Source organism: Nelumbo lutea, chromosome 8 (genome assembly GCF_056320005.1).
Source record: "Nelumbo lutea isolate HS-2025 chromosome 8, American lotus-T2T, whole genome shotgun sequence".
Taxonomy (NCBI): domain Eukaryota; kingdom Viridiplantae; phylum Streptophyta; class Magnoliopsida; order Proteales; family Nelumbonaceae; genus Nelumbo; species Nelumbo lutea.
This window is the reverse complement of record NC_142691.1, coordinates 44,501,975-44,646,153: the sequence shown is the minus strand read 5'-3', so window position 1 is coordinate 44,646,153 and position 144,179 is coordinate 44,501,975. Positions and strand designations below refer to the sequence as shown.

General features: G+C 39.0%; 1 protein-coding gene and 1 long non-coding RNA gene across 8 annotated transcripts; both read left to right on the top strand.

The window, feature by feature from the left end:
• Window positions 1-47,691: 47,691 nt before the first annotated feature.
• On the top strand, window positions 47,692-121,032 carry LOC148843953 (calcium-transporting ATPase 5, plasma membrane-type-like). Of its 7 annotated transcripts, none has more exons than XM_088956671.1 (35): window positions 47,692-47,908; window positions 48,054-48,259; window positions 51,149-51,265; window positions 51,352-51,391; window positions 51,761-51,873; window positions 51,956-52,087; window positions 52,227-52,316; window positions 56,964-57,033; window positions 66,291-66,361; window positions 66,664-66,747; window positions 66,832-66,909; window positions 66,986-67,057; window positions 93,964-94,047; window positions 94,137-94,219; window positions 94,299-94,407; window positions 94,487-94,542; window positions 94,648-94,690; window positions 94,770-94,853; window positions 95,080-95,217; window positions 97,197-97,262; window positions 97,349-97,447; window positions 98,391-98,501; window positions 98,931-99,101; window positions 107,812-107,871; window positions 109,316-109,480; window positions 109,600-109,716; window positions 113,534-113,632; window positions 114,235-114,372; window positions 114,461-114,561; window positions 117,354-117,399; window positions 119,859-119,993; window positions 120,208-120,315; window positions 120,394-120,485; window positions 120,603-120,690; window positions 120,776-121,032. In XM_088956671.1, exons 2-34 carry the CDS (start codon window positions 48,089-48,091, stop codon window positions 120,682-120,684), a joined length of 3,225 nt encoding a protein of 1,074 aa, XP_088812797.1. In that variant the 5' UTR covers window positions 47,692-47,908; window positions 48,054-48,088; the 3' UTR covers window positions 120,685-120,690; window positions 120,776-121,032. The 7 variants fall into 7 exon arrangements, with proteins under 7 accessions (XP_088812797.1, XP_088812795.1, XP_088812800.1 ...); XM_088956669.1 differs by having other exon boundaries at window positions 66,637-66,747; XM_088956672.1 differs by having other exon boundaries at window positions 47,724-47,908; window positions 48,087-48,259.
• A 2,332-nt stretch (window positions 121,033-123,364) lies between these two features.
• On the top strand, window positions 123,365-124,140 carry LOC148843952 (uncharacterized). Its single transcript, XR_016102857.1, has 2 exons — window positions 123,365-123,818; window positions 123,928-124,140. It is a non-coding gene; the product is annotated as an uncharacterized LOC148843952 (long non-coding RNA).
• Window positions 124,141-144,179: the final 20,039 nt, after the last annotated feature.

The following is a 144,179-nucleotide window of genomic DNA, read 5'->3' as shown; positions in this document are numbered from 1 at the left end:
GGATCTCAGTTACAGATGAGCAGAAAGCAAAAGAGATTAGATGACGAACCGAGGAGTTGCAAGCAAAGGAAAAAGAGTAGGTCACCACGGCATAACAGGTCCCCCTGCAATCGGCAAAGCAAGTCACCATGCAAAAGAAGTAGGTCTAATATAGAAGCAATAGATCTTCAGTCCAGCACCCTTGCACCCCTCCCATTCAGAACCAGAACTATACCGCACTAAATGCGAAGAAAGGGGAAATTCTCATGTGGATCAAGTCAATTGAATACGTTAGATGGCCACCTCAGATGAGGGGAGACCCTGCCAACCATAATCCCAACATATGTTGCCACTTCCACTAGGATATTAGCCATGGCATTGAGAACTACTGTAACCTTAAGGACGAGATCGAGGAGTTAATCCATTGAGGTTACCTCAAGAAGTTCATCAAGCAGGAAGGTTAAGATCAACCTATCGAGCAGCCAAGAGAAGTGCCACAATCGAGCAAGGATTAAAACAAAGACCAGCCTTCACGAGATCCACCAGCAATAGGGCAGCCCCTCCGTGGTGTAGTCAACATGATCATGGGCAGGTTTATCGTAGTAGGCTATAACATGTCAACCGGAAAGAATTGATTTTGGAAGCTCCTCACAGTAAACTTTGCTAGAGAGGTTCAATACCTGAGTTGGATTGCAAACTCAATGCTCGTTAAGAAGGCCAACGGTAAGCGGCGTATGTGCGTAAACTACAATGACCTCAACAGAGTCAACCCAAAGGACAACTTCACACTCCCTACGATAGATAGTCTGGTAGATGTGACCTTAGGGTTCGAGTTGTTGAGCTTCATAGATGCTTATCTGGTTACAACCAGATCTAGATGATCCAGTCAACTAGGAGAAGACGACATTCATAACTGAAACAAGCCTTTATTGTTATAAAGCGATGCCCTTTGGCTTGAAAAACGATGGGGCAACCTACCAACACCTTGTAAACAAAATCTTTTTTGAATTGATTGCAAATAAAATTGAAGTTTACATTGATGATATTTTTGTCAAAACTCAGTTTTCAAACTCTCTAATTTCTAACCAGAATAGTGTTTTTAACATTTTAAGAAAATATAACATGAAGCTCAACCCGAACAAGTGTGTCTTCGTTGTTACGTCGGGCAAGTTCCTCGGGTACATAGTGAACCAACGTGGCATCGAAGTTAACCCAGATAAAATCTAAGACGTCTTAGATATGAAACCTCCTAGGTCAATTAAAGGGGTTCAAAGGCTAACAAGTCGGATATTTGCCCTAAACCGATTTATGTCCAAGTCGGTTAGGCAGTGCCTTTCGTTCTTTAAAACCATAAAAAAGAACTAGGATTTCGAATGGACCGAAGAGTGCTAGCTCACGTTTGACGAGATGAAAGGGTATTTAAGTTCATTGCTCTTACTAACTAGGCCAAAACCCGGAGACAAGCTAAAATGCTATCTCTCTACAAGTGATGAAGTAGTCAGCTTAGTATTAATTCATGAAGTGGACAAAAGTACGACTTGTCTATTACGTGAGCAAGGTCCTGTACGCCACTGAGACTAGGTATCCCAATATCTAGAAATTGGCCTTCTCATTGGTGCTAGCAGCCCGCAAATTGCAGCCTTACTTCCAACCCACACCATTATAGTCTTGGCTGGTCGACCTTTGAGACATCCTCACAAAAGACAATGTCGAAACAATAGTAATGTATCAAGAACGACTAGCCTTATGATTGTGCCACTACCTAACCCAACATCGCAAGGGCATGCTATGACACCCAACACAATTATAACATTGCAACATCACGACCCAAGCCACGACACCTAGCCCCCCTGGCAACACCTTGATATTGCACCACTAGCGATGCCACCCTTGAACACTTAGGCTATGATTAGCTTAAAGGAAAAAGTAGGGAAGCGAAAGGAAAGGCAAGGAAACCTTTACAAACTTTGTATAGGTTTTCATACCTTTTCCTTCCTTTCCCTACTTTTTCCTTCAAACCAAACATAGCCTTAAGTGTTCCCGTTAGATATTATGTTGTGTAGCTACAAATGTGCCTACAATGTGGACTCTAAAAAGTGGGAATTCCCAATCCTAAGAGATTCACATGAGCACGTGGCGAGACCTGGAGTTGCTTGCTTATTTTTATATATAACAAACTCTAAATACCTTTCCAAAGCGGCAAATTTTCCCTCTCTCTTCCTTGTTTCTTCTTAAGTTGGGGTGACGAATGGTAAACTTTAATTAACGTAATTTGCTAAAATAGGATCTAGGCTTGATGATGGGACAAACGAAGGAATTTTGAGCAACAATTTGGTGGGTAGGCACGGATTAAGGGGATGAGTCAAGTGGATGGTTTTGATCTAAGAAAGATATGATCAATCTTGGTAATCTTTTAGGGCCATCAAAATGGGATGTTAGTGTTTTTATGGTTAATCATCGTAAATTTGTAGTGGGATTCGCTAGTCGATTGCTTCCTAATGATCTTAAGGTGATGGGCGTGTTGGATTTGATTTTGAAAAGTTGGAGTTTGAATGTTGCATAGATCAGAGCCTTTAGAAAGAGGATTGGCATGATGAACACTGGATCTTTGGAGTTTAGTCATGAAAATTGACGTGTAACTAAGTTATAATTTTCCAAATTTGGGAGTGGTGTCTAATCAAGCGTTGATATTGATCTCAAGGCTCTTATTTGTCTTGTGGATTGTGTCAAAGAAAGGTATTTTGGGTTTTGGAAAGCTTCGAGTTGATTTAGTTGTGTTTCCAAATTTTTGGAGTCTAAGAGGAGGGTATGAAGAAGTAGGATGAAGGGACTGAGCAAAAATTGGGTCCTGATAGTTGTCTCACTTTGTTGGAGGTAGCAAACTGCCAAACAACACAGAAAAAGAAGCATATGAAGATTTTTGTAAGGGCCAAGAGTTTGGAGGAGAAGATTTCGCCGTTAGAATTTCAATCAAGGTTGAAATTGATGTAGTGCAAAACCTTTTCTAGGAAAGTGTTGTACCATCCCAAGCCTTGGAAGGCAATTGCAACTGTCAAAGGAACATGAGAATAACATAGTGATGCCATCCCAAAAATAGCTACCCTTAGTTCATGTTTGAGAATTGATATGTTTTAGTATGGGATGAAGCTTGTTAATTTTTTTTATTATTTTTATGGATTTCAAATTTGTTATTTGTTGGATGCTTATAGGTTGAGTTTGTATGGGTTTGACCTTTATATGTTGTGACATTTGAGCCTATAAAATTTGATTTAAAAGATTGTTGAGTTTTTACGGATTTAGGTTTTTGATAATTGATGTTGAAGCCGGAATTTTCTATTTGATTCAAATGTTTGGTGGAATTTTACTAAGTTAACATGCATTTTGGTTTTTGATTTGAATTTTTTACAGGTCTTGATTTTTTTATTTAAATATTTGATGGATTTTGAATTTTCACGAGTTTTGAATTTTTGAAATTAGATATTTGATTTAAATATTTGAATTTTTGTAGGTTTTAGTTATATGATTTAAATGGACTTTGACTTAAATTTTTATGGGTGGTTTTTGAAATTGATTATTTAATTTGAATATTCGTTGGATTTTGACTTTTTATTTAAATTGTTATGGGTTTTGATTTTTGAAATTGGTTATTTGATTTGAATATTTGATGAATTTTGACTTTTTATTTGAATTTTTATGGGTTTTGGTTAATTATTTGGTTTATAGATTTTGATTTTTTGACCTTTTGAAAATATTTGAAGGAAGTTTAATATGGATTTTGATTTTTGTTTTGGGTTTAATGGTTATTTATTTTTAAAAATATTTGATGAAAGTCTAATATGGATTTTGAATTTGTTTTGGGTTTTTACAGGTTTTGACTTTTGAAATCACTTATTTAATTTAAATATTTGATGGAAGTTTATTGATTTAATATGGATTTTGATTTTTAATTTGACTTTTTACGAGTTTTGATTTTTGAAATTAATTATTTGATTTAAAAATTTGATGGAAGTTTACTAACTGATTATGAGTTTTAGCTTTTGATTTGAGTTTTTGTGGGTTTTGATTTTCAATGTTTGATGTTGGAATCATCTTAAGAAACCACTTTGAAAACTTGACAAAGGTCCTATGATTTTTATAGCACATGATGTCGTTTTGATAGGTAATAAGAGTTACTTTCGCGTTAAAACTTCGATAATTCAAGCAATGAAAACTGTGGTGAAAAGTGTATGATGTTAAAGTAAGTCTAATGCCCCACTAACAGTTTGGATATTATAAGGGTGGTTTGAGTATATGGTGGTCTGCTTACAACTTATCAAACTTTCTGAGTTTTTGGGCATACTGCCATGCATCAGGGGCAAAAGATTTTTAACTCTACAACTGATTTTAGAAATGATCAAACTAAAAGTTTTTTTTCTATGAGTGATTTGCCCAAATGTATCTCATATGGGATTTTTTTTTGGATTATGCCAAGTGAATGGTTTGATTGATTCCAAGATTTTGCATGAAGGCAAGTCACACAAAGTGATAGATTTGGAAGGATTTCGATGGGTATTTGATTATGTCCAAAGGAAGATCACACAAATCGAGAGATTTTGATGAATTTTGATGAGTATTTATTATGCCCGAATGCATATCGCATGAAATGAAATATTTTGATGAATTTTGATGGGTGTTCGATTATGCCCAAAGGCGAATCACACAAAGTGAGAGATTTTGATGAATTTTGAAGGGTATTCGATTATGGTTGAAGGCAGATCGCACAAAGCGAAAGTTTTTTATGAATTTTGATGGATATCCGATTATGCCCGAAGGCAGCTCGTACGAAATGAAAGATTTCAATGAAATTTTGATGGGTATTTGATTATGCCCGAATGCAAATTGCACGAAGCGAGAGATTTCAATGAATTACGATAGGTATTCGATTATGCCCAAAGGTGGATCACACGAAGTGAGAGATTTTGATAAATTTTGATGGGTATTTGATTATACCCTAAGGCGGATTGCACGAAGTGAGGGTCATATGAAGTGAAAGATTCTAATGAATTTCAATGGTTATTTGATTATGCTCGAAGGTAGATCGCACGAAGCAAAGAGATTTTGATGAATTTCTACGGGTGTTTGATTATGGCCAAAGGAAGATCATACGAAGCGAGAGATTTCGATGAATTTCGTTGGGTATTCAATTATGTCCAAAAGTGGATTGCACGAAGCAAGAAATTTTGATGAATTTTGAAGGGTATTCAATTATGACTAAAGGCAGATCATACAAAGTGAGAGATTTTGATGAATTTTGATGAATTTTATAAAATTCAAATGGTTTAGATGAAAGCAAATTGGATGATTAATGACTTTTAGATTTTGATAACTTAGATGAAAGCAACTTGTACAGAAGGATTAAATATTTTTAGGTAATTTTGGATTTCAATGGATGCTGCAAAGAACTTCAGATTAAGTGCATGCCAAAATTTTGGATGAAAGAAAATTTGATTAAAGATTTTTTGGATAATGAAGGAGATTCGTATGGAAATTCTTAGATGGTTAGGAAGAAAGACTTTTGAATGATTTTGGATTTTTGGGAAGACTTTTTGATGATTTGAAAAAAAAATGGATGCTTTAGATGAAAGAAAAAAGGATGCTATTGAGCTTTTCATTTTTTTCCTTTTTTTTTAATCAAACAAAGATTAGGTGGATGGTTAAAGCTTACTTCTCACAAAACAATGATACTCAAAAGAGCCCGCTTACCCTTAATGTGGTGTGAAAATTGATGATAGCAGTACTATTGGGTTTAGAGATATGCGTCTTAGAAATGTTAGATGCTAAATGGAAATTCACTTTGGGAAAATATTCGAGCAAGAGGTAGTTACCCCTTCGTGCATAGATTAAATCTTCACGACATTGCTGAATCAAATTCCTTGTGCTTTGATATGCTTGCCCCGGTTTTGGAATGTATCATTCTCATTTTCTATATATATACATATATTTATATATATATATATATATATATATATATATATATATATATATATATTATTTTTTCTTGCCATTTTGCCCTTGGTTTAGTGTTTCCAGGTTTGACTTCTCTTTTTTTTTTTTTAACCACTAAAGTGCATGTACTTGATTCCATCATTGTCAGTGAAAGAAGGCCTATTTGCCAATCTCCTAAAGATCGAGGAAGTCTTATTAGATGGGATGAAACGTAGCTTAGGACATGATTCAAAATCGAAATATAGGAAGCTCAAATATTCTTTTAACAAAGGTTTCAAATGCTTGAATTGACAAATGAGGCCTTTAGCACTTTTTTTCTCTTTTTTTATTCTCTTTTGATGAAAAATGTTTTTCATTTCTTTCAATGCCATGAGCCATAGAACTTTCTTGATCTATGAGGACTTTTTGTTGGACTGAAGAATGAGGTGGGGTTAAGATGAAATCAGAAACATATGTTTAGCTTAACCACCCCTTTTTTTTTTCTTCTTCAAAATTGCACTTTGTTGGCTTAGTTTTTCCTTTTGCCTTGTTGTAAGGGCATTCAAACATTTGACATATGTCAGGGGTTTAGTCAAAGAAGAGGTTCATAAGATTAGTTAATGAATCAAAAACAAAATAAAATGATGGATAGATGACCACCTTTCATCTCTTGATTGTATGCATGACTTATGAAATGAAATACATGTTAAGCTTGTCCCTAATTGATCATTCAAGGGAGAAGTATTACTCTTTGACAATGTTGGGCCCTTCAATGAACTTGCCCCTAGTTCTTTTTGCTTTTTTTGTGCTCTTTTTCATGCTTTTCATTTCTTTTTTTTCTCTTTTTTTTTTTTTGCCCTTTTGATTTTCCTTTTTGATTCAAGCATCTTTTGAAACTTGTGGGTTTTGTCAAAGAAATGTTTAGATGAAAGGCTCAAATGGGCTAATTATCGTCTGAATGAAGGATGAGGGACCGAGGAAATTGATCGACCGAAAGTGGCCTCCTGTCCTTTCTTTGATCGTCAACAATTGACAATGGTTTTGATGCCTTGATTAATGCTGACTCAGAGTAGTTGTTACAAGTTGACTAAATTTCCCTTATGCCTTTAGTGCCTGTGCTATTAGGGGCTTATCCCCTTTTTATTATTTCTTCTTTGAATTTTTACTCAGCAACCAATTTTTCTTAAGAAATATCGATGAGACTTGCTGCAAGTTTTTAGCCATCAAATCTGGATACAATAAAAGGAAAAATTGGGCCCAATTGAATTCATTGTTTTGCGGGAGTAAGCATTGGGACATCAACATATATTGATAAAAGAGCAAAACAAACATAAGTAAAAAATTGAGTACACTGAGCTTTAAAGCACAAAGAATAACAAAATTCAATGCAAATGTGCTTTTTGTAGCAGCATGCCCACAAGTTTGTGCTTGGGGTTGTATTGGCCCCCATTAATGAGGTGTTATATAGCATATTTCAATTGCCAGCATTCATTGGTCTCATGTATTGGTCCTTGATGATAAGCACAATAAGATTTTTGGTTGAAATTCTTTGGATTCGTAGGAGGTTTCCAAGACAACAAATGAAGGTACCCTTTCTTTACCAAGAAGGGCAAAAGTTGGAAAGGTTGGCAAGGTAACAGGCTGAACTTCTTTACTTCTATCATGGATGGTTGAGGTGGTGCATTTGATTTGAAACAAAAACTAGTGGTGTTGCCCCTATTCGTGAGATTATCCAATCAACTTAAAGGGTTAACAAGTTCACTACTTTTCGAAGTTCTTCAATCTCTTTTTGGATTTTGAATTGATCTTTGGTAGGTGAGGCCATCTTTCATGCTAAGAGCATTAGACTTTAGATGGAATGTGAACATGTGTGGAATGAATGCAAAGATGATACAAACAATGCCTAGACTATCTGGGTTGATACCTAGAGGGTGTCTAGGTGGATAACTTAGAGTTTTAGGTGACGATATTAAAAGGTATTTATTTGAGAGTCCTAATGTTTTATTTTTATCTGATTATCCGAGTCGCACCCAAGCGCTACTACCTAGGTTGCCTACATACCCATTGTAGGGGATCAGACCAATTGTAGTTCTTGAAAATGTTACAAATTTGATTACATAATTTATAGTTAAGGGATATTGTCTAGCATCGGCGAGATCTTGTGTGTTTTCTTTGAGACCTGTGTGATTATTTATCAAGTTTCCCAGTCTTTGGTGATAAGTGCAATGCTCGCCCAAGTTGAAGATCTTTGGTAGGAGATCAGGAATAGGATTAGGTGACAAAGATGTTAGATATCAACTCTTGATCAACTATGGAGGGAGGGAAGCAAATCATCTTTTGACTCTAATTTTGAAGGGATCAGATAAAGTTCAATGTTTCTATGTTGAAGAGGAAGGTTGATGTACGGTAGCAAGTATAGTAGACTCTTTGGTCTCAACTAATGGATTTGTGGATGCTAAGTGGATCTTCTTGTTCTTAATTCCCCGTTCGATGTGTGCACCAACCTTTTGCAATTGATGAAAGTCATAAAAAATGTGTCCTATCAATTAATGAATAGAAGGTTCTCTAAGTGACTTGATGAAAATCTTAATTACATCATCCTCTTACAAGGGTTCTTTCACTTTGATAGGCATAATCTTTCATCGTTTCAAATACATGGAGAAGTTTTCTCCTGGTTCTTGAGTAAGGTGTTCTATATCACCCTATGTTGGTGATGAGTGGAAATCAAAACTCTTTATAAATTGTTCTGCTAATCTGTTCCATGTCTTCCGAGTGTCTAGGTTGAACTGGGTATACCAATCCATAGTGGCTCCTTTTAAGCTCCTAGAAAATAGTTGGGCTAATAATCTTTCATTAGTTTCAAACTAAAACATGTCCATTGTACTTGTGGAATTTTGGGATTTTAACATTTTTACGAATGTCAAGGTTAGGGTGAGGGCACAAATCATTGAAATCAATATCTCTTTTGGTTGGGACGCTCGAATTTCCTTCATGTCTTCCATTATTTTGGCTAACTCTACTTGATAGAGTACAACCGACAATTCTTACTTGGTAGGAGGTTGATGAGAGACTTGCTCCATGACAATCCTGAAAGGGTTCTATCATTACTTAAAAAGTGTTTTATTGGTGTTGTGTCACTTGGTTTTGTTTTATTAGAGATTGGCTGACGTAGACATTTTAAAGTTGATTATCTCAAGGACCTATGTTAATGGTTCTATGAGGGTATGAATCTAGGTTGTTGGCACCTAATAGGTGGGTATAGAACAGTGCAAACAAAGTACTAGTGCTAATGATGCAACATGTGATATGCCCATGCAAATGATGCAGTGCGAGCAAAACAACAGAAAATGACAAAACTGACCTGCCCATAATACGCACCTAGAGCTATCGAGGATGCCATGACTTGGCTAACTAAATCTTGGATCCTAAGCGAGAACTGGTTGAGGTTAAACCTGACTTGCGAGGGTGTAGGATGCTATGAGTGAGGTTGAGGTAATAGACTTGGTGTGAAGTGTTAGACTTGATGCGTCTACACAAGTGTTGGTCAAAAGGGATGGATTGACCATATTTTATGGTCGTCTAACTATTTATTGGAGGGCTCTGAAGAAGGCTAGCTATGTAGGTAATTAGATAATATAGCTTCCTTGGAGTGGGTCAAGAGAACCTAGCAAAGATGTGCAAGGTTCTAGGCAACTAGGCTTAATTATGCAAGGGGAATGTCTTAAATTAGTAGACCTCTATAAAAAATTGGGCAAAACAGGATCAAACTTGAAGTAGGAAAATAAATCCATTGTTCAAAGAAACACTGAAAAACATTTTGGGGATTTGAGCAAACTTGATTAACTTTGCCGATTTTGATAAAATTGAAAGAGTATTCATAGACTGTTGTTTTCTAAAGTGTATGGAAGGTTAATTTTGTAATTGACCATACATCATTACCATGTGAGTTAGTAATTGATAAAGAAATGAGTTTTTTCCTTTATTGTGTTTTTGTTGACTTGATAGATTTCTATATTGGATGATTCTGAAAATAGATTTTCATTATAAGTTAGGTATTAGGATTTGATGCTATTTGGTACATTTATTCTTTCCCCTCATTTTATTATTAATTTTGGGACTTGGGCAACTAGTGTTGTAATTAGGATTAAGTTCTAATTTAGAAAATACTCTTGGGTTTTAGAAAATGTTAAGACTTGAGGAAAATGTCGAAAGTAATTAGTTCCTACACCATGTTTATGAAATAACAACATTTTTTATATTGTTTCCCAAGAGCAAACTCATTGGGTCAAACATCTACTCAGTTTGGAGAAGAGCAAGAAAAATATTTAAGCTCAGAAGTTTATGAAGGATCATGAGAATGTCTTTTCGATACTGGCTAAGGGAGTATCAATCCCTACACCAAATGTGTACCTAGTTGACATCACAAAGTTTAGAAGGTATAAAGGTCCAAGTGGTCTTTTGATGTTATTTCCCAAGAGTAACTCATAGAGCCAATCATCTATTTGGCCTAAGTTCAGTTGAGGGAATGAAGTATCCTTTAATACTGGTAAAGAGACTCCTAGAGTGGGTCAAGATGGCATTCTGATGCTACTTCTCAAGAGATGAATACATAGAGTCATGCATCTACTTATCCAAGAGATGGACACATGACACATAATAAAATGGGTCAAAATGGCCTTTTGATGCGGCCTCTCAAGAGCTGAGCGCATTGAGTAATGCATCTACTTTGCCAAGATAGGGAACAAAAACCTATAGCAGGTAGATGGGCATTTTAGATGAGAGTTTCAAATTCTGATAAATATAATTTTAATTTTTATCTTAACTCCTACATTTCTTATCCATAATTTTTTTATTATTGTAGTTTGATCTTAGGTGAACCTTGTAGGTTTGATTTTGCTTTGCTTTTTTAATTAGTTTTGATTTTGTTTATCTTACATTATTATTGTTATTTGGACTTTAATTCAAGATTTTGATATGTTGAAGCTTACTTGGGATCTAGCTAAGACCTGGATAACATTTGGAAGTTTGAGCCTAGGTGTTGCCTTCCATGACTTTTAAAGTATTTTACTGTCTTTTAATGGAAGATCAATTTTTCTTTTTTGTTGTTGTGTTCTTTTTTAACGGGTTAAAAGGGTTTGGGCTTCAATTTTTTTATCCTACTTCTAAAGTTGGCGACCACATAGTGTAACACTAATAGTGTCCTAGTCCTATTTACACTATTGTTCCTTTATCCTACTTTCATCTAAGGCTTCTGTGTATGGGTCTTCTAGGTGCGATGCATGGAATTGTTAGGTGGGTTCTAGACTCAAAAGTTTCAATCAAGTTGGTAGCCTTCAAACCTCCACCCATGAACAAATGGGATTCTTTGGTTGGTGGTTAGTTTGAAGGTTTTGGTAGAACCTTTGAGGACCAAAGTCTAGAGATAGACACCTACTATCCTTCCCCTAATAGGTAAAATGGATTCTAATTCTATTTACATGAGAGTGTGTGAATTGTGAGTGTTCGAACATGCAAGAAAAATGAATAGGAAAGCAACAAAGAATAAGGGGAGAATGCAACCACATGTTCAAGCTTACAAGCAATCCTACAAGTCTCCAAGAGGCCACATTTGGGGACCTAATAGAAGCTAAGTTCTCTTGATGTTTTTTAACTAAAACAAAGGAGAAGAAATAGCAAAACAAGAAAAAAATACAATTTACTCCTACCCAAAAACAAAGCTAATCATATTCAGTAACAGAGATAGAGAAAATTACAACTTTTGAGAGATTACAAAAGGAAAAGAGGGGGGAAGAAAAAAAGGAAGTACTAAAGGCTAGTCGTGATAGAGACCCAGTGCGCATGCAATGGAAGGTGTAATGCAATAATAGGGCATGGGAAGGGTAGATGGGTGTGATTTAGGTGCGATAAGAATGAAATAAGGTAAGATGGGTAGGTTTTGAGGTGTGGGGTAGGTTCTGAGGTGCGATGAATAGGTTCTAAGGTGGGATGAACAGAAAGAAGGTGTGGTGAACAGGTTCTATAGTGCAATGGGTATTTCTAAGGTACGATGAGCAGGTTCTAGAGTGTGATGAGTAGGAAGGTGCGATTAACAGATTCTATAGTGTGATGAGTAGGTTCTAGAATGCGATGAGCGGGTTTTATAGTGCGATGAGTAGGAAGGAAGGTGCAATGAACAAGTTTTGGAGTGTGATGAGTAGGTTCTAAGGTGCGATGAGCATGAAGGAAGGTGTGATGAACAGGTTCTGGAGTGCGACAGGTAGGTTCTAAGGTTTAATGTGCAAGTTCAAGAGTGCGATGAGTAGGAAGGAAGGTGGGCGATGAACAAGTTCTAGAGTGTAATGAGCAAGTTCTAAGGTGTGGTGAACAGGAAGGAAGGTGCAATGAGTAGGTTCTGATTTGCAAAGAGACTGAATTGCGTTGTGATTTTGGATTTCTAGGTTGCGATGAGACTGAGCTGAGTTGCGATTTTAGGCTTTTCGGTTGTGATTTTGAACTTTTGGGTTGTGATGGATTTATAAGAAGCTATAATTTTGAAGTTCCTAGGTATAATGGAATTGAACCAAATTACGATTTTAACAAAGGTGTGGTTTTGGGTGAAGCTTCAAGTGCGATTTTGAAAAGGAAATGGCTTGGGGTGATTGTGTTGGGAAGATCTATCATACCCAACCTTCTTGAGGTGCGATTTTGAATCACAATCCAACAACTTTTAGTCTTTAATCCTTACGGCACACAACAATTGGGTACGAATTTGAGCCCAAACGTCTCCCTATAAATGTTCTTAAATCTCCCTAGTGGAGTCGCTAGCTATGAGTTCTGGAAAGCTCATTGATGACTCAAAAAGATGGAGTCGGTGCACATTTTTAGAGGAAATGGGCCCTCATTTCTATATTTGAAAAATTCAATTTAAGTCTCTGATAGTGACTCTGTTCTCCAAGGAAAAGGCACACAACCAAGAGATTTTGGGTTCCAAGGATTGGGAGAAGGAAGGTATTAGGCACCCCACTCTCCAAGATATTGTAGTAACCCAATACGAGAGTAATTCAGGCTCAATTTCTTTTAAAGAAAAATAGAAATGGTTGCAGGAATTTCTTAAATCTAGGGGAGCATGCTTTCAACTTCTCTTAAGACCGATTTTAAGGTGATGTTATCGGGTCTTAGGTATTGGTTTCCCTAAAACCCTTGCCTCTCTGCCTCTACTCTTAGTCAAGAAGAAATTGCTAATGATGGTTTTCCAACATTTCATAACCTTAAGCAACCTAGAAAAACTAAAAAAAAAATAGAGATTACAAAATCAAGTTTAAAAGTTAAATGAAAGACTTACCTTTTTGTATGTAGCTTGACGAGAGTTTTCTAATAGTGGGAACAAGTTCAAAGAAGCTTGAATGGGATAATGGAATGGATGGTGCGCTTTTTGGTTTTAAATCTTGTAGCTAAAAACAGATGGGCGGATTTGAAGTTTGATCTTCAAGGACTTTGGGATTATAGAGGTTGGGAAAAATGATATTTTCTCCTATTCTCTTTAGATCTCTCTCTTTCTAATTTTCTCCCCGTTTTCTTTTCTTTTTTTTTTTTTTCTCTATAGGGGCCTACCTCATGTTTTCATCCCCTTCTTTCTTTTTTTCTCCCCCTTTTCTTGAGCTTGAATTATATCAGTATTTATAAAAAGGGAGGGGTCAAGTCTAAATTCGTTCAACTATAGTACTTGTGATTCAACAAAGGTTTTTCACACAAATAGGCAAAGATTCTTCAAAGAAATAGATGTCCAGTCAAACTTTCCTATTTGGCGAAACATTTTATTCGATTCAGGGTGGTTTTCAAGGTTTTGTGCATCCAATAGGAGCTTGGGGCGTGCCTATTATGGCAATCTCGTATTTGGGGTTGTTAGTGGCAGAAAATTTAACTTTACAGATCTTTAAAATGTTGTTTTGTCTTTTCTTGGTTTTAAGTAGAGATATCTTGGAGTTTTGGGGATTTTGGGGACTATAAGGATCTATTTCATTGGTCCAAGTGTTCTAATGGGTCAAGAATGGGTCTGACATTTTTGAGGCTTCAGGTTGGAAAAAAAGATGTGGCAATTTAATCCGGTGTTGCGAAATGGCATCTTTCTAGTTTAACGGTCAAACAGATGAATCTGATCATGAAATTTGACATGCTAGGGTTTTGGGTCTTTGAACACAGCGGTGATGTCTGATTGGTTAAATCGGGTCAGGATGATTGAGATCTATGGCTGATAAGTTTGGATCAACGAGATTCATTGAAATAGAATCTTGGTTTGATGAAGGGTCAAACGAGAGAATTTTGAGCTACAAATTGGAAGGTTGGCATTTTTTATCATCCTGAGTCTGATTGAAACTATGGATCTTTGATCAAAAGTGTGGATTAACAGATTTAGTTCAAATCATGTTCTTAGCTTATGGTTTTTCGATCAATAAGAGAGCTCAAAATGGAATCTTACCTTTTCAATGGTCAAGTGGAGGAGTTTGGTCGTGAAATTTGACATTTTGGGGATTTTTTGGGTTTCTGAACACAATGATAAGGTCTGATTAGTCATACGAAGTTGGGATGATGGATGGTAAATTCTAATTAATGTGATTTACTAAAATAGGATATAGGCTTGATGGTGGGTCAAATGGGCGAATTTTGAGCTACAATTTGGTGGGTAGAAATAGATTAAAGGGAGGAGTCAAGTAGATGGTTCTGATATGAGAAATGTATGGTCGATCTTGGTAACTGTTCAGGGTCATTAAAATGGGATGTTGTTGTTTTTGCGGTTAACCATAGTAGACTTGTGGTGGGATTGGCTAGTTGATTGCTTCCTAGTGATCTTGAGGTGATTGGTGTGTTGGATTTGATTTTGAGGAGTTTGAGTTTGAGTGTCGCATAGATCGAGGCATTAGAAAGGGGACTAGCATGATAAACGGTGGATCTTTGGAGTTTAGTCATGAAAATTGATGTGTGATTAAGTTACAGTTTTCCAAATTAGGGGATGGTGTCTGATTGCACATTTATATTGATCTCAAGGTTCTTATTTGTCATATGGATTGTGTCAAATGAGGGTATTTTGGGTTTTATAAAGTCTCAAGTTGATTTGGTTGTGTTTCCAAGTTTCTGTGGTGTAAGAGGAGGGTATGAAGAGGTAGGATGATGGGACCGAGCAAAAATTGGGTGCTGACACTAATGAAAAATACTAAAATCAAATATAAGATGCTAGAGAAGAGAAAGAAATGAACATGGGAGAAAATACATGAATGAACCTAACAATCGCAAAGGTTAGAGGTCTAAGGAGCCTATTGCTTGAGAGAGGGAGAGAGATGCAAGAGAAAAAATGTAGCAAAATACCACCAGGACTACCACCAGAGTGTTGTCATTGGAGAAAGTGAGAGGGCGAGAGAAAATAAATAATGATAAATCACTGGAGAGAGAGAAATATTACCTGGACTACAACCGAAGTTAGGTGAATATCATTGGAGAAAAACGGACTAATGTCGGAGTTCGTTCAATCCTTAGACTCTAAGGATGGAGTAATGGATGCAAAAAGCCCTAGCCTTTAAAAGCTTTCAAGCTTTAAATGAAATGAATGGACTAACAGACTTGTTCGAACTAATTGACTTTGTCCACTTTCGGTCCATTCTATGCATGAACGATTCAATGTTCAGACTGGTCCGAGTCCATATCATTTTTAGAACCTTCTAGTCCATTCATAACACTTTTAATTCGGATGGTCCAACCCAAAACTGGTCCATTGACACCCCTAGTGTCACGACTCAAAGGCCTTTACATTTATAAAATAGATAAAGTAAATTAATATTACATATTTTATATATACCATTACCAAATTGATCCTCCCATAATATTTTAACTGAACAAAATAAATAAAAATGACTTAGAAACCATTATGACTTATGGTTGTGTTTGATTTAGAAAGAAAAACATAAGGTTGTAGTGCAATTTTATTTGCATTAATACAAATATGTGGGAGTATAAATGAAAAAAAAATACAAATTTTGGTTAATTTTGTTTTGAGTTTTATTTTATTCTGCTTAAGGTCTTATTTTACTTCAAAATTTGCACCCAAGTCATTTGTATTACATAGTTTTTTCATCAGTGCAAATAAATTTGCATTGCAACCAAACACAACCTAAATGACAAGTAGAAAATTGAGGGAAAATCCTCAAGAAGTTTCCCAAAATTTTTCAAGAAATATACATACATACATACATGCATATATAAAATAATCTTATTGATGTTAATATTTGTATATAAAAAATAATCTTATTGAATTGGATATTTACAAATTGAGAAGATAATATTAGATAACTGAATAAGATTTTGCGATCCAAATCAATAAAAAAACCATTTGACATATGAGGATAGGATCAGGTAAGCCTTGATTGGGCTTGGGGTTGAGGTGAACTGTTCCTTCAGTCAGACCGGGTTTGGGCTTTGCCAAAGAAACCGTGTCAAACCCAACCCATCGACATCCTTGTAAGCTAAGCTATAATAACCACCTTTCCAGGAATCAGTATAACCACTTTACGTGTAGTGCAAAATTATGTACATCTATTCTTTGCTTTTAGTCCTCTCTCTTCAAAGTTCAAAGTGTCATAGGTCTCCTCTTTTAAGATTCCTTTTTTGTTATTAAACTTCTTTATTTTAACCTTTTGGCCCTTTATTGATGATCTTTATTAACCTTCTAATCGCATTTTTAGAAGTTGATAAATTTCAAACTTGACCATGAATTATACAATCTACACTTTTGTGCTTTTTCTAATTTTGGTTCTAACTAACCGGGGATCTTGGGAGGGATGAATTTGATACAAACCTAACCTTTGACATTTTTGCACAAAGTGATTGTTCTAAAACTCGAATTCATGTTTTGCATTCCTCTGGTTGAGAAGAGGTTTTGCCATTTTACCAAGAAATGGCCCTTAACTAGGGCATGTTTGGAAGAATTGAGCTGGAGATTCAATTAAGCTAGTTCAATTGCTTTGAAATACTCCAAATAAACTATTCAAAGAGGTAGAAGTAAAATAGCATGGTTTTCAAAATCGGACCGGACTGGATGGTCGGATCAGAAAAACCGGGAACCAATCTGTTTTTCCCTAAAACCAGAATTTTTCCAAAAAATGTTGATTTGGTCAGAAAACCTAACACGGGCAACTGAATTGTTCGAACCGTTCAAACCATTCAATGGTTTTAACCTTTTTTTTATTTTTTTATTTTGTCAGAATGGATCATCTATTCGGTTTAAACAATCAGACCATTTGACCCAGGAACCGAACCCCTAACCAGTTCGTTGTCCGATTCAATTTTAAAAACCTTGATAAATAACACTTCACATGATTGACTGACAGTCTATTTGGATTTTCTGGTAACATAACTTAGGCTGATCATGGGGAACCCACCTCAGAAAGCAAAGTCGTTGTGCTTCAACCCTCCTAAATTGGCACCTCGTATTACTACTAAAGGAAAGGAAGAAAGGTGGAGAATGGCATCATATAGCATAACCGTGCATCTTGCTCATATTTCTATACTCAAAGATGCTTCATTAACTGTATTGTACATCTACTGGTTCAATGTATAAAATACAACATATGCATACAATAATTATATTAGTGGTACTGGCTCATGGTATTGTATTAAATCTAAACAAATATACCACTAATGTATTCTTACTAAGCCAAACAAAGAATTGTCAAAGTCCAAAAGATCAAAAGGAAAAAGAATTATTTGTTTTCTTTTATTTTTTTATTCTTTCTTTTTTTTTAACCATGTGATCTTCTTTTTTTCTTGGCCATGTGATTATCCATACACCATTTTCAACAACTTTAAGATAATTCCTACTAAGCACAGCAAAAACAAATAATTCAATTAGATGTTAAAGCTGAGTTTTGGTTTCATCAACATCTTTATCTTTACAACTGTAGTTCTAGTCATGTTTTAAGAGCTATCATGGTTGAAATAATTACAGGGAGGACAAGAAAATTTCCATTATCTTTTTGAGATTTTTGGACTGCACTCCCCACAGAAATCTTTTTTGCAGCCTCCTACTCCACAGGTAGCCCCCTATAAACCACATCCTGCCCATGAATTCGGCATCAATCCACGGGCAGGATTCAGTCCACAAGCTAGGATTTCCTAGGGGTGGACTGAATCATAAAACCCCTTTTTTCCCTAAGGCCATGTTGTTTGTTTCTACCCCATTCCTGTACATGTTCTGTTGTGAAAGGCTGTAGGTGAGCATCACAGGTCTTCCACAACAGGTGAAGGGGACGTAGTCGAACCCCTTATGATGTCTCTATGCCAAGGGAGAAGATGGTCGGGCCTAGATGTTGGTGTAGCCCGCTTTCGAGAAGTACAGAACCAATGTTTTCAAAACCAAACTGGACAGGATGGTTAGACCAGAAAAATCAGGAACTGGTCACCTGACCAGTTCTGTTTCAGCTCAGAATCATTTTTAGTCAAAAACCGTTGATTTGGTCAGCAAACCGTTGACCTGTAGTTTGGGTTGAACTATTGACCCATCTATCAAAATAATGGTTTTTGACCGTTTTTTACTTTTTTATTTTTTTGTCAAAATGGATGATCCTATTGATTCAAACAGTCAGACCATTTGACCCAAGAACTAGATCCAGATCGGTTCCCTGTCCAATTCAATTTTAAAAACCTTATAAATAACTATCTAAACCACATGAGTTATGTGGTGGACCGCCCATATATAGAAGGTATAAAGAATGTGGAATTCTATTGCATAAGTTGCGAAGTTGAGAGTGATGACGAAGATGAAATCTGGGCACTATATATGGATTATTCACAATTCACGCAATAGAGTTCTAGGGGTTGCACACTTACTAAATTGGAAGAAGATTATCTAGCTAAATTAGAGGATCCCCGGAATCTCTCATTGACTTCTTCAAGCTCTGGTTGAACCAACTGGTTAATTTACAAGTACATATAAAAATCTTTTTGATTTTTTTTTCTCCATGGGACTACACAATTAGGGTGGGGTGAAGTCCATCTCCCAACCCTGGTGCAACCAGGATTAGATCCCAAGTCTTTACTATAATCAGCCTAAGACCTTATCAAATAGCCAGTTAGCACAATAGCACCTTGCTACCTACAAACCACTGGGATCTTCTACCAACAAAATACATTCCAACCCTCTATCAATATCATTTCACACCGTACATCTTAACTTAAGACTCGGACCCGCCATATATGAGATGTGTGGTGTGAGATGATGTTTGTAGATGGTTGGAACGTATTTTGCTGGTAGGTGATGTAGGTGCACCTGGCCCAAACCTATGGCATGCATGCACGTGGCAGACGTTGGCATGCAGGATGGACCCAATGAGGACACACATAGGGTAGAGGTCGGCGTGCAGCCCAAAGCCAGTGACACGGCTACACGTGGTGACTCCAAATGACCGCGCTCCTCAGGGCCGGACTGCATCCTGGCCGTCCACGCTCGCGTACCTCCAAGCGACCTCAAGTATAAATAGGGGCAACCTGCTCAAGGTAAACATCTGGAATCCAGACTCATGAACTGTTAAGAACTCTCCATTTTCCTTTGTGTCCTCATTTGAGTGTTCACACCTCAGGCCTCGTCCATCCCACATTACACTCGTACTAACTTGATCATTGGAGTCTCCACCTCGGGTTAGCACCTAGGGCCTCTAACGTCCTCCTTCCTTTACTCCTCGCAGGACCAGCCTACCAGCCTTCAGCCACTTCAGACTTCAGACTACTCAATCATACCCCGGCTTAGGAGCGAATTGATAGTGTTACCCTCAGCCCATTTCGCCCAGAAATAGTAGGTAATCCAGTCTTCAAACCACTTCCATGTTGACTCTTGATTGGATTATATAACTTCTTTCATACATTTTGTTCGTGGCATATCTCAGCCCGATTTGATTAGGCTATCTTTCGTTTTTTCATTTTTTCTTTTCTTTATTTCTTTCTTTTTCTTCTTTTTTTACAAGTCTACCTTTTTTCTTTTGTATATACTAGTAAAAATCCGTCCCACATGCTATTAAATAGTGGATAGAAACTATATGGAGGTCTACTTCAAAGAATTTTTTTGCATACTTTGCATAAATCTAGTGTCTGCATTATACAAAGGATAAAACCATGGCCATCTAGGAGAACCTGGGTTGTCAACATGGTTTTCCCTCCTTGACAACTAGATCATCAAGTAATGCATCTAGCACACTAACATGTCATGATGCCATATAAGTAAATAGTGATGGATATTTATGCCATATAAAGTAGATAGGCTCAGCAAATACTAAAAAAAAAAAAAAAAAAAGCTACATAGAGCTAACCTCTTTTCTATCCACGGCCAATACCACTTAACTTCTCACTATATAAAAAGGTTTACAAGTTGAGTATTTCTTACACAATCCGCACATTTTGGCCGACCAACGATCCGCATCAATGGTCATCAATATGTCTTTCATAACGTCAACCTTATATTGTGGCTTCTATCCCAAGTGCTTAATTTTCTTAATATAAAGCTTACTTAAAAAGGAGCCATATTTTATATATCAACCTACAATTGGATCTTGTTTAAAGCGGTTGATCTATTATTAGGCTAGATTTTAAGATCTATTTACCAAGCTTTTAAAACTGGATTGGAAAGGGAACCGTTCTGGGTTCAGTTCCTAGGCTGAACGGTCCAACCATCTGGTCCAAACGGAGAGTTCGTTCTAACAGAAAAAACAAAAAAAAATTAAAAACCCAAAAAACGGCCAAAAACCATTCTCAGGTTGAATGGTTTGACAATCCGATCGCCGGGGTCAATGATTCATTGACCAAACCATCGGTTTTGGGGTTAAACGAAGGTAATCAATTCCGGTTTTTTTTATCTAGTCCGATTTTGAAAATATTGCTATTTACTTGCTAAAAGACATCAATTTGATCAATGGCCCATTGCCAGGCTGGTTAAACCTATCCATTTAACTAAGTCTCCAATTTTGTTTTTTGCATTCTTAGCCACCTTCATCATTAATAGCAATAATTCTCATTTGCCACATTTATTTTTGGTTTAATATGATGAATATACAATATTAGAGAGTCATACTCAAGTTATGCATCTTTTCTACATTTTATTATTTGATTGATAAAATCATAGTTTGATCTCTTTGACCAAAATGGTTAAGCAACTAATAAAGGTGCCCAAATGGGTAGTGATGGAGCGCAATCCGGCCAGTCTTAGCTGTCAACGATTTTGCCTCTAACTGGAGCGATGGGGAGCCTGAAACAGAAAAGATGAGGGAACTCCGGGGGGAACCCAATGAGATAACTCAGAAGCTCAAGTTAGTACTCTCAAAGGCAAAGTATAGATCAGATGGCACAAAGTTCACATACTTTGTTATTGGGGGTAGGGGGCCTTTTATAACCACTTCGCGCACTCGCTCCGAAGCCCTTGCCAAGTCGGGTATGATTACCCTTTCATCGGTCAGTTCAGGTGTCATCCTTTCTGCTGGGACAGAACCGTCACTGCCTTTTGTCGGAACCGTCTCTGTAACTGGAGATGACGGTGTCAGGAGGCGGTGGCAGGTGGCCGTTTGGAGTGCGGCCGTCCAGCGTCAGATCCCAAGTCAGTCAGGTGTGCCGCCCTTGGGTACGGACTTCCTTGGTGTCAGTCATAGTACGGTTTGTTTGGTTTTGGTGTCCTGAGGGCGATGTGGTGAAGTGGTGAGCGAGGCGAAGTCTTGAGTTTGGAGGTATGTCCTGTATTGCTATTGAGCAGGCCAGTTCGGCAAGGTGTGTCCCGAACTGCTAAGGCAGGCCAGTCCGGCGAGGTGTATCCCGAACTGTTATAAGTCAGGCCAGTTCGGCGAGGTGTGTTCCAAACTGTTACAAGGCAGGCCAGTTCGGCAAGGTATGTCCTGAACTGTTACATGCAGGCCAGTTCAGATTACTGTCTGGTTTGGGGCCGAAGGGTGAGTTCGGGCTCCTAGTAGGGAATTCAGACAACTGGTAGGGGAGTTCGGTCAGCCGGTTTCTCCCCTTGGTGCTCGCACCTTAGGCGTGCTTTTGTGCTGAGCTGTTACCTTTGCCACGTGTTGCGTAACTGTGAGGTCGGGCCAAATCTTCCTTCATCAATTGCCCCCCACTCCTCGCGCCAAGGGTCTTGCCTTGGCGCAGGGAGCTTTGCGAGGTGGTAGGTGGATTTGTCCCGTTCTTCGAATCTTGGCTGCGCGAGGTGCTTTGCCAAGGTTCTCCGGTTTTCTGGAGTGTCCGAAAAGGCGGGAGTCGTGCCTACTGCTTATGAATGTTGACGGATGTGGCAGCGTGCGTTTATTTTAAATTTCAAAAAATTGCATCGCTGGGACATGATAGCGGGTCTTTTAATTTTGAAAAAAGTGCGCCACTATCGTTTTTAGGAGACATGTGCTGGCAGTTGTCAGTTAAAGATACGTGTGTGGCGTGTTGTCAATTTCCGAAAGACCTGCGCCGGTGCGTCGTCGGTTTCAAAAAGGCGTGCGCTGACATTTTGCTCTTTTCGGAAAGATGTGCGCCAACGATGTCTCGATCTCAGGGGACATGCGGTTGGTCCGAATGTGGGCCATTGGATTTGGCTTTGATCTGCACTGTGGTTCTTGGTTATTGTAGCTATAAATAGTAGGGGACCTCAGTTGATTTGTCACTTCTGCAGTTTGCTTCTTAAGCTTGCGTCCAACTTTTCAGCTCGTGTCCAGGCCTTTCAGTTCGCGTCTAGGCTTGTTACTTTTCCTTCAAGGTTTTGGCTCGTTCCAGTCTCCACAGTCTTCAAAACTTTCTTCCGGTGAATACCTTCCTGAATCCACCTCTTCTCCTCGATGTCTATCTTTGATAGCTCAGACGATTCTTCAAGTAGGACTGGTGTAGGTTCTACGAATCGAGCCGTATCCCCCGACTGCTTTAGTGATCCTGAGGTGGAACTTGAGGATGACTTCGAACCCGTAGGCCGAGCCGCTTCGGGCAGTTTGGCGTCTACCTCTCGTCGAGGTCAAATGCTAGATAGGTTTGGTCCTTCGACCATGACGCCCGAGGGCCTCCAATCTCTACTTATTTCTTACAATCTGCCTGGGGGTATACCTATTTCATTCCTTCGGGTAGTTTTCCTTGGGAACACGGTCCTGATGAGATCATGATTTTTTGGGAGCAGCTCGTTGCGGGGCTACGACTGCCTTTCACCCACTTCTCGTCGAGGTCATAAACCACTTTGGTGTTACCATTGGCCAGCTTCATCCGAACTCTATTCGGAACCTGGTGGGGATAGTCTCCCTTTTTTGCGAACAGAACTTCCCTTTAGACTTGGAGATATTCTCCTCTATCTTAATGCTCAAGAAACAAGCGGGTTCTCTTCCTGGGGGAAGACGGGTGTATTACCTGTCTCCTCACCCGGGCTTTAATCTTCTGCATGAACTTCCTAACAAGGTCCCGACGTGGAAGCGGGACTACTTCGGGGTGCGAAGTGCATAAGGGTGGCCTTTTCAGACCGGGTGGGGTGAGGCCAATCCTGATTCCGGTGTCACTCTCGATAAAGAGACGGTGAAGGGCCTCCAGCAATGGGCACGACAAGGTTTAAAGTGCCATCAGTACTTAATGGAGGCCAAGCTTATTGCGGTTGGCCTGAGTTCGGGTAGGTTTCTAGCTCAGAGGTTTCTTGTTTGCTTTGTTCCTTCATTTTTTCTGATGTCGAACTCTTTTCTGCAGGTGTGATGGACGTAGAGAGGACTCGTGGGGGGCGCCTGTTCCAAGGCATGAAGAGGAGGAAGCGGGTCGCCAAGCGAACTCGTACCGAGCTGCCCCCGGATGAGGAGCCTCAAGTTCCAGGCCACATGTCAGAGGATCTGCCCAGGGAGCCCGAGGTGGCTCCGCATGAAGCAACCGGGGCGCCTTACGCGGAGACCACTCACACGGGTGCTCCCGCCTACTCCAGTGCTCCTGCTCACTCTGGGTCCGCTCATACGCGGGCTGGGCCCTCGGGTTTGGGAGCTCAAGGGGAGTTCAGGAGCGTGTTGTCGCCAAACTACACTCTTCAGAAGAGTAGAGAGTCTATTTTCCCCGAGGAGATCACGACGTGGACCGATCTTCCTTTGAATCAGGTCGCCTGCCATGCCGTAACTCATGCTATGGTGGTAAGTCGGATTTTGTGTGCCTTCTTCATTTTCTATCATTCTTGTTGTTGTCGCTCATTTGTTTCTTTTGGTAGGTGAACTCTTCTATTCACGCCTTAGTGACCCAGGTGGAGAGGAGCTCGCGACAGGCACGAGCTGCTGAGGCAGCCGCTCATGCTGCCGAAGAGGCTTTCCGTGCGGCCGAGGCGAATACCCGAGCTATTGAGGCGGCCGCTTATGCTGTCAAAGAGGTTGCTCGCGTTGCTATGGCCAGGCAGGCGATGCCTCAGTGGGATGCCGCGGCCATGGGGGTAGTCGTAAGCACATGGCGGACTTGAGGTTGGACATGCAGCATTAGGTCGAATATCTTCAGGAGGACATCAGGGAGAAAACGCAGATCTTTTCCTAAGGTATTGAAGACGCCAAGAAGACGACCTGATGGTGGATTCTTATAGAAGGGGATTCAAGCTTAGTCGGTGGATGATCCGGAACATGTACCCTGACCTCGACGTTAGTGCCATATCCACTTCGCGTATAACTCAGGAGATGGCCAATGCTGCCGATGGCTAGCCGGATTCTAAAGGCGAGGCAGGGCCTTCGGGTGTTGTTGAAGTGCCTTCTGATGGGGAAGAAGTAGCTCCAGGCATGTAAATTTGTTTTTCTTTATGTACTCTCCTTTTTCTTGCAATGGAATAGACAATCTTTTCGGTTAAAGTGTTGTTCTTTTTCCCGAATTGATTTTTTGTCGAACTGATAATATGCCAATCTGTTTCTTGCCCAAGTTATTGTACTCGCATGACCTGTTTCAACCCAAAGGCTCTTATAGCGAACTGATTTTTTGCCAAGCTGATAATATGTCCGACTTTTCTTTGCTTGCTTATGCCGAGGTTCCTCTTGTTGGCTCTGCATCATGGCCCTAAGGCCCTTGTAGCGATTTCGTCCACTTCGCTTGGCGGTTTATAGGTAGTATCACCTTAAGTTAGCAATGTTTCATGCTCGAGGTACTTGTTTTCCTTCTAAGGTTTCAAGCTCGTATGTCCCCCTGAGCGCTCTCTTTACTTTATAAGGCCCTTCCCAATTTGGTCCAAGTTTGTTGACGCTATGTTCGGGCACCATAATCTTATGAAGGACCAGGTCGCTGACCCGGAAGCTTCGCTGCTTTACTCTGGCGTTATAGTACCGAGCTACCTGCTGCTGGTAGGTCGCTGTCCGGATGTGTGCGAGGTTCCTTACCTCGTTCATAGGTCAAGGTTGGTACGTAACTCATCTCCGTTTGTCTGATCGTCATATGTTTCTAGTCGCAATGTTGGTACTTCGGTTTCTGCTGGAATTATTGCTTTAGTGTCGTAGGCGAGGTTGAAGGGGGTTTCTCCCATGGCGGTTTTTTTTGTAGTTCGGTGAGCCCATAAAACACTTGGTAGCTCTTTCGCCCACAATCCCTTAGCTCGATCTAGACGTGCTTTCAGTCCGCACAGAATGGCTCTATTCATTACTTTTGTCTGACCATTTGCTTGCGGGTGCGCGACTGATGTGAAGTTCTGTCGAATTCCCATGTTCATCCAAAAGAAGTTTTGTATGTTTCAGGTCGTAACTATTGCCAGAGGTTCGGCTTCTATCCACTTTGTGAAGTAATCTACTGCCACCACTAGGGCCACGGGCTAGCGAGGTATTTAAGGTCGGAAGCAGGCTGATGGTGGATATTGGCATGCTTCTGACACTTGTCGTATTTTCTGACGAGCTCGACGGCTTCTTCCTTCATCGTTGGCCAGTAGTATCTTTGTCGAAGTGCTTTTTGGGCGAGTGCTCTGCCCCCCAGGTGTCCGCCGCACAGACCTTCATGAGTGTCGTGGAGTATGAACTCGGCTTTGGAAGGTCACAGGCAACGCAAGTAGGGGAGCGTGTAGGATCGTCAGTACAACTGTTCGTCAATTATGACGTATTCGGTTGCCTAGTGCTGCACCCTCTTGGCCGCATTGCGGTCTGCAGGGAGGGTTCCGTCTAGCAAGAAGCTCGCGAGTGGGTCGATCCAGCTCGGCTCTGCTTCAAGGACGGGAGTGACCTCCTCTGCCGCACTGAGAATACTAGGACGAGGTAAGTCCTCTATGTACACGGTTCTCATGTTGTTGTGACTTGTGTTGGCTAACCGAGACAGAGCGTCGGCCTCAGTGTTCTCTGACAACGGGATTTTCCTGATGAAGTGCGACTAGAAGTTGAGCAGGGCCTCTTTTACTTTCGCCAAGTATGCGATCATGGAGAGCTTGCATGCTTCGTACTCGCCCGTAACCTGGTTGACCACGAGCTGGGAATCGCTGCAGATGAATATGTGCTTTGCTCTTACCTTTTATGCTAGGTTCAGCCCGGCTATCAATGCTTCATACTCTGCCTCATTGTTGGATGCCGCGAACTCAAAGCGTAGTGCGTATTCCAATTTTGTGCCACAGGGGCCGCATAAGACTATTCCAGCCCCGCTACCTTGCTGGTTCGAGGAACCATCTACGTGAAGGATCCAGGGCTCTTCATCCTAGTTCGCGCTTGGCCTGACTAGGAGAGAAGCCGCATTGGCTGCTACTTCACGGGGTTCAGACTCTATTGGTCTGGGAGCTCCAAGTTCGCCCGAACTGGGGACCTCGGGCTCAACCTGTTGAGGGGCTTCGAGGCTGAAAGTGCACTCGGCGATAAAATCTGCTAAGGCTTGAGCCTTAATTGTGGTCCGCGGTTTGTACTGGAGATCGTACTCACTGAGTTCGATGGCCCACTTCGTCAGCTGACCAGAGACCTCGGGCTTCAACAAGACTTGTCTTAGGGGTTTGTCGGTTAAGACGACGACAGTGTGAGCTTGGTAGTACGAGCAGAGTTTTCGAGCTGAAATCACCAGTGCGTACACTATTTTTTCTATCCGCGGGTATCTCGTCTCTGCTCCCTGCAAAATTTTACTAACATAATAGACGGGTCGTTGGACCCGATCTACTTTCTTTACTAGTACCGAATTGACCACCTCGTCGCTCGCCGAGAGGTATGGTTCTAAGACCTCGCCCTCGTCGGGTCTGGCTAAAGTTGGCACAGTGGCGAGGTAGGTCTTTAGCTCGTCAAATGCGAGCTAGCAATCTCGGGTCCATTCGAACCCTTTGCCTTTGATTGCCTTAAAGAAAGGCAGGCAGCGGTCTGCCGATTTGGACATGAAGCGGCTCAGAGCGGCTATGCGGCCGTTTAGCCTTTGAACTTCTTTTACTTTCAGGGGTGGTCTCATATCAAGGATGGCCTTTATTTTGTCCGGGTTGGCCTCAATACCGCGCCGGTTGACAATGTACCCTAGAAACTTACCCGAGGTGACACCGAAGACACACTTGTTTGGGTTTAGTCTCATTTTATATTGACGCAGAATTTGGAAGACAGAATTGAAGTCTTTTATTAATTCCTGCGAGAACTGTGTTTTGACGACCATGTCGTCTACATAACATTCTACTTTCGTGCCGATTAAGGGCCGAAAAAGCTTATTTACAAGTATTTGGAAGGTCGCCCCAGCATTCTTTAGTCCGAAGGGCATGACCTTGTAACAGTACAGGCCGAACTCGGTTGTGAAGCTGGTTTTTTCATCGGACTGGTCCATCTTGATTTGGTTGTAGCCTGAGTATGCGTCTAGGAAGCTTAGCAGTTCATGTCCCGAGGTCGCGCCCACTAGGTGGTCAATTCGGGGCAGGGGGAAGTAGTCTTTTGGGCAAGATCAGTTCAGGTCGGTGTAGTCGACGCACATGCGCCACTTGCGGTTTGTTTTTTTCACCAGCACTGGGTTGGCTACCCAGCTCGGGTAATGAACTTCCCTTATGAAGTCCGCTGCGACGAGCTTTTCGACTTCTTCATCGACTGCCCTCCAGCACTCTGGGGCTAAGTTGCATTTCTTCTGTCTAATGGGTCTGACTACAGGGTCAGTGTTAAGTTTGTGAGTTATAAGGTCAGGGTCAATACCGGGCATATCTGTCACGGACCATGCAAAAATATCTAAATTTTGAAGTAAGAAACTCACCAGTTCAGTTCGCAAAGGCTCCTTGACGGAAGCACCGATCTGTAGTGTTCGCGTCGGATCTGTAGCCGAGGTCAGGACTGCGACTATTTCCTCAGTGGGCGAAGCTCGTTCCTCACCCTGCTCTGTAGGCCACTCCAATTCGAGGTCGTCGGTTGCCTTGGTTTTTCCCTTTAGGGCGGCAACATAGCATTTGCGAGACTCAAGTTGGTCGCTCCATGCTACCCCCACACCGAATTCCATGGGGAACTTCATTGCCAGATAATAGGTGGAGACCACTGCATGCAGAATATGCGTAACTGGTCGCCCTATTATGGCGTTGTATGGGGAGGAGGTCACGACCACCAAGAAATCGTGGTTGAGTCTTACCGCGCACAGCCATGTGCTGACTTCCACAGGTACTATTATCTTCCCCAGGGACCTGACTTCCTCTCCGCTGAAGCCCACCAGAGGAGTGTGCGCGGGTTTCAACTCGCTTTTCTGCAACTGTAATTGGTCGAACGCCAATTTGAATAGGATGTCCGCCGAATTGCCTGAGTCCACAAGTACGCGCCAAACTTCGAAATCGCCGATCCTTAACTTTATGACGAGCGCATCATCGTGGGGATAGTGAACACCTCTCACATCGTCTTTCATAAAAAAGATCGGTTCTTCTGTCTTTGGCCTCTTGGGAGGGTTCTGCTCCTCTCGGGCTGCCTCACGAACTGATGTTCGTGCTGCTGCCGAAGTGCAACCTGCCACCACCGAACCACCCACTATCACATGGATGGTTCCCCGAACTGGCCTCTCTTCTAGGGGAGGTCACTGCAAGGCTTCGGCCTGTTTGCTACTCGACTCGGGGACATCCTTCCCGTGTTCCCCTTGCCGACCTGCTTTATTACTACTGTCATTATGTACAAAATTTCTCAAGTACCCACGACGAATGAGTCCCTCTATCTCGTCACGGAGATTATTACATTGCTCGGTACTATGACCGTGATCTTTATGAAAACTACAGTATAGATTTTTGTTCCTTTCGTTTGGGTTGCTCTTTAGGCGAGGTGGCCACTTTATTTAGGGGGTGTCCTTGATTGTCATCAAGATCTCGGTCCGCCTTGTGTTCAATGGCGTGTAATCCGTCCAAACTGCTAAGGGAGCTCGGGACGGCTGGCTTGGCTTCACCTCCCCGGTCTGGCTTCTTCTATCGCCGGGGTTGGAGGGCTCGCCTTCTCTTTTTCTTTTTTCAAACCCGCCTTCGGTTTTCTGGTTGATCTCTTCCTCTATTCTCATAAACTTGTCCGCGAGCTTGAGGAAGTCGGCTACGGTTGCTGGCTGGCTGGCCACCATGTGCCATTTGAATTCTTTGTGCGTCACCCCTCTTTTGGCCGCAACGAACTGTACCACGGGGTCTAACTGAGGGATCTGCAAATATGCTTCATTGAACCGCTTGATGTAGCTCCGGATGGATTCTCCCTCTCTTTGGATTACCCTGAAGATACTTTCCTCGGTTCTGGGGCACCTCTTGCTGGTAACAAAGTGTGCGGTGAAGATCTACATGAACTGGGCCCAGCTTCTTATTGACCCGGAAGCTAGGTTCCGGTACCAGGTGTGGACCACCCCTCTGAAGGTGGTGGTGAAGGCCACGCACATGCATGACTCGCTGGCCCTAGCGAGGTGCATTTGTGACTGGAATGCGTCGATGTGGTCGTTGGGATCAAAGGACCCATCATACTTGTCCAGAGATGGAAGTTTGAAGTTTCTGGGCAAGGGGACTGCCAGAAGTTCTGTTGAAAGGGGGGAAGGAACTGAGAGAATTGGGACAGTTTTTACCTCGGCCGAGCTCGTCTCTTCCTTGCCTCTGAGCTCGGGTAGGACACGGGTAGCAGTTTTGCGACTTCGCAGGCGCGTTCTTTGAGTGGGCCTGGTGCTTGCGCTACTGGCCTCCGTGTTGCCGAGCTCAATGGGCCCGGAATGTTGGCCTGCTGCTAGGGCACTGAACCGATTCTATGTGAGTGGGAACTCGGGACTGGAGCACCGAGGTGACTTTGTGGGCAAGGTTCCTGACCCACCTGCGAGCTGCGAAGCGGGGGCAATTTTTCTTTGCTTTCAGCATGGGGATGAGGCTTGGCTATTAGGGTGGTTCTGGGGTCAGGAAGCTTCTCCTTGGTGAGGTCGTCCACCTTGAGGGGAGGCATTGACCGGCTTCGAAACAGGGTGCCGGGGGGGGCAGTGACTGGTTTAAGGGTAGCTAAGGGAACTGCTACTGATAATGGTGTTGGGAGAGGTGGTGCAATACCTGGTGTTGCTGGAGTTGGTGCTGCTGGAATTGTTGCATTTGGGCTTGCATTGCCTGCATGCATTGCATTAGATCGTCCAGCTGGTTCTGGCGGGTTGCCAATGGGACAGCAGTTGGTTCAGCGAAGTTCGTTTCAATAGGGAGTGGAAGAGGGATGTTCAATGAAGGAGGGTTCAGGGGCGCCACTGCTTGTGGCACATTCAAACTGGGGATCCCATCCACTGAAAGAGGGATGGTGAACTGCCCAATGCACACCGCGGGAACATGGAGTTGTTCTCCGGTGGTGGCCGCTTATGTTCCATGTCCGGCACTGTTGGAGGAGACCATGGGTGTTGGAGTTTTTGAAAGAAGGGTAGGTAAGAGAGATTTAGAGGGAGGGTTTTAGAAGCGTTCCCACAGACGGCGCCAACTGATGGAGCGCAATCCGGCCGGTCTTAGCTGTCAACGATTTCGCCTCTGACTGGAGCGACGGGGAGCCTGAAACGAAAAAGATGAGGGAACTCCGGGGGGAACCCGGTGAGATAACTCTGAAGCTCAAGTTAGTACTCTCAAAGGCAAATTATAGACCAGATGGTGCAAAGTTCACATACCTTGTTGTTGGGAGTAGGGGGCCTTTTATAACCACTTTGCACACTCGCTCCGAAGCCCTTGTCAAGTCGGGTATGATTACCCTTGCATTTGTCAGTTTGGGTGTCGTCCTTTCTGCTGGGACAGAACCGTCACTGCCTTTTGTCAGAACCGTCTCTGTAACTGGAGATGGCGGTGTCAGGAGGTGGTGGTAGGTAGCCGTTTGGAGTGCAGCCGTCAAGCATCAGATCCCAAGTCAGTCAGGTAAGCCACCCTTGGGTACGGACTTCCTCGGTGTCAGGCATAGTACGGTTTGTTTGGTTTTGGTGTCTTGAGGGCGATGTGGTGGAGTGGTGAGCGAGGCGAAGTCTTGAGTTCGGAGGTATGTCCTGTATTGCTATAGGGCAGGCCAGTTCGGCGAGGTGTGTCCCGAACTGCTAAGGCAGGCCAGTCTAGCGAGGTGTATCCCGAACTGTTATAAGGCAGGCCAGTTCGGCGAGGTGTGTTCCGAACTGTTACAAGGTAGGCCAGTTCCACGAGGTATGTCCCAAACTGTTACATGCAGGCCAGTTCGGATTACTATCTGGTTTGGGGCCGAAGGGTGAGTTAGGGAGTTTGGACCGCTGGTAGGGGAGTTCGGTCAGCTGGTTTCTCCCCTTGGTGCTCATGCCTTAGGCATGCTTTTGTGCTGAGCTGTTGCCTTTTCCACGTGTTGCATAACTGTGAGGTCGGGCCAAATCTTCCTTCATCAAGTAGTTTCTACACAGAACCAAATGGAACTGGTCTTGATTTAGCCTCGAACCGACTTTACCCAAGTTGTTACTAGGTAGGGGCATGGGTCCAAATTCTTGGAATCATCTCCCACCTAGGTCGACTCCGAGATATGAGGGTTTACCCTCCTAAGCCAACTTAGAGATAGAGGTGCAAATCGGGTCGTGCCGCTTGCGGCCTGGCACAACACATCTACCTGTGGGCGCATAATAGGTCGAGCCCAGTGAAATAACCCCCAGCAACTAGTTTTAGCTTTTGAGGGGATTTTTTTTACAAAAATACCCCCTAGCATCAATAAACCATGGTTTTCGAAACCGGACTGGACTGGACCGAAAAACCAGGAATCAATCAAGTGACCGGTTCCGTTTTCCCCAAAAACTGGATTTCCCCCCAAAACCGTTGATTTTGGTAGCGAACCATTGAACCAGGCGGTTAACCGTTTGAACAGTTTTGACCATTTTTTTATTTTTTTGTCAGAACGGGCCGAGCATTCGGTTCAAATGATAGGACCGTTCGACCCAGTAATCGGACCCCAGACTGGTTCGATCACCGGGTCGGTTTTAAACACCATGCTATAAACAGCTATATGGGAGTATTTATGTATTTTGGTTTTGGGGGGAGAAAGAATGACACAAATGCCTCCCAACAACTAGTTTGGGGGGCATTTTGGGTAAAGTGGTAAATAACTTTACAATAACCAAAATACCCCTCCAACAACTAGTTTTTAGGGTATTTTGGGCAATTGACTTATTTTCAATTCCTATAAAAAGTTCTATCCTCCACCATTCTCATCACACCAATTCAACATTTCTCTTAATCTCATCTCTAGTTCTCATACTCTTTAAGTCTCAATCTCTCAATCTCTCATACATTCTCTGATTCTCCAATTCTCAACTTTATTGAAGTTTCAATAAGAAGAAGGCTTGCTCTACAGTTTAAGTATCTCAAGTTAGCAATTTGGGAGGCTTGGACTCTTAGAGTTGAAAAGCTTCAACCGTTGATATCAAGTTATGATTTTGAATTAGCAATCCGAGTAAGTGCAATTAAATTAATTTTTATTTTTTTAGAATTTAAAAAAATGGTTGGCTCCTCCCGAAACCAAGTCCCCAACATGTTCAATATCAACGATATTCAGTCGCAGCATGGTAGTGTTAGCACTAATGTTGATGATATTGATATTGATGGAACTTTCAACCCTAGTACTGATACTAAGGAAAAGAAAAAGAAGGCCACTAAGTTGATTAGTCCGATTTGAAAAATATTTAAAGTAGAGGAAGTTCAGGGAAAGCGAAAACGAATTGTTTGCCAAAAATGTAGAAAAGGCATTAGCTATTGTAGCAAGGGTGGTACTGGTCATTTGGATAGACATTTGCTCACCCATGAGAAAGAAGAAAAAGAAGAAGAAGAAGGGAGATAAACAACAAATACAAATTGGGTGAGGGGGTTTGGTACTTTTGAATATTTGAACTTCTAAATTTAACATAAGTTTTATTTGTGTTACCAATCATTCTATTGATGAAATTTGGCTTCTATATTTGTGAGTATTTTAAATACTTTACATGCTATAATAATGATTCAACAATAAATATTTTAAAATCTCAATTAAAATCATGTTTAAATGGCAAACTATTTTATATTGGATGTGCATGTCACATCTTAAATTTATGTATTCAAAATGCTTTAAATATTATTTCTACTCATATTTCTAAAATTAGAAATTGTATTATATATATTAAAATTTCTAGAGCAAGAAAACAAGAATTTAAATATTTATGTCAAAATTATGGTTTAAAATATAAACATTTTATATTAGATGTTAAACATAGATGGAACTCTACCTATGCTATGTTAGAAAGTTATATTTCTCACAAACAAATTTTTAGTGATTTTTATAATGCAAAAATGCCTACTAATATTATATTTGAAGAAGATTGGAAAATGGCAATTTGTATAAGAGATTTTTTAAAACATTTTTATTATACAACTAACGAATTATCAGGTATTTATTATCCGACTAGTTGTAATTTAGCTTTTCAATTAATGATGATTAGTGATTGTTTTGCAAAATATAGAAAAAATCCACAATTTAAAAGTATTATTGAAATAATAGAAAATAAATTTAAAAAATATTAGGAAAACATTTCTCCTCTTTATTGTTTAGCTACAATATTAGATCCTAAGATTAGAAAAGATGGTTTAGATATTTTACTTGAAACTTATTATGAAAATATGAATATTGAAATTGGAAATAAAAAAAGAAGAAATTAATAGTTTATTATTTGAAATATATATTTTATATGAATCTGAAGTAATAGCGAATAATAAAAATTCTACAACTTGTACATCCACATCTTCCACTTCTGAACTTGAGTCCAATAGTGGAAGAGAATTTTTTTTATTTAATAAATAAGAGACAGAAATCCAATGCCTCAACAACAAGTTCATTTACTAAACTTAGATTTTATATAATCAATTTTTTCTTCTTTAGACGATTCTTAATTTCTTCACCTCGGAGGAACAAATAATTTTGATATTTTAGCCTAGTGGAGTGAACATGCAAAAAATTATCCAATTCTCGCTACCATGGCATGTGATCTATTAACCCCCTACGGTATCTATAATTCTATCAGAGTCTTGTTTTAGTGTAGGTAATAGGGTGTTGGATGACAAGGTAAATCTAGTTTCAGAAGCTTGGAACCAACCCCTACAAGGTAAGTTCTCGTTTCTACCTTATAACCAAATCAAATGGACCCATGCTCAGCTCTAGTGGCTTTTAAAACATTGGTATACATATATGGATACACACATACAACACACCAAAATTGTGTTGCTTCTTATTTCAAAATTACTCGTGCATCAACACATCATATCTAATTTAGTTTTCTCACTCATTAAAAACCCAACCCAAGACCTTTAGTTTGGTTTTCAAGTCAAACATATTAAAAATCCAAACCCAAAGCTTGGCCTAATATCTTTTCCCAAATCAATTTTGAGGTTTTTTTTAAGCAATATGTAATCTAAGTAGATGTATTGATGCATGCGCACCGAGCCAAGTAGTGCATGAGCACACAAAAAAGAAGCATCCACTCTGCCATCTTCATAGGCCTATGGAATTAAAAGGGCCAAAAGACGATTAAATTATTGAATTCTGATAACCATTAAAATTTAAGGCGTGTATATAAGCAGTCAAACCAGTGTAAGAGGAATCACATGATTACCGATTAGACGAAGAAAATGTAGACAACCACTAAAATGTGATGCACAAGTTACATGCATGTGTTAATGTTCTTAGCTTTCAGAATATCAGCCAACCTGGATTGTTTTGTAAAAAAAAAGGAGAGAGAGAGAAATGAGCAATAATCTAATAGAAACATTGTGTTAAAGGGATTGCAATTGAAACTCGAGCCCCATTAAGAGAGAAAAAGGAGAATAAGAGAAAAAAAGAAGCTCGATCGAGTAAAAACAGCCTGGCAAGAGAAAGCATACACGCGAGAAGAAGAACTAAGCATTATAGAAGGCACATGTGATTAGAACTTAGCATCAAGAACTTTTTATTTACAAGTGTCTTTGGTGTATTTTCCCTTTTCATAGGGTCTGGCCTTTTCATCTTTCTTGTTTAAGGTGGTCTTTGTCCGCACTTAAAAGGACTTTGAAATAAGGGGGCGTTCTTTTTTGGGAGAATGACCAATCAGCCCAGATCAGAATTTTACAGACCCAAAGTACAGGGGGAATGCATCCTGACCATGAATTGATGTCAAATTCACAGAGGGCTAGTAGTAGGGGGTTGGAATTCAGAATTCTGCATTGTGTGTATCTGTACTTCTCCGTTCTTTTTTTGGATTTGGAGGGAGGAAAGTCAGTCATTGGGATTTTGGTTCTCATTGACCAAGAATTCCATGTTCTTTTTTCAGTTTTATGTGGGGATCAGGGAAAGTTTATTTTCCTAGGTATCACTTACCTAGGAAAGTGATACCCATCTCCTAGGTGGGTAAATAACTTTCCCACACAGAGAATGTTGTCAATACTTGAATGAGACAAAAATACCCTTTTAATAATGGTTTCTATGGCTAAAATGGCCATTGTCTTATTTACCTGAGAAATAAAAAAACATGGGTAAATGCACTTACCTGGGTAAGTGTTTCCCAGGAAAAACTTACCCAAGTAATTGCATTTACCCAAATAAGTAACTTATCGAAAAGCGAACGGGGCCAAAGAGAAAAACAACTTTTAGAGGTTTCATTTCATTTTAGTGCAATTTATGATAAAATCACTTAGACTCCGTCTAGGAAAAGTGTTGTGTAAATACAAAGACCCCATGCCATGGGGTCAATGAGACAATGACAGCTACTACTTGAACTTTCATTTGTGACAAAGACCCCTTGACCTTTCACTTTGTGATAAATACCCCTGGACATTAAGTCAAATGATGAAATGTATTAAATTACCAAAATACCCACCTGAATTTTCTTTGTTTTTTCTTGCCTTTTTTGTTAAACCCTAATTGACTCAAAAATATCTCTATTTTCTTCAAACAAAATCAGCTAAAATAACAAGAATCATTTCACTCACATGAATGCCTCTCCTCATATTAAAATATAAAAATAGTCCACTCCTCTCTCCAATAAATCAAGAAAAATCAAACCAAACCTTAAATTTATATCTATCAAACAGTAACCTCTACCATTCTTATTAATATTGAATCTAACCAAAAATCTGCAAGGATTTATTAGAGCAATCGAGAGAGTTTCAATATTATATTTAGAAAACTAATCGAATCATAAAACATTCAAATAAATAAAAAAGGGGTAATTTGGGGATTTAAAATTTAAACAGCTGAATGAAAATCTTTTTCAAAGTTAAATCAACGGTCTCATGGGGGATATTTGTCGCAAAGTGTAAGTTTACGGGGTCTTTGTTGCAAATGAAAGTTTGAGGGGGTAATTGACACAAACACCATTACCTTATTTTTTTTTCAAAATTATATAACCATATAGAAGTTTCCTTTTGACACAAATGCAACTATTTTGTCTTTTTTGCATTAGGTCAAATGATGATAGCAGTGTATAAATTGATGAGGTTAAATTTCACTTTCATTTTCCTTATGTTTTACTATTTTATCTCCTCTAGTTTTAGAGGAATAAATTAATAAGAAGTGCTATTTTTAAATGTATTATAACATTCAAATATTCAAACAATTAAATTGCATTTAAAGGTATAAAAATTTGAAATAGATTTTAACTAGTCAAAAGTCTAAAGCCACTTTTATTTTATTTTTTTTTCTTTTCAGAAATAAGAGTTCAATTTCACCAAACAAAACCTAGTTGTATAGGGTTGTCAATGGGTCAGGCTTAGTTGACAAATTCAAATCGATGAATCGATTATAACAGTTCTGGTTTAATGAATTATACTAATGGGTAGGTTTCGGTTCATGGTTTTTTTTTTTTTTTTTGTTCTGATTATTATCAATTTGGCATAGGTTTTTGTTGTCCCAAACCGATTATAAATGTATATTAAACATATAATATTTTATAAGTAATATTTACAACACAACATGTCCAAAATAATAATTCTAGTCAGGTTGGGAAGGGAGAACATTTGAATGACCTGATTGTCCCAATTATCCCATAGTTCAGTACTGGTTCTAATTTTACAGAACCAATAGAGTTTGGTTCAATTCTGGGTCTACCAAATTTAGCAATTGGTTCAGAATGGTTCTACCTTATCCCGAACCAAAATCATATCATTGACAGCCCAATACGTGTAAAGATCAAAATATCGATATGATTCGCATGCATATTGGTGACACGGAGACACATTATAGATGGCAATTGACCCACCCCCATCGGAGCTCCAACCTATCCTGCCTGGTTAAAGTAGATTCTTTGATTGCTGATTGGGTTTAGGTTGGTTATGGGGAAACTCAAAACTCTAGTGATCAAGGATGGGTTAGGGTGGTAAATTTGCCCGTGGCAATATGTTTTAGATGATGAACATAGTAATATACATTCAAATATTATGTCCCAAAGAGAGTAATATAATGTCTATAAAATAATTCCATATTAGAGATGTTCTAAATTTTTTCTACAAATATTATATATTTTCTCTATATTTTGCTTTTTTGTCTTTCTCTAATTTTTATTATTTAATTATGACATAATGGTTTGACCCATTTGACCCAGATGGTTGAACTGCTTACCTACTACTATCTAGATGGAATGACTATTTCATTTTTTAGTTCAATGTTGAAAAAAAATGAGATATAGGGTTCGTTTGATCAACGGACAAGACTGAAAGTAATTTTATTAGTCTATTAATTATTTTCTTATTACTTTATTAATAATTTATGAATATATAATTATTATTGTATTAGTACTTTGTTACTATTATTTTATTAGTATTTAATAATTATTACCTTAGTATTTATTATTAATTTATTACTTTCTTATTAGTTTATTAATTTATATCATTTTGATTATTGTTTTAGAATTAATTTATTATTATTGAATAATTAATATGTTATTATTTTATTATTACTTTAATTATATTATATATATATATATATTATTTGTACTTAATTATTCTTATTATTTAATAAATACTATTTTATCTTTTTTGTTACTTTGTTTCTATTATTTTATTAGCATTTATCATTAATTTATGAATATTTTATTAAAATATCATTACATTATCATTACTTGAATAATCTTTTAATTATTATATTTTATTAATAAGTTATTATAGTATGATTATTTTATAAATGTTTTACTAATATACTATTATTATTATTACTTTAATTATATTATTTTATTATTAATATATTATTACTATTTTTGTTACTATTAATTTATTATTTTATTAACATTAGAGTTTGGAGGGCCTTTTGTCATTAGTTCTTTATTTTTTGATAGACTCTCTCGTATGGGAATCCCATTCCCGAGGTGAAGCCTGGACCTTAAATATATGACTTAATGAGAGGGATTTGAATGGGGTGAAAAATAATAGTTAAAATTACATGTTTTTGCCTCACAATTACAAAGGGACTAAATTCAAATTACATTTTTTATATTTTCATGTGTATAAAAGTAATTCTTATTTATGGAACTTGTTTTTATTTAATAAGATGAATATACAATTATTAGAGATGCGCTCAAATGTTTTTTCTTTTGCAAAATTTATGTATTTTTCATTTTTTATTATTTAATTATGACATCAAATATTGACACATTTAACCTAAGAGTTGAATTGTTGGCCTGGACCAAATAGGAAATCAATTTCTTTTTTTTTTTTTTGTTAGTTTTGAATTTGTATTTCATTTCCATTATCAATAACAACAATTCTTGTTTACGACACTTATTTTTCTTTAATATGATCAATAAAATATCAAAGAAATGCCCATTTTTTATTTTATGAATTTGTTACTATTTTAAATATTTTATTATTAATTATGATATCATGGATTCACCTAATTAACCAGATGGTTGAATTGGCTTACCCACCACTTGGATGGAAGAAAAAAATTGTTTTTTTGTTCATTTTAAAAAATTATAAATTGTTGAAACCTCCCCTAAAGTTCCTGACCACTGTTGAAATCTCCCTTGAACTTTGGTAAATGCAATTGTCTCCCTTGAACATTCTAATACAATTGCAATTAGACTCTCTCTCTTAAAATCCTCTAACAAGATGCACACAAATGCCCAAATTACCCATGTGGTTACTATTGAGGTTGTTTTTTGCATAACAAATAATACAAACATTATGAACAACAAAAAAAAAAGTTTAAATTGCAACTTTGACGGATTCACATGAAGGGAAATTTTATAAAATAATTCAATTTCACAAAAGAGATTTTGAAGGGTTTGGGGTAGCAATTGATATGAAGGGAAAATTTGGAAAATAAACAAATTAGTCAAATTAATTATATGGTTATTTTGGACACTTTCATGCCTCTTGTTTGAGGATTATAAGAGGAGAGGCCTACTTGCAACTGTGTTACAATGTTCAGAGGAGGTAATTCCAATTAGGTGGGCCACGAGTTGAGCCTTTCACGAGCCATTCGAGCTCAACTCATGAAAAGCTTGGCTCGACTCGGTTTAAATTAAGCTTTGAGCCAAATTTGAGCCTAATATATAGGCTCATTTGCTAATCGAGCCAAGCTCAAACCTAGTGAAGCTCGGCTCGTGAGGCTCACAAGCCTAATATTCAATAAATAATTTTTATTATATATATACATACATCATAATAAATAAACATAAATATATATAATATATTATATATAATAAATAATTTTATTATATATACAATAGTATTTTATTAATATAATTATATTTATTTTTATGTATAATAGTAAATAATTTTTTGTCTAAAAAATAAAAAAAGAATTTTATATATATAACTTTTATTTTTTAAAAAAACTTGGCTTATAGTCAAGCTCGAGCCGAGCCGAACTCGAACTTGCGAGTTATGAACCAAGCTGAGCTCGAGCTAGAGCCTGATACTATTCCTACGAGTCTAGCTCGAATAGCCAAGTATTCAGCAATGTCAAAAACTTCAGGGGAGGTTTTAGAATTTTACCCGTTAAAAAACATGGGTTTCATATTGTTAAAAAGTATTTGATAAATATGGGTTTTAAATTATTTTTCAAAATATTTATTTTTATACTATTAAAATTAATGTTTTGTCTTGAATCCATAGAATTTAATGATGAAAAAAATATATTTTAAATAAAGGGTTTAATGAGAGAATATATCCAATTAGTTTTAAATTTTACATTCAATTTCCATCATTAATAAAAGCATTCCCTATTTATCATACTTATTATTGTTTAATATGTTGAATATATGATGCTAAAATGTTCCCAATTATTATTTTTATATATTTTTATATTTTATATATTTTTATATTTTATATATTTTTGAATTTTATTCTTTAATTGTGGCAACATGGATTAACCCATTTGACCCAAAATGGTTTAATTTCTTACCACCACTTAGATAAAAAAACAAATTTTTCCTAAATAGATTTTAAAAATATAAGTTTTTATGTTATTTTTTCCTAAGTAGATTTTATGTTAATTTACATCCATATGGAATTACTACTATCTCCCATCAAATGTGGAGTCCAAGGCAACTCATTATAAAAGATGTTGATTAATCAAACAAAGTATCAATGCTTCACTGGAAAAAGGAATAGAATAACCAAGACAAGTCATCGCCATCAAGCAATTTTGAACAGCCTAGGCATCAGTCACCTCTTGGTAACAAACCAAACATAAATTGTAAATGATTAGGTTTGCGGTGGGAGCAAAAACATATATAAGAAATTCCAGAAAACACATATAAAAGAAAAACTATCATCTTATTCCGCCTCCTCTTCGAAAATTTGTCCCCCTCCAGTGCCCCCTGACGGTGTGTGAGCTTCGTCAAACTTGACTCAGAAAGGGAACATTACATCAGTCAGGGATGAAGAGAATTTGAACAAGAAAACCAGTCCAAATGGCAACTATTGGAATACATTTTTTTGGCCCAAGAAGTTAAGTAGGGCCCAATATGAAATAAAATTGAAAGGGGATATTGGGCCCACTAAGAGGATAAATTTTTTTAGGTGGGACTCAGTGTGTTGGCCTATTAGCCCAAGGAGATACTAGCAGGGTCTATTAGAAAGGCTAATAGCACTTGATTTCCAAGTGCACTGATCTTATACAGAGATCAAATTGGAAAGAAAATCACAAATTGGAACTTGTCACTAAATGACAGATTGACAAAATTTTAATTATGATTTGATAAATCCCATTTAAAAGGCAACTAGAATTTGATATGGGCTTAATTGATCCAATATAGAAGGAAATAATGGTCAGTTAATGAATTCAATGATACGTGGGCCCAACCTCTTTTGCCAAATGGCACTTGATCACAAGTGTTGGGATTCTAGTCAAACCTACTTAACTTAATAAGGCATGTTGGGGATTAGTAAATTGATCACCAAATCACCAAAACTGGTGAGTCCCATGTCAGTCAACCTTAAATTATGGGTTCTATGTCAACTAACCTTAAATTATGGTCAAATAAATGGAAAGCATGGGAATTCAGTTTAATTTGAATTAACTAGGTGGATTCACTTAAAAAGAAAACACTATAAATTAAAGAGTAGAAGGAGAAATTCCTCCTTGGCTCTCTCCCTTGGAGCTCCCATTTGGCTATACAATTCCGTTCCTTTACTTTCGTTGCTTTTGACAAAGAAGAAGAAGAGATAGGCTACACCAAGATCAAGGGAAGAAGAATTAGAATTTTGGCTCATCAATCATTGAAGTTTCAGAACTGTTACAACTCTGTGCAATGTCGGTTAAAGGATTCTGGCCTTTGAGTTGCTGCAATCAAAAGTTTCATCAAAATACTACAACCAAACAAAAAAAAGAAAGAAAATTATCCTATCTTGTGCGTATACAATTGATTGTTGCAAGTTCTTTATACAACTACAAGTTGTCAAGCTTTCTGGATCGTATCCATGACAAGCTACAAGTATAAGTTCGGGTTGTGTTCATGACAAAAAAATTAGAGGTTTTTTTTTTACCAAAAAAAAATAATTTGTATCCCACTTACATTTTTGCAAAAAAAATATAATAAACCAAATTTAGAGCATTGTGTCGACAGCAACGTTAGTAAAATGAGTGATGAGATTTCAATTTCATATGGAGGAGATAGCATTAACAGTTGTAATAGGCCCTGTTAATGTGGTGGGAGCAAAAAATGATTTCAGAGGTGAATCTGGCCGGAGTTTAAAACATATGCCAAAAATCATACTTGTTGACACTTGTTAATGTGTTCGCTGGCCGTTCGGTTGGAGCCAAGCCGAGCTTTGGAGGAGTTCACTGTCGAACGAAAGGTTAGTAATGTTTTCTATTGTTTAGTGCAAAAACTAAAAATACCCCTTCTCTTATGTGGATGTCCATCACATGTGTTTGTAAATATGGGTTAATGTATGCACTCCCTTGGCCCTTCTCTCATGTGGATGTCCATCACACGTGTTCGTAAATATGGGTTAATGTAGTGGGAATCATGTTCGTAAATATGGGTTAATGTAGTGGGAATCATGTTCGTAAATATGGGTTAATGTAGTGGGAACCTTGGAATGCGTTCTTTGATAGTGTTGATTTTTCACTCCCAATGAATGGGGAATTTGGGAGTTATTCTCACGCAAGAACAAGGTGTTTTTTTTTTTTTATTGTACCAAATGCATTTCTACTTCGTCAGAACACTAGGAGAGCACAAAATGTTCTCAGGGAACGTTACCAAACAGGACCTAAGTTTTTATTAGCTACGATGTGCATACTTGAATGCATTTGTTCAACTATCAAATGGCCTTAATGGTTGAATCATTAACCTATTTAACTAGGAAAATGGACTATGATTAAGACATTAATTCTTTTTTTTTTTTTGTTCTTTGTATTTTAGTCATTTCTATTTTTACTAACAATAGTTCTTATTTCTAAATATATATTTTTTTAATATGAAGAATATATAATAATAATGCATGTTCAAATATTTCTACAAAATTTTATATTTTTATTTTTTATTATTTAATTTATGAGCTGATAATAAAAATTACTTATTTACCAAGAGGAAATGCAATTCCAATATATTGTTTGAATATTGGTTTTTAATATATATATATATATATATATATATATATATATATATCATTTATATATAATATATATGTAATTTATTATTTATTTATAAATATGTTATTTATATTGCATTTTTGTAAACTTCTTATATGATGAAAATAGTTGAAAAAAATACTTATATTCTTCATTTTTTCTTTATTTCAACTACTATATTTTATTTTCCTTTGAATAATTTATTATTTTTTAAATTAAATCGGGTTGTATTAGATTCGGATATCCAACATATTGATTGGATTCAGATTTGAATCAATATTTATGAGATCCGATCAAATCTTCGGAGCAAATCAAATTCAAATATACCTTGATTCAAATCTGATATGATCTATTTGCATCCCCACCAAACCACTTGGGGAATATACCTTGATCTATTTGATTTTAAATTATGTATTCCATTTTCATCATCGATAAAAGTAATTCTTATTTTCACATTTATTTTTGTTTAACATGGGGAATATATAACAACAAAATTGTATCAAAATAATTATTATTTATCATACTTTTTTTATATTATTAGTATATAATATTATAGATGTGCCCTAAATTGTTTTATGTTTTTTTTGTACTATTCTATTTAAAATAATATTTTTAATTATACATCATGGATTAACCAATTTGACCTGAAAGGTTGAACCACTAACTCACCCCCTAGATAGGAAGATGGTTTTAAGTTGTATATTTGATGTCCATAATTAATAAAATTATGTCTATTTTATCATAGTTATTTTTTTAATTTGACAAATATATAATAATAGAATTATGTCCATTTTTTATTCAAAAATTATATTTTTTTCTATTTCTTATATTTTTAAAATCTGTATTATTTCTTTATGACATCATGAAATTATCCATTTGACCCTAATGGTTGAAGTATTTACCCACTACCTAGATGAAAAATATGATTTTATTTCTATGTTTATTTTAAAATATAAAATTTCATTCTATTAATAATTATTGTGTATGGATTTATTAGTGGAATTTAATGATGATAAACAAAAGTATAAATGTTGGATTTAATGAGAGATAATGCGATTTATTTAACGACTTAAATGTGAGGCTTAATGAGAGGTAATTGAATATAGTTAATGGTATTTTTTTAATTACATTTTCTGCCTTTTTAATGGAGGTAAACTAAATTCAAGAGAAAGGGTATTTCAGTGAAGAAAAATTCTAAAAACCAATACCTCATCATCCACACTTTTATTAGTATAAATGTGCGGAAGTTTTGGTTGGGTTCCACAATGAGGGTGTGTTGTGGCTACTTGTCTTAGTGTCTTTGATGCATCCTCTATGGAGCCTAAAACCATATACTTACAAAATTATTTATTAATTTATTATTAAATAATTAATAATTTATTTATGAATCATGAATCTAATATTAACTCTTAGAAATATTACAAGAAATATGTTTTTTATTAAACAGGTTCCCCGTACATTCCCCATTGTTTCCCACTAAAATGGTGGGATTCCATATTCCAAGAATTGGGATTTATAACTTCATATTTTCCTATCCCACCTCAGTAATCATGTTATTACACAAACAAAACACAGGGATGGAAGAATATTCCATTTTTCTCTTTTCATCCGTCAAACGGAACCTTGGTAACACTTCAACTATTTTCCAATTGGAAAGCATTTCGAACCAATGATACATTCAAATTGAAAGCTTTTCAAAATTTGAAAAATCTAATTTCAAATTTCAAATTTGAAAGTTTTTTTTTTTAAACCAAACGTAATCTAAGGTTTTAGGCTGATTTTAATCTTAGTGTTTGGATAGCCCTGATTGCTATAAAGACCTAGCATTTCAAAGGTCATGCAGCCCCACACTGAAAATTTTTCCCTCAAGTTTAGCCAAGCTGTAGATCGTCTCTTCAGAGCTTTCCTGTCCTCCTGACAGCGAAGAACAACCAAAAGGTCATCCTTCATTTTTTTTTTCGCTTTCATGTCCAACGGCCCAGCGTGGACCCAACTGTCGGAACTTGGAATTTCCATGACCAAATGGAATACGTCGGAGGACTCCGCCGACCTAATCTCCGGTCAGAGTCCAACCGTTTTAAGGAGACAGCTGTATCTCTCGCACCTTCCAGAGATGATACAAGATTACACGCGTTGGCAAGAAAAGTATATCTCGCGGTCTCGCCAACGCATTGCATGCGAGCCACGTTTTTTTTTGAAATCAGAAAACTCGATCCAATTCATCTTACTGCGCAAGATCTCGATAGGAACTTTCTCGATCAGCGTGACTGTCAACACTTTTTTTTTTTTTAATCTCAACGCTAATATCTAAATCAAACCGACCAAACCGACAAAAGAACTGCAAAATTAATTTTCGCCGATTAAACAGAAGATCCGTTCTCGTTACTCCTCGAATTGCTTTTCAGTTTTCATTATTTTATTTCGTTTCTAGTAAACAACGATTTAATTAGTCTTCTGTTTTTTGTATGATAAGCTTTAAGGCTGATTCCATTTCGAAATAATATCGGTTTATATCTCGTTTCTCAAGAAGAAACGGAAACAGGGGATTAGGGGAATAAATAATGTTCCAAATAATGCATTTAGTGTTTGATTTGAAAGAAAATGTAGAAAAAAGATCCCTAATATACTTTTCCCTTTCTTTTTTTGGGGTTTTTACACCCCAGATATCCTAACTCTACCGTATTTAAGATTTTAAATAGTTATAGGTCTGCACTTTAATTCAGAATTCAGAAGTGGAGTACAGCCTTCTTTTCTTTACATTTCCCCTCAAATCAAAGTATTTAAGATTTTAGCATAAACGGGAAATCACAACGTTCCATGAACTGCTGTGATATTCTACAAAATGACTAACCAAATCAAAGTATTTGATTTCATGGGCCCTATTGTAGTAGTAAAAATGGTTTATAAACTGTAGAATCAATGATATTCCAAGTCAGTAATAAATTTATGACAATCCTTTCAATTTTTTTCCTTCAATCAAGTTCATCTTCAAAATGTCTTGAGAATGAATGTTTCTTTAATGCTTTGAGATGAATTTGTGTTTTAGCATGATTATTTTCATCATTTTTATGTTTATTGCTGCTTTGTTGGCAGCCCGAGAATTGTGATTTGCGAAGGATCTGTAATTTTAGGAAATTTTCCAAATTAGTTTTGAGTCTAATGCCACTTTGCCCCTTGAACTTTAAAACGCAATAATTTAGTATCTAAACTCTCAAAATGTGCCAATTTAGTACCTACCATTAATCAATTATTAAGTGCCATTTAGAAAGACACAAATACTCTTAAGTGTCATCCAATTCTCTTTATCAACCATCAAACATTAACAAAAAATGAACAGTCTCAATTCCTTGGCTCTTTGTTCAAAAAAGTTGAAATCACTAAAATACCAATTTTCTTTAATAGAAGAGGCAATAATTTGAGACTGTTCATTTTTATCAAGACATGGATGGTTGATAAAAAAAAATTAGATGACACTCAAAAGTCTTTTGTCTTTTCAAATGTTATTTAAGGGCTGGTTAATAGATTGGTTAACGACAAGTGCTGAATTGATACATTTTGAAAGCTCAGGTATTAAATTGTCATTTTTCCAAAATCGAGATAATTTTTTAGAAATTTGAAAGTTTCGGGGGTATTTTCTGCAAAAGAAACACTACTTACGAGTTATGTATAGGGGTGTTCATAGGTCGGGTTGGGTCGGTTTCTTGGGATTTTCCCAACCGACCCAACCTGGTCGGGTTAGCTAAGGTGGGAACTGAAACCAGCCCACTGACAGGCCAAACCGACCTAGTCAGTTTGAGTTGGGTTGGGTCGGTTTGGGTCGGTTTTGATTTTGCTCCTGTACAAAGCCAAATAAAATCTGAATTAGTTGATAGTTTGATATTCAAGAGTCCAAGATAAATCTAAATTTAATTCAGGTAAATAATAAAATCAATAAATTCTTCATGTAAAAACAAGTGTCAATAATGGGCCTTCTAGAGTAAAAAACTAGGTAAATCTAGATAGGTAAATCAATCAAATAAAAATTTAGAAACCTCATAAATTCTAATCTAGATAAAAAGTTAAAAAAGTACACCTAATTGAATTCTAATTGTAATTGCCTAATGGGCCTTTTAGAGTTCTAGTTCTAGTAGATGTCTAAAAGTAGAAGATTATTAGGAATTAGGAAACTATTCGAACTAGAAAGTATGAACTACCAAAATAGTAGAATACTAGTTCGGTTCGGTTTGGGTTGGTTTCGGTTTTCACGTAAGAAAACCAAAATCGACCCGAGATTTCGATTTATATATATGCCCAACCCGAAACCGACCAATATCGGTCCGGTTTTGTCGGTTTGGTCGGGTTGGGCATTCTTATGAACTGCTTGATTCGGGGTTGGGCATTCTTATGAACTGCTTGATTCGGGGTTGGGCATTCACGAGTCAGTACCGAAAGTTCATAGAAGCTTCACATTTCTCTTTCCAGTTGCCGTGAGTGTTGAAGAAGAAGAGGAATCGGATGTTAATTGTGCTCAGAGAACTACTTGATTCGTACTGCCAAACCGCCGGCTTATAAACTGTTAAAGCACTCAGGTATGTAATGCTGAAAATCTAAACATTTATATTAAGAGCACGAACCCTATTTTTTTTTGCCGGAAAACGATGTACTGTATGAATATAACATTAAAAAAATGGTTTTCCCTAGTCTGACCAACATCTTCCTACTGCCCACCTAAAGATTTAACAGCCGGTGTCATCTCTCCTGCGACAGCCATGAGCAATGGTCCATCCAGAGGTTCCTCGCCGTACCATCGCCGATATGACTTGGAATCTGGTGTAAGTCGTGGAAGAGGATGTGAAGAAGACGATGATGAATGTTCCTCAGACCCCTTTGATATCAGGACTACCAAGAACGCTTCCTTGGAACGACTCAAGCGATGGAGGGTAAGCACTCAAATTAATTACGCACTGCATTGGCTTCGTTGGCTATCTTTGGTTGTGTTGATGTTGATAAAACGACTATAAGGTTATTTTGAAAATGGCATACATTCATTACTTATGTTCGAATGGAATGAATTAGTTTGTTATTATTTGGATTATTGCTGTTTTTTGTTGACTAATTGACAATGCTGTGACCTGGTAGTAGAGTTCTAGGGTTTATAGTTGACAATAGTATTTTTTTTTTTGGGAAGCCTAACCAGGCGATCTTCATTCAATTGCTCAGTGAAGTATCGTTTACAATACAATCAGACAGGAACCCTGGAGTCATAGCCCAAGTCTGGCAAGAAGTAATCGACAGAGAATATTTTGCTACCAAGTAAGAAGAAGAATTGGTTAATCTGGATGAATAATTATCTGAGCAATGGGAAAATCTACGTAATAAAGTTCTGCATTCAATGACATATGCGCCAAGGAGAATAAGAGTTGTCCTCAGATAGTGCTTGAATCACCACTAAAGCATCTCCCTCCACTTTTAGATGACTGATGTCCAATTACAACGCAAATTTCAATCCTTCCACGGTTCCACATTGCTAAAGCCTCTGTTTCACATGTTGAGTGCACGCGAATTCCACATTACTCGACCAAAGCAGAAAGCTCCCCATGAATAACCATGCCCAGTCCCGATGAGTGAGTTTCATTAGCGCCATCAAATTAAGTGTAAAGAACTGACCTTCAGGCTGTCGAAGCACTATCACATATTTGACCAACAGAGAAATCTTGGGCTCATCATACATGTCCTCCATGTTATCCCAAGCATTTAACCACTGCATCAATGTGTTATAGCCATGGCCAGCCATTGGGACCCCCAAGTAGTAGTGATACATGACAATGTATAAATAAGTGGTTCAATGTTTCAGATGCCTCTCCACACAATTGGCAGCAACGGTTAATCTGTTGGCATCAATTCATGAGTTTAACTTTTATTGGGATCATGCCATATATGTAATGCCCAGAATTTCCTCCATGAAACATTCCTGAAGGCATTACTGACTGTAGACGTTTGTGCCTTTTGCATTCTTATCTGTTTGTAACCAGATTTTATGGTTAGTTGGCTGTTAGGAGAGTATGTCCACAAACTATTGCATCTCTTCTTTTTGTTTGGGGATGAATTTTCCAGGAAAACTTTTATGGATTTGGAAAAGGGTGAGAAGAGATGATTTGATTACCCCTGGGGAGGTTGTGGGAAGGTGCTGGTACAAGTTTGGATTGAGTTGGGAAGGTGGGGATGGTGACAGGTGGAGTGAGGCCCTGGTTGTTGGATACTGGAGGTTTGCTTTGGGTGGCTATTGGGTATGCTTTACCTTCTTCAAAAAAAATGTTGCAAATTGTGTCACAATCGGTTTTGTCAATTCTTTATCTAGTATGGTGGCACATCAAATTGCAAACCCAACAATGCTTGTAAATAAATCTAGTTAGAATTTTGCTTTCTTAACTGTTTCAGCTTGTGTAGGCAAGTTCCCAATATCCATTAACATATTGTTTATGCATTGGGATTTTCTGTTGTCTTTAACTCTAAAATATTGTGAAGTAATGTTGCTTCTAAGAAACTCAGATAAGGCGACTAAAAATAGCAATTGGAGTATTGGACAATATAGATTGAGGAGCTTTGTCCTCTGACTAAATCAGTTTTAATAAATCCTACCAATCATAAGTTTGAGGTTGCAACTCCCTAGGTGAAGCATCATAGATTTTTTCCATATTGGTAGGTTGTACTTATTGGATTGTGGGTGTGGGTTCTTACTGCTATAAACATAAGTGCTGGTCAGCATTGCATCAGTTTATGTTCTAATTTTAAGGAAAGGTGTGGTCTGTGAAAAACAGCCTTTTTGGTGTTTTCTCTTTTTTTTCTTTTTTTACTGTTGCTAGCAACAACATACTGACATGGCATTGAAAAATGCCTATGTGGCAGCAACAGCAATGGTCCCAAATAGAAAAAAGTAAAAAAAAAAAAAACGTTTTCTGAGAAAACAACATGCTAATGCGGTACTTTCTCAAAAGAAACCCTCTTTAGAAAATGGCATTGGTTCCAAACACCACCTGAACTGTAAAGATGGGTGGTTTTATGTGTTTTGTTGTTGTTTAATCGCATAGTTTTCAAGGTGCCAAGGCGAGGCTGCCTTGTCGCCTAGTCGCTTAGGTGATGGATTTATTTTTAAATAAAAGCATGTATCCTATGGTATTTACCTAGGTTCCCTAATCATATTTCCTTAATAAATATCCATAATTTTCATAAGAAAAGTATAAACTTCATGTTATATAGAAAATCAACATATTCCAACATATTCATGAGAAGAAAAAGAAGAAAGAAAAGAAAATAAAAAAAAAACATAGGGGCTGAACCCCTATTTCTGTTATAGGAAAAGAAGAAAAGAAAAGTAAACACACAAAATTAGTAAAGAAAAATAAGAAAATGTGTTGATTGAACAACATTTTATGTTTTTCCTTGCTTATTGGTTCAGGTTTTGAAGTCTTTGAGGGTTCAATACAGCATTTAGCAATGTTTGTGTTGATTAAACGCTAACAAATAAGAAAATAATAAAAAGAAATTAGTATATAAACATACAAAATGAATATTTTAGTTTAAAAATGTCTATTTTATAATTATAACCTCAAAAAATTAAGAATATAAAAGTTTGTTATAACACGCTATAGTAAACTACTTGGCGATTAGTTGAGGCGAGCCTCCAAGGGCGCCTTGTTGCCTAGGCGATCGCCTTGACAACTATGTTTAGTCGTTATTTTTTGATTTCTGATATAGTGTCATATAGTTGAGACCAAGTATGCATATTTGATTTTTTTTTTTTTAATTAAGTTTACTGGTTTTTCATGCAGCAAGCAGCTCTTGTGCTTAATGCTTCTCGCCGATTTCGATACACCTTGGACTTGAAAAAGGAAGAGGAGAAAGAGCAAATGAGAAGGAAGATTAGAGCACATGCGCAAGTCATTCGAGTAATGTTACTTGTCAGAAAGATATCCTTTCTTGCAGTTATGGTTGTTTTGTTTACTCTCTAAACTTTGAGTTCTTATTTTCTTAGGCAGCACTTCTTTTCAGAGAGGCTGGGGAACGAGTAAATGGTATTCCTTTTCTTAATGTCCCAGTATTAAGATTAAAATATTCTTGTGCATGATAAATATAAGGCATTTATTTTCTGACAATTAAATGCTTTGTATTGGTAATGATTTTGATTTTGATTTTCTTGCTTTTCTTTGTGTTTTATTTTAGGCCTTTTTGTACAGAAATATTATGTGTGCTTACATCTCTTATTTGTCCTTTATAACTGATCACTTTACTGAGAGAAAGCTTGCCATTTATCACCACTTTCTCTATTATATATGTTTTGATTCTTTTCGTTACTTGTAATGATGGAGTTATATTCATATTATTGTTGCATATGTCATGAAATTTTGTTCTCGTTTTATTTTATTCTTGGTTGTTGGTTTTAGTATTAGGTCCCTTGGTACCACCACACCCTACTGGTGATTATGCAATTGGACGAGAGCACCTTGCATCAATGACCAGAGATCATAATTTTTCTGCTCTACAACAATATGGGGGGGCAAGTCTCTCACTAAATGTTTTAATTGATTTAATGTACCTTTTGTGTATCCCTATGTGATATACCCATCATATTCCTCCAGGTTAAAGGACTAGCTGACTTGTTAAAAACAAACCTAGAGAAAGGTACTATAGGAGATGATGCCGATTTACTGTCTCGAAGGAATGCATTTGGATCCAACACATATCCTCAGAAGAAAGGACGGAGTTTCTGGGTATAGTTTTGGCATATTGTTTTATTAGAAAGCGTCATGGTTTTTGATAGTTGAAAAGTGTCATTATTTTCATCACTAGTTTTAGTTATGATGGTTCTGCTGTTGGGTCCATTTATTTATGGATGTTATATTGTTGTAGATGTTTCTTTGGGAAGCATGGCAAGATTTAACCCTTATCATTTTGATGATAGCTGCTGCAGCATCCTTGGCACTGGGAATAAAGACAGAGGTGAGATTGGCTGTGGTATATTTGACTTGTTTTTACCTCAACTTCTAACTAATAAAACAATGTGGTTATTCATTGGTGAGTATGATTGTAGCTACCAAATATATGTACCGATAATCTGTTATCATCTCTTGAATAATTTTCTGTAGCAAATACCTATTTGGAATGCAGAATATATGGATCAACTTATTGGCCAAACTCCAAGATCGAGCCGCTTATTGGGCTCACTTTAGCAAAGCAAGGGTTGAATAGGAATCACCTTTTTTTTTTGGAAGAATTATGTATACGTTAAAGCGCGGGGAGTGATAGCAATGCTATGCTGTCAACCTATGTATTATATAAGACATATACATTGCATCTTAGTTTAAGAATGGTGCGGTTAAGTGTTTACAACACATAGAAAAATGCAGTTGAGTTATTTGAATTTTATCTTAGATTTATGCTCTCAATCTATGTACAAGTTGTAGATTTTTTATTCCCTACCATATTAGATTCTTATAAACTATACATTTCAAATAATAAACTATTAACTTTTTCTTTTTGATTTTCAATTTCAGTATTCATATTTTCACAATATGATTCAAGTAAAATATCTACACCATCTTTTTTAATCTTAAGACCTAATATTGCAGCTAAACAATAAAGAGGAGAAATGTTCTCCCAATATTTTTTAAATTTATTTTTCATTATTTATTGATAAAAAAATTATTTTCCATTATTTCAACAATACTTTTAAATTGTGGATTTTTTTTTTGTATTTAGCAAAACATTCACTAATCATGAATAATTGATTAACTAAAAGACAACTAGTTGGATAATAAGCACCCGAAAATTCCTTAGTTGCATCATAAAAGTTGTGCAAAAAATCTCTTATATGAATGACCATTTACCAATCTTCATCAAGTATAATATCATGTGGTATTTTAGAATTATAAAAATCAGAAAGAATTTGTTTATAGGGAATACAACTTTCTAACATAAAATAGATAGAGTTCCATCTATGTTGAACATCTAACATAAAATGTTCAGATTTTAAACCATAATTATGACATAAATATTTTAATTCTTGTTTTCTTGCTCCAAAACTTTTAATATATATATAATACAATTTCTAATTTTAGAATTATGATGAGAAATAATATTTAAAGCATCTTGAATACATAATTAAGATGTGATTTGCACATCTAATATGAAATATTTTACCATTAAAATGGGGTTTTAATTGAGATTTTGAATTATTTATTGTTGAATCATTATTGTTGACATTACAAAAACTAATAGAAAATATTTGTTGTCAATTCCATAAGCATGTTAAGTGTTTAAAATACTTGCAGCAATAGCTGGCCCAGTATGTGGCCATTCAAGCCTAGTAAAACTTAAAATTCTTTTTTGTAAAAACCAGTTTTCATCCATAAAATGACTAGTGACACAAATATAACTTAAATTAAATTTAGAGGTCTAGAAGTAATTGCAACTCTAGAATTAAGATTTGATAAAGTAGAAATTAAAATTTGTTTATATGAATAAAAAACTTTCAATGCATATGCTCTAATAGTATTTCTAGAAACTTTTTTAAATTGAGGATTTATAGAAGGACGTAAAAATTTTTCAAGTTTTTTGTCCTCAATTAATGAAAATGGTTCTTCAACATGTACAATATATTTTGCCAATTTTGGCCTCATTTTTTCTTGAGAAAATTTAAAAGTACCAAAACCCCCCTTCTAATTTGTGTTTGGGGTTTTTCATTCCCTTCATCTTCTTGTTTCTCATGGGTGGGTAGATGTCTTAGTTAGCAAGTTGTGAGGCTTCAACCGTTGAAATCAAGTTGAGATTATGAACTGGAAATCTAGGTGAGTACAATTAAATTAATTTTAATTTTTTTAGATTTAAAAAAAAATGGTCAGCTCCTACCGAAACCAATTGCCCAACATGTTCAATGTCAATGATATTCGATCGCAACATGTTCAATGTCCAGTTTAAGGAGTAATTCACAGAAGCACACCGGTAAGAGCATGAAACAATAATGTACTTTATTCATTTATTGATAAATGTTTATGTACATCAATTTGATTGTAGTTAAGGGCATATACTATTTGACATTAATCACATCATTAGTGGTGGTGAGATCAAGGAGTTGCCTTTAGTGCAAGCTAAAATCACTTGGTCCAACATTCAAAGTGATTGGATATGCTACAAGATTGATAGATTCTTGCTTACCTTAGATTTGGAGGAACAGGAACATTGGGGAGGGTTAAATTGTAGAGCCTTGCCTCACTTCTAATCTCTAGTAAATGTGCACATGCGTTGCACGTGGAAATTTTAGATAATAATAATTGTAATAACAATAATAATTTCATAGATATGTCTAGATATTTTGAAATTTCTTATATAATATTTTATATTTTTATCTAATTTTTAAAATTTATTATTTAATTATGCCATCATGAGCTGTCCTATTTGACATTACACCAAAATGGATTTATTTTTATGAAAATTTAAATTTTTTGCTCAATTTTCATTATCAAGAACTCCTAATCCACAGAAGAGGTATAATCAGTCTGAGAATGAATTCTACCTTTATAACCTTGGTGCCAAAAAGTCTAATGCCACATTCCCCATGGTTTTTGGATTTATCAGATTGGATACTAGCATCTATAAAATTATTGTTAAGGTGTTGTCTATGAGGACTAAGAAAGTTCTCCCTCTGATCATCTCTTATTAAATCCTCATTGCTAATGAATGTGGGAAGGCCCAAAGGATGGGAGTTACTGCCTTAAATATGGGAACTAATGAGGGAATGGAATGCATTAAAAAGGAATATTCAAATTACAATTTCTAACCTCACAATTAGAGATGGACCGAATTCAAAAAGAGGGGTATTTTGGTCAAGAGAAGTTCCAGAAACCATGGGGATCTATTAGTAGTATAGATTGGCCTATAGGTTTAAAAACGTGTGGCTTTGTCACCAAGATTTCAAACAAATGTAAAGGGGTGGTGGGCGGCAAGCAGGACAACAATTAAATGGAGAGGAATTAGGTTTCCAAAAACGCTGCAAATGTTCAAGGAAAAGATTAAAGAATGGAATTTAGAGCACTTTGAGAGGCTGGAGGAGAGGAAGATGAGTATAATTGAGCAAATTGTGGAGCTGGACAAGTCTCAAGGAAATTTTAGGGAAGAAGATAATGAATCAAGATGGGAGTTGAAGAGTTAGCTTAAGGACATTTTATACAAAGACGTTAGTTGGGGGCAGATGTCTAGATATAAATGGATTAAGGAGATGCCAACCAAATTTATATCTAGATATCTGTCTAGAATCGGTTGCCTTGCCTATAATTGTGTCCAGATTGGAGATTGAAAAGGGGTGGGGGGGGTGATTAGTCCATAGGAGATGGCTAGGAATTTTGTAAATCACATCAAATCTATTTAGTTTTGGATTGGCTGAATTTAAGCAGGGGGTATAAGGAGATGCTAGAAGGGCATTTTGATATGGTTGGAATAAGGGGAGCTTTTTTTTTGCATCGATAGATCAAGACCCTGAGGCCGCATGGTTTTACCATGGCTTTCTTTCAAGATTATTGGGACATTTTAAAGTGTGATCTATTGGATGCCTTTGGAGAATATTTTGAGAGGGGAGTAACTAACTTGGATCGGGAGTGAATGTTCTTAGCCTTGATTCATTAAAAGCTGGGAGCCTTTCAACCCAAAGATTTCAGATATACTAGTCTGGCAACCAGTCTTTATAAAATCATTGCTAAGATCTTGTCTTTAAGGTTAAAAGTCTCCTCCCTTCGATTACCACACCCAGTCAAGGAGCCTTTGTGCAAAATAGGCAAATAACAGATCAATTTCTTGTAATGAATGGGTGTATGAAGAGGTGAAGATGCAATTTGTAAGTTAGACACAGAAAAACAACTTGTGATATGGTGGGCTGTTTTTTTTTTTTTGTTGGAAATGTTGAGGAAGTATTTGCTTTAGTTGTTCCATCATTTTATCAACCATTGGATCTATTCCTAGGTTGTTGCTTTGAATGAGTCTATAATCCAGGGAAAGACCTCCCTGGGTTATCAATCTTAGTCTACTGTCAATAATGCATCCTTTCAAGTTTTAGGTTGGATGCATTGCTTCAAACACCCACATGAACTTGTTTGGGCTTGCTTCATAAGGTCTTATGGAAGTGGTGGACTAATCTCCTAGGATCAGGAGTTGTAAGATGTTAACAACACACTAGTTATTTGATGTAATGCAACTAGGAGATAACTATACACATTGGAAGTTTATGCTGTTGATGCTTGGAGCTCTTTGGTACGATACACATGTTTGCTTCACTTCGGCATTTTCACTCAATGTGTTTTATATGTTATGCTTCTGTATTTTAGTTTTGAGCAAGCATGGTTTCTAAATATTTATTTGTAGAAAAAATTAGTTTGTATTTTATCTATATATTGTTTTGTATTTTTTTTTGAAAATTTTAAAAGATTTTTGCCTTCTTTAAAAGTGTGCATGCCTCTCCTTGCCATTGCACTCAGGCATCAGAAGGCCCTTGTGCTTTTCTTGTGCATTGTCCTTTTAAAACACTGTATGCTTATATCTATGTCTATCTATGTTTATTTGTTTTGATTGATATTTTTGCCATTCTACTTTCTAATATAGGGTATTAAGGAGGGCTGGTATGATGGGGGAAGCATTGCCTTTGCTGTTCTTCTTGTTATCGTTGTTACAGGTACACCATTCATCATTCCTGCCTGTTTTGATGTGCTTAGTTTAACCCTTTCATTATTGTTTTGGTCATAACTTTCTTTTCAAATATTAGGTATATGTAGCATGTTTTAAATTGAACATGAATTAACTTTTTTTTTTTTTTTTCCTGTGGTCGGGATTTGTGCAATTTCACTTGGTTCATAATATTTGATTAGTTCTTGTTTTCTTATTACTTTTCTGAATTCCTTCTAAGTTGTCATGTCATGACGTGATTGTCCTTTGGTTCCCAATGCATTGGAATGAATTTGCGATTGTGTATGGTTGATTCGCAAAGGAAAAAAGCAAAGCTGAAAATGAGTGGGCTTTGGCAATGGTTAGGAAATGCTGTTATGTAGTCTAAACTCTAAAGCCTTTCCACTAGTAGATTTCCCAAACTAATTCAACCTTGTTCCTTTGATCAGTTATTCATACTGAGGGAGAAAGAAAAGAGGATGATATCCATGGGATAAAGGTATGGTGGTTGAAGTGCAAAGTAACCAGCACCATGAGCCACTTGATGCGTCTTATGAGGAAGGGGGTGAAACGGTTTCTAGAGTCTTGACTGAATAGGATGATGAATAGGCAAGGGGTGATGCATGATAACCCATACCCACTTGTGCATTTACCTTGATTTACTAAAGGCAACCTTGGAAGAAGCGAAGGAGAGGAAAAAGATGGAAAAGACAAGAGATTGGAGAGCCAAAAGAGAAAGTGGCAGCCCCCACTCATAATTTTATTAGAGTGAATATAAATTAGGTTGAAAGGACAATAATACACTTGCATCACTAAACATACATATTAAAACACTTACCTCAAGTCGGGTCATAAATGTCAGTCATCCCCAACACAGTAGATGAATCATTGTGATGTTGGACACATGATTATGAGCTATTTTTTTTTGATAGATAAAATATCATATGTCCATTAATTCAAAGACTGATTACATGAACATACACCCTTAAAGAGGCATGAGGTGCCGTTTCTCCAAACAGAATGCACATAAACTAAAGCAAACAGTACAAGAGTGCTAATACAAAATTACAGTTGAGCCAGAACACTGTTTCCTCTTCGTCCCAACCCACTATATTGTTACAAACATATTCCTTGTCAGCCATTTGTATTTCTTTTGCTCATTTTTGTAATCCCACACAACATCATCCAGATTATTTAGCCAATCCACCACTATCTTAGAATTCTCTTCAATCATCAATTATGAGCTATATTGGTGGTGTCACAATAGAAAGACATTGGGCTGGTTATTGGAAAACCAAATTCAAGCACATTTTCACCGACAATATCTCTGAAACTCCTTGAGCCATGGCATGATTCTCTGCCTTAGTATTTGATCTAGCAACTATTGTTTTTTTTTTTTTTTTTGCTTCACCAAGTTTCTTACAGATTGTCATGTCAGAACAGTAAAAAAAGTAGGCTGTTTTGCATGCTGAATACCCTAACCTCTATCTAGTATCATTTGTCATAACCTATCCCTCTCTAGTCCTTTAAGGCTTTAACTGGTGCGAAAATATCATATGAATGTCTTCTGTCATTCTTCTTCCCGTCATTATACTCCCACTTGAGCAGCGTTCTTTCTACATTCTGGTAATTGAAGAATTGGTTTTCATTAAAAACCCTACTTGTTGGTTAAGAGTGAAAGCTAGAAACAACGATCAAATGGAAAGTGAAGCCTCCATGGTAGAAACAATGGTCACTGACAAAGGGGAAGGGAAGGGAAGCTTGCAGTTTTTGAAAGTGAGTAAGAATTTTCAGTTTCTCTAGCGAAATATATCGCTTATTAATCACACATTCACACTAGCACAAGTTCATCCAAAAAAGAGGGAAAGAAACAACACCCATGTCATAGCGTTTGCAACTGCAAGCATCACTCTTGCTGAATCTCAAAATGAAAAATCAAATGGTTTGTTGGTAACCAACTTTGTTGGCTCCTGGGTAAGCCATTGGTTTTTTCCCCTTCAATACAAAAGACTGAAAAAACTGTGAAACTGAATCAGTAAACTGGTTAACTGGTTAACCAGTAAATTTTGTTTGGTACGTTTGAAAAAACCGAAGCTACTGGTTCAGCTTCAACTATATGCCCATGGTTTGGTTAACTGAACTGTGAGCATGACTACCAGAAGAGCTCTTTCTCACGCATACAAAAGGGACCTTTTATGTGTAATACCGACCTTAGACTAAATGAGGGACCACATGGTGTGATTTGCTTGACATTATTTAAGCCCCGTGTGTTGGACAACCTTGTTAAACCTCCTATATCATGCTCTTGGAGATTGTTTCAAATGTTCAATCTATACAAAGACTTAAGGTGGCGAACTTACCCTTCACTACCTTTAGCAGGAAACCTTAATGGTAATACCATATACACTTCCTCTTCTAAGTCCATTTAAAAAGCATTCTTTATGTCAAGTCGATGAAGATACCTTCCCAAGTTAGCAGTTTAAGATAAGTGAACATGTATAGAGTTCATTTTTTTTGTTGGAGAACATGTCTCTATATAATTTGCACCATACATTTGGGTGAATTCCTTGCCTACCTTCTTGCCTTTATACCTCTTAATAGATCCATGAGCTTGATGCTTCACAAAGAAGACCCACTTGCACCCCACAAGCTCCTTTCCTCAAGGAAGATATCCACCAATTCCTACTTGTTGAAGGGCACTAATTTTTTCTAACATGGCATTTGGTCAACTCAGTTAATTTTAGGGCCTCCATACCATTTTTATGAAGAGAAACACTAGAAATAGCATTGGTATATAGGGATGTAAACGGTATTCGAAAATTCGATATTCGCCATAATCGAATCGAATTTGGATAATTCGAATATCTAATCGGTCGAATTCGGATATGACTTGATTCAATTTGATAAATATCCGAATTCGATCGATTATTTAATTCATATATATATAATATAAAATATTTTATATAATTTATATATAATAATTAAGTTATATAAATAATTTTTATATTTATATACTTTATATCAATAAAATATTTATTTTATATATATTAATTATTTAAAATAATTAATTAATCGAATTCGAATCGAATTGAACATTTAATCGGATTCGAATTCGGATATTAATTTTTAATATTCGTTGGACATTGAATCGAATTCAGATACCGGATTTTCTAATCAGATTCGAATACGGATATCGACTGATATGATTTGAATTTGATCCATTTACACCCCCTAGTGATATAGGCATATTAAGCCTTGTCTCTTGAGATCCCATTGATACAAGGTTCATGATCTTTGGTTACTCATATCTTCAGATAAATAATGGTCCTTCTAATGATGAGAATACACCTGAAGAGGTTGCAAATGAGGAGGTTAAGATTGAGGAAGGGTGATATGGATGGACAATGGAAGTTGATCACCACAACCTGTCTCCCCTCGAGGGGAGGCAAGGATGCAAGGCTGAGATTCAAAGTACAATACATCCATGACTTTTGTAACACAGACCAAAACATTTATTTATTATTTTTTGATGAAGGATAACCAAGGAAAACATGTGGAGACTTGGTATCTAGCTTCTCATGAGGGGAGAGGTCACGAACAAAACACTTGCACTGAAAATTACAAAGTGGGTAGCTGTTGGAAATAACTAATGATGGGGGCCCCAAATTGTGAGATTCTTGTAGGCATGCAATTAATCAAGTAGGTTGTGGCAAGAATTGCATCGTCCCAGAAATCGTTTGGTACGTTCTTCTGAATCATTAACTATGAGCAACCTCCAACAAATGTTTATTCTTCCTCGCAATGATCGTTTTGTTGTGGTTTCGGTGGTTAAGGTCTTTGATGCAACATCCCATTATCTGAGAAAAACAAGTAAGATTTTTATTATGTATTGTTTTTGCATTGTCTGACTTAAAAACTTCAATCTTCATATGCGGGGAGCACATCATTCGAAGAAAATCTTGTATTATTTCTAGGACTTCTTTTGACTGAAGTGGATATACCATTGACTGCAATAGAAGTAGGGCCCCAAACATTAGTGAAACAACATAAAATATAGACTTAGCTTGTATATTGTTTAGAGGGAAAGGAAGGAAGTTCTACAATGTTTGCTCATTTGGCATGTAGAACATTACAACGATGACAGGGACGCTAAATTACATAACTTCAGAAATGACGTTATGAAAACAAGATCCAAACGACAGTTCCACAAATAGATTTGGCTGTTGTTACACTAATTGATAAGTTCTCTCATAAGACAAGCAAGTTTAGATTTCTTCAGGCTAGATCCATCATCCAAAATATAAAGCCCACCAAACATATATCCCCCTTCCAATTGTTCTCCTTGAAGTCAAATTTTAAAAGACAGAAGAACTTTGATAAAAAGGTTATAGAATAGTTGTGTGATTTGGTAATACTTTTAATGAAAAGAAGATTAATAGGAAATTTTGGAACATAGGGACTAAGTGAATATCACTGGGGACTAGGGAGAAATATAATTCCTTGAGAAGCAATGGTAGAGAAAGAACCATCTACCAATCTCACCTTCTTCTGGACAATAGTTGGATATTTGCTGAGAGGCAAAGTGGCTAGGCTTATTAGTTATATGTTTGGAAGACTCAGAATCAACTATCATCATTTGAAATAGAGAAACACTTAGCGACGTGGAAAAGGAATTATATCTCATTGGGGGGGGGAGAATAACCCTAATTAAATCCACTTTAGCAAATCTCCCAGTGTTCTACATGTCAGTGTTTAGGATGCCACAAGGGATAGTGAGGAAAATTGAAAAAATCATGACGGATTTTCTTTGGGAGCCAGGGGAAAAGCAGAAGGATCATTTGATTAGATGGGAAAAGGTGAGGAAATTGAAAGAGGAAGGGGGTTTGGGAATAGGTAATGTTAGACTGAAGAATCGGGCTTTGCTTAGCAAATGGCTTTGGAGGTTTCCAAATGAAAATGATAAATTATGGCACAAAGTGGTTACAAGTATTCATGGCATGTCGACCAACGGATGGGATGCTGGATGTCTCTGTAGGGCTAACTTGACTGCTACCTGGAAGGCCATCTGTGATGTTCTCCCTTCATTCATAAATTTTATCATGTATGATTTGTCTTCTGGTAGCAAAATCAGATTTTGGGAGGATTTGTGGATTAGGGATATTCCTTTAGGTGAGAATTTTCCTTCTCTTTGTGATCTGTCCAGGTTCAAGGGTAAGCCTATTTCCGATTTCCTAAGCCATCCTTCTCACCTTTCAGGGTTGAATTGGAACTTTAGATTTAACAAGAATCTTAGAGAGTCCAAACTTCTTGCAGTATCTGAGTTGTTAGGATTGCTGAATTCAGTTTTCTTGGGGAAAGGTGGGTTAGATTCTAGAGTTTGGGGTCCTAATTCTGATGGATCTTTTTCTTGCAAATCCTTTCTACATTCGATGGTTGCCACACAATATTCTCTTCATTTTCCAGTCAAAGAAATTTGGTGCCCTCTCCTATTCCCCCTAAAATTAGTGCTTTTTGTTGGGAAGTTTTTTATGGTTGTATTAATACCTTTGATGGGAAAAGACCAAATTGGTGCTTGTTCCCTAATTGGTGTGTCTTGTGTAAGTTGAGTGGTGAGACTGCTTTCCACCTTTTTATATCTTTCCCTTTTGTCAGTTTTATTTGGAATTGGTTTACTTCCCTTTTTGGGTGCAGGTGGTCCTATCGTGGCAGGGTGGAAGGTTTATTCAACCCTAATGGTATCAGCGATAAGACAAGGACGGGTAGGATTCTTTGGAGGTGCACTAGAGCAGCAATACTTTGGACCATTTGGGAGGAAAGAAATGATAGAATAATTGAATGTAAAGAAACATGCAAGGAAGCTTTAGTTGAAACAATAACATTGAGGGTGGCTCACTTGGTAAAAAGCTTAAAGTTGTTTTCAGATTTTAAGGTCGAAGACTTTTTCAGGGTTTGGGGACTTATTGCTGCTTCATCATCTACGAGACGACAAGTTTTTGAGACTTGGTCCCCTCCAATAGATGGCTGGAAGAAGCTGAACTTTGATGGGAGTTGTGTGGGTAACCCAGGCCCTTCAGGTATTGGTGGGGCCATTAGAGATGAAAAGGGCTTCATCATTGCTCTGTACTCTGGTCCTGTGGAGGAGGGTGATATGGCAAGGGCAGAGTTTCTAGCTGCAGTATATGGGGTTGAGAAGGCTAAAGAGTTGGGGATTAATAGACTGATCATCGAGGGAGACTCAAAAACTGTGATAAAATGGTTGTAGAAATGGGAAGGGGTGACATGGCAGTTGAAGAATGATTTCAGAAGATTTAAATGGATGTCAAGGAATTTGTCAATTCAGGTGGTTTGGGTTAGGAGGTCGGCCAACAGCTTGGCAGATAGCTTAGCAAAGCAAGGGGTTCAAAGAACATATATGTTTTGGGCACATTTGTAATTCTGTCCTGGGTCAGCTTCTATGCTGATTTCTATTGCAACTTCTTGTTGTTGTATCCTAAAGCATCTTAATTAATGAAAATTTTTCAGAGTCATTGATAAAAAAAAGTGGAAACATAAAGTGCCCTGCTATCCTTCTCCAGCTGATCTCATGGAACTAAGTAGATAATCCGAGGTAAAGAATCCATTGAGTGCCTATGAATAGTCATAATAGTAGTGTGGTTGGGATGAATTGCTGATCCGCTATAAGTGGCTGATTCTTCTGCTGCCATGTTAACCTCCTAGGACACTTCAATAAGTTGAAAAGACAATCTACAACAGGAAATAAGGGCTGTATCAGTCTATATAGACCACCCTAACAGCTTTGCGCATGAGCCATTGTAACCAGGCTGTTCGGGCACAACTGATTCACAAAGTCCATTGCAAGATTTGCTCCTATGGTCTCCGATTCCAACAGGCCTTGGTATGTACCATTGGATGTGAAATATGTTCAAAAAGTTTCCACATCAGTCCTTTATTCAGGTCTGTAAAGGGTTTTTGTACCTTGGTGCTATCACCAAGGGAAAAGAATAAGAAAAAAAGGGTTTTTCTACCTTTGATCAGTCCAGGGATCCAAGCTCCAAGGTCTGTTTCCTTGTCTTTTTAGATCACTTGATAGAAAAATTGGTCAAAAGGGGAGAAACTTGAGAGAACTATTGCTCAATTGCTTTGATACCACGAAAGCAGCCCTGGAAGAAGTGAAGAAGAAGAAAAAGGGAGATGAGAGATAAGACAAGAGATTGGAGAAAACGTGAGAGTGGTGCTCCCACTCATTATTTTATTAGAGTGAAATAACTAAGATGAAAGGACAATAATGCCTCTTGCATCACTAAACATACATATTAGAACAATTACCGAAATGATTTGTCATTATAATACTGAACTACTTAGGACCTAAGAATTTTGTAGAAACTTAGGATTGTTTTTAATCATTTTGATATATCATGAGTGAAGTTACTTTGTGACCAATATTCTTGATATTTTGTATGACTGGTAGTGATTCTAGGTTTTTGACAATGTTCAATAAGGAATTCATACCCTTAGACAACAAGGGAGAATCTTGTAGCTTCAGGGATCTTGATTAGTCTCAAACTTTGACTGGGAAATCCTAGTTGCACTTGGACTCCTATATTCATCCTCGAATAACATTTGGTTAATTGTAGATAAGTTCCCTTTGGAATGAGATTCCTTGAGAGGAATCCTTGTTGCATAGGGACTCTTGTATTTATTCGTAGGTCACTCCAAAGCAAGTGCAAGAAGGTTTTCTAGTTGGACTGTTAGAAAGCTTCCTAGTTTGTCTGGGGCTTCTAGAAGTCTCACAATTTTATTAAGAACACTCTGAATTCTAAAACTCTTTCAGAGGAATCCTAGTTTCACTAGGATTCTTATAGAAATTAAAAAATAGTAAACATAATACTAATAAGAAATATAAACTTAAATTTTAAAATTAATGGTTTAAAAACCTATTATCTAAAATTAAAATACATAAACATAACATGTAAAGCATATTCAAATGAAAATTTAAAAATAAAATCAAACATATAAAACATTTTCAAGCATGTAAAGACCACAATCTCTTTTTTTCCTCAATTGCATTTCAAGTAGTTAATGTGATGTAAAACATATTATATTCCTGATCTTACGTGTTGCCTTTGTGCCACGCCCCTCGAGGCAAGCCCAAACAAATTCATGTTAGGGTCTTAAATTCTTAATTCTCACACAGAAAATAATGATTTTATAATTTTAATTGCCTTTTAAGAAGATATTTTATTAAGATGAATGAAGAACAACATTAGCAAATAGGAGGTTCTTGGAGCCCCCGACCCAGCAGCTAGGTTAAAAAAAAGCAAAAAAGTGTACAGTTTTCAAAAAGGCGTGTGCCTGGGCCAAGGAGCAAGGTGCATCAGGCGCATGCCTAGGCGCACCAGGCATGCACATTTTGAAAGTGCTGTGCCTAGGACCTGGGTGAGGTGCCTACCCTAAAATGTGCTTTTAAGTCACCGCTTGGGTGTGCATTTTGAAAACTGTGCTTCAAAAGAGTTTTAGAACTTATTACTATAATGGCAAACATTGTATTTTGCAAAATGCTTTTGCATTGAATAACTGACTTGTTATGTGACTTCGTGAGACATGATTTCTAGGTGTAGTCAGAGTTGAGACAATAATTTCTAAGTAGTTTCCTAGTCTATGATATTATTGTATGGAAGGATTGAGTTGTCATTAAATGTTGCATTTAAGAGTTTGTTGAGTTTTTCTCCAAGGGGTATTACTGCATGTGTTATCAGGCCTCTTTGCAATTACAGGTCTTTCTAATCCTTACCATAATTAGAGATATGGGAATAAAGATTTCCATCCAAGAGCGGTGTGGGTTGACAATGTATCCTTGTGCAAAACTGTAACCCTAAGTAATAGAAACCCTAATTGGAACTGACAACCCCTAGTGAAGTAGAACTGTTGATCTTTCCTGCATGAATCTTGACATTCTCATATCTTGTCACATGGCCTTTGGTTTAATTGGTTAGAATTGTTTTTTGTCTATGTTTTCTTCCAAAACATCCTGCATCAGGAGGCTTATATCTACCCCTTTTTAATGCATGTGCACAAAACACACATTTATAAAAAAAGAAACAAAAATAAAAAGGACAGGTGTTATCTTCTTGTTTTACTTTTTGTTGTTTTCTTTTTCTTTTTCTTTTTCTTTTTCTGAAATTTACTGTAAACTATTTCATTATTTAGTTGTACTGGAGTAGATCCTATTCTCTTGTTTACTACTAGTTTTTATTTTTATTTGTATAGCTGTCAGTGACTATCGACAATCCCTTCAGTTCCAGAACTTAAATGAGGAGAAGCGAAACATACGGTTGGAGGTGGTTTTCTATACTTATCCATTCACTTCTTATACTTATTTTATCTACACATCCATGTCCATGTATTGTTATTTTCAGTGTTGTAACACTTGGGCTGGACATAAAACCAGAATGCTCATTGGGTTATGCTTTTACCATTTAATGGGTTCTTAGCCCATTTGGACCATGAAAATCATTATTTGACTGGGACCTGAAAAGGTCACTGAGTCACTGGTTCAACCATCAGGGTCCATGTCTTACAACACTTGCTGTTTTCCTACCATGCTGTTAACCAGGGACGCCTATTTTACCTTTTAGTACAGGCCATTAGAGGAGGTAGAAGGATGGAGATTTCAATATTTGATATTGTTGTTGGTGATGTTATACCTCTTAAAATTGGAGATCAAGTAAGTGGATTGTGATTACTTGCTTCCAGTTGTGTTGTATTGCACTTGCGGAATCTATATCACATTTTTATTTTACTGTTCCAGGTTCCTGCTGATGGAATTTTGATTTCTGGTCATTCTCTTGCCATTGATGAATCTAGCATGACTGGAGAGAGCAAGATTGTAAGATTTTCTTACTTTCTCATTTTATCATGTGTTTAATAATTTTAATTGCTTGCTAAGCGTAGGTCATTTGCAGGTTCACAAAGATCAGAAGGCTCCATTTTTGATGTCTGGATGCAAAGTGGCTGATGGTTATGGAACCATGCTGGTAAAACATTATATTTTCCATTTTTTGCTCACTGTGCACCATATATGGTTGCATTCTGCATGCCATAGCTTTGGGTATAGTTGGTATGTGACTTATTAGCTAATATATCAATGACTAGAATGATGTGCCAATGGATTACATTGCCTTTTGATGGAGTGCGATCCGGCTGGTCTTAGCTGTGCGCTGCCTTGCTTCCGAACGGGGTAGCAGGGAACCTGAAACGGAGGAGATGGGAAAGCTCCGGGGGGAACCCGGTGTAGAGGCTCCGAAGCTCAAGTTAGAATCCTTCAAAAGCAAGGTAATACCAGATGGCGCAAAGTTTGCATACCTCCGTTGTCGCGGGGCAGGGGCTCTTATAGTCACAGCGTGTACTCGTCCCGAGGCCCTTGTCAGATCGGGTATGATTACCCTTGTGCTTGTCAATTCGGCCGTCGTCCTTTCTGCTGAGACAGAACCGTCACTACCTAACTGTCTAACTGGAGATGGCGGCGTCAGTGGTGGTGGCAGGTGGCCGTTTAGAGTGCTGCTACCAAACGTCAGATCCCAAGTCAGTCAGGCGTGGTGCCCTCGGGCACGGACTTCCCTAGTGTCGGGCATGGTACGACTTGTTTGGCTTTGGTGCCCAGAAGGTGATGCGAAGTGCTGAGCGAGGCGGTCTTGAGCTCGGAGGTATCTATAGGGCAGGTCAGTTTCGGCGAGGTGTTTCCCGAACTGTTACAAGGTGGGTCAGTTCGGCGAAGTGTATCCCGAGCTGTTACAAGGTGGGTCAGTTCGGCGAAGTGTATCCCGACCTGTTACAAGGTGGGTCAGTTCGGCGAAGTGTATCCCGAGTTGTTACAAGGTGGGTCAGTTCGGCGAAGTGTATCTCGAGCTGTTACAAGGGCCAGTTCGACGAAGTGTGTCCCCTTGTTCCCGCCTAGGCTTGGCCCCTTTTGCCGAGCTGTTGTTTCTGCCACGTGTCACATGAGAGAGGTCGGGCCAAATCTTCCTTCATCAATTGCCCCCCACTCCTTGCGCCGGGGGTCTTGCCATGGTGCGGGGAGTTTTCGCGAGGTAGCTGGTGGATTTGTCTCGTCCTTCGAACCTTCACTGTTCGAGACGCTTTTGCTAGGGTTCTTTCGGTTTCCGAGAAGGCTGGAAACGTGCTTACTCAAGAACGCTGGTGGTTGTGACCGCGTGTTTTAAATTTCAAACCAATTCGCGCCGCTGGGACGTGACAGCGGGTCATTTCAAAAAGGCATGCCACTGTTGTACGTGTGCGGTCGACTGTTTGGGAGACGTGCGGCGCGTCAGTTTTGAAAAGACGCATCGAAGCGACGTCGGTTTCAAAAAGATGCGCTGACGTTTCGCTTTTTTCGGAAAAACGTGCGCCAATCACGTCTCGACCTTAAGGGTTGTGCGGTCGGTAAGAACGTGGGCCGTCGGATCTTTTTCGGTCTGCACGGTCGATTCTTGGTTACTGTAGCTATAAATAGTGGGGGACTCCGGTCGTTGTCACTTCTGCGGTTTGTCTACTGAGTTCGCGTCCAACCTTTCAGCTCGCGTCCAAGTCTTTTCCAGCTCGTGTCAAGGCTGGTTATACAGTTCACGGTTCTTTGGTTTTTCTTCAAACTTACCGGTGAGTACTTTCTTGAATTCGTCTTTTCCCCTATGTCTAGCTTTGATAGCTCAGACGATTCATCGAGTAGGGCCGATGTAGGTTCCACCAACCGAGCCGTGTCCCCAGACTGCCTCAGTGATCCTGAGGTGGAGTTTGAGGACTACGAACCGGTAGGTCGAGTCGCTTCGGGCAGTTTGGCGTCTACATCCTGCCGAGGTCGGATGCTAGATCGGTTTGGCCCTTCGACCATGACGCCTGAGGGGCTTCAATCCATACTTCTGTCTTACAATCTTCCTGGGGGGTACACATTTCATTCCTTCGGGTAGCTTTCCTTGGGAACACGGTCCCGACGAGATCGTGATTTTTCGAGAGCAGTTTGCTGCAGGGTTGCGACTTCCTTTCCATCCCCTTCTCGTCGAAGTCATAAACCACTTTGGTGTCACCATTGGCCAGCTTCATCCGAACTCTATTCGGAACCTGGTGGGGACAATTTCCCTTTTTTGCGAGCAGAACTTTCCCTTAGACTTAGAGATATTCTCCTCTGTCTTGATGCTCAAGAGACAGGCGGGTTCTCTTCCTGGGGGGAGACGGGTGTATTACCTTTCTCCTCGCCAGGGTTTCAAGCTTCTGCATGATCTTCCTAATAAGGTCCCGGCTTGGAAGTGGGACTACTTCGGCGTGCGAAGTGCACAAGGATGGCCCTTTCAGACCGGGTGGGGTGAGGCCGCTCCCGATTTGGGCGTAACTCTTGATAAAGAGACGGTGAAGGGTCTCCGGCAATGGGCACGACAAGGCTTAAAGTGCCACCACTACTTAACGGAGGCCAAGCTTTTTGCAGCCGGCCTGAGTTCGGGTAGGTTTCTGGCTATGCGGCTTTTTTTTTTTTTTGATGTCGAACTCGTTTCTGTAGGTGTGATGGATGCGGAGAGAACTCGTGGGGGGCGTTTGTTCCAAGGTATGAAGAGGAGGAAGCGGGTCGCCAAACGAACTCGTACCGAGCTGCCCCTGGATGAGGAGCCCCAAGCCCCAGACCATACGCCAGAGGATCTACCCAGGGAGCCCGAAGTGACTCCACCGGTGCACGAGACTGTCGGGGCGCCTTACGCTGAAACCACTCATTTGGACGCTCCTGCGTACTCAAGTGCTCCTGCTCACTCCGGGTCTGCTCATACGCGGGCTGGGCCCTCAGGCTCGGGAGCTCAAGGGGAGTTCAGGAGCGTGTTGACGCCGAACTACGCACTTCAGAAGAGTAGGGACGCTACTTTCCCCGAGGAGGTCGCGGCGTGGACCGATCTTCCCTTGAATCAGGTCGCTTGCCGCGTCGTAACACATGCCATGGTGGTAAGTTAGATTCTGTCTTCCTTTTTTATTCTGTTGCTTCTGCTGTCATTTGCTCACTTGTTTCTTTTGGTAGGTGAATTCTTCGATTCATGCCTTGGCGGCCCAAGTGGAGAGGAGCTCGCGACAGGTGCGAGCTGCTGAGGCTGCCGCTCATGCTGCTGAAGAAGCCTTCCGTGCTGTAGAGGCAAATACCCGGGCTGCTGAGGCGGCTGCTTATGCTACTGAAGAGGCTGCTCGCGTCGCGATGGCCAGACAGGCGAGGTCTCAGCGTGACGCCGAGGCCATGGGGGTAGTTGTCAAGCATATGGCGGACTTGAAGTTGGATTTGTAGCATCAAGTTGAGTATCTTCAGGAGGACATCAAGGAGAGAACACAGATTTTTTCCCAAGGCATTGAAGACGCCAAGAAGAAGGCAGTTGAAGACTACATTGCCTCCCCGCGTTTTGACGATCTGATGGTGGACTCTTATAGGAGGGGGTTCAAGTTGAGCCGGTGGATGATCCGGAATACATACCCCGACCTCGATGTAAGTGCCATAACCACTTCGCGTATAACTCAGGAGATGGCCAATGCTGCCGATGGTGAGCCGAACTCTGAAGGAGAGGCAGGGCCTTCGGGTGTTGTTGAAGTGCCGTCCGAAGGCGAAGAAGTGGCTCCGGGCATGTAAAATTTTTTTTTTGCCAATGTACTGTTTCTTGCAATGGAGTGTCTTTTTCCCCTTGCTCATCTTCCCCGAGCTGTTTCTTTGCTGGGTTTTTAAATTTCCGTGGTCCTTTATGCTGCGAACTGATTTTTTGCCGAGCTGATAATGTGCTGTCTACGCCGAAGTTCCTCGGCTTGCCTTGTGGCACATATGGCTTGATTTCGTCCACTTCGCTAGGTGGTTTATAGGTAGTATCGCCTCAAGTTCACGATGTTCCACGTTCGGGGTACTCGTTTGCCTTCCAAGGTTTCGAGTTCGTATGCGCCCCCGAGCGCTGTTTTTATTTTATAGGGCCCTCTCCAATTAGGTCCAAGCTTGCCGATGCCGGGTTCGGGCACCATAATCTTACGGAGGACCAGGTCGTCGACTCGGAAGCTTCGTTGCTTTACTCTGCTATTGTAGTAGCGAGCTACCTGCTGCTGGTATGTCGCTGTTCGGATCTGCGCGAGGTCCCTTACCTCGTCCAGTAGGTCGAGGTTGGTGCGTAACTCGTCTCCATTCGTTCGATCGTCGTATGTTTCTAATCGCAACGTTGGTATTTCGATTTCCGCCGGGATCACCGCTTCAGTGCCGTAGGTGAGGTTGAAGGGGGTTTCTCCTGTGGCTGCTTTTTCGGTCGTTCGGTGAGCCCATAAGACACTTGGTAGCTCTTCGGCCCACAATCCCTTAGCTTGATCCAGACGTGCTTTTAGTCCGCGCAGGATGGCTCTGTTCATTACTTCCGTTTGACCGTTTGCCTGCGGGTGCGCGACTGACGTGAAATTTTGCCAAATCCCCATGTTCTGGCACCACTCTTGGAACTTGATATCCTCGAACTGTTTGCCGTTGTCGGAGATTAGAACCCGAGGTAACCCGAACCGACATACTATGTTATTCCAAAAGAAGTTCTGTATGTTTCGAGCCGTGACAGTTGCTAGAGGTTCGGCTTCTATCCACTTCGTAAAATAATCTACCACAACAACTAAGAATTTTCTTCCGCCTGTTGCTGGTGGGAATGGCCCTAGGAGGTCGATGCCCCATTGTGCAAAGGGCCATGGGCTGGCGAGGTATTTGAGGTCGGAGGCAGGTTGATGGTGGATGTTAGCGTGCTTCTGACACTTGTCGCATTTTCTGACGAGCTCGACAGCTTCTGCCTTCATCGTTGGCCAGTAGTATCCTTGTCGAAGTGCCTTTTGGGCGAGTGCTCTGCCCCCCAAATGTCCGCCGCACAGGCCTTCATGAGTGTCGCGGTGTACGAACTCGGCTTCGGTAGGTCGCAGGCACTGCAAATAGGGGAGCGTGTACGACCGTCGGTATAACCGTTCGTCTATTATGACGTATTTGGCCGCCTGGCGCTGCACCTTCTTGGCCGCATTGCGTTCTGCAGGGAGGGTTCCGTCTATCAGGAAGCTCGCGAGTGGATCGATCCAGCTCGGCTCTGCTTCTAAGACGGGAGCGACCTCCTCTGTCCCCCTTAGAATACTAGGCCGAGGTAAGTCTTCTATGTACACATTTCTCATATTGTTGTGACTCGTACTGGCTAATCGGGACAGGGCGTCGACCTCAGTGTTTTCTGACCTCGGGATTTGCCTGATGATGTGTGACCGGAAGTTGAGCAGGGCTTCCTTTACTTTGGCCAAATATGCGATCATGGAGAGATCGCGTGCTTCGTATTCGCCGGTAACTTGGTTTACCACGAGCTGAGAATCGCTGCAGATGACCAGGTGTTTTGCCTTGACCTTTCGCGCTAGGTCCAGCCCGGCGATCAGTGCTTCGTACTCTGCCTCGTTGTTGGATGCCGCGAACTCAAAGCATAGTGCATATTCTACTTTTGTGCCGCTCGGGCCGCACAAGACTATTCTAGCTCCGCTGCCTTGCCAGTTCGAGGAACCATCCACGTGAAGGATCCAGGGCTCCTCATCCCAATTTGCTCTTCGCCTGACCAGGAGAGATGCCACACTGGCTGCTACTTTACGCGGATCAGACTCTATGGGCTCAGGAGCAACGGGTTCGCCGCAACTGGGGACCACGGGCTTGACCTGTGGGGCTTCGTGGCTGAAAGTGCACTTGGCGATAAAATCTGCCAAAGTTTGGGCCTTAATAGCAGTTCTTGGCTTGTACTGGAGGTCGTACTCGTTGAGTTCGATGGCCCATTTCGTTAGTCGACCGGAGACTTCGAGTTTGAGTAAAACTTGTCTAAGAGGTTTGTTAGTTAGGACGATGATGGTGTGAGCTTGGAAGTACGGGCGGAGTTTACGAGTTGCTATTACTTGGGCATATGCTAGTTTTTCTATCTCCGGGTACTTTGCCTCTGCTCCCTGCAAAATTTTACTATCATAATATATGGGTCGTTGGATCCGGTTTTTTTCCTTTATTAGTACTGAACTGATCGCCTCGTCGCTCGCTGAGAGGTACAGTTCTAAGACCTCGCCCACCTCGGGCTGGGCTAAGGTTGGCACACTAGTGAGGTAACCTTTTAGTTCGTCGAACGCGAACTGGCAGTCCTGGGTCCACTCGAACCCTTTGCCTTTGACTGCCTTGAAGAAGGGTAGGCAGCGGTCTGCTGACTTAGACAAGAAGCGGCTTAGAGCGGCTATGCGGCCGTTTAGCCTCTGAACCTCTTTTACTTTCCGAGGTGGTTTCATATCTAGAATGGCTTTTATTTTGTCCGGGTTCGCCTCAATACCGCGTCGATTGACAATGTAGCCTAGGAACTTGCCCGAGGTGACGCCGAAGACACACTTGTTGGGATTCAACTTCATGTTAAACTGACGCAGGATTTGGAAAACAGAATCTAAGTCTTGTATTAACTCTTGTGAAAACTGAGTCTTGACGACCATGTCGTCTACATAGCACTATCTTCGTACCAATCAGGGGCCGAAATAGCTTATTTACAAGTCTTTGGAAAGTTGCCCCGGCATTTTTTAGTCTGAAGGGCATGACTTTGTAGCAATACAGGCCGAACTCGGTTATGAAGCTGGTTTTTTCCTCATCGGATGGGTCCATCCTAACTTGGTTGTAGCCTGAGTAGGCGTCCAGGAAGCTTAGCAACTCGTTTCCCGAGGTCGCGTCCACTAGGCGGTCAATTCTGGGGAGGGGGAAGCAATCTTTCGGGCAAGCTCGGTTCAGGTCAGTATAGTCGACGCACATGCGCCACTTGCCGCTTGCCTTTTTTACCAACACCGGGTTGGCCACCCAGCTCAGGTAGTGGACTTCCCTTATGAAGTTTGTTGCGAGGAGCTTCTCAACCTCCTCGTCGACCGCTCTCCAGCGTTCTGGGGCTAAGTTGCGTTTCTTCTGTCTAACGGGTCTGACTACAGGGATTGTATTAAGTTTGTGAGTTATCAGTTCGGGGCTAATGCCGGGCATGTCGGCCGCGGACCAGGCAAAAATATCTAAAATTTGAAGTAAAAAACTCACCAGTTCGGCTCGTAGGGGGTCTTCGATGGAAGCTCCTTTGCTTAGTGTGCGAGCTGGGTCCGTAGCTGAAGTCGGGATTGCGACTGTTTCCTCCGTGGGCGAAGCTCGCTCCTCACCTTGCTCCGCCGGCCGCTCCAGTTCGAGGTCGTCGGCCGCTTTGATTTTTCCCTTTAGGGCGGCAACGTAGCAGTTGCGGGACTTGAGCTGGTCGCCCCGCGCTACCCCTATACCGAAGTCCGTAGGGAACTTCATGGCCAAATAGTAGGTGGAGACCGCCGCCCGTAGGATATGCGTGATCGGCCGCCCTATTATGGCATTGTATGGGGAGGGGGTCGCGACTACCAGGAAAACATGGTTGAGTCTGACCGCACAAGGCCATGTGCCGGCTTCCACAGGGACAGTTACTTTTCCGAGGGGCCTGACTTCCTCTCCGCTGAAACCTACCAGGGGAGTGTTCACGGGCTTCAGCTCGCTCCTCTTTAACTGCAGCTGGTCAAATGCTGATTTGAAGAGGATGTCCGCTGAGCTGCTCGAATCTACGAGTACGCGCCTGACCTCGAAGTCGCTGATCCTTAGCTTAATGACAAGCGCATCATCATGGGGGTAGTGGTCTCCTCGCGCGTCGTCCTTCGTGAAAAAGATTGGTTCTTCGGTCTTTGGTCTCTTTGGGGGGTTCCGTTCTTCGAGGGCTGCTTCGCGAACTGAAGTCCGGGCTGCTGCCGAGGTACACCCTGCTACCACCGAACCTCCCACTATTACATGGATGGTTCCCCGAACTGGCCTCTCTTCCAAAGGCTACTTCTGCAATGGTTCGGCAGGTCTGTTGCTAGACTCGGGGGCATCCTTTTCGTGCTCCCTTTGCCGACATGCTTTATTGTTATTGCTGTGCTGTACAAATTTTCTCAAGTATCCGCGAGGGATGAGTCCCTCTATCTCGTCCCGGAGGTTTTTATACTGTTCGGTGCTATGACCATGGTCTCTATGGAAACTACAATACAAATTCTTGTTTTTCTCGTTCGGATTTCCTTTTAGGCGAGGTGGCCACTTAACGTATGGAGCATCTTTGATCGTCATTAAGATCTTTGTCCGCCTCGTGTTTAACGGCGTGTAGTCCGTCCGAACTGCTAGGGGGGCCCGGAAGGACTGGTTCGGCTTCGGCTCCCAGGTCGGGTTTTTTCTATTCACCGGGTTGGAGAGCTTGCCTTCTCTCTTTCTTTTCTCGTTCCCGCCTTCGGTTTGTTGGTTGATTTCTTCCTCTGTCCTCATGAACTTATCCGCGAGTTTGAGGAATTCGGCCACGGTCATGGGCTGGTTGGCCACCATGTGCCATTTGAACTCTTTGTGCGTCACCCCTCTTTTGGCCGCCGCGAGCTACACTACGGGGTCCAACCGCGGTATTTGCAAGCATGCTTCGTTGAACTGCTTGATGTAGCCCCGAATAGATTCTCCTTCTCTTTGGACCACTCCAAAGATGCTTTCCTCTGTTCTGGGGCACCGTCGGCTGGTGACGAAGTGTGTGGTGAAGATTTGCACGAATTGGGCCCAACACTTTATCGACCCGGGGGCGAGGTTCCTGTACCAAGTGCGGGCTACCCCCTGAGGGTGGTGGTAAAGGCCATGCACATGCACGATTCGCTAGCCCTGGCGAGGTGCATTTGCGACTGAAAGGCGTCAACGTGGTCGTTGGGGTCGAAGGACCCGTCGTACTTGTCCAGAGGTGGGAGCTTGAAGTCTCTGGGTAAGGGGACCGCTAGGAGTTCCAATGCGAGGGGGGAAGGAACGGAGAGAGCCGGGGCAGCCCCTACCTCGTCCGAGCTCGTGTCTTTGCCTCTGAGTTCCGACAAGGCGCGGGTGGCGGTTTGGCCACTTCGTCGGCGCCTTCGCCGTTGAGCGGGCCTTGTGCTGGCGCTGCTGGCCTCCGTGTTACCGAGCTCGATGGGCCCGGAGTGCTGGTAGTCTGCCGCCAGGGCGCTGAATCGGTTTTCGGTGAGCGGGAGCTCGGGCTGGGAGCGCCTGGGTGCCGACCTCGCGGGTGAGGTTCCCGACCCGCCTGCGGGTTGCGAGGCGGGGATGACATTTTTCTCTCTTCGGCCTGGGGACAAGGCCTGGCTGTTGGGGTGGTTCTGGGGCCGGGAGGCCTTCGCCTGGCGGGGGCGCCCATCCTGCGGGGGCGCCCATTCTGCGGGGGCGCCCATCCTGCGGGGAGGCCTTGACCGGCCTCGGAGCGGGGTGGCGAGGTGGAAGTAGTGGTTGGTTCAGTGGTAGTTGGGGGAACTGTTGTTGATAGTGATATTGGGAGATGTTGTGCAGCACTTGGTGCTGGTGAAGCTGGTGTTGCTGGAACTGTTGCATTTGGGCTTGCATTGCCCGCATGCACTGCATCAGGTCCTCCAATCGGTTTTGGCTAGCTGCCAGGGGGACGGCAGTTGGTTCAGTGAAGGTTGTCTCAATGGGGAGAGGAAAGGGGACGCTTGTGGTAGGAGGGTTTACGGGTGCCACTGCTTGTGGCGTGTTCAAGATGGGGATCCAATTCGTCGAAAGGGGGATGGTGAACTGTCCAATGCACACTACGGGGACCTGAAATTGCTCCCCGGTGGCGTTTGTCTCCGTGCCACGTCCGGTGTTGCTGGAGGAGGCCATGAGTGTTGGGTTTTTTGAAGAAAAAAGGGGGTATCGAAGTTTGGAGGGAGGCTTTTTGAAGCGTTTCCCACAGACGGCGCCAATTGATGGAGCACGATCCGGCTGGTCTTAGCTGTGCGCTGCCTTGCTTCCGAACGGGGTAGCAGGGAACCTGAAACGGAGGAGATGGGAAAGCTTCGGGGGGAACCCGGTGTAGAGGCTCCGAAGCTCAAGTTAGAATCCTTCAAAAGCAAGGTAATACCAGATGGCACAAAGTTTGCATACCTCCGTTGTTGGGGGGCAGGGGCTTATAGTCACTTCGTGTACTCGTCCCGAGACCCTTGTTAGGTCGGGTATGATTACCCCTGTGTTTGTCAATTCGGCCGTCGTCCTTTCTGATGAGACAGAACCGTCACTGCCTAACTGTCTAACTGGAGATGGCGGCGTCAGTGGTGGTGGCAGGTGGCTGTTTAGAGTGCTGCTGCCAAACGTCAGATCCCAAGTCAGTCAGGTGTGGCGCCCTCGGGAACGGACTTCCCTAGTGTCAGGCATGGTACGACTTGTTTGGATTTGGTGCCCAGAAGGTGATGCGAAGTGCTGAGCGAGGCGGTCTTGAGCTCGGAGGTATCTATAGGGTAGGTCAGTTTCGGCGAGGTGTTTCCCGAACTGTTACAAGGTGGGTCAGTTCGGCGAAGTGTATCCCGAGCTGTTACAAGGTGGGTCAGTTCGGCGAAGTGTATCCCGACCTGTTACAAGGGTCAGTTCGGCGAAGTGTATCCCAAGCTGTTACAAGGTGGGTCAGTTCGGCAAAGTGTATCCCGACCTGTTACAAGGTGGGTCAGTTCGACGAAGTGTATCCCGAGCTGTTACAAGGTGGGTCAGTTCGGCGAAGTGTATCCCGAGCTGTTACAAGGTGGGTCAGTTCGGCGAAGTGTATCCCGAGCTGTTACAAGGGCCAGTTCGGCGAAGTGTGTCCCCTTGTTCCCGAGGCTTGGCCCCTTTTGCCGAGCTGTTGTTTCTGCCACGTGTCACATGAGAGAGGTCGGGCCAAATCTTCCTTCATCACCTTTGAAATTTAAGAACCCAGAGTTGAAATATATCGATCAATAATAGCATCATTTAGTGCTCATGGATGGTAAGCCAGAGTCAGGTTTGATCAGTTTACAGTTGCATACTACTTGCAGGGGTTTAGCTGTGCTAAATTACAGCTTCTGTTGAGAGTAGATCCACCGGTTGATTACTAAAGTTCTGGTGAAGTGCAAAGATGGTATTGATGCATTGTTAAGTGTTAAATATGGAAGTCGTACAGTTGCAGATGCTCTAAATTTGCGGGATTTTTTAATGGTCATATGACAACATCTAAAGAAAATATTGCACTAAAATATTATTACAGGTTTTTTTATTACAAATCTGATGAGGAGGTGTTTTGCTCTAATGACTAGATCTGTGCGAAAATTATTACAAATCTGATGACTAGATCTGTTACAAAATTATAACTATGAAGTTGTCTTGTAGACTCTAAGGATTAAAAGTAGATAATATAATACATTCTAATTTAAACTCACAGAGAGTGCAGACAAATCTAATTGGGTCATCCAAATAATCTGTTACACCAATGAAAACTAAGAAATCATTTCATGTCCAAATAGAATTTTGAGCTGGTTCAATGTGGTCATCATTTCCATAACATAATCATGTTTGTGTTCACAGGGGAATATGTCAACTCTAGTAAAATTTCATGTACTACCCATTAGGGGTGAGCAAAAAAATCCGAAAAACCGAATTGACTGAAACCAAACCAAAAAACCGGTTAACAGAACCAGTCTGTTTGGTTTCGGTTCAATATTCTTAAAAAACCGATAGTTTTGGTTGTTTTGGTTAACCATTTTAAAAAAATCAACGGTTAACTGAACCGATCGATATAAACAATAATATATATATTTATATAAATATTATAATTTATATATATATTATATTATATATTTTAGTTTTTTTGAAAATCGAATAAAAGATTTTGTTTTATTAGCTACAGACTTTTAAACTATTTAAAATTTGACACGCAGCCTAGGCCAAAGGTAGCTAGTCACCTACCGATTTATTAGCTGCAGACTTTCACCCTTAAGGTTCAAATTTCAAATTTGTTTTTGAAATTTGAACCTTTTCAATTAAAAGTTCGGTAATCTGCCTTTGCCAAAGCACTAGACTGCCAGTTTTCTAGTCTTTTCCCGCCAACTTTTTTCTCATTTTTCTCTTTTTCTCTCTCACAATCTCACTCTTTCATTTTTCTGGCTTTCTCTTCTCTCCGTTTTCTCTTCTTCTTCAACTCAGTTCTCACTCCATAGTCTAGACGGCCTCGCGGCCCATGCCAACCACCTGCCGGACAGCACCAAGCGGCAACGTCGGTTGCCGGAAAACAAGTACCAACAACACAACCAGTTCGACAAGCAAGCACCAACGCTGTCTCTCTCTCTCTCTTTCAGTTCTCTCCTCTCTCTCTCTCTTTCAGTTCTCTCCTCTCTCTCTCTCTCTCACTTCTCTCTGCATCTCCGCTAGGCGCCAGCCGTGCCACCTCTCAGGCTCTCATTCAGGCGACTCTCGACGGTAACCATTGGCACCAACTAGTCTAGCACTGACAGCAACCAACGGCACCAGCAACCACTGACAGTTTTAGTTTTAGTTTTTATTTTATTTTATTTTAAGTGTATAAAAATACTGAAAAATCGAACCATGGTTAACCAATTGCATTAGTTCGGTTTAGATTTGGATATTTAAAAAACCGATCAGATTGGTCCGGTTTGAAAAAATACCTCATGCACCCCTACCACCCATGGAAGTGGAAATGGAAATATTTTGTGGAAACTATCTCTTGTACTCCATATAGTGTTGGTAGTGTTTATCGGGGAATATGTCGATTTTGGTAAAATTTTGGGTTGCTACCCTTGGAAATGGAAATATGTCGTGGAAATATCAGGGAGGGGCATTTTAAACCATGTTTCCAAAAGGCCGGCATTTGTACTTCTAATCCACATATTTATGCTATTGTTTCTAACTCATCATGTCAGATGCTATCTTGTATACTCCACATAGAGCTGATAGTTTTGACTGGGGAATATTTTGATTCCAGTGGTATTTTGTGTTGATACCCATGGATATGGAAATATGTTCGTCGAAATTAGAAAATATGTTGACATTTTAAACCATGCATGGAACTTTGACATGCTTGATGGAGATACAGTTTCTCAAGCTAATGATGCTCTAAAGCTTCTTGATAGAAAAATGAAAGTTGTTAGCAGAACTGCTCCAAAAGCAGTTGCTGGTTCTTCTGGTAGTCGAAAAGTTTTACTGAATTTGTTGTTGAATGGTCTTCATGGTGTGGATTCCTTCTAGAATTTTCATTTTCTTTAACTAACCTGAAAAGCAAGTAGGACCTTGTTGCCATTTATTGCAATGCAGAAGCTCAGTTTATTAGGTGCCGTTTGGCGAGTCTTTTTTTAAAGATCTTCTGGAAGATCTGACATGTAAAAGACGTAGTGGGCTTTTACATAAAGATCTTGGCAGCCCACAGACCGTTTGGTTGGAGGCATGTCTTTCTACGTGAAGGCAAGACGGAGAAAGACGAGAAGCTTCATTTCTAGCTTCCCATAATAAGCTTGAATCGAACTTATCGCATCTTTTCGGGGCGGTGTCTTTCGGTGGCTAGATCTTCTCCCAACCAAACAGGAAAAGACGAAAATGCGGGCTGTGGGCTGCCGGGCTAGATCTTCCCCCAAAATGCGAGTTTTTTGTTTTGATAGGATGGTGAAAGTTATTCTCGTCGCTGCTTTCATAGCACTGGTAGTTCATTTGGTAGTGAAAAGATTCTAACAAAGTTGTTGGCGAAGGGTCTTGATGGTAGAAATACTTCTCGAATTTGCATGCTTGTAACTGAACTCAAAAAACAAGCTAGGCATTTTTTTTTGTTTCTTCTGCTAGTACAGTGATGGTATTGAGGGTTTTACTTGGGTCATTTGGCTTGAAGATGGTTATTTTTTGTTGACCACATAATGCTATCATGGGTTGTATGTTGACTCATTTCAAATAAGAAGTTTCATTTATGCTGTGTTAGATGTTTGGCATGGCTTCCAACTGTCTGCTCTACAAGTATGAGTGAACAGATGTGTCTAGGAATTTGTAAAATGATGGTGATGTTGTTATTGAGGATTCTAGATGTTTCATTTGTCTTGAAGATGGTGCTTTTGTTTTTTTTTTTGATCAATAACAAGAAACTTCATTAAAACTTGCGAAACTTTAATTACAAGAGGGAGGTAGGTAAACTATCTTTAACTCCCCCACCAGCAAAATACAAAGAAAACAAAATTAGAAATGAGCCCCAAACAAAAGAACCCTTAGTCACCTCTTGCTTGGTAACCCAGCAGCAAGTGAGTTAGCAGTTCTCTTCACCCATCTGTATTTCACCTCAATGTCCCTAGTCAACCATTAAAATTTTTTCCTTTCATTGCTGTAGTTCCACAAACCAATGTTGTCTTCCTTTAGCCATCTCATCCAGTGTTTTAAAAGCGCAAGGCGCAAGGTGAGGCACGTGCCTTTTTAAACAAGGTGCAAAAATTAAAAAAATCTAAAAAAAATGGCAAAAAAATTCAAAAAATTATAAAACATAATATTGATAAAAATATAAACTTAAATTTTAAAACAAATGTTTTGAAAAAAGGAAGAAAGATGGTTCAGCCTAGGGTCAGAATTTTTAGGCCCAAAGTACAGTTGGGGTAGGTGCCAACTCGGAATTGATGCCAATTCACGGGTAGGCTTTGGTGTATGGAGTGGGGTTTTTTGACATTTTGAATGGTTATAGATCTGCAGTTGAATTCAGAAATCTGCATTGGGTGTGTCCATACTTTTCCGTTAAAAAAACCTATTATCTAAAATTAAAATACATAAACATAATATGTAAAGCATATTTAAATGAGAATTTAAAAATGAAATCAAACATATAAAACATTTTCAAGCATTTAAAACCCACAATCCCTTTTTTTCTCAATTACATTACATCAAGTAGCTAATGTGACATATTACATTCCTAATTCTATGAGACGCCTTTGTGCCATGCCCCTCGAGGTAAGGCCAAACAAGGCCATGTTAAGGTTTTAAATTTTTAGTTTTCACACAAAAATTAATGATTTTATAGTTTTAATTGATTTTAAGAAGATACTTTATTAGGATAAATGAATGGACAACATTACCAAATAGGGGGGGGGGTTCTCGAAGCATACATGGATAAGGGACTTCGAGTCGCCTTTATCAGACTGATTGATGACTTTTCTCGTTATACATGGATATTTCCTATGTGTACTAGAGATGAAGTCCCAAAGATTATAATGGACTTCCAGAGGATGCACTCACATAATTTCATGTTGAGATTCAGATTTTTCAATTAGATAATGCAAAGAATATTTCCATGGTGAGATTAATGAATTTTTTGCTTCCCATGGACCCCTTCACAAGAGTTCATGTGCAAGAACACCACAACAAAATGGTGTTGCTGAAAGAAAGAACAGACACTTTGGAGTAGCACAAGGAATGATGCATATGAATGTGCCAAAGCATTTCTGGGTAGATGTTGTACTTGCTGTTGCATATGCCATCAATTGCATGCTCTCTAGAGTATTGAACTACATGTCCCCCCATCAGTTGTTGTTTCCTTAGTCCCCTCTATTTTCTATCCCTGAGTGTTTGGTTGTCGTGCCTTTGTGCATTATTCGTGGTAAGTTGGACCCTTGGTCTATTCCATTTATCTTCCTTGGGTATCCCTCCTCTCAAAAGTGGTACTAGTGTTTTAATCTTGTTGGTCATATGTACTTTGTTTCTATGGATGTTTCTTTCTTCAAGTTTGAACCACTCTACCTTGCTTCTCCTTAGGGGAGAGTAGTACAGAGGAGGAAAAGCAGGTTTGCCAAGTCTTTTTTCCCTCTATTTCTTTCTTCAAGTTTGAACCACTCTACCTTGCTTCTCCTTAGGGGAGAGTAGTACAGAGGAGGAAAAGCAGGTTTGCCAAGTCTTTTTTCCCTCTATTTTGGATCCAACTCCATTTCGTTTCTTTCTGCATACATGTCGTCGAGAACAACAGTGCTCTAAAGATGTAGAACTACCGCACACTAAGCAACCGATGCCATTAGACTCCCATGAGGTAAGTCCAAATGAGCTGGGCACCCTTATCCCTGTTGATTCTCTTGTTCCCATTTTGGTTGTGGATGATCTTGGAATCCCGATTGCTCATAGAAAGGGAGTCAAATCGTGTACTATTAAACACCTCATTACCCACTATGTATCTTGTGACCATATTTCTCCCTCTCATCGTGCTTTCTTATTTGATTTTGATAGTATTCCCATACCCAAAATGGTGGCAGAGGCTTTGACTTATCCTGAATGGACAAATAACTATGGAGGAGATTAATGCTTTCCATAAGAATCACACTTTGGAGTTGGTGGATCTTCCAAAAGTGAGACCTTGTGGGGTGTAAGTGGGTGTTTACAGTGAAACACAAGGCTGATGGAATAGTAGAAAGATACAAAGCAAGGTTGGTAGCAAAAGGGTACACCCCGGTTTATGGTATTGATTATGATGAGACATTTGCCCCTGTAGCAAAGATGAATTCAATTCGGGTTTTGTTTTCATTGGTTGCAAATCTTGACTCGGAATTGCATCAACTTGATATAAAAATGTTTGCTTAAATGGTGATGGAATAGTAGAAAGATACAAAGCAAGGTTGGTAGCAAAAGGGTACACCCCGGTTTATGGTATTGATTATGATGAGACATTTGCCCCTGTAGCAAAGATGAATTAAATTCGGGTTTTGTTTTCATTGGTTGCAAATCTTGACTCGGAATTGCATCAACTTGATATAAAAATGCTTGCTTAAATGGTGATTTGGAGGAGGAGGTTTATATGGTTCAGCAACCAGGCTTTTGTGCCAAAGGAAGTGGGAATAAGGTGTGCAAGTTGAGAAAGTCTCTATGGTCTAAATCAATCTCCTAGAGCTTCAACAGTTTTCAATTGGCAGTTTAGCAGGTAGGATTCTAATAATGTCAGTTTGATCACACTCTCTTTGTTAAGAGGTGTCAAGAACAAGTTGTAGTGCTGACAGTGTATGTGGATGATATCATCATTACGAGGAAGTTGGGCTTTGAAATAAAATGGTTGAACGAGTTCTTAGCCTCCCAATTTGAGGTAAAAGATCTAGGTCCCTTAAAGTATTTTCTTGGGATTGAGGTTGTCCACTCAAAATGGGTATTTTCATCTCTCAGAGGAAGTACATCCTTGATCTGCTACATGACACAAGCAAGCTAGGGGCAAAACCCATAGACACCCCCGTGGATGTTAATCATAAATCTGGTGATTATGATGGTGAACCTCTAAAGGATGTGAAACAGTTTCAAAGACTAGTGGGAAGATTGCTTTACTTGTCCATGACACGCCTAGGCATAGCTTATCCGATTGGTTTTCTAAGCCAGTTTATGCATTCCCCTAAGACATCACATATGGAGGCTGCAGAAAGAATTCGTAGGTACCTAAAGAAGTATCCAGGAATTGGCTTGCTATTTCATAAGCAGAACCATCTAAAAGTGGAAGTCTATATAGATGCCGATTGGGTAGGTGCTTTGGATGACAGGAAATCTACAAGTGGTATTGCAGTTTTGTGGGAGAAAATCTAGTGACATGGAGGAGTAAAAAACAAAATGTGGTAGCAAGATCTAGTGCTGAAGCTGAGTATAGGGCCATGGCACATGGGGTGGCTGAAGTACTTGGGTTGAAGAACTTACTAGGAGAGTTTGGTTCCCAATGAATAGCCCCATGTTTCTTTACTGTGATAATAAAGCAGCCATAAACATTGCTACTAACCCTGTCCTACACGACAGGACAAAACACATTGAAGTGGGCAAGCACTTCATAAGAGAGAAATTAGAAAAGGGTGAAATCTGCATTCCTTATGTTAACTCCAAGGAGTAGTTGGCCGATGTTCTCACAAAGGGACTTCCATACTTGCGACATAATGAGCTATGTATATTCAGCAAGGGGTAAAAGAGGCAGATTATTGCTATCTATTCTGGATGCAATTGTTTGGCTGATCTGGAGGGAGAGGAATGAGTGTATATTCAGCAATAAGGCTGGTCTAATGAGGTGTTGAAAAACAATATAATTGGTACCCTTTGGTCTTGGATGGCTGCCAATCCTTCTGTGTGGGGACAGCCCCTTCTCATCCCTTTTGGTTTTGATGTTATCTTTGATTATACATAATTTCTTATATCTACTTTGAGTATACTTTTTTGTACAGCCATTCACTGTACTTGCAGACTGATATAATTATTTTTTAAAAAATGCATTTTCTTCAGACCCTCCCATTATAACCAATCCAATTCGACCAGTCCTAATTTTGCCATTTACTCCAATAATCGTTTTTTCTTATCCTAAGTAGGGCAATTGATCTTTCATTCCATTTATTTAGTCTTCTATTTAATTCTTGTAGTTGTATTAGTTGTTATCTGTTAACAGTCCCTTGATCTTTTCCCACCATTTATCAATCAAGTCAATACTAGTTATATCCAAATGCTCCTCCCAAGATCCATTGGCAAGAAATCTATCCAGTCTTTTAAGAATTTGGGGTTGCTGCTCATTGGACCATCTGAATCTGGCACCATTCAATGGAGGATCAATTATTACCATTGCCTGATTATGTAATTTCCAAATCTTTTCATTGCCGTCAAGTTTCTGTCGTCTTTACCTCATTTCATATTTAGTTCTGCTTGCAACATTAAAATCTCCCTAAATACCTGATGGGAATCAACATAAGGCATATCAAAAGACAACCGGAACTACTCCTATGCTTATTTGGCATCATTACAATGATGTGGGCTCACATGGGGCTAGGTTAGCAGTGGGCCAACTTGGTTGGGAAGATCCTAGAGTTTTCAATCCACTTTAAGATGCTTTTTTGTGTGGTGGAGTTTTTCTGTTGGACAGGACTTTATGACTTACATTTCTAGACAGAAAAAGTTTTTTATTTTTTTTGTAATTTTGCATGTTTAAGGTGTTATATTTGTGGACAGGCCATAGCCTAGTAATTTCCCTTTGTTTGGCTTTATATATGTAATTGTTTGGGGCAGGTTTAGTCTAATCTAACGTCTCTTTGTACATGGTTTGTTGGGCATGTTAACTTAGGGGGCATGTTTCTTCCTTTTGAAGCTTCTTTCTTATTAAGGTTGTAAGGCTCATTTGAAGAACAGTTTCTGGCTAATGAACAGAGAACGCTTCTCTACGGAATTGGGTGTGATTTCCAAGTTGGGGGTGTGATTTCCCTCACCTTAGGTATGGTTGCCTGGTTTTTTTCATCTTATTTCCATCTTTGTTTTTGTCTTGTTACCTTTTGTTTCTGTGGCTGAATCACTAAGATCCTGCATCAACACCATAGCCAATCCAGCCTTTTATCCATGTCTACTAGTTCTCCCGAAATCATTTGTTTTTTAGACTCCTATTTTGGTGGAGCATAGATGTTTGAAAGGCTCCATTACCAGCCATCTTAATTATTTTGGAACCAAGTGCCATGTGAATATCTTTCTTTCAATCTTTCTTAGCCTTTTTTGACTACCCTTGGATTTCACATTGTTACAACCTAATTTCTTCCACTGCAAACCATTCACCAATGTTTGATTCACACATAGCTGCTGCATTTCACCAAGATCCTGTTGCATTTCATGGTATTCTCTTCATATTTTACCTTCCTCACTTGCTTTTTCACCCCCCTGTTTAGCACCCCTCCTATTTTACCGTGGTTCCCCACTGGTTTTTAACTTTATTATTAGTTATACTTACCAAGTCATCTCCTCTAGTTTCCTCTCCCATCTCCAGTTATTCACATTATTAAAATCCTTTGAAAACAGTCCTTGCAGCCTCTTGCCTTCCTAGCAGAATGTTGCCAGTGCCTTACTAATTTTAATTTCATTATTAATCACTCCCGACTTTAAGCACTTGTTTGCTTTGAAAACTATGCACCTTGATCCTCACTACCATTTAATTAGTCTCCTTCATATTCTGCTTTAGCCTTGTAAAAAAGTGCTGGATTGAGGAAGAAACCGACAAGGTGCAGTGGTTGTTGCATCTTATTATTCCAATGTTTGTCAAGCATTTCTAAAATGTTCTAATTACTCTCTCTCTCTCTCTCTCTTTCCCACCAAAGTTTTCTTTTGTTCTCTCTTGCCCATTCCATTTTATAATTGAAATACCCCATTGCAAGTTTTTTATCACCATCAACCAACTGTAAAACCTTCACAATTGGTTGGGAAGCTAATAGAGGAATCCTCAAATGTTTTCAAAATGCAACAAAAAGTATAGTGCTTGAGACTCTTGAATCTTTTGATTTGTTTGTCCATTTCTTTTATTCTGTACACCACTAATAAATAAAGAAATTAATGGCTCCTTGATAGTGCACAAGCTTTGTAACGTAAGAAATAAAGTAGAAAACCTTGTGACAACACGTCTAGCAAGATGCCTTACATTTTTTTCTCCCTCAAATGAGCAAGGAAAAGAGGATGTTTGTAAATAAAGGTTGTTGCCTATCTTGCCTTGGTATTGTAGACCTCAAGTCTCCAATATCCTCCAACATGAGGTCTAAACAATTAGAGTGCAAGAATTTCAAAATAAGTTCTTCCTCTTTATTTTCATAAAATAACTTGCAACGGTATAAGTAGAGTGGTTATTAGTAATCACTTGCACCACATGTTTCTTCTATTTCCTCAATAACCTTATCAATCAAATCATATAAGTAATTTGTATTGTGAATTTTATTTTGAGGCATCTGTTAATTTAAAAAATTGTCCCCTTAGGAGACAAAAACTGGGGTTTGTAACATAAACCCTACAAGACGAAAAACAAAAAGTGGGGTTTGTAACAGGTTTTAGGTGAGTGCCTTACATAGCGATCTACCTAATACTCGAGCGAGTGCCTTACATAGAAAACTACAACTGTATAGGTAGTGATTTAAAAGGCACGCCTCAGGTGCATAGGTGAGCTGCATTTTGGGGTATGCGCCTTGCCTAGGTCCTAGGCGCACCCCTTTCAAAAGGCGCACGCTTGGTGTGCCTAGGCGTGCACCTGGTGCGCTTTGCGCCTTAGTCTAGGCGTGCACCTTTTTAAAATTTTGCGCCTTTTGGTTTTTTGTGTCTAATGACTGGGCTAGGGGTTCTGCCCCCAAACTCTCGACCATGCCCCTCGAGGCAAGGTTCGAGGACCCCCCCATTTTCTAATATTGTTCATTCATTCATTGCAATAAAATATCTTCTTAAAAAGCAATGGAAGTTATAATATCATTATTTTTTATGTGAGAAATAAGAATTTCAGACCCTAACATAGATTTGTTCGGGCTTGCCTCAAGGGGTGTGGTACAAAGGCGACTCATAGAATCAAGAATGCAATATGTTTTACACATCACATTAGCTACTTGAAGCAATGCAATTAAGGAAAAAAAAAGAGATTGTGGGTTTTACATTCTTGAAAATGCTTTATATGTTTGCTTTTATTTCTAAATTTTCACTTGAATACTCTTTACGTGTTATGTTTATGTATTTTAATTTTAGATAATAGGTTTTTTAAAACATTTATTTTAAAATTTAAGTTTCTATTTTTTATTAACATTATGTTTAATATATTTCGATATTTTTTAATGTTTTTTGGCATTTTTTATGAATTTTATGATTTTCTTGATCTTTTAGCTTTTGTTTTTGTAATTTTGCGCCTTGCTTAAAAAGGCGCGTGCCTCGCCTTGCACCTTGTGCCTCATGCGCAAATTGGCCCTTGAGCCTTTTTTGCGCCTTGCGCTTTTAAAACACTACGTATGGGTGAGGTCTCTTCTGAAAATTGCCTAATTGCCTAGGTGTTTCCCTGACAAGTTTGGAAGTGACAAGATTTCACCTGAAAAGTCACAACCCATACCCAAAACAACAAAAACATTCAAACACTTTGATTACAATCTTTTACTCCTCGAATCCTCTCACAACAGAGCAGAAAAAACTGCTCTTGAAGTATAAACCCAACACTTTACTCTCAAAACTTTTTTTCCTGCAAAAGCTTCCCTTCGTTAAAGTATAAACCCAACACTTTACTCTCTTGAAGTTTAGTTTCCACTATCTTATCTAGATCCGTACTTATAATTTTCTCACTTTGTCCAACTCTACCTCCTTCTTATCTTCCTTAGTTTCTTATTTCTCTTCCTCTAGATCATCTTCAACATCTTGAAACTCCATATTTAATGCTACATTTTCCTTTTGAGTGACTAGAATTTTCCTACTCTTCCTACTCTGATTTTTTTTCCATACGAATAGCACTGCAGATGATTTTGTCATTGCTCATAGTTCTAATTTTATCATTTAAAACCCCTTCCTCTTGTAATATCTTTTGTATTTACCACACGGTCTGATCCTAAAACGCCCCTCCTTCAAGCGATGAAAAACTTTTGTAACACAATGTAATTGACCGCCATTTGACCCTTTGGATTTTTTCAAGTTAACTAAAGAATCATCACTTTTGTAATTTTGTTCTAGTCCTCCAACACTTGCAGATTTTTACTTCCTAAACCCACCCCCAACTTTCTAGTGAAAACCTAAGAAAATGAATCATTGTCCACCTTAGCATCAACACCACAAGGTCTTTTAAAATCTCTTAGATTTTATCTCCTTTTTTCCCCAAAAATATTCATTTTCTTAGCTTTTTTGACTCTCCTCGTTAAGGTCCTTCACCATCTCCACCTCTTTGGATCTTCACCCACCCCACTTGGCTTCCCATCTCTGTGATACTGATCCTTAAAACCAGTTGTGCTTCCACCATATTGCACATAGGGGGACGGCCAAGGAGAATACAAGGTTTTTGTTGATGAATGAAAGGAGATTAGTATCTTTCAAAAAATTGAATCCTGTTTGTTGATCTTTGAATGCAATAGTTCCACCCATGATGTAACCTTCTGTAGATAGACTAGGTTGAGTAAGTCCTAGTGTCTATTTTATGTTTCAGTGGCAGGTTATTTATTTTGTATGCTAATAGAAGGGGATGGAGAAGAAGAAGAGGGTTTTATAATCACCTCTCTCCCCTCTCATTAATGTGGTTAATTAAAAATCAGCCCTTAAATTGGGCATCCAACTAAGCATAAACTTAAAGTAACTTAAAAGAAGTTATCAGGTCAATAAGATAGACCCATTAGCATACAAAATAAGATAGACCCATTAGCATAAAATAGATATTTGGGCCCACGCGTCCCAGCCTCTCTACATTCCCTCTTAAGCTAAGCATAGATGTCTATCACGCCTAGGTTTCTTATATAGTGTCTCCCTTTTGGAATACCTTTGGTCAAAACATCAACCAACTTCTCTTTTGAAGAAATAAATGGCAAGCAAACCTCTCCTGAGGCAACTCTTTTCCGTGTAAAATGTCTATCAACCTCTATGTGTTTAGTTTTGCCATGTTGAACAAGATTATGTGCAATGTTGATAACAACCTAGTTCTCATAGTAGAGCATCATTGGCTTTTCATAGTCAACACCCAACTCTTCCATAAGTTATCTCAACCACAATAATTTCCAAACTTAATGTGCCATTGCCCTGTATTCTGCTTCAACTGAGGATCTGGCTACTATAGATTGTTTCTTACTCCATGAGACAATGTTCCCTACCACTAAAGCACAATATCTTGAAGTGGATTTCCTACCATCAATACATCAAGCCCAAACAACATCAGTGTATGCTTCCAACTTTTTGTGTCCATGTTTGACAAACAGAATACCTTACCCTGGAGTGCCTTTCAAATAACACCAACTCTTTTTGCAACAATTAAATGTGTGTTTCTGGAAGAATGCATAAACTGACTAATAGCACTCACTACATAGGAAATATTTGGCCAAGTCATGTGGAGGTACAACAACTTCCCAAACAGTATTTGAAACACTCCCCTATTAGGCAATTGTTCACCATCAATGGTAGAGAGCTTCTGATTGGGATCTATAGGGGTGGAAGTTGGTTTAGCACCAAGTTTATTAGTCTTTGCAAGGAGGTCAAGAACATACTTGCATTGAGAAATGTAGATACCATCCTTGGATCTAGTAACTTTAATTCCCAAGAAATTTCTACGATCCCCCAAATCCTTGATTTCAAATTCGGAGTTAAGAATACTTTTGAGCTTATTCATTTCTTAGGTGTCATTACCCATTACCACAATATCATCAACATAAACAATCAGAAAAGTCACCAAAGAATTACTTTTTTTAGAAACAAAGTATGGTTAGATTGGGTTTGTGTGAAACCAAAGGATACAAGAGCAGCTTGGAATCTCTAAAGCCAGGCTCGAGGAGATTGTTTGAGACCATAAATTGATTTCTGCAGTTTACACACCTTCCCTTGCATTTCCGTTCCATACACCCCTGGTGAAGGGGCCAATCAAAAGTAGCAGTTAGAGACAACAAACCTCGAACTGAAGTCATCTTGGCCATAGGAGCAAAGGTCTCAAGGTAGTCAATACCATACATCTGAGTGTAGCCTTTAACAACCAATAACCTTTCAATAGTGCCATTAGAATGGTACTTAATGGTGAACACCCATTTACAACCCATTGGTTCCTTCCGTTTAGGCAATCCACAATAGGTATGGTTCTTATGCAAATCATTAAGTTCACTTATTGTAGCATCCCTCTATTCAGGTTTGGATAAGGCTTCTAGTACAAACCTGGAATCACATGGGTAGAAACAGGGGCAAGAAAAGAGTAATAGGTAGGGGATAGAAGGCTATAGGATAGGTGTTTGGAGATACAATGTGCTAGGGGTGAGCAAAAAAAACCGAACCGACCGAAAAAACTGACCAGAACCAAACAAAAAAATAGGTTAACCGAATCGATCGATTTAGTTTCGGTTCGATATTCTTAAAAAACCGATAGTTTCAGTTCGGTTTTGGTTAACCATTTAAAAAAATCGGCAATTAACCGAATATATAAATATATATATACAGTAGAAGTTCCTAATAACAGTTTTAGATGAATTTCTTAAGTAGAAGTTGAAAGGTTTCAGTAGTAGAGAAGAAGAAAAGAGAATGGGATGTTGCGCAGAATAGAATTAGTTTTGGCAACCAACCCCTCTTTGAGTTATATACTTAAATTAAAAATAATGAGAGATTACAAGAATGCCCTTAGTAGGGCGGCTACTTAAGTAGCTGGACAGTCACAACTTAAAAACATAAGCTAATGGGCCTAAAGCCCAATAGCTTCCTAACTTAACAACTTAAAGATAAAGGATAAGTAACTAGGCCTAATAACTTGAAATTGGCCCAACTTAACATATACACTAATATATATATTTATATAATATTATATATTAAATTTTTTATTTTCAAAAAAGTTCGGCAGTCTGAGAGACGTTCAATTTCAGCCTTTCTCTTTGAACCAATTGAAAGTTTGGCAGTCTGCTATGAGACTCAGTCTCTCAGACTGCCAGTCTGCCAGTCTCTTAGACTATGAGACTCAGTCTCTTGACTCTCTTCGAAAAATAGGTTAACCGAACCGATCGATTTAGTTTCGGTTCGATATTCTTAAAAAACCGATAGTTTCAGTTCGGTTTTGGTTAACCATTTAAAAAAATCGGCAATTAACTGATATATATATATATATACAGTAGAAGTTCCTGATAACAGTTTTAGATGAATTTCTTGTGAAGAAAAGTAGAAGTTGAAAGGTTTCAGTAGTAGAGAAGAGAGGAGAAGAAAAGAGAGTGGGATGTTGCCCAGAATAGAATTAGTTTTGGCAGCCAACCCCTCTTTGAATTATATACTTAAATTAAAAATAATGAGAGATTACAAGAATGTCCCTAGTAGGGCGGCTACTTAAGTAGCTGGACAGTCACAACTTAAAAACATAAGCTAATGGGCCTAAAGCCCAATAACTTCCTGACTTAACAACTTAAAGATAAAAGATAAGTAACTAGGCCTAATAACTTGAAATTGGCCCAACTTAACATATACCATAATATATATATTTATATAATATTATATATTAAATTTTTTATTTTCAAAAAAGTTCGGCAGTCTGAGAGACGTTCAATTTCAGCCTTTCTCTTTGAACCAATTGAAAGTTTGGCAGTCTGCTATGAGACTCAGTCTCTCAGACTGCCAGTCTGCCAGTCTCTCAGACTATGAGACTCACTCTCTTGACTCTCTTCGAAACTCGGAACTTTTCACTCAAGCCTCTCTTTTGTCTCTTTGAAATTCGAAACCAAACCTTTTCTCACTCTTTGTCTTTTCTCTTGTCTTTCTAGTCTCTCCATTCTCTTCTCAATCTCTCATACTCTTTTAATCTTCTTTGACTCCTAGTATTTCTCAGACGGCCGCGCGACCCACGCCAACCACCGACACCAAGTGGCAATGCCGGTCGCCGCCTCGCCGGCAAGCAAGCACCAACGCCATTCAGTGTCGTTGGTAGTTTTGAAGCATCAGAAACATCTGTTGACTGCTAGTGGTTTTGAAGCATCTAGGATCCTTCTCTCTCTCTCACCTCTGCTCTCTGTGGCTCTGCCAGCAACCACTGACACTTTTAGGGTTTTTTATATTTTAAGTGCATAAAAAGCCGGGAAACCGAACTGCGGTTAATCGGTCCCTCGGTTGTTGCATCTGTTCGGTTTTGGTTTGGATATTTAAAAATCGATTAGGTTGGTTTGGTTTGAAAAAATACCCCACGGTTCGGTTAATCGTATCGTGAGCACCCCTACAATGTGCTGTACATTTCTGCTTGCCTTTTCAAAGGGCAATAGGAAGGTCAAGGTCTGGGAAGGTAGGTGGGTTTGAGGAGGGCTGACCTGTTATTTCAGTAGTGATGGGAGGTGTAGGAGGCTTTGCAGAAGGAGTGGACAACTTGCCCATGCCTGAATCATTGCTGATGGTACCACCTTTGGAGCACATTGGTGTGAAGGAAATGTAGGAGGATGAGCTGGAGGAGGAGGGGGAGCAGGAACATGTGGTGGATACACAGTGGAAGGGAGCATCAGAAGAAGATGACTTAGTAGGGGACTAAAATTTTGTCTTGCTGGTTAATTCTCAGTTTAGTTGTGTTTTTAACTTCAAAGCATTTTTGCTTGGTTAATTAAGGTTATGTTCTTTTGCAATTTTCTTATGAAATTCTAGCTTAAACAAATTTGTTAGTTTGTAGTTTAGTTTCTTATCTTTAATTGTTTTCAGGTAACCAGTGTTGGTATTAATACTGAATGGGGGTTACTGATGGCTAGTATCTCAGAAGATACTGGTGAAGAAACACCATTGCAGGTTAATTTTCAGTCTTTCTACTTTCTAGCACGTCGGCTCTAACAATTCATAGATTACTTTGTTTGACTTTTTCCAATGAACCATTATAGGTTCGGTTGAACGGAGTTGCAACCTTTATTGGTATAGTTGGTCTATTAGTAGCGCTTGCTGTGCTGGTTGTCCTTCTGGCCAGGTAAGTCAGTATTCAATGGCTTGATTTCTATTCTAATGTACTTCTGATACAGATAGTACTTTAAATTCAATTCCTACAGATACTTTACTGGACATACTAAAGATCCTGATGGGACAGTTCAATTTATCCGAGGGAAGACAAGGGTTGGTAAGGCAGTGGATGGGGCCATTAAGATTGTCACTGTGGCGGTATATTCTCTTGCATTGATATTAGGTGATTTTTCTATTCATATTTTGAGACAAAGACCAGTAATTTGAGAAATATCAGGTTACCATAGTGGTGGTTGCAGTGCCTGAAGGACTTCCTTTGGCAGTTACCTTAACGTAAGCCTTTCTTTATTGTTTCTCCTTTGGGATGTGTTGCTTATATTATGTAAACATGGACACATTCTTGTATTATAACTTTTTCTTATAAATAATTTGATGCAGCCTTGCATACTCAATGCGGAAAATGATGGCGGACAAAGCCTTGGCAAGTGTTGTTTTGAATTTCATGAAGTAACATGTAGGTGCTTTAAACTTCAAGTTGGTTGACAGAAGTTGAGGTGCAGGTAAGGAGGCTTTCAGCTTGTGAAACAATGGGCTCTGCAACTACAATTTGCAGTGATAAGACTGGAACATTAACCTTAAATCAGGTTGGCTTTGTGCTGCTTTTGTCATCATAATATTTCCACCTTGAATTTTAAAGCTTGGGATTCTTATATTCTGATTCTGAGGGAGTGTTAGTTTGGTTTGTGAATCCTATAAAATAGCCAATCTTGATGTAAATTATATTTCCTTCATCTCCTTTTTTAATTACTAAAGACCCTCTATAGTTTTGTTTTTTTTTTGTTTTAATAGCTATATTTTATTTCGTTATAGATGACTGTTGTTGAGGCATACGTTGGTGGTGAAAAGATGGATGCTCCAGATAATGCTTTGCTGTTGTCTCCTACTCTATCTTCTTTACTTATTGAAGGCATTGCACAGAATACCACTGGCAGTGTTTTTCTGCCTGAGGTTAGTTCTTACCTTGTTTTATATGTCAGTTACAAGGAAAAATAAAGATAATCTTGATACCTTATCCCTTCTTTTTGTTAAATGATAATATATTTTTTTTAAAGGATAATTACAGACAAATACATCCCTAATTTTAAAAAATACCTGCTTCAAGTAAAATGGAGATACAGTAATATGCAATTTTAATTACTTCTAAAGTTTTTGATTTCTCATTAAACTGTACTGAATATACCTTGTCATAACAAAAAGTCCTGGCATTGTTGAAGAAAATAGAGTCCAATTAGTGCAATGGGAAAAAGAACTGAAGCTTTTAAAGGTCTCCTTATCAAGAAGACCTCCTTCCGTTGTTGAAGAAAATAGAGTCCTATTGGGGTAGTGATTGTTTAAACCTCCTTCCATTGGGAACCACAAATCCAATTACAACTCTCGCCACCTAACTTTTAAGGTTTCGTTATCAAGAAGTTAAGGAGCTACCATCTTTCTGTGAAACATAAACTGGAATAAGCCACTTTTATTGTTCCAATACTTGCAGGACCAAACCTGTGCCATTCTCTATGCATCCAATCTGCAATTCTCATCTGCGTAGGGTGGTGTTTGGAACACTGGTTTTTCATGCTCAAGTGTTTCAACTTAAACCATTCTGTTTGAAGCTAGTTAGAGAGCTACCATTTTTTCAGATGCATTGGTGCCATTAATTGCTGCACAAAAAGTGTTGTAGGAACAGTCCCAGCATTTAAGAAACATGACTATGAGGTAGAGAGAAATTGGGTCATCGTATGTTAATTATCATTAGCGGTTTATTAATGTTATTTAAGATTTTGAAGAGCATGCCTCAATTTTTTCAGATGCATTGGTGCCATTCAATATTTTCTGTACTGCTTGTTTAGTATGACCAGTGTTTTAAAAGCACATGGAGCTAAAAAAACGCAAGGGGCAATTTGCGCTCTAGGCACAAGGTGCAAGGGAGGCATGCACCTTTTTGAAGCAAGGCACAAAAATAGAAAAATAGTCAAAAGAATGTCAGAAAATTCAGAAAAATACCAACAAAATTAAAAAACTGCAAAAAAAAAACTATAAAGTGCATTCAAATGAAAATTTAAAATACATTAAACATATAAAACATTTTCTGGCATGTTAAACCCACAATCTCTTTGTTTCCTCAATTGCATTACTTCAAATAGCCAATGTGATGTAAAACATCTTTCGTTCCTGATTTTACGAGCTGCTTTTGTACTAAGCCCCCTGAGGCAAGCCCAAACAAATTCATGCTAGGGTCTTAAATTCTTAATCCTGACACAAAAATAAATGGTTTTATAATGTCGATGGTCTTTTAAGAAGATATTTTACTAGGATGATTGAATGAACAACATTGGCATAAAAAAACAAAAAGGCACAAAAAATTAAAAAGGTGCACGCCTGGGTTGAAGTGCAAAGCGCACCAAATGCACTGGGTGCACACCTTTTGAAAGTGCTGCTCCTAGGACCTAGGCGAGGCACATACCTTAAAATGCGCCTCGCCCGAGTGCCTATAGGTGCACCTTTTAAATCATCGAGTATGATGATGGTTGTTTTTCTTCTGGTGGTAATTTATTTGGTCCATGCTGGAAATATATAAATGTGGCATCTTATTTCATTTTTCATCATTTGATGCCGTTTATGATTTTTTTTTTTTATCAATAACCACAGATTTCATTAAATGGAAATAAACTTACAAAGAAAAGGAGCTAAGGTTCCTTGACTAATGTGACTAACCACAGATTTCATCATTTGATGCCGTTTATGAAATTTGTCACATAGGGACTATTACTTTTTATCTGAGCATTTCTTTTGGTCTTTAACTCTTTACCCTTAAATACTTAGGCTATTCCCTGGGCTATTCATTGTTTTTGTAGTATGGTGGCTAGTTCATCTTCAATTTGGAAAAGTATTTATTAGTAGTTTGTTGTATAATCTCTATTAAAATCTGTTCCGCTTTACAGGGTGGTGGAAATGTAGAGATATCTGGATCACCTACAGAAAAGGCAATCCTTTATTGGGGTGTCAAGGTACCTTGACTAATGTGATTTTGTGGTTACCATCCTTTATATTTATATTTCTTGACCTGATATTATTACTTTGACCTGTTTTGTAGCTGGGGATGAAGTTTGATCGTGTCAGATCTGAGTCATCAATTCTTCATGTATTCCCTTTCAACTCGGAGAAAAAGCGTGGTGGTGTTGCAGTACAACTGGTAATTCATCTTTATTCATTATTTGTGCTTGTTTTTTATGTTTAGTCATCTTAGTAATGTTGGGTGGTTTTACTTGATGTTTCTCATTGATGCCATGAAGTCTGATAGTCTGATAGTTCTTATTATATGTTTCTGATTAATAGAAGAGGTACTGCACTTAAGAAGAAGGAAAACAAATCAATCAAGGTGTAACATTATAGTGCAATAGAAAATATTACTTTCGAATATACATAATATAATGCAGCAGCATGGAAGATATTGTTTATGCTTTGATTGCTTAACCTGCTATTGGCTTTGGATTTGGATGACTTGTATGTACAAAAGTTTCATTAATGTATTTTTTTTGGGTACTGCTTGCTACAAGTGCCAAGAAACTTTCATTCTGTGTCAAGTTAACATTTTCTTTGATTCATTTTGTTGATTTCATCTTGTAGTTATTCTAATTCATGATGAATGCTCATCTTTTTATTTTCAGATGAGAAGAATGTTGATTAATTCTGTAATTGCATGATCGTTTCTCTAGATATTCTATTGAGCAAGAGAAAGCTAAAATTTTGCATGTTTGCATTCACTGAACCTGAAACCTATGCTTTGACTAAGAATTTCCAACATATTTATTTATGTTTTAGGGTAATATTTTGACAGTAAGTAATCTATGGGCATGGGGGGGTGAGGTATCCAGGTTTTTGAGCATGTGACTTTATTTAAAGCTTGTAATTGTATGCATGCATTTTTGTTGCCTCGTTAGAATAGCTGTTGGTATTTGTATCTTTGACATATATACTTCTCTCTTCATGGTATTAGTGTGTGTTGCAGATGCAGGCACTTACCTGACATTTATTGAATTAGCAGGCTTTCTTGCAGTCACTTTCACGTTGACCATATTGCAGATTGTTTGATGATCATGCTAATAAAATTTTACTGTTTCATTCTATAATTGCAGCCTAATTCTGAAGTTCATATACATTGGAAAGGGGCTGCCGAAATAGTCCTAGCTTCATGTACAGCATATTTGGACAAAAATGGCTCTAGGGAACCAATGGGTGAAGATAAGGTAAGCCATCTGTTAATGAGCGTGAATTTTTGGACAAGTTAGGAGCACTCTTAAAAATATTCAAATTTCCATCACTCCACTGTTTTACTCTCTTCCTTCTTCTCTTTCTCAACTAAAATTAGGTCATTTGTTTTATAGAAGTCAATTAGAACTAAAATTTTCAAGTTTATTATGAAAGCAAATTGCAAATATATTGGTTTTGTGATTGTATCTAAAAGCCAAACAATTATTTATGTTATTTTCCCTTGTTCTCAAGTTTCCTTGTAAATAGTGAAAAATTTTCCAATACCTAGTGCAGCCATATGATTGTGGTTTTCATATTTGGGTAGCAATGATTTCATCAAGATTTTCCATTGTGAACTCAAGGTTATATCAACTTTTACTCAGATATCCTCAATAAAATAATTCTCTACCCCTTTGGCCCTTCAGGATAAAGCTTTTAGGAGAGCTATTGAAGATATGGCTGCTGGTAGCTTGCGCTGTGTTGCTGTTGCTTATAGACCATATGATTTGGATAATGTTCCCAAGGAGGAAGAGGAGCGAGCAGGATGGCAGTTACCTGAGGATGACCTAATTTTGCTTGCTATTGTAGGCATAAAGGTAAATGTGGTCATTTGTATTTGCCTCAATACTGTGGTTGTTTTTCCTCCATAATTAAACTTTAATACCTGATACTTTTTGATAATATAGAAAAACTCATCCTATGATCCATTTGTTCTGTAATTGGTCATGTTCTGTATTTCTTCTTGTAATGTTTTTTATGCATGTTCTTTCCAATACCTTTAACCCCTTTGTTTCGTTTTGGATGTCTTTTGGTAAATTTGTGCTGACCAACATATCCTTGAATTGGTCATATCTAGCATCTTCGTTTTTCACTTAAGCCCATTTATTGTTCCAATCCGTGTATAAACCTACACCATTTATTGTATCTTGCATTTGATTCTCAGTTCCCGAAAGTGCCTGTTTTTTTCTCAATTTCTTTCTTGTCTGAGCAACCATTTTAACCTTCTTCCTTTTGTAAACCCTTTTGAAAGTAAGGCCCAATTTCACATAAATGGTAAATCACATCCTAACTTAGAAAATATTTTTGTAATATGAACTGAAATTTGTTTTTTTTTTTCTGTCCTTTTAATACATTGCATTTTCCCATGATGATACTCATCCCTACCTATTGGTCCTTTGCTGAAAATTCTTCAACAATAACATTATTAAATTTTATAATAGCTCTCTGCGACAACTTTCTCTTATTTCTGAAATTGACTCCTATCTTACCAATAGAAGCTTTGTAGACAATCTCCCTTGTTATGCCTTTTGGTGTTGAAATCATCTAAAAAAGAGACCGCATTTTGACCTACTTCATGACTGTTACTCAATTTTGTTGCCGAAGTAAGGTTGGATGGTGGAATAGATTTAGAAGCAATCAAACTACCACCCACTATGATGCTCATGCAATCTCAATGGGTGCTGGACCAGCACAGTAGTACTTCATTGACACACAAGCACAGTTGTTCGTTTAGCTTCTCCTATCCCTGGCCCTTTTCATTAGAGGTTAATCACTATTAATTAGAAATTACAAGTAAGCCCTTAGTTGGGTTGCTAGCTAATTAAACATAAACCTAAACAATTGTTAACAGGCCGATAAAGAAAAGGCCCATTAACAAAACAGAACATAAACATAAATTTAAAACATAAGCTGTGGGCTATGGGCCATTTGGCCCATCTTCTCTACATAATCCTCTGTACCTCATGACCTCTTTCATCCTCAATGTTTAGAGGAAGAATCTTGATCATGCTCCAAATGTTTGAAACATACCTCAACCACCTTCCCATGAGAGGTCGTGGCTCCTCTCCTTTTCCTATGTAATTAGAGATTTTCAATTTCCTTTGTTGCTTATAGCACTTTTAGCCGACCCCTCCCATCTTCTAAAACTACTATGCTGCCCTCCATGATCTAAACCAAGATTAGAATCCCAACGGCAACAATTTAACTCAAACTCCATATCTGACCTGGCCCCTCATGACTTAAACCTTGTTGACCTGAACCAACCTAGCCTGGCATCAAACTTTTTGCAACCTCGACCATTGCTGAAGCTCCTCAATGGCCTGGATTTCCTGCCACCAAACAAATCTTTACCTTGTCTAAACTGTTGAATATAATGGTTGATTAAACAACTTTTTATTCATGAAAACTCTGCCTATTTTATTATTGTAGTTCAACAAAGATGAAAGAGAGAATAGAAGAAGGAAGAGAGAAGAAGTATTCTGTTCTGTATATTGTAAGGTTGGCGGCGCCTAAGTTTTATATTTATACTTAGGGCGACAACTTATAACAAATAAGAGAGGAAAAACCAAAAATACCCTTATGATAGTACATTACATGTTGCAACTCTCCCCCTCAAGTCGGAGCCTATTTGTCAATCATGCCTAACTTGTCACACAATTCATTATGTCGCAAATAGTGAAGACCCCTCAAGTTGGAGCATATATGTCAATCATGCTTGGTCCTGCCATTAAGAATTGGATTGGCTGCAATATTAATGGCTGCTTTATTGTCACAATAGAGAGACATTGGACCATCAACAGAGAAGCCTAACTCTCCAATCAAATTTTTTACCCATAGCACTTCAGCAACTCCATGCGCCATGACCCTATACTTGGCCTCAACACTAGATCTGGCCACTACACTTTGTTTTTTGCTCCTCCAAGTGACCAAATTTCCACCAACAAAGGTACAATATCTACTAGTTGATTTTCTGTCATCAACCGCTTTGACCCAATCTGCATCTGTGTAGATTTCCACTTTCATATGACCATGTTTCTTGAATAGTAACCCAGTTCCTGGATATTTCTTTAGATATCTGAGTACTCTTTCAACTGCCTCTGAATGGGAGGATGTTGGTGCATGCATAAACTGACTAAGGACCAACAACATAATCTATATCGGACCGAGTCATTGATAGGTAGAGAAGTCTTCCTACCAACCTTTGAAACTTCTTGATATCTGTCACTGGTTTTCCAGTACAATCACCAAGCCGATGGTTTTCATCAATAAGGGAATTTATAGGTTTTGCTTTTAAATTTCCTGTGTCTTGCAAGAGATCTAGGACATATTTCCTTTGAGAAATGAAGCTGCCCTTTTTAGAGCGGGCAACCTCAATACCAAGGAAATAACGTAGCTGTCCCAGATTTTTCACCTCAAACTGTACATCAAGGGATTCTTTAACCTTTTGAATCTTAGAGTCCCAATTTCCAGTTTCTTTTGACAAACAGAGTATGGTCAGATTGGCACTGCTTGAACCCAATTTGTTGAAGAGCCAAGTGAAATTTGCTGAACCAGGCCCTTGGGGATTGTTTCAAACCATACAATGATTTTTTTTTTTTCCGTTTGCAAACTTTCCCTTCACACCCTTATGCTACAAACCCTTGAGGCTGAATCATGTATACTTCTTCAAGATCCCCATTCAAGAACACATTTTTGACATCTAGTTGGTGGAGTTCCCAATCAAAGTTAACAACGAAGGATAGCATAATCCGAATAGTCTTCATTTTAGCAATTGGGGCAAATATTTCTGCATAATTGACCCCATACACTCGTGTATACCCTTTTGCAACTAACTTGGCCTAATACCTCTTAACCAACCCATCTATTCTGTGCTTTACTGTGAATACCCACTTGCGCCCTACTGGCTCCTTGCCTTCAGGAAGACTCACCAACTCCTAGGTGTTTGTGTAGAGCACAAATTTCTTCTTTCATTGCATCTGCCCATTCAGGTATAGGTAAGGCTTCAACACTTTTGGGAATGGAAACACAATCAATGGTAGTTAGAAAAGCACGAAACCAAGGTGCAATGTTTTCATAGGACAATATTTGAGCAATAGGATGCTTAGTAGTACATGATCTAACTCCTTTCCTATGATCAGTTGAGACATCAAGATCATTGGTAGAATCATCAATAGCAATATAGGTTTAGTAATGTCAAGGGGAACAAGAGTACCTAGATTTTCCTTCGAGGAGTCAGATGGTGTTGGATGTATAGTTTCTAGCTGCTCCATAGCCTTTAAATTCAGCTGTCCCTTTCGATTGAATGGAGAGGAGTTAGGAATTGAGGGAAGAGAAACTTGCCTCTCCTCCACACTATTCTCCCTCTGAGGAGAGGCTTGGAAGAAGGATTCAGATTCAAAAAAGGACACATTCATTGATACAAAATACTTATGTGTGACAGGATTAAAGCATTTGTAGCCCTTCTGGGAAGATGGATAACCCAAAAATACACATGGAATCGACTTGGGGTCCAACTTACCCCGGTTAAGAGATAGGGCATGAACAAAACAATTACAATCAAACACACGTAGAGGAATAGAAAATAAAGGGGATTGAGGGAAAAGAAGTTGATGTGGGGCCTTGTATTGCAAGAGGCTGATGGCATTCGATTGAAAACATAAGCTGCGGCCATCACAACATCAACCCAAAATCGTTTTTTAACATTCATGTGAATCATTATACTACGGGCAACTTCAAGAAGATGTCGGTTCTTCCTTTCGGCAATACCATTCTTTTATGGTGTTCTGTCACATGAACTTCTATGAAGAGATCCATGAGAGGAGAAAATTCAACTAGTCATGATGAAAGTATTCCTTTGCATTATCCGATTGGAAAATTTGAGCTTCAACATGAAATCGAGTAAAGACCATGCGGCGTAAATCTTTCACAATTCTGGGTACTTCTTCTCTGGAATGCATAGGATATATCCAAGTGTATTTCGAATAATCATCAATAAAGCTAATAAAATACTTGTACCCACCCTCAGTAGGTATGCTCACAGGGCCCCAAACATTAGAAAAGACAACATGGAAAGGCAAAGCATATCTTTTATTATTTGATGGAAAAGTTGTTCTACAATGCTAACTCAATTGACATGTTTGGCAATGTTAAACTAGTGATAGACACATTCTTGAAAAGTTTAGGGAACATAACTTTGAGAGACTCAAAGGACAAATGACCAAGGAGATTATGCCACAACCACAATTGACTTTTTGTAGATTGACTCATTGATTGACTCATTGATTGACTCATAAGACTCATAGGAGTTGATGCTGCAGGACCAACTTTGTTCTCCAGGATGTAGAGGCCATCAACCATATCTCCTTTACTAATCGTCCTCCTTGAGGCTAAATCTTGGAAAACACAAGAACGAGGAGAAAAGGTTATGCAATAGTTTAAGGATTGAGTAATACTACTTATGGATAACAAATTAATAGGAAGTTTGGGAACATGAAGGGCATGGGGTAAAACAAGGCCATTAGGAAGGGATACAGATCCCTGACCAACAATAGTGGATAGAGACCCATAAGCAAGTATCACTTTATCCCTCCTAGAGAGAAGAGTGTAGGTCTGAAATAAATTTGACTTACCAGTTATATGGTTTGATGCCCCTGAGTCAATGATCCAAGGTGACTCAGGAGTAGAGGTACACAAATGAAATGCAACACTTTTACCTGATGTAGAAGCAAATGAAGTAGAAGGGGTAGGAACCGACCTATCCATTTGTCCAAGAGTCCTACCATACAGTTCCAAATGATCTCTGAAGGAGTTAGTGATGTCTTCCTTGGGAACAAAACCACTAGGATGCTCTTGGGAAATTCCAGTAGTTAGATTATTTGATTGGTAATCTTGTGCAGCTAGATTTGTAGGACTAAATTTCTTCTGAGAAGGCTTCTTTGAAGTGGCTTGATTCTTGGTTGGCCACTTGGGCTTCCCCACTAACTCCCAACAAGTCTCCCGAGTGTGTCTAGGCTTTTGGCAGTGAGTGCACCATAGTTTATCCTTGTCCTCATTTTTCCTTGATTCTCCCTTTTCATTCCAATGTTACCCCCTCTTGCAGTCAGGGCAACAGGCTGCTCCCCCTCAGAAACATTCATTAGATTCTTTTTCCTCTCAGAAATATTCATTCCAATGTTACCCCCTCCTGAATAGAAGGAAGTTCCCTACTTCCTAAAATCTGTACCCGAAGAGGTTCATAAACAAGATTCAGCTCCAACAAGGAAGCAAACACTCGCTGTTGGAATAGAAGGAACTTTTTGTATGCTTTTGCATCCTCATCATTCTTCCACTCAATAGTCTGATAATAGTCCGGCTCCTTCCATTACAGAGGTAAGGGCTGAATAGTATGTAGATAGGTTACAGTCTCCTTGCTTACAAGTAGATGAATCTTCTTGGAAAAATGCCTCTGTTTAGGATAGGTTGCCTTGGCTTGTTCCCAAATTTCACAAGCTGTGTCAGCCCATGTGAAATTTTCGTTTACATGAAGCATCCTGGAACCTAACAGCCATGACGTAACAATGCTGTTTTTTTGATCCCATTGATAATGCTCAGCTGTACCAGACTTTGGTTCTTTAATTTTTCCACTTATGTAACCGGCCTTCCCCCTAGCTGTGATATAAAGTTTGATGCCTTTGGACCATTCCAGATAATTTAGGCCATCAAAGGGGGTAATAGGCATAGAGAAATTCATGCTGTCCATTCCCCCATTAAGGTTTCCTTGATGGGAAGTAATACCAGAGGTTGCTGAATCCTCAATAGCCATTTTTCCCAATATTTTACTGCTGATTTTTCAAGAAAAAAGGACTGAGACAAACGTTCTGTACTTCTACAGCACTGTTAGGAAGGCAAACCAGCCAAAGAGTAACACACTAACCAAGCTATAGCACTGTAGTTTAAGAGGACTCCAAAAAAGAGAGGTTCAGCTGGACTGTAGGTCTATAAATCCTTGCCGAAACACTTCAGCTTATAAGAGTAGTAGTCAGTCCCTACAACCCCAAACTGTGACATTCACAGTAGTCATATGCTTAAATATGAATGTAACATTTCATACCTGGGCCACAATAGTAATTCCACGACCTACAGTCCATAAAAAAACCCGGAGAAAACCCTAGAAAAACTGCTTACTGCATTCGGCTGCCACCACAGACCTCTTCTTGGTACAACAACCTAGAGAGAAAAGAGAAAATAGAAAAAATGGAGACTGAAGGGCTAGGTCAGTCCAATGGAGTCTTCTCTTCTTCTTCCAATCAAATAATCCAGTTTCAGATGGAGAACACAAACTAAGAAGGTTGCGCCCAGGTCAGAGCTCTGATACCATGTAGTTCAGCAAAGATAAAAGAGAGAATAGAAGAAGGAAGAGAGAAGAAGTAATTCTGTTCTTTATATTGTAAGGCTGGCGGCGCCTAAGTTTTACATTTATACTTTGGGTGTCAGCTTATAACAAATAAGAGAGGAAAAACCAAAAATACACCTACGCTAGTACATTACATTGTTGCAACAATTTATTTAAGAAACATCTCTTACATGTTTGTTGTTGGGGACATCTAACTCTTCTTCTTCCTTCTGAAGGACATACATGTTACCCATTGACAGCCTTATTTACTATTCTTCCTATAGAACATCCTTTTTTACCCTTTTTCTGACTGTATATTCCCACTCAACAGTGATTTTCCAAATTTTTCTGTCCTTAAATGCCTCATTATCGTCCTCCTGATTACATCCAGTCTTTGTTACTCTCCTTCTCTTGGATCTCATCTTCTCTGGTGATATCTTCTTCAATGAATATTTCTAATCTGGTATCTTTCTCCCACCAAGCTCAAGTCAGCATCCAAACGGATAGAGGACATATCTAAGTCTCCACAGTGTATTCTTCTTGTCAATAGTGGCAAATCTTCCAATTGTATCTCCTATCCGTCTTGTTCTTGGATTGACAAACCTGTGGAATTTATCCAATTTTTTATTGAATACATGTCTTTTCTGATACAACCTACTAAGGGTGACCAACAACCCAAGTGGAATTCTGGCAATCTGTTCTGTGACAGTTCCCGTCTAAGAACATTACCAGTGTCTTTCTTTGTTCTTTGACAGAACGGAAACAATTTGCCATTCCAACATCCTGACCTCAACTGGATGTCCCAGGCCCCACTTCTGTGATTCTCATAGGGAAAGAAACTCCTCTGGATCTACCCTTATTTATCTTCCTAACAAAAATCAATCTAGCAAGTCCAGTCTATGCTCTAAACAGCACACTACATGATCACGATGCTCTAACTCAGTTTCATTGGTTCTTTGATTCCCTCTCCATGGAATGTAAGTTCTCCCCAACATCCATATAAGCTACAAAAGTTTGCATTTCTTATGTGTTTTGAACTTATTCATAATTATTTGATCTTTAAATTTATTATTATTTGAGTATTTTAGGGACTTGTAAAACTTTTCCCAATGTATAAATGTGTATTCATTTCTTTCCACCATATCTCCACGTGTATCCAAAGCATATTGTGAAACATATCTGTATCCAAGCTTACTGCTACAATACAGGATACTGATATGTTGAAACTTGGTTTTGAATGGTATGACCTAGGCACCATGGAAAGTTGTTAGAGCCTTGTCAACGACTTTCACTTCTTTTATTCCCCATAGCAGACAATATGAAGTATCCTTATTAAATGAAAAGAGAATCATATTAAATGAAATGAAAAATTGGAGCCTATACAATGGCATGAGTTTCAAGAGGTAAACACAGAGTAAGATATTGAAGACGCAAGAAACCATAGCAAAGGACCATGAATAACCTCACTTTCAAATCCTTCAAGTAAGCTCAATTTCTAGTGTTGTCTGACATTTGTTTATATTTGAAATCCAATGGAATCACATCCATTGAATTTTGATTATACTCAGATCGGATTCAGCTATTGAAAACCATGTAGAATTGAAAGTGAAAATTATCTGAATATTATATAGTGATAACAAATCAATCTAAAAAATTGTTTTCATATGGTATATTATGAAAGAAAAGATGTGATAATAACTTTCCTCAGACTATAATATATGACTTGAAAAGCCAACATACATAAAGGAACATTTTACTTGGTGGTGGACAGAAACCATTCAAACTAAGTCAACTAATAGATGCATAATAGTTTACATAGATATAAGTGTAAGAAAACATTATGAGAGTAGAACCTTTGACATGAAAAGCCAATATATATAAAAGAACCTATGACTCTTTAGCGGACGTGAACATTCAAACCAACTTTACTGATAGATGCATATTAATTTACATACATACATACATACATACATACCATATGCAGCCCTAACTCACTTGGATAAGATCTTTAGCCTTGATATGAGAGACCTAAGGAAATTCGATAAGAAAAAATTTACTTCAAATATTACATGCAACTTGTCTGTTTTTTGATCTTTGGTTTGGCTTCCAAAATTCTATTGCTGATTCTCATGGTCTATAATTATATTCTTGTGTAGGATCCATGTCGACCAGGTGTCAGAGATTCAGTACAATTATGCATTAATGCTGGTGTTAAGGTCAAATTATACTTCTCCATTTAAATCTATATGTTCTGCTATTTTTCTAATTAGCTTCTTGTTTTCTTTTTTGATATGTTCCACATGATGGAAATTTCTGGGTACTGGTGTGATGCATATACTGTATTTTGTTATATGAATAATAATTTGGATGACTTGTAAATACTAAAACATTAAATAAAGAAGAGGAGGGAGTTAGAGAAACAAGAAAAGCAGACTAGAGCATATATAACCATTAAGTTTGATTTTCTTAGGATATCGTCCAACTTAGCTTGGATGACTCCTTAAATCAACTAGTTGTTTGTCTTTATATATGGTAAGCATAGTTCCTTAGAAGCCACAGTTTTTGATAAAATGTCTTTTAACTTCAATGTGTTTCGTTGATCATGATGTACTGATTTGAAAGCAGTGTTTATATCCTTATGATTTTTATCATGACAATTTAACTTTGTAGGATTGGGAATGACCACCTCCAGCACTATTAAGTAAATTCTTCAAAAATAATAACTTAAAGACCCTATGAGTATGAGGGTTTGTCCAATATTTTGCCTATGCTCTATTTTGAGCACAAAACTACTGATTTTTACCTGATGTCACAAGGATTACCTAATTACTATTGCATGAGGTAGATCTTTTTACAATACAAAGGAATTCAGCAAAGTGATTTGAAGTTGACTGAAGCTCTGATCACAATCAACATCATCATTATCGCCGGAATCTTCTTGTAGATTTCATACTATCTTGTTGTGAATAATGTTGTAGAGTTCATACTATCTCGTTGGGTGTACCAATACTAGTCAATCTATTTCTCTAATGAGAAAGGTTCCTTTTATAATGACAAAATCATCTCAAAATTACAACTTCAATAATTAACTATTTTTTCCAAAATTGTTATGCTAGTATTAATTTAGCAAATATCAATATAATTGTTGAACTAAACATCACTTGGGATATTTGAATTACTAATAGGTTTATGAACACTAATTAGGTGACTAGATTTGAATTTAGTTTGTGATATGGTATTTATTGTAATCTAGACTTTATCCCTATGATCCAAGGTCTTCAACTTATTTTCTATATGTGGTTTCTATTTTTTTACTTTTGACTTGATGGTTTCCTCGCTAAAGAAAGGTAGATGATGAGAAAAGGGTTGGTATTTAACTGGGTATGTTGGTTGATTATGGTCAAGCCATATGTTGCTACTTCAATCAGTACTTTGTATGATATATTTACCTTGGTTACAAATTAATTTGCCATATATGAAACCATATTATATTGATAATTTCTATTTTTGGGGCTTATGTCTTATATTTTATATTGGAGAAATATTTATGCTAGTGATGGAATAATTATGCAACATATTTGTCAGTCTTCTGTAACTTTAGTTCTGTGGTTTGTGCCTTTTTTGAATGTCAACTTGAAAGGCATCTTTTATGACAAACAGGTACGTATGGTTACTGGTGACAATATCAAGACAGCAAAGGCAATTGCTTTGGAATGCGGGATTCTTGGTTCTGATGCTGATGCCTTTGAACCAAATCTCATTGAAGGAAGTGTATTCCGTGCCATGTCTGACAAAGAAAGAGAGGAAGTAGTTGAGAAAATATCGGTACAATCTTGAAAATTATAAGATTTAGGCCTTCTTGGTCTTTTCTTGGTTGATAGCATAGTCATCTGTTTATGTTGCCCATTATAGGCATGAGACATTAGTTTGACTTGGATGTGCAGGTAATGGGAAGGTCTTCTCCAAATGACAAGCTTTTGTTAGTGCAAGCATTGCGGAAGAGAGGAAATGTTGTTGCTGTGACTGGAGATGGAACTAATGATGCTCCTGCATTGCATGAGGTTTGATTTTTTTCTAGAACTTATGTTTTTTTGCAACTAGGAGATTGTATCCAGATTTAATCGTGAACGTGATAAGGTAGAAGAGAGGTAGTTGTAGGTGCAACTTAGAATAGCTCTATATACTATAGATTGGTAACAAAACACTTTTATTGAATGAATTGAGTCTTTTTGACAGCGCAAAATGGATGAAGATAGAGGTGTAAAACGGCCTGACACGAATTTGGATTGGTAGGACGGTCCGCGGGCCGTGCTAGACTTGACATGATTGTGCGAGCCGTGCTGGGCCTTGAGTTTTAGGTCCACGGGCCGGGCCGGCATGGCCTTGCCCGCAGCACGGCCCGACACGACCCATATATATTATTTATATATATTTATATAATATTATATAAATTATAATTGTATAATAATATATAGTTTATAATATATTAATAAAATAAATATTTTTTTTAATTTTATTATACTAATTTATTTAATTATTGTATATATAAGCAATTTTATACATCAAAATTCATATAAAATTAAATTTTTAAGTTTTTTTGTCAATTTTTTTAAATTAATAGCTTTGTTCCGATGCATGGCCTTATCTGGCCCAAGGCGGGCCAGCCAGGCCCGCAGCGTGGCATGGGCCTGGGTCGTGGGCTGTGTCGGGCCAACCCTCAAGTTATCCCTGGGGGAGCACGACCCGTTTTACACCTCTAGATGAAGAGGGATTCTCATCAGTGGCAAGGTGGAGGGGGGAGATGGAAGTCGAAGCCAAAAAATTCAGATTTGAAGGAAAAAATGATGGCAAGTGCTTCAGTGAAAGTCAGAGAAGAGAAAAGAACCACCATCTTCATTGTAGTGGAATCGATTGGATGGTTGAAATGTTTCTTGGATGGGGTGTTCCATTCCATCCATAAACAGTTGAGTGGGTTTGTTTAGAAATAAATTTGAAGTTGAGATGAGGACAAATGTGAAATGGTGGTTTATAATAGAATCGTTTTGTGTAAAGAGAAGGCAGATGATATGAATTCTGGAGGACAGGGAGAGATCAGGGTGGAAACAATTTGCAGAAAGGCTGCAAGAGTTCTTGGGGGGACCTTGCAAGAAGTTCTTATTGCATGTAATACTCATGATCTCCATTTTGTGAGACTTTGACATGTCAGAATTAAACCTGAAGATGTCCCTCGGGTTTTCAACTTGCTCGCAAATGGTCTCTAGTTTAAGGTAGAAGACGATGGAATCTTGGAGGTTTAGGATAGGTAATTATTTGAAAATAGAGATGAAGGGGCGTGTCATAGAACATTTCTGGAGGTTGCTCTAATTGTAGTCATGTCACATGAAAGGTGGGGACAACAGGAAAGGAAGATGCAAAGGGGCGAATTTAGTCTAAATCAGATGGTTAGAGAAGAAGACCAGTGGCTTTGCCTGGCTAAGAGGATGGTCGGCTAGGAAAGAGTGGGTCATGTGTCTTTTGTAAGTGAGAACATGTGTGCCTATTGGGGATCCTAATTTACATCTATCGTCATCCTAATGTGGCCTCTAGTGAAAGAAGACTTCAAAAAGTCCTCTTTACAATGGTGTCCATAATGAGGTAGTCAAGAACCTTCAAGGTTGTCTGTCTCATAGGAACTCCAGGAGGGGCTAAGTGATAGAACCCTGGGACTAATAAAAAAGTATTAAGAGGTGGGAGGGCTCGCTGAACAAATCCTTAATGGAAGGGGTTGTAATACCCAACCAAACTTATAGAATAAAACATCAGAGCCCCTAGATATTGCTGCTATTCCCGTTTGGGTGGGGACTCTGCTTTGAAGCATAGTTGTCAAGGTGTTACTTAGGTGCCTAGGTGCCCTTGGCTGGGCGCCTCACCCAAATACCTTGACTTTTAGCAATTTGGTGCCTTCTAGGTGACTTGCCGCCTGCCTAGGCGAGTAAGCACCCACCTAGGTGACAAAAATGACAAGGCGGGCAGCTTTTATAATGTCATTTATATTGCTGTATCTAAGTAATGTATATGTTAATACATTTTATTATATGCTATATATATCAATTATATTTTGTTTTAATGTTTTACTATTGAAATTTAAAAGATCAAAGGGATTTGATGAGAGAAAGAAATAATAGAATTGTAAAGAGATTCTGTTTTTTTCTATTCTCTCTCTCTATTAAATAAAACAGAAACTCTATCCTTGTTTTTTCTATTTTATTTTCCATCTTGATTATTTTTCATATAAAGTTAACCTTCTTTAGCTGCTAATTGATATGAAATTTCTCTATTAAATCCTTATTATAGTAGTATCATTTTTGAAAATATGGAATTAATTTATGTAAAACATTTTTATCTTTTAGATGTGATTGTTTGCCACATTTTTAGAGGAAATTTAATGTGATCATTTTTTAGAGGAAACTTAATTAAGAGAATTGCTATTTTTCAATTAACATACATGCTGAATGGTATATAAAATTAGGAACTATCCAAAAGCTAGTTTTTTATATTATAAAATTTTTATCGCCTAGGTGACTAGGTGCTCTAGTGTTGGCCAGAATCGCCTAGACGCCTTGAAAACTATGCTTTGAAAGATCAATTTCTTTCTCTGTTTTTCCTTTCATGGTAGAAAGATAAACCTATTTTCACTGTTCTTGTTTCTTTTAGTTCAAACACTGGCTTTGATTGGGTTTTGGGATTAAGAAGGAAATTAAGGGACTTGTAACTAAAAGGTGTATTAGATTTCCTCTACATTCTTGATGGGGTCTTCCTAGATCCTAGCAAACTTGATAGTCGAATCTGGATTCATACCCCCAGTGGAACCTTCTCATGCTTCCTTTTTCATGTTCTTAATTCACCCCTCTGATAATTTGGGGCAAGTTTTCCCTGTTCAGGAGGTCTGGATTAATCCTATTCCTTCCAAAATTGGAGGTTTTTGTTTGGGAGTTTCCCTGAAAAGAATTAATATTTGTAATTTGCTCTAAAGAAAAAGCCTAATTAGTGCTTATCCCCTCGTTGGTGTGCCCTTGTAAATCCAATGGGGAGTCATGCTATCACTTATTAATCTCCTGCTTCTTTATTACTTCCATTTGTGAATGGTTTTTATCCTTATTTGGATGTAGGTGGAATCCCCCACTTTGCCTTTACATTCTTTAGTTGGCCAAAGTGGAGGAGAAGACTGTTTTGGAGGTGTGTAAGAGCTGCCTTGAGTTGGACCATTTGGGAGGAAAGGAACTCAAGGTTTGGGTATTCTTTGATAAGGAAAGAAGTAGAGAGGTATTATTGAAATTATCATTGTAAGGGTAGTGCAGTTGGTTAAACCAGTGGAGTTGTTTGCTGATTTTAGAGCAGATGATATTATGAGAAATTGGAAGGCAGTGATTGGTTCAAATCGAATTGAGACTGTTACTAGTCCTGTTTGGTCCCCTCCACCCCAGGGTTTCACTAAATTAAAATTTTGATGGGAGTAGCATAGGCAATCCATGTTCTTCAGGCATTGTTCTATTTTCTGTGATATATTATCTTGCCAGCACAAGGTGCATTGGGGGGTCTGGTAAATTGATTGAGCAATCCTTTTCTGGAGATCACGCCTTTACTATGAGGGGTGAGATTAGATAATCCTGATAATCTTATAGATTTTATTCTTTTGCATGGTTGTTAGGGAAAAGAATGACTGAAAATCTCTATTGGATAACTTAGTCATTCAATTAGAGTTTTCTTTCTATTTTTCCACACCTCTTTTAAGTGGCACCTAATATTACATCTTCAGTATAAATGCTGGTTTTTGCTTTTATTATGATGTGTATGGTATGTATCTAATCAAATATGTCATATTGAATTTTTGGATTTTAGGCAGATATAGGTCTTGCAATGGGCATTCAAGGAACAGAAGTTGCAAAAGAGAACTCGGACATCATTATCTTGGATGACAATTTTGCTTCAGTTGTAAAGGTTAGTGTAAAGATTTTTGACTTTCCAATTACACCCAACAGGAGTTGCAGAAGAGAGATTTTCTATCATGATATTGGTTCCTTGAGCTATTTATAGCTGTTACAAATCAGACCTTAGGATCCCCACTGAAGTTATGTAAAATGAAAGACTTCTTTAAAAATACAATTATACATAAAAATTTGAAAAAGAATAATCCTTATCTGATCAGTTGAACCTGCTTTGTATTATTCATGCTGCAAGTAAAGCAAAGGGTTAAGGACCATTAGCCAATGATGGTCCTGGCTATTTGGGGTATTGGGTAGGGTAGACTTGATATTGACCTTCCTTTTGGTACATTTTGCACAAAATGGTCCCTCTCAGACTGGAATCGACACTCTCAAACTTTTAATCCTGATTTCAATATTTTGACAAATAATGACCCTTGGAGCAAATACATCAAATGTTGACAATAAAAAAGGGTTCTGGAATAGTGCTTCCTTGAAATTGGTCTACTGCCATGGTTCATTGACTGGGATGTTGGATATATAAAATGAGTTTTATGTAGCTTTTTTGTGGTCATATTTTCATTATATTGATAATTGACATTCTTCTTGCTGCACAAGGTTGTCCGCTGGGGAAGATCTGTCTATGCAAATATTCAAAAGTTTATACAGTTCCAACTCACAGTTAATGTTGCAGCTCTTATCATTAATGTTGTAGCTGCAGTTTCCTCTGGAAGTGTGCCTTTAAATGCAGTGCAGGTTGGTTATCACAATGCCATCTACCACTACCAGTTGATGGTTTTATTTTCCTTTCTTTTCTTCCCTTATCTTCCGTATCTCTTTACAGCTTCTTTGGGTTAACCTCATCATGGATACTCTTGGAGCCCTTGCCTTGGCTACTGAACCACCAACGGATCACCTTATGCAAAGAAAACCAGTGGGCCGAAGGTTTGGTTCCTGAATATGTTGGAAGAAGAAATAATATGCTTTAGTGATACTATAAAGAATTTCTCTACTATTTTATCTAGACATAATTACGGTGCTGTTGTTTTCCACCTTAGAATTTTTATTTAATTGTTTTTCACCCTATAATCTTATGCAAAGAAAACCAGTGCTGTATATACTGTTTTCAGAATACTGGAAACAGTTGAAAATTACACTTAATAATTCAGATAATGCAAGAAAAGAATAAAAGAGAGAAAGAGAAATAAGAAGAAAGAAGTTTCAGCAATAGGTCGTGGAAGAAGAAAAGAACGAAGAGAGAAAAGAAGAATTTGAATCTCTCTCTCTAGCCCCCTTAATGGAGCGGCCAACACTAAAGAAATAATTAAAGAAAATAAAAGGTGCATAAGGCCCATAACTAAGAAACATAACTCTTAATCATAGTTGTTAAGGCGATGCCTAGGCGACAAGGCACCCTTGCAGGCTTGCCTCGCCCATTTGCCAAGCAGTTTTTCATATTGTGTAATAAAATACTTTTATATTGTTATTTTTTTGAGATCATAATTATAAAATAGACATTATTAAAGAAAAACAAGTAAGGGAAGAACTTAAAATTGTCTAATCAACATATTTTTTCTTCCACATCTTCTTCATTTTTTTTTGGATGAGTTCTTCCACATCTTCTTCTTCTTCCACCTTTTCTTTTCTTCTTTTCCTATGACAAAAATAGGGGTTCAGCCCCTATATTTTTTGAATTTTCTTTCCTTTCTTCTTTTTCTTCTCATAAATAAGTTGATTTTCTAGACTTAAACATGAAGTTTATAATTTTCTTATGAAAATTATGGATAGTTATTAAAGAAAGTTGGTTATGGAATCTAAGGAACTACCCTAGGATATGTGATTTTTACTTAAAAAAATCCATGGTCTAGGCGCCCCTCTGTCACCTAGCCTTGCCTTAGTGCCTTGAAAACTACGCTTTTAATTACTAATTAAAAGAAATAAAGAACACTAAGGCCCATTCGGCCCATTCTGCCCATTCTCACTACACTCCCCCTCAAGCTGAGCATAGATGTCAATCCTGCCTAGCTTCCTTAGATGATTTGAAGCTTTGTCTTTGGGTCTCCCTTAGTTAGAAAATCTTGTAGCTGCTCTTCTGATGCAATGAATTGTGGGTACACCACTCCTGAAGCCACTCTTTCCCATATAAAGTGTCTGTCTACCTCCATCTCCTTAGTTCTATCATGCTGAACTGAGTTGTGATCAATGTAAATAGCAACTTGGTTATAAAAATACAACATCAGTTGCTCATCACATGAAACACCCATCTCATTTAGGAGAGATTTAAGCCATAACATCTCAGAAACACCATGGGCCATAGCTCTTACTCTACCTCAGCTGAAGATCTAGCAAACACTGATCGACTTTTGCTTCTCTAGGAAACAATATTTCCATCTACCATAGCACAATATCCTGATGTGGATGTCTTATTATCCACATTTCTTGCCCAATCAACATCTGTATATGCTTCTACCTTCATGTGTTCATGTTTAGTAAATAATATACCATTTCTAGGGGGTTCCCTTAAGGTAGCATAACACCCTTTCTGCAGCAGCCATATGTGCGTCTCTGGGAGCATTCCTGAACTGGCTGATGACACTCACAACATATGAACTATCTGCATGAGTCATACATAGATAAAGAAGTTTCCTAGTAATCTCTGAAACACTCCCCTGTCAGTTAACAGTTCTCCATCATTAGCTGAGAGTTTATGGTTCACATCAATAGGGGTAGAGGCAGGTTTAGCACCAAGTTTTCTAGTCTTGGTAAGGTCTAGCATATACGTCCGCTGAGAAATAAAGATACTTTTCTTGGACCTAGCAACCTCAATGCCCAAAAAATATCGCAACTCCCCTAAATTTTTAATTTCAAATTTAAAGCTGAGAAACTTCTTGAGAGCACTAACTTCTTCTGTATCATTGCCAGTAACCATAACATCATCTACATAAACTATAAGAAATGTCACAAGAGTGCCTTTTTTCTTAAGAAAGAGAGTATGATCTAATTGAGTTTGAGTATAGCCGAACTGAACAAGATTAATTTTAAATTTGTCACACCAAGCACTTAGAGATTTCAGTTCATAAAGTGATTTCTTCAATCTACACACCTTACCCTACATTTCCTTGCCATGTATACCAGGAGGAAGGGACATATATACCTCTTCAGTGAGATCACCATTTACAAATGCTTTCTTAACATCAAATTGATACAGAGGCCAATCATAGCTCACGGCTAAGGATAAAAGAACTCTCACTGAAGTCATTTAGCAACTGGAGAAAAGGTCTTAGCGTAATCTATCCCATATACCTGGGTATATCCCTTGGCAACAAGCCGAGCCTTATACCTCTCAATTGACCCATCTACACGATACTTGATAGTGAAAACCCACTTGCTCCCAACAGGTTCCTTCCTAGTTGGCAAGTCAACAATATCCCGAGTATTGTTTTTATGAAGGGCTTCTATTTAGTACTCATAGCATCCCTCCAATCTAGTGTGGCTAAGGCTTTTGAAACAAACTTTGGGATGGATTGAGAGGAAATGGAGGCTAGAAAGGCATAGTAGGATGGGGACAACAAGCTATAGGAAAGGTGTTTGGATTGACATGCATTGTGTCATAGTTATAGCTTTTTGGCTTGTTTTATCATTCATGTGCTTTTTCAACTATCTAGTTTGTATACTAATGGTAATTATCAAAAGTGAAAAAAAATTGCTCATTATTGTTTTGTTTCTGATTTTATCAGTGAACCTCTAATCACGAATATCATGTGGAGGAACTTAATTGTTCAGGTATTCTTAATCCTTTATTTTTGGTAGCTTATCATTGTCACATCTTTGGGGAAAAGGGATAAATGATAAAAGTTGAAATTTTCATTCTGCCCCTAAGGTATAGTGGTATACTAGTTATTAGTTTATACATGTCCTCATAGATTCCCTGTTTACATCTCTAGCCATAAAACCAAACTTTGATTTCAAAAACTGCTTTTGCAAGCTCTATAGGGTTTGGTATTTTCTTTTGACAACTTTTCCCTCACCATATATATTAACTGAATTCACAAATAATTGTTCTTAGGGAACAATGGGGAAAGTTGTTTTAATGAGCATAAGTGCAGCCATTCTATGGACAAATACATACATGTATATATGTATTTACAGATGTATAAAATATTTATATGTACATTTACAAATGAAATCTTTGCATATTTTCAATCAATTATACTCCTAAATTGGGCAATAAAGCCAAATAAAAGATGGGTTTACAAACATATATTCAAACCTGCATTCTTCAATTTTTTTTTCTCAAACCCGACTAAACCTGTTCAAGCCCAACTAAGCCTATCACAAATTGAGCCTAAACCCAGCCTGAGTTGTTTTTGGTTAAGCTCAGGTTGCACCTGGGTTTATAAACTTGTGGTTAAGCTCACATTGGGCCATGCCGGAGCCTTCACTTTGCACCTTTAGTGTTGAGCCTGGGTTTGTCTCCATCCTGACCCACCCACCCAAGTTACACCCCTACCTCCATGGAGTAGAATTAAAGTGAAATTTAATGGATTTAGTCTTGGGAATCCTGGTTAACTAGGTGGTTTGTACTAACAGATTGCAACAGGGACATTGAATTGCGGTTCTTGGTGCCAATGGGAAGCCAGGCTACAAGCTGATCTTTAAGGACTATAATTAAGGTGATTGATGGATTTAATCCTGGGAACCCTAGCCATGTTTGGAACCGATGCCGTTTTCTTGAAAAAAGGTGCCACATCAGTGTCACGTCTAAAATCCGTTTTTCAGACTATGCCTGCTGTTTGGTTATTTGTTTTTTCTGGAAAAACGTTTTCTTAGACTACACCTTGGAAATCAGGAAAGGTGTGGTCTGAGAAAACTCCCTTTATGGTATTTTGTCATTTTTTTACTGTTGCTAGAAACAGTATTCTGATGTGGCATTGAAAAACGCCTTTGTGGCAGCAACCAACACCAATCCCAAACAAAAAAGGAAAAATGCTTTCTGAGAAAATGGCATACCAAGGCAGCACTGTTTTCTCAAAAAACACCTCCCAAGAAATTGCATCGGTTCCAAACATGGCCATAGTGAATCAGGTATGGTTGGTGCATTCAGAGATTGTAATGGGCCATCCAGTTGGCATCCTCTGGACCAATAAGCAACCTGCAACTCAATATGATCAGAGTTACAAGCTGTTCAATGACTGAAATTGGCAATTTTCTCTGGTTTTTAAATATCATTTGTAGAACTGGACTCTAAGACTAATATATCTTGGCTGAAGGGTGAAATGGCTGGACCATGAAGAATAAGGCATCAGATCACGGGAGTGAGACAATTGACATTTGATTTTGGTGCAAGTTTCTATTGGATACATCAGTCTATTAGGACACTTTCATGTGACACTAACCTGTGGAGATTATCCTTTGTAAACAGAGAGTTTTGGTTTATTATGGGGTTCTCTTAGTAGTAGAGGAGCAGAGTGGCCATCTTTGTGTTCAAAACTGCAAATTGTACACCATATAGAGAACAAAGTACTAATTTAACCATATACTGTTTATTCTGACACAATCAATAAAAACTTTTTTATTTACTAATTGAGTAAAAAAATTTGTCTGTATTTTCTTGGAAGGTTCTCAGAAACCTAGCTTTGAATAGATTAATAGTATACTTACGAATAAATATTTAATATTTAAATTGATATATTATATTCTGATGATTAAATATTAAAGCTTTCTGATTTGGTTGGAGATGTAAACAAGGACAGTGGGGGGACAAAGTGTAGTTTAAAACACTGAAATCTGCCCATTGACTTTTATTGCTAAATGTCGTCAAAACAATCTTTGATGTCAAAGGGATCAATTTTTTTTTTCACCATAAGCAGCAGTAGAAATGAGTTTACCCTGTTGTCGAGGCCCTTTAAATTGCAAGTAAAAAACGATCTTTCATGTCTAAGGGATAAAAGATTTTTTTCACCATGAAAAGTAATGGAAATGGGTCTACCCTGTTGTCGAGCCCTTTGCATTGCAAGTAAATAAATAAAAAGAAATATTGAAATAGTAAATATATTTAAACCTGGTTAAATGGGGTATTTTGAAAAAAAATATAATAAAAGATTTAATGGGATGTTAATACTAGAGAGGAGAAGGTGCAATCCTATTCATAGAAGATGGAACAAAGAAAAAGAAGAAATTTACCATGACTTCAGTTTTCACAACTAATTGATGATTTATAAGCAGCTATTGGGAAATTGCAGGCTCTATATCAAGTTGTTGTCCTCCTTGTTCTGAACTTCCATGGAAGGAGTATTCTACACTTGAAAAATGACACCAATTCTCATGCTGATAAAGTGAAGAATACCTTGATATTTAATGCATTTGTCCTCTGTCAGGTAAGCGTCAGTCCCATGGATATGACACCCGAAGGAATTAGAAATGTGTAAAAGGGGGTGTGAAAAGAAGAGACTTCTTGTATCATTTATATTTTTCACTTCTCATGAACCACGTTCTTGTACCCAAATAAGAAAATGAGAAGGATGTCAAATTGGGAGAGAGATTATTTCTATAATATAATATTTATTTAACTTGCAAGTATTAAAACTGCAGATATTTAATGAGTTCAATGCTCGGAAGCCAGATGAAATAAATGTTTTCGGTGGAGTGACCAGAAACCACCTCTTTATGGGTATAGTTGGAATCACGTTAGTACTTCAGGTGAGTGAAGTTTTTCCTTGGAGTCTTCAATCTCTTTGTTTTAATGCATGTTATAAATTTTCGTTTTCCTGCCTATAGATCATTATCATCGAGTTTCTGGGGAAGTTCACCTCAACAGTAAGGCTTAATTGGAAGCATTGGCTTGTTTCTGTTGCTATTGGTTTTATCAGGTCTCTGCTTTCATCACATTGGCACCATTGTTTCCATATTAATAAAAACTTCAACTTTTTGTTATGTATTAAAACATTTCTCACATCAGACTTCCTTTGACATTTGTGTTCTTCCAGCTGGCCCCTCGCTATTCTTGGAAAACTCATACCAGTACCTGAAACTCCATTCGGTGAATTCTTCAAAAGGCGCCGAAGTTGATCCGTTGTAAGGATTCTCAGTCTCATTATTTGTTCATGATGATTCAGATGTATTAAAAGTTGGGTAATCATTTATGTGCCGGTTTTCTCAGCTTGAGGTATTGGTGAAGCCTTCTCCACCTTTACGATAAGTTCCGTCATGATGGGATTGACCAGAAGTAGAAAGCGTGCTAGACTTGTCTGTTAGGGAATCAGAAGTTATACCAACCGCTTGACTAATTATAGGAATTTGTGTTTTAGATTGCTTTCTTGTGCCATTTGGAACTCCGAATGCTGGTTACCTTGGTGTGGGGGTGTTGAAAATATCTGCAAAATGGTAAAATTGTTGCACTTGCTCTCTTTCTTTCTATCCTCCTCTCTCCGCGCTCGCTTGCTTGCTCGCCCTCGCAACACACAAACACTCATTTCGCCAGCCATAATTTATACACTTTTTCCTGACATGACATTCTGGGACCCACGTGTACCATGTGATTTGGTGCTCAGTATTATTACTTTATTAGAGTTACACACGATTGGTGCACCACCGAAGTCCGGCCACAATTTATACACACTACCCAGGTATTACCAAGTGTAAGCAGGGGAGTCTATTGGATTGGATTTGGTCATATCCGATATAGTCCAATGTGAGTCCAATTGTAAATGGATCAGGTCGAATCTAATCCAATGAATGTTTTGGACCAATTTAGACCGGTCCAATTCAATGTCTGGACCATCTCATCTGTTTAAATTCATTTTGATTTAGATTGATTTCAACCCAAACCCGGTCCATTGACACATATTCTTATATCAATGGACTAGATATTGGTGAAATCCAACCCAACGGTCCAGGATCTAATAAATATTTGGGTAAATTACAAACACCCTCTTGAACTATGGGGTTAGTGACAAAGTCTCCCTGTACTTTTTTTTTTCGACAGACCCCCCTGAACATTAGTTGTTAGAATAAAGACCCCCTAGTCCATTAAATTAGATGATGGAAAGCATTAAATTACCAAAATACCCTACAAGGTTTTTTTTTTAATTTTCTTTTTCTTGCGCCTTTTCCCTTAAAACCTATTTAACCTATTGTTTTCCTTCTTTTTAAGTTTTATTTCACATACCATGATGTAAAAATGAACCACCACCAACCCATCTCTTCCATGTTTGCCTTCATCCTCACTTCATCTCCAACTAAAAACAAAAGCCCCATCTCAACAATTGAACTCATCTCTCTTGTTTTTTTTTTCTTATTTTTTTTAAACATACGATGAGATGGTGGAGCTCAAAAGAACCACCAAGAGGCAGGGGGTTCTTTGTCAAGATGAGGCTCTTGAACAAGCATAGAAAACACAATAAGAGCTTCTACTATAGATATTTTATATGGGCTCTTGAACAAGCATGTACTCCTAAGTTCAATGGAGAAGACAATGAAAAATATAGAAAGGGTAGTTTGGACATTAAAAACTTTTAAATAGTTCGTTGATTTTTTTTGAAGTTAATTGACAGAATATTAACGAAAGTGGGTCTTTGTCTAACGCAAAAAAAAGTACAGGGGAACTTTGTCACTGACCCATAGTATAAGGGGGTCTTTGTAATTTACCCTAAATATTTTGGACCGGATTGGTCCAATCCAATATGTCTTGTTGGTTTGTTCAATTTGTGCAAGTTGATTTTGGATTGGATTTGTCCAAAGCCAGTTTATTGACACCCTTAAGTGTAAGGCAATTTTAAGAGATATGGTGGATATGGAGAAAACATTAAGATGGTCATGGACTTGCTGTCAACACCCGGTTTTTGCTTGGTCTGTCGCTTAAGCCTCCAATTCACCCCAAACACCCGATCAGACCCTTTTGACCTCTCCAGAACACCCAAAAACCTAGAAAAACCCATATTTTGCCCCAAGAGCCCTAAGATCCACTATTAAACTTGCCTGATATCTATTTGATGACCTCGATTGACCCCTACTTACACATCACCCATCAGATCAGACACAACCATCAGACCTGGAACATCCTGAAACACCTTCCTCCGAAGTTTCAGCCTTAGATTCCTCATTATTCCTCATTTGTCATTCCATCAAACCAAGATTCCACTTTAAAACATCTATCCGAAGACAAATCAAACCACATCATCAGATCCTAGACGCCCTAAGATGTCCACCTGTGAAATCTCATCTTAGAATACCTTCGTTTGCCCTCCGATTGCATAAAGATTCAATTCCAAGGCTCCAAATTGGATGGATTCCAAATCCGCCTGATCTGGGTTTAGTTGACTCAATCTGACCTTTCCAATCACCTCAAACTGCCTAGAAATCCTGCCTAGTGAAATTTCATCTGAAACTACCTTCGTTTACCCCTTCATCAAACATAGATTTCATTTTGAAGCCTTAGATTAACTTATTCAAACCCTTTCTAGATCTGTCCAATTCGGGCCCAGTCCGGTCAATCTGATCCTTCCAATCAACCTAGAATATCTGAAAACCCCGCCCCATGAAATTTGATTCAAAACTACCCCCATTTGCTCTTTCATCTAAGAAGATTCCATTTCGGTTAATCTCACTGGCCCTCACATGCTCGGTTTGACCTAGACCCGGTTTGACCCGATTCATCCAAAATTACAAAAATACCCCAAGTTCCCAAAATTTATGAAATTGCCCTTATACCCGAGTATTTAACCATGCCTTCATCTCCTTGTTCGAAGGCAGAGGGGGAGCAACGGCGCCTAACTAACCCACTCCCGCTCTACCTCTCTCTCCACTCTCCCTCTTCCTCTTCTTTTCCTCCTCCTTGATTTTCTCCCTTCTCTTCCTCTCTTTTCCGATTAGGAGAAAACATTATCCGTCATCAGCAAGCTCTCTATCCAACGACATTTGAATAGCGGGAAGTTCTTCATTGTGGCAACAGTCAGAGCAATCCTTCATTGTTTTTTCGGTGATTCTTCTCACCATTTTTACGAATCTCTTCGCCCCATTGATGCAGCCATCACTTGAGCTACCATCCATAGACCACAACAGGACAGAGTTTTTCCACTGCGTCGTCCATTGAATTCAGGCCAACATATAACATAGATCAAGATCCGATTACATTCGTTCATAGTTATCATCATTGGGATTATTGTGCTCTGTTCAAGTCGTACTTCAGGCTGAAACCCAAGCTGGTAATTAAGCTCTCTTAGCGTCTCTTCTGTGTTTCATTTTCTTTTATTTTCTTTGTTATCTCATTTCATTTTCTTGTATGGTGTGATGGCTTAATCGGAATCTGAGGAGGTTACCGGAGTTGGTGGCGAAATAGTCATAGAACCAGCCTAATCCTTAATGTTAATCCCGTTTCGTCATTGTGTTATTAGATTTTTATATTGTTCGGTTTTAAAAATTTGACCATTGTAGTGATCCGTTTTGAAAGGGGATTGTCTGTTAATAATTTGAAAGGTTCTGTTATTGATATGTTCTAAAGAAGGATTACTGCTTGTTGAGTTCTCAGTTGGTTTACTTCTGACAATTGAATGGGTGGTTGGGTTTTTCCTCTTAAAGTGAAAGCTACCAAGTTGTTTTTTGTTATTCGACATCAATGATGCTGAGGTCGGAGGAGGACTATTAATAGTAACTCTTTGGTTACAACAAGCAAAATAGATATGGTATAAAAAAAAAGAACAAAATAGGAGGTTGGAAATCTATAATGGCGAGTTTGGGTCACTGGTACAGCATGCTTAATTTGATAGACCAGAAATATTAAAAAAAACACAAAAGATGAAAAATAAATAAATAAAATAATAGTAAAAGTGATTCCAAAAAAATTTACAAATAGTTTTTTATAAGAAAAATAAAAGATAAATAAATAATTAATTAATAAAAAATAAATAATAAAAAATATATAAATGGAACATAAGAACTGATACATCAATTTCCCTTTTGTATTGGCTTGCTTTGGTGCTTGGTTCTTATTATCATGTTGGTTTATGCTTGTTTGTTGGATATACCATGTGGGCCCAACCTATTGGACCCGGGAGACAGGTGCTTAACTCCTTCCCTCTCCCATCCGAGTCTTACCTGGACCGGTTTAGCCAGTGCCTTGGGTCTTGGAGTTATTATCGAACTAAAATATTTTTGATGCCATTCTTGGAGGTCCCATCACCTCCATTTCCATAACTGATGGGTGGCGACTCCATTTTCAGCCCAAGTGGCAAGTGAGCCGGTTTTTTTGATGTTCATAGACTGGAGACTCCACTAGGGAGTTCTTGGACCATAGGTGGGGCCCACATGGTGCCCATTTGGCTTAATTGCTTTTTCTTGTATATACGGATGCTTCTATATTGTTTTTCTTTTATTAGAATAATAATTGCTTGTTTCTTGATGATTAGTAGATATTTGCTTATTGTTTTATTTCTGTGATTTCTTGTTTGTTTGTCCACACTCTTCACACACCATTTGCATTAGATTTTAGCATCCCATTTCCTATTAGCAGGGGGGCAGTAGGTGCTAGGCCATTTGGACCGCACCGATAACCCACAAACTAGCCACTGACCTGAGAAGCCCATTTGTCATGGGTGGAGGTTTGAAGGCTGACAACCTTGTTGGAACCACTAAGTCTAGGTGTCAAGCCCTCCCCTCATGCATCACTGTCCACATGTCAAACTAGTTATTCAAGATATTAGCCACTTCCGCTTTGTTTGCTTGCTTACCCCTTGTGGGGCCCACATAAAAATATAAAAAACAATAAAAAATGAAACAAAAAATAGATAAAATTGTCAAGAGTCCAATAAAAATGGAACAAAAATAGAACAATAGGATAAATTATACATAAATTAAAAAAACATAAATAAAAAACTAGAAAGAAATAAGAAAAAAGAGAAGAAAAAAATTTTGAAATAAGAGGGATAGGAAGGCTAGGCACAATTACACCTAAAAGAAAATCAAAGAAAATAAAAATAAAATAAAAAAAATCTAAAACAACCAACCTCTCCCCCCCCCCCCCCGAAAAAAAAAACTAAAATTCAAATTATTAACAAAAAAAAAACAAAAGAGAAAAAACGTAGAATAAAAGGATAAAAAATTTAATAAAAAAGAGTAGGAAATGTTAGTTAAGCACAAATGCACACAATAGAAATTAAAAATTTAGAAAATTAAAAATAAAAAAATAGAAAAGAGAAAAATAAAAAAAAACACTATGATAATAAAAAAAGAGAAAAAAGAAACCTAAAAAAAAGAGAAAGGGAAAGAAACACACACAACAACCTCCTCTTTCCTTCCCACTCCATTTCTATCTCTAGTTTTTGCTTTGGCACAAGTAAAAGATTCTGTAGAAGAGGAAAAGAGACAACCCAGTTTCGAGATCTGGGTCGTTGCCATTGATGATGTTTGAGTTGTTGGTGCTGTAGCGGTGGGTCGTTTGAAGTAGGGGAGTTAGGGCTCATTGTACTAAGCTTTGCCTCTATGTGCTTCCCCTGCTTTGGTTGAATCAATGGACGATTGGTTAGAGTAGCTAAGCTGGTATGCTTCTCTGGTGGAAAAGTAAGAGGAAGAGCTGGATCGGTTACAAGACGGGGGTTCTTAAGAATTTGCATTTTCAGCGGTGCCCAGGTGGCCATAGTGAGGGCTGGGATCAAATGCTAGAGTCGCCCCCCCTGAACCCTGTTTGTCACCAAGGGTCCATAGAACTGCAGGTGATGATAGGGCCATTCTGCAAAATGCAAGAATTCCAGGTAGTCTGAGGAAAGACTTCCTACCACGCACTCTTGGGATGACCACTGATACATGACTTGGCCCTTGTCTCTTCGACCTACCATTAGTGCATGAAGGCCAAAACCGAGGGAGGTCGATCAGAATCCCAACAACCAGGGCCCCATTTGACAAACCCGAGACACACCTCCAAGACGTCATCTGCTTTACAGAGTTGGTAGAGGATAGCAAGACGAAGATAGCCAAAGTGGAAGGGACAAAGCTATCACAACCACCTAAGAATGAACCCACAAGGACGTTGGAACGACAGAAAGGAGCATATGCGTGCAGGTGACAGGGGACGATGGAAAGGAGTATTATACCATCATCAAGGATCATGAGAGCGACATATCTCCCACAATAAAAAAGCCATCCCTGAGGTATGATTTCTATTTAACGTAACTTGATCGCAGTATGTACCATAAGTTTTTATTTATTTATTTATTTCTGTCATTTCTAAGAAGATATCTATACTTGTTAAGGGAATCATTACATTTTTTTCACTAAAGACTCTATGTAATGTTTCAATTAGCATTATTTCACCACATTACAAATTGACATTGCTACGATCATGCCACCAAGCGGTGGCACAATGGACATAGAGGTACACTGTTCAGACCATATGCCTATGAAAACATAAATACCTAAGGCTTGAGACAAATAACAATTGAACAACCTTAGGAATCAAAAGAAGATGTAGTAGAATATTGCGATGAAGTTAGGATAACCGCAAAGTGCATGACAGACTCCATTGACATAGTTGAAGAACTTTTAGAAGTAATCAACTTAGCAGCCGATGGATTTGACAAAAGACCCTTGTACAAATCCACTAAGTTAACAACCGAGGATAGGGAAAAACTCATTGCACTTCTAAAAGGTAAAGGAGCACCTTATCGCAAAATCTTAGAGCCAAGAGCAAGCCTAACTTGTGTTCTCCTCGCAGAGTTTCAAGATGTATTTGCCTGGTCGTATGACCAGATGCTAGGACTCAATCTTGAACTTGTCCTCCATTCTCCTTGTATAGATCCAAAATTTCAGCCGGTGAAGCAACCACAAAGGATCTTTAAGCCAGAGATAGCACTGAAAGTTAAGGACGAAGTAGAGTGGCTTCTGAAAGTAGGCTTCATCAAGCCCATAGCACACGCCCATTGGTTAGCCAATGTGGACCCGGTGAAGAAGAAGAATGGATAGATAAGGTTAGTGTTTCCCACCCAACTTTATTGCAATAACACAACACCCAGATGCTGACCTCACCTTATCGCAAATGTTGTGTTGACTTTAGGGACCTAAACAAGGCCTGTCCGAAGGATGAATTCACTCTTCCTAATATGGAGGTGTTGATAGATTCGACAGTTGTACATGAACAATTCTCTTTCCTAGATACTTACAGTGGGTACAACCAAATATTCATGGACACTACGAACGCCACATGGCCTTCAAAACGTCCATAGGGAACTTCTACTATAAAATGATGCCCTTCGGATTAAAGAATGTTGGAGCCACGTATCAGAGAGCCATGACTAGTATTTTCCATGACATGATCCACAAGGAAATAAAATGCTATGTGGATGACATAGTTGTCAAAGCCAAGAAGAAAGAGGAGCACTTCAAAGTCTTAAAGAAGATCTTTACCTGATGCAGGGAATTCAAGTTGAGGTTGAATATGCTAAAATGTTCATTGGGAGTACGATCAAGCAAGTTCTTAGGATACAGAGTAGATCAGACTAGGATTCATCCCGATGAAAGCAAGGTTAGAGCCATCTTAGATCTACCGCCACCAGTAAACCAGTCCCAGTTAAAGACATTCCTCAGAAAAGTTTCTTATCTGAGGAGATTTGTTCCCGGCCTCGCAATGCGGCCTTGCCATTGATGAAATTAGTCAAGAAAGCCATCGAGTTCAAATGAACCCAAAAGCATCAAGACACCTTTGAGCGGATGAAGCAAGCACTGGCCAAGGTGCCTATGATGTCACCACCCAAGGACGGGTGAGAATTCAGGATGTACATTGCAAGAGGGACGGAAGCCATAGGGTGCTTGTTGGCACAAGAAGATGAGAGTAAGGTAGAAAGCCCCATTTATTATTCCAGTAGGACCCTCAAGGCAGCAGAGAAGAATTATTCTCACATGGAGCAACAGTGTCTGGCCTTGGTCATTGCCACATAGAAATTATTCTCCCATTTCCAATACACTCGTAAAATGGATGATGCACCTCAATGAATATGAGATAAAGTACACACAACCAAAAGCCATCAAGTGTTAGGTAGCCGCTGATCTACTGGCACCTTTCCATCATTTTATGACTTCCCTATATCAAAGGAAATCCCTGGAGGCATACCCATGGTCCCCCTGGAAAAAAGAAAACAAAGAGTGGATCTTAACCTTCGATAGGAATAGCGCGAGCACTTTGGTCGGCGTTGGAGTGACCCTGATCCCCCCCGGATGGGCAACTTTTGCATATTCATTTAAGCTCCAGTTCCCCTGCTCCCACAATATAGTAGAGTATGAAGCACTAGCCCTTGGACTGATAAAAGCGATTGAAGTCGGCGCAAAGAAGATGAGGGTGATTGGCAATGCAAAATTAGTTATTGGACAGCTTGACGAGAGCATGATGGTAAAATAGCTCACCATCCTACCCTATAGGACCCTGATCCAAAAGCTAATCCGCGACCTAGATGTAGACTTCGAACATCAGAATAGAGCCAAGAATAGGTTCATTGATGCACTAGCTACCTTAGGGTCCAAGATATAGGCCAACCTAGAGCAAATATAGATAATTATCCAAACAGTTGACGGGCAATCAACTCTCGTCCTAAATGACCAGGTGGGAGATGAGGGGCAAATAGCGTCTTGCAATTGGAGATATGGGGTGATACAAAACTAAAAGGCGAGACCATAGGGACACATGACATTAGGTTGATCGCAAAATTCCAGTTGGTGCATGGTGTGCTATATCATTGAGAATCAGATGACGTGAGGACAATGTGCTTAGGCAAGCAAGAAGCAGAGGCAGTGTTGGACAAAATTCAAAAAGCCACTTGTGGAGATATCACGAGTTCCCTATTCCATAAACTACAATGGCTGGGATATTATTGACCTACGATGAAGTGGAACTCCACTATAATGCAAAGAGAGTGTGATAAATGTGTCCCACAAACAAAGAACAAGGAATGCTTAGTGGTCTGCGATGAGGACTGGAGGAGGATGTACATAGAATACCTGTAGAAGAACACACTCCCCATTGACATCTATTTGCAGAGAAAGCTACTGTCCAAAATCAAGAGGTTTTACATCCAAGGCAGGGTGCTATATAGGAAATCATACACGGGCAAGCCTTTACAATGCTTAGCCGGTGAGGAAATTGACGATATATTAGAGACAACCCATAGTTATGAACCTACAACTCATCAATGCCAGCTTTCCCTACACAACCACATCCTCCACCTTGGTTTTTATTGGCCAACTATGATGGAAGACACGCAGTGGCATGTGTGCTGGTGCCACAAGTTTCACAAGCCTGCCAATGACCTGCACCTAGTTATCACGCCCTAGCCCTTTCACACTTGGGGGGTAGACCTCATAGGAAAGATACACCCACCCTCTAGGGGGTACTGCTTCATCATTTTCGCAATAAATCACTTCACTAAGTGGGTAGAAGTCGTTCCCTTACGACGAATCTGTACCACCAACATAGCGAACTTCTTGAGACAAAACATTGTCCACGGATTTGGGGTACCAATGTGGATATTGACTGATAACGACTTGTCCATCAAGAATCAAGAGGTCCATGATCTTTTAGGCAATACGGGGCAAGATTAGGAACATCTACAACATACTACCCCCTAGGCAATGGTCAGGTGGAAGCCACAAACAAGACATTGTTAAGGATACTGAGCAAAGTGGTAGCCGATAATCAAAGGGATTGGGTAGAAAAACTATCGGAGATGTTGTGGGCTTATCACACATCAATTAGGAAACATGGGCAACGCCTTACTCCCTAGTCTACGGCGAAGATGCAGTACTGCCAGTAGAAATCAAAGTTGTATCCGCTAGGATAGCCTTTGTAATGGGTAAGAAGGTCAGACCAGAAGATCTGGATAACCTACTCGCATACAACCTCGAGGTAGTAGATGAAGTTAGAGACTGAGCTATGAAAAAACAAAATAAATACAAATAGGCCCTAGCAACCAATTTCAACAGACACTTATGGCCTAGAAACTTTATAGAAGGGGATAAAGTATTGAAGACGGTTCTCAACATCAGGCAAGGCAAATCTACAGGAAAGTTCACAACCAACATGGGAGGGACCCAACTTGATAAAGGAAGCCCACAGTTTGGGTTATTATGTAGTCAAAACTGTAGATATAGGTGACGATGATGAAACCATAAATGGTTACTGGTTGAAACCTTACTTTGATTAGTCATATTTCTTTGTAATCATACAAATATGCATTTTTTTTTCTGTGATGAATTTCTTTTACATTTTCTTCTGACGTGGGATACGGTTTCATATTATGACATTGATGCGGATATTCTCTTTCTTTTAAGAATGTATACACTTGCTTATATATCTTGTTTCTTACTCTCTCAAAGCCCTAGACACCCCAGGCACCAAAGTAAGCCCTCACACCCTGGGCACCTTTAGAAAGCCCTGGACACCTTGGGCATCTCAATAAGCCCTGATACCCTAGGCATCCATACAAAGCCCTGAACACCCTAGGCAATCTACCACCTTGGGCACCCTTACAAAGCCCTGGACACCTTGGGCATCTTAGTAAGCCCCAGCACCCCAAGCACCCATACAAAGCCCTGGACATCCCAGGCACCCCGGGCACACATACAAAGCCCTGGACACCTCGAGCATCTAAGTAAGCCCCAACACCCTAGGCACACAAAGCCTTGGACACCCCAAGCACCTAAGTAAGCCTTGGAACCCTAGACACACATACAAAGCCCTGGACACCTTGGGCATCTAAGTAAGCCCCGACACCCTAGGCACACAAAGCCTCAGACACCCCAGGCACCTAAGTAAGCCCTGGCACCCTGGTCACACATACAAAGCCTCAGACACCCTAGGCATCTAAGTAAGCCTGGCACCCTAGGCACACATGCAAAGCCCTAGACACCTCGGGCACCTAATTAAGCCCCGACACCCCAGGCATAGACAAAGCCCTAGCAACCCCAGGCATAGACAAAGCCCTGGCAACCCCAGGCACAGATAAAACCCTAGTAATCCTAGACATAGACAAAAATTTTGATAATTGCAATGAGGGGCTTCACTGGCTAATCGCAATAAACTAACGAAAATAATCCCCATCTTGTTTCTACATCAACAATAAAGCTTCACTAGCAGACAACAATTTACTCCAAACATAATGAAAGGTCAATCCATGCTACTCACTTAAATCATAACCGAGTCCAATTCGCAATAAGACTAGAATGATACAAAAGATTGGAGTGACCCCTGCACAAGGAGGGCACACATGAAAAATCATTTAGGGAGGGTTCCGTCAACAAAGCACATGAATTCCCCCACCCCTTGGCAAACTCAGGGAGACCAAATTCTCCCACGAAACATTGATAATGATATGCCACTTGTGCTATTGCCCACAATAGACTTAGCATAATTCATCAACAATTCATGATAAAGCGGTAGTCCATGCCACTCAGTGAAATTTGTTAAACTCACAAATCATTACTACATCTCTATAAGGCATTGGCCACTTCCTAATAACCATGAAGAATAGAAATAAACAACACGATTGATGGTCAACAGACTGAGAACCAAGGAAAATCTTCACACAATGTAAAAATACAGTTGAATTTTGTACAGTAATATCAAAATCATAAAACACTTGGGGCGACATGAGAATTGTCTACTACACTACAAAATGCGATAGTCACTCAGACCACTTTTCCCGGATCACGGATATGGTTTCTAGCACATGGATAGTCTCCTCGAATTTCTTTAGACTCTTTAGCTTCGCCTTATAATCATCCAGAACCCGTTCCTGTCGCGCACATTCTTCCCTCAAACACTTGAGCTAATCTGTGACCCTAGCGATGCCTGCCTCAATGATTTTATGGTACGCGCGAACATCTCTCATAGAACGAAACAAGTAATTCTGAGGTATGTCCCGGCTGGCCTACGAAATGGCATGCGCTAATACCACAACCTGTTGCTCCACCTAGGTCATGAAGAAACCCATCGGTGAAAAGGCTCGACACGCTACCAACCAGCAGATAAATTCAGCCCACGATAAATCTTCCGACGGATGATGCATCACCTTGGGATGTAGACTTCCTTCTTGTAGCCAACCCACGTGAATCGGAGTTGACGTGAACTCGAAAATTGCGCTAGAAATGCTATACTACAGGCCTTGTTCCTGAACTAGCATTGGCTCCACTACGGGGAAGTGCAACAATAGAATACTTTGATGATCACAATATTCCAATAACTCCTGTGGGATCTCGAGCAGTTCCTCCTCGAACAACAACTACTTGGTGGGAAACGTATGCCAAGATCTACATGTTGGATTTTAATCTCATAAGAGATTAAATCCAATGGGTTTGATTGGTCAATTACATGAGAAATTGCACATGTACACTTGGTTGAAAAATCAATTTTTCTCTTACAAAAAAAAAAAAAACCCAGTTTTGAATTTGTCCCACATTGGATAATTACAAGGTTTGTTTTCAGTATTTCAATAGGAGCTGATTTACACTCCTTAGAATTAGTAGAGGAGAGTATGGGGATTCGATACCACACAACGCGCGCACATGCGTGTGCGCGGGTGTGTGTGGCGCAATGAGGCGCACTTTGCGCGCACCCGCGTGGCTCGCGATGGGCGGCTCAGGTTTTGGTGCGTTGATGACCGTTGATGAGATCAACGGTCACGATTCGGGTGTGATCAAGAGCCACAATTCAAAGTTAACTGTTAACAACTTTTTAAACAGTCACAATGGTTGAAATTGTGACTGTTCAAAGTGCCTTCTCTAAACCAGCACCTACCTTTTCCTCATACCTCTTTACAAGTTATTTAAGGAGCCTGAATCAAACTTCAAAACACACAATTTTGAAATTCACTATCTCTCTCTCTCTCAGTCCGGTCAGCTACAGTCTCAGAGAAAGTTTCTTTGGAGATTCTACAACTTTGCTGGTTGCAGATTCTCGCCCAAGACTCTGTTGTATCCTGGGAACGAATTTGCCTGTAACCCAACAGCAAACTCAGTAAAACTGAGTGGGGGCAAATAACGTTCTAAAGACAGTGTTTTCAGACGTGCCTCAGAGTTTCTCCTCCTAAGTTACAGTGACCCCATCTTCCCCAACACTACTTCCTCGTCCTTTGAGCGACGCTCCGCCTCACCCAAAGAGTCGTTTGTCCCCATTTGCACAGAAGCATCCTTGGTGATGCCACAAGTCATAATAGGAGAGTGAGGCTTAACTAGAACCGCATCCTCCACACTAGGGGGCTGCATCGCCCTTAACTCCTCAGTTAATCGCCTAAAGAAGGGAGTGTCTGACACTCCAACTGGTTGTCCATCGAAGGGTACCTACAATGCAACCAGAAACAAATAAGTCAGGTCAATGGCACTAACTATAGGACAAATGCTGAATAGTTAGTAAAACACAACCACAATCTACCTCCTTACCGGCGGGTATGACATCCTCGTCGGGTTGTGTTTCATCTCGATCAACCTGCCTCAAAACAAAGCACTATTTTTTTGTCGATTAGTTCTCACACTATATACCCGTGGTGATAATAACAAATTCAAATTTGTAGCATGTGCTTAAGTACTCACCAAACTCGCTTCAGCAGAATAAGCGACCGAAGCCTCTGCCACGTGCTCCGGAGATACCATCCGAACCTTTGCACCCACATGGATGCTATCACTCTCTGCCGACTGCAAAAAGGACAGGACACTGTTAGACAGTGTATGCCCTTACTTCAATTGGCTTGATGTACATTATGACAATTATTGTAAATGAATAAAGTACATATTTGATTCATTTTATTATGGTGCGTTTCTGTGTAATACCCTCAAACTGGACACTAATGAGGCTCGTTTTAGTTTAGAATCTTTACAGCCATTAGATAGATCTAGGGAGATTTATCCTGCCAAGGCTGACATTGATGTTCCACCAAGTTGGTCGGGGTGGCTTATCTTAGCTACTAGTGTGAGACCTAAGGTACATGCAATGTGGGTTTTCATGAAACCTTGAACTAGACCAAATTCTAGTGTGACTTGCACTTTGAAGACAGATGGGAAAAACTGGAATGTTACACCTGACCCCTAGACTCGATTATGGTATTGTACTATGTGTCGGATTGGGTTGTCTTTGATAGGGTTCCACGCCATACAAAGAAAGCCAAGTTAGCTAGCATATTAAAGGGTAAGTGAGCTATGTGACTTAATGGGCCTAAAGCCCATTTTGAACTAGGCTTAAGTCAGTTAATTAAAATGGGGCAAAATCTGATTTATAACTTGATCAGGATTAGCGGAAGGATAAGATAAGTCTTATCCATTTAAGAATCCAGACCCAAATATCATATTTGAATAAATAAACTATCTCCGAATTGGATTAGGAGGCTGATCTAAAGAAGGCTATAAATAGGGGGCGAATTCCTCAGTTTATACACACTTAGTAACCCACAGAATTCTCCCCAGTTCTTTCCGCCCCAACCCAATTCGATTTCCACCTATGGAGCTGATCAAGAAAGGTTCTTGATATTGTTTCTTGTTGGAAGAAACAATTAAATGTCGTGCTCACCAGCTCTTGTTCGATTCTTGTTGAAGAATTCAGGTTCTTGTTGAAGAACCATCCTGCTGATCCCGGTTCACCATACATTGTGTCATCTTCATTGGAAGTGGGTTTTAGTCTTCTCTTTGGGCATGAACACCTATGTTGGGAGTTACTATTACTTCGTATCATGTATATCCCTTCCTTTTTTGTTTCAGATTTGGTTTGGTTTTGTTTCAAGAATGAACATTGAAAATGTAGTTTTATAAATTAGAGAATACGATTCCCGGATGGGAGAGAAAGAAATTTTTAAAATCTTGCCCAACCTTCCTATAGGGTTCGGCCATCCATATGATGGATCTTCTATCTCTTCGGAGGTATCAGAGCTAGGTTCAAGTCTTGAACCAAATTATATCATATCTGGTTCTGCGCAAATAGGCAGAAGACGTTCTACTTGATTTGCGCAGTTAGTAGTTTTTCTGGGAATTGGTTTCTAGAGTTTGGGTGAATGATCTAAAAAATAAATCTTTATTTATTCTGTTATATTTATGGAATTGTTCTATGGATGTTTCTTGAATTGTTGGGCGGCATGTGTGATGGAGATTGAATCTTTCCGGTGCCAAGATTTGTGCACCTTGCTACTTCTATTCTATTTAAACAAATTGTATGGGATTCAATGTGATGTAATAGTAGAAAGATCAGTTTTTTTCTATTTTATTTCATTTGGAGATTGTTGGAGTGTGTGATAGAGGAGAAGAAGAGTTCGCGGAAAGAAGTTATGCAATCTACGATTTACAGTTTTCGATTTTGCAATTTGCGATTAATTTTTCTTTACAGGTTTGCAGGATGTCCAAGATTATCATATTACAACCCTATGATTTTGTTTTCTTGATAATTATGATTATCTTGATTTAATTTATTTTATAGATTATTATTCCTGAATTAAATCTTGAATTGGACACCGGAACTTGGGCCAATTTGCATCAGTTTGGTCCAAGCTAATTGGTTCGAATTCTTGGTTCAATGGGGTTAGTTTTCTAACCCAAATTCGATTTTGTCTAGAGGGTTGATGGCCTACTTCAAGTTTTTATTCGGCCCACCTTTGTAAAACCCAGTTTTTATTTGACACTTGTAGGACATAAACACCAGTTTCGTAGAGGCACATTAAATCTGTGCTGGAAATGACATCGAAAGAACCACCTTCACCCCATGACACAGGTACGGGAGGCCACAAACCCCTCCCACCATCAATGGCCATGACTGCCTCCCTCTCCATCAACAACGAAGTAGTGTTGACTTGCCTAACGAAGTTAGCGAAGGAGTCGGGATTTCCCTGACCAGCGGCCATGGAAGTAGACGGGACGGGCATGAAAAGACGGAAAAAGGAAGGAAAAGAGATCTTCCGAAGCAACTCAATGATCAACCGATTATGTAGAAACAATACCACGAGCTGAAGAAGGAACAAATGTGATCCCTCTTCCTCATTTTTTTATAAGCGAGCTCTCAATTCAATACGCGTAGAACATTAAACGGTGTCGAAAAAGATGATAAGACATCACGCAATACCTGAAACGACGCTTAGCGGAAAAGAAAGCATAAAAAATTACCTACACACCCTTTCAAAAGCGGGACCAATGATGCACATTTAATTCTAATGAATTGCCATGACAGTAACCGCCACCGGACCATATTGGATACCGAGTTCGCCACACGTGCTACTATCATGCAATAATTTCGAAGCAACGATCGCGCGGCTCTACCATCAATAGTCACCATGTGGCCATTTCCAACGGACCTGTCAGTCTCTATCAACCATAGGGCATCGATAGAAATTAAAACATCTGTATTTAACTAGGGATGGAAACAAAAAAACCGACTCTGCAGACACAATGTGAAACTTCCTCTTGCAACACGTTGCGATCCCCTCCCTCGTAGAGATCCCAGTCTGAGAAAGACCGGCGACGTAGCCATTGTACAGAAACCAGATAGAGAAGCTAAAGTACACGAAGAAAGTAAGGAGCAATGGCACCTCGGTTAGCCGTCCACTATACCTATACCCAGGGCGACAATGTAGATGAACCAGGGATTGGGAGTAAACATTACCCAAATTAGTATCAAATAACTACACACCACAGGTATCACCACCGGCGTGGACGATTAAACCCAATTGCAGTTTCATGCAATCCATTCCCAGAAGCACAAAACAATGTAAAAATAACAAAACAGTAAATTAAGTACACTAGGATGAAGAGAAGTCCATTGATTTCATTCAAAACAAATCAATTAATTTACATACTGCAAACAAAATACAATATTTTCAAAGCAGTCCACTCATCATGTATTTCTTCTATGTTCCCAAGCAGAGGTTCCCGAAATCCATATGCTGTAAGCTCACCTATTTCTGCCTCGCACTCTGCCACCATGTGGCGTTGTCGAACATACTACGCCTTGAGATCCGTGAGACTCTTTCCTGCTGTGGCTAGTCTTGCTTCTGCTGCCTCCTCACGATGGTGCATATCCACTAGAGACCACCCGTAAACTAATGGTGATTCCCCAAGACCCACCTTCCTTAAAACGTGCACTAGTCGAGTGACACGTTCCTCGATCTATGTGACATGAAAACCAACCACGGAGAACAGTAACAACAAAGGACATAGTGGGCCACCGTGGAGTCAATAAAGCATCACCCGCCGAATCGTGACATCACCGATGCCACATAGGATTAGTTATAATGTGCAAAAGGTAGTAGAACACGTCTTATTAGGAATCTCTAGGATAAGGAAAGCTAATCCTTGAGAAAATTCTCATGAGACACGTGACGAAACTTGAATAGCGTGGCCAATAATTAACAATGAATCAAATATTCCATTCCTCGATATGGAGCGAAGATCCTCATCTCCTAGCTTTCACGATCTTGGGATTTTGTTTATAAATAGAGGGTCCTCCTAATGATAGAAATCATCCGATCCTGAGCATTTGTTACTTTCTAAAGACCTTCACTTCCCTTTATCCTCGAGGCCTCTCTTTGATTTCAAAAAGACCACCTCCCAACCTAGCCTTACACCCATCTAACGTAAAGCATATCAATACATTAAATTTAAGGTGCAAATAAATATAAATACATGAGACATTTTTATGAAGATCTGCCATCAAAGATCCCCTTAACATTTCTCCATCCAAGAGCATGAATGTTGTGCTATCTGTGTGCTAATATGCTTTTGTTTTTTCTGGAGCTTTGCATGACATGGCTTTTGAACTGTCTTTGAGCCAGATGGTAGGACTGTTTGGCCTAGAAACTGTTAGACAGTGTATGCCCTTAGCTCCAATTAGAATAATGTACATTATAACATTTATTTTAAATGAATGAAGTACATATTTGATTCATGTTATTATGGTGTGTTTCTGTGTAATACCCTTAAATTAGACACATATGAGATTCGTGTTAATTTAGAATATTCATAGTCATTGGATAAATCTAGGGAGATTTATGATGAGACTAAAAAGAACCCTATTTTTATCCCCTAATATTCCTCCTTTCTTCCTCTTTCATTAATTTGGCACTTAGATGGACTCATTACTCTTGTATTTCGATTCAGGGCAAGCGAGAAGGCAATTGGAAGAAAACAAGGCAAATCAGGTGATTTTGCACAATTTCGGCAATAGTCAGTAATCTGGGAATAACTCTCAATTCCGGACTCCGATTTGGACAATTCAAGAGGCATTAGAAAGATGAAAGAAAGGCCCACAACTCTTATGTTTTGGTTTTTGACAGATTCGGTCCGCATCGAGTACAAAACTGGGCCTGAATTTGGAGCAAGTTCATAGCCAGACCCATTTCACAACTAAAGCCCAATTCGCAGAAGAGCCTTGTAGAATCCCAAGAAGATAAGACAGCCCAACTCGAATTCAAGTGCCTAGAGTCCTACTTCGAATGTAACCTCTAGGGAGAGAGTCTTATTAGATCTAAATTTTGAATGTAATCCTATAAAGAAAAGAAGGTTGGGATTAGATCACTAAATAAGAGATAGGATAGGATTAATTCAAAGCAGATCAGGACTCCCTGATTTTAGGCTGATCTTGTAGAAGGAGTTGGAAAATAGCCCTCTCCTTTATCTATATAAAGAGGGGGGTGGACCAGCTCTAGAATCATCAATCCAACAATTCATCAATCAATCCAAGGATCCAAGAGATCATCAAGCAACTTCAGCCACCAAGAGGAGCAGTTCGGCCTACTAAGAAGTAGAGCATGGAGGGATTGAAAATCATGACCAGCTAAGCTTTTCTTTTCTGGTTCAAGGGGGAGGTTCAATTGTGTCATTGTGATATTCTGTATTTAATTTAAGATCTTGCTTTTTAATTCAAGTATTCATTGGTTCTTGTGCATATTTTCATTAGATGTTAATGTTAATTAGTTTGACAAATTAATTAGTGTTGATTTTCCTACTGCTATCCATGGTTTGGTGATCCGTAATTGTCACGAATAGTGGTACAAATAGCAATTAGGTTAATATCTTTCTGGGTCAATTGTTCTCAATTATTGTTATTTTGGTTTAACTGTTTTCACGCTTAATTCTATCACTAGTTAATATGGAACGCTATCGTACCCAGTCGATTAGTGATAAGTGTTGATCAAATGCTGGGTTTCATCAGCTGATTTAGGAAAACACAAGGTTTATTATGGCTATCCTAATAAATCTAAAATTAAATGCTTGAATTGCAAGACGACCAAAGTCTACCTATGATCAATGGCCAATTGATTAACCCGAACCCTTGAACCAAAATTCGGTAAGACTGATTTTCTCTTGTTTGATATTGCTATTGCTTTCTTGTTCCTTTAATTTTAGTTATTTTATTTTTCCACTCAATTATATTATTCATTCGGCTGAGAGATTATTGTTTAGCTCCCTATGGGATTCGATCTAGTACCACTTTTACTGCAAAAATTTTTATTGTGGGACTAGCACTAATTTTGAGGGCTTCGACAACCCGTCAAAATTTTGGAACCGCTGCAAGGGAGCAATTTTAATTTCTTAGCTATTACCTTCTATTTGTGTTAACCTTCTTGTTTTATGACTCGTGCTTCTGAACGAGGCGAACTAGAGTACAACCCCGAAATTGATAATACTACCCGTTGTTTAAGGAAGGTGGCGAAGCAAATGAAGGACCATTCACCTAAAAGGGTGAATTCAAATTTCGACCTACCAACTTGTGATCAACCCATCTTCGAAGAGGAAGAAAGGATGGCTGATAGAGAAAGAACATTAAGGGAGTTGGCTGCACCGATCATGAACCAACAACCCCTATGCATAACATATCCCACTCTCGAGGTAGCTTTCGAACTAAAATCTGGTTTAATCCAATTACTTCCTATTTTTCATGGCTCTCTAGGTGAGGACCCTCATAAACATCTAAAGGAATTCCATGTTGTCTGTTCAAGCATGAAACCGCAAGGTATGACCGAGGACCAGGTAAAATTAATAGCTTTTCCAATTACTTTATGAGATAAATGCAAAGGATTGGTTATATATTCTTCCTCCCGGTTCAATACGTAGATGGGATGAGATGAACAGAATATTTTTAGATAAATATTTTCCTGCATCCCGAGCTGCGAACATTAGGAAAGAAATTTGTGGAGTTCGACAGTTTGGTGGTGAGACACTATGAATATTGGGAAAGATTTAAACAACTTGTTGCTAACTATCCATACCACCAAATACCCGAATTGAAGGGATAGGATATCCATCACATGGACGCCCAAAGATTGCGGATTAAGGGGCGAATTTCAAATTTTTTTTTCTCCCTTCAAGTGGGAATCAAATTCCCTATTTAGAAAATCATATTTTCAAGGATCATTCTTGAACCATAAATTGAACCAGATCTGAACCAAAAGAAGTAGGGAGAGATAATACCTGATATAGAGAAGTAGTATCTCCCAATGGAGGTGTTCACGCCCAAGGAAGGATCTAAAATCTGCTCCCACTGAAGATGGCGCAGTGCAGGGTGAGCAGAATCAGCAGTGTTCTTCCAAAAGAACATGACCCTTCGCAAGAATCAACTAGACGACTTGTGAATACAACTCCCACCAATCTTTTCTCCAAAAGATTGGTATCAAGATCAAATCTTGATTTCTCCCAAGAACTGGAGATCGAACTGCTGTAGGTTGCGACTGCAGGAAGGAGGCGGCAAGAGAGTATTTGCAGGGTGCAGAATTCTCTCTTCTTGTAATCTCAGCTCTGAAGACAAGGATCTCTGGATTGCATGTCATGTCTAAAGGCTGCCGCCCCCTCCTCCTTTTATAGACTTAAAAGGGATCAGCTCCTAATCCCATTAGGAGTTGCTAACCCAAATCATATTTGGATTAGAAGTCCCTTTATGTGATAAAGGATAACCCTTATCTTATCTGTAGATTAGATTAGCCATCTCCTAATCTAATTAGGAGGTTTCTAGATCTAAATCACTTTCTAAGTGGATAGGGTCTGGGCCCAATCCTATAAGCTGATCCATCTCAGAATTCGCCCCTTAAGTGACTAATCAAATTAGCCTAGTTCAAAATGGGCTTAAGGCCCATTAAGGTTATGTATTCATTTAGCCACATGGGTTCAGTCCAGCCTTTGTTACAAGGCCTGGCCGAATACAATGTTATGGACAGTGCACCCCCTGAAATCCATCAGATGGGCTCTATGGGCCCAACACTTACCCTAAGTGGTCCCTGGGCCAAGCCACCTTATAACACCTAGGGACTGTGGGCAGATGCAAGATTAGCCCATCAGGTATTATCCTCAATGGTCTTACACTTAACCTCTCAGCCCATAATGATCATACACTGCCCGACAAGAGAGGACCTCTCCCTCGGCTGAAAGGAACAATGTTGCACTCTCTCTTGTATGGATCCTGGGAATTAAAACCTTTTGCAAATCATTTCGAAACCATAATATATATACTTTTATATCTCATATAAAATATATTTTGCAAAAAAAAAATCTCAACGATTGAAATTGGCTACTGACAGTCTTGGTTTCCATCAGTGAGAGTGCATCCCCGATCATTACCTTTGTCCGACAAAGGGGTTGATCCTGTCACTATGATAACCCACTGAGATGAATTCTCAGACTGTCCCAATATACACAGGTTTTGACCCCCATTAAGGATCTCACTGATTGGTACATCAAAGACAGCCCAATCTGACACCTAGTGCAGTATCATAATCGAGTCTAGGGGTTAGGTGTAACTTTCCAGTTTTGCCCATCAATCTCCAAGGTCCAGGGCAATACTGCAAATCTGGTCCAGTTCAAAGATTCAATTAATCCTACACTTTATGTGCCTAGGGTCTCACCCCGGTAGCTAAGACAAGCCACCCCAACCGACTTGGTGGCACCACAGTTTCAGCCTTGTTAGGATAGGTCTCCCCAAATCGACCCACTGGCTGTGAACATTCTAAACTAACACGAGTCTCATTAAGTGTCCAGTTTAAGGGTATTACGTAGAAACATACCAAGGGAACATGATTCAAATATGCACTTTTATTCATTTACAGTAAACTCATAAAGTACATCATCTTGATTGAAGCTAAGGGCATACAAAACTATCTAACAGAACATCTTTTGATCCAGTACTTCTATAAAGGACTTCAACTTATGGATAGAAGTATGGAGATGTAGCTAGTGGAGGAGCCTTGGTAAATAAAACACCCGAAATGGCCAGAGAATTAATTTCCAACGTGGCTGAAAATTCACAACAGTTCGGAGCAAGAACAATTGGCACTACTAGGCGTGTTAATGAGGTAAGTCATATGAATTTAGAAAATCAGATTTCAGATCTAACTGCTTTGGTAAGACAATTGGCTGCAGGGCAATTGCAAACAGCTAGGGTATGTGGTGTCTGTTCGATTCCTGGGCATCCTACGGATATGTGTCTGTCACTACAGGATGGATCGATGTCGCAAGTTAGTGCCATAGGAGGATTTCTGGGCCTGCATCAATGCAAGTATGACCCCTACTCCAATTACTACAATCCAGGGTGGAGGGATCATCCAAATCTGAGCTACGGAAACCAAGGAGAACAGCAGAGATACCAGCCCCAAGTTTTCAATAGACAGCCCCAATTTTCAGCACCTATCACATTGCATGGCCAACCCTCAAATTCAGGTATGTCATTAGATGAAATAGTTAAGGCTCTAACTACTAACACTTAGCAATTTCAGCAGAAAACAAGAGCCAGCATCCAGAATTTGGGGAACCAAATCAGCCAACTTGCTACTTCCATTAGCAAGTTGGAGGCGCAGAACTCCGGGAAACTACCATCACAGACGGTAGTTAACCCCAAGGAAAATGCAAGTGCAGTAGTGCTGAGAAGCTGGAAGGAGTTGTAGCCCCAACCTACCTCACCAATGAAGGCCGATAAGGGAGATAAGGAGGAAGAGAAATGAGGTAATACCCGACCCCCTCTCCCTAAAGTTACTAATGCCATTGTACCACCTTTTCCTAGTAGGTTGGAAAAGTCCAAGAAGGAGGAATATGAGCAGGAAGTCTTTGAAACCTTCAGGAAGGTGGAAATCAACATCCCCTTGTTAGATGCTATAAAACAGATCTCAAAATATGCAAAATTTTTGAAAGAATTGTGCACTAACAAGAGGAGGCTTCGAATTGATGAGTAGGTAAGAATTGGAGAGAACGTTTTAGCCATCATCAAGAGGACTTTGCTAGAAAAACGTGCTGATCCAGGTATGTTCACCTTACCTTGTGTGATTGGCAATAAATGAATCGAGCGTGCCATGCTAGATTTAGGTGCATTCATCAATGCCATGCCATGCTCGATTTATTGTGCTTTGAGATTAGGTCCTTTAAAGGAAACTAGGGTTGTTATTCAGCTTGCTGATCGCTCTAATGCCTACCCGGAAGGGATCGTTGAGGATGTGTTGGTGTAGGTTAATGATTTAATTTTTCCAGCCGATTTTTACATCCTGAAGATGGAGGAGGACACAGTCACAAGTTCAGCCCCACTTCTATTAGGCAGGCCATTCATGAAAATGGCCAAGACCAAAACGTATGTGAACGAGGGTACCCTC

Excerpts from the sequence above, each read along its gene's own strand:
- LOC148843953 (XM_088956669.1), top strand. The coding sequence starts at position 48,089 with ATGAGCAATGGTCCATCCAGAGGTTCCTCGCCGTACCATCGCCGATAT. Across the intron at positions 48,260-51,148 it reads AACGACTCAAGCGATGGAGG|CAAGCAGCTCTTGTGCTTAA; the intron begins GTAAGCACTCAA and ends TTTTTCATGCAG. Across the intron at positions 94,220-94,298 it reads CTGGTTGTCCTTCTGGCCAG|ATACTTTACTGGACATACTA; the intron begins GTAAGTCAGTAT and ends CAATTCCTACAG.